General features: G+C 28.5%; 10 protein-coding genes across 14 annotated transcripts; 5 read left to right on the plus strand and 5 right to left on the minus strand.

Moving 5' to 3' along the window:
- Positions 1-12,740: 12,740 nt before the first annotated feature.
- Positions 12,741-17,757, minus strand: LOC113548259 (alpha-soluble NSF attachment protein-like). Its single transcript, XM_026949051.1, has 5 exons — positions 17,369-17,757; positions 15,319-15,515; positions 14,561-14,826; positions 14,295-14,468; positions 12,741-13,731 (listed from the first exon to the last, which is right to left on the minus strand). Exons 1-5 carry the CDS (start codon positions 17,458-17,460, stop codon positions 13,582-13,584), a joined length of 879 nt encoding a protein of 292 aa, XP_026804852.1. The 5' UTR covers positions 17,461-17,757; the 3' UTR covers positions 12,741-13,581.
- Positions 17,758-17,922: 165 nt separating this feature from the next.
- LOC113548258 (translation initiation factor eIF-2B subunit epsilon-like) lies at positions 17,923-20,166 on the plus strand. The gene has a single exon (XM_026949050.1). It carries the CDS (start codon positions 18,179-18,181, stop codon positions 20,108-20,110), a length of 1,932 nt encoding a protein of 643 aa, XP_026804851.1. The 5' UTR covers positions 17,923-18,178; the 3' UTR covers positions 20,111-20,166.
- A 150-nt stretch (positions 20,167-20,316) lies between these two features.
- LOC113548098 (zinc transporter ZIP13 homolog) lies at positions 20,317-34,440 on the minus strand. 2 transcript variants are annotated; one of them, XM_026948773.2, is made up of 8 exons: positions 34,397-34,440; positions 28,003-28,053; positions 24,818-25,248; positions 21,954-22,055; positions 21,668-21,885; positions 21,477-21,597; positions 21,256-21,411; positions 20,317-20,873 (listed from the first exon to the last, which is right to left on the minus strand). In XM_026948773.2, exons 3-8 carry the CDS (start codon positions 25,059-25,061, stop codon positions 20,698-20,700), a joined length of 1,017 nt encoding a protein of 338 aa, XP_026804574.1. In that variant the 5' UTR covers positions 25,062-25,248; positions 28,003-28,053; positions 34,397-34,440; the 3' UTR covers positions 20,317-20,697. The 2 variants fall into 2 exon arrangements, with proteins under 2 accessions (XP_026804574.1, XP_026804573.1); XM_026948772.2 differs by lacking the exons at positions 28,003-28,053; positions 34,397-34,440 and adding an exon at positions 25,624-26,017.
- Positions 34,441-38,328: 3,888 nt separating this feature from the next.
- LOC113549798 (F-box/LRR-repeat protein 2) lies at positions 38,329-44,785 on the plus strand. 3 transcript variants are annotated; one of them, XM_026951262.1, is made up of 8 exons: positions 38,904-39,122; positions 39,218-39,304; positions 42,392-42,591; positions 42,941-43,215; positions 43,291-43,557; positions 43,628-43,997; positions 44,309-44,512; positions 44,610-44,785. In XM_026951262.1, the coding sequence occupies exons 1-8, from the start codon at positions 39,105-39,107 to the stop codon at positions 44,743-44,745; spliced, it is 1,557 nt and encodes a 518-aa protein (XP_026807063.1). In that variant the 5' UTR covers positions 38,904-39,104; the 3' UTR covers positions 44,746-44,785. The 3 variants fall into 3 exon arrangements, with proteins under 3 accessions (XP_026807064.1, XP_026807063.1, XP_026807065.1); XM_026951263.1 differs by lacking the exons at positions 38,904-39,122; positions 39,218-39,304 and adding an exon at positions 38,329-38,594; XM_026951264.1 differs by lacking the exons at positions 38,904-39,122; positions 39,218-39,304 and adding an exon at positions 42,093-42,242.
- A 216-nt stretch (positions 44,786-45,001) lies between these two features.
- On the plus strand, positions 45,002-47,991 carry LOC113549801 (sulfotransferase family cytosolic 1B member 1). The gene is given in 5 exon segments (XM_026951266.1): positions 45,002-45,346; positions 45,492-45,591; positions 46,170-46,539; positions 47,100-47,348; positions 47,350-47,991. Coding segments are annotated over 5 exon segments (975 nt in total). The 5' UTR covers positions 45,002-45,150; the 3' UTR covers positions 47,410-47,991.
- A 612-nt stretch (positions 47,992-48,603) lies between these two features.
- Positions 48,604-54,890, minus strand: LOC113549800 (amine sulfotransferase-like). The gene is made up of 7 exons (XM_026951265.1): positions 54,814-54,890; positions 54,221-54,480; positions 52,537-52,633; positions 52,277-52,457; positions 50,192-50,312; positions 50,020-50,114; positions 48,604-49,839 (listed from the first exon to the last, which is right to left on the minus strand). Exons 1-7 carry the CDS (start codon positions 54,873-54,875, stop codon positions 49,546-49,548), a joined length of 1,110 nt encoding a protein of 369 aa, XP_026807066.1. The 5' UTR covers positions 54,876-54,890; the 3' UTR covers positions 48,604-49,545.
- Positions 54,891-64,465: 9,575 nt separating this feature from the next.
- On the plus strand, positions 64,466-75,223 carry LOC113547925. Its single transcript, XM_026948516.1, has 6 exons — positions 64,466-65,151; positions 69,570-69,996; positions 73,098-73,287; positions 73,378-73,625; positions 74,320-74,407; positions 74,500-75,223. The coding sequence occupies exons 1-6, from the start codon at positions 64,752-64,754 to the stop codon at positions 74,578-74,580; spliced, it is 1,434 nt and encodes a 477-aa protein (XP_026804317.1). The 5' UTR covers positions 64,466-64,751; the 3' UTR covers positions 74,581-75,223.
- Positions 75,224-75,862: 639 nt separating this feature from the next.
- On the minus strand, positions 75,863-80,065 carry LOC113547927 (ADP-ribosylation factor-like protein 3). Of its 2 annotated transcripts, XM_026948519.1 has the most exons (4): positions 79,390-80,065; positions 78,391-78,651; positions 77,145-77,381; positions 75,863-75,984 (listed from the first exon to the last, which is right to left on the minus strand). In XM_026948519.1, exons 1-4 carry the CDS (start codon positions 79,390-79,392, stop codon positions 75,943-75,945), a joined length of 543 nt encoding a protein of 180 aa, XP_026804320.1. In that variant the 5' UTR covers positions 79,393-80,065; the 3' UTR covers positions 75,863-75,942. The 2 variants fall into 2 exon arrangements, with proteins under 2 accessions (XP_026804320.1, XP_026804319.1); XM_026948518.1 differs by lacking the exon at positions 79,390-80,065 and having other exon boundaries at positions 78,391-78,660.
- On the plus strand, positions 79,601-84,293 carry LOC113547929. Its single transcript, XM_026948520.1, has 10 exons — positions 79,601-79,811; positions 81,146-81,317; positions 81,384-81,572; positions 82,084-82,242; positions 82,875-83,115; positions 83,174-83,291; positions 83,428-83,535; positions 83,594-83,749; positions 83,807-83,955; positions 84,185-84,293. Exons 1-10 carry the CDS (start codon positions 79,722-79,724, stop codon positions 84,291-84,293), a joined length of 1,491 nt encoding a protein of 496 aa, XP_026804321.1. The 5' UTR covers positions 79,601-79,721.
- Positions 84,294-84,987: 694 nt separating this feature from the next.
- Positions 84,988-87,646, minus strand: LOC113547926 (nucleolin-like). Its single transcript, XM_026948517.1, is given in 7 exon segments — positions 84,988-85,350; positions 85,415-85,555; positions 85,625-85,780; positions 85,854-85,912; positions 85,915-86,081; positions 86,142-86,232; positions 87,342-87,646. Coding segments are annotated over 7 exon segments (774 nt in total). The 5' UTR covers positions 87,385-87,646; the 3' UTR covers positions 84,988-85,233.
- Positions 87,647-144,179: the final 56,533 nt, after the last annotated feature.

A 144,179-nucleotide genomic window follows, 5' to 3' on the forward strand; every position in this document is an offset into this window, starting at 1 on the left:
CCACTCGGCGGGTCGGCCGTTGCTTCTGCAAGCCAAGATTTGGTAAACGCCACAGGGATCCCAGTTACTTTTCAATCTATTTTCAGAACAGAGTCGGGATAGGTGGAGCTTTGGACGTCGTTTGCCAGTTTATTTATTTATTTATTTATTTTTTTTTTTTGAATGATCGAAAATCGCAATTCGGAAAAATCGATTGGACCCGATCGATGTTCGGGAAAAGAGACGAACACTTGTCGCTAACCTCACCTAAATTATATTCTATATAATATACAAGCTGAGGTACCACCGTGTTAATTTAGTATTTACATTGCATTACGAATTAAGTATTCTCCGAAAATCTAAAGCGTGCATGCGTCTTTAAACTGCTTATACGTGATTATATAATTCGGCGTAAGTATAAACAGCGTAACAATTAGATATTTTTTTCTAAAGTAAAGGAATCAAACGGTTTCAGTGGTTGTATTTTGAAAAAAATTCAACCATTTGTACGTTTTTGCTTTAGTGCATTTTTAGTATTTTGCTCAATTAATTACATCACTGATTTATATTTCATTTCCAAATCGCAATAATTTTTCTGAAAACATTTATACACAAATTTCGAACGTCAAATCCTCGGTAATGCCTTATTATTTATAAGCATTTAAAGTTCACAGATAAGATGAGTGGAATGGCTACAACAGCTGATACCTTAAACTTTAAATGCATATAAATATTAAACTATCGGATCGGTGTAATATATAACTGCGTGTATCAAACTTTTCATGGCTATCCTTTTCCTGAAATATAAAATTAAAAACTAGCAGCAACGGCGGTGGGCTTTAAAGAAAGTATAATAGAAATCCGAAGAATAAAATCACCGTCATAAAATACAGCAGGACTAAAACAAATTCAATTTATTCTATATATATTTTTTATAGAAATTATACTTTATACTGTATTGCATGATAACAGCTAGTTTTCTAATATGCCGTATGGCGTGCACATAACTGTCCTAATTATTATAGTCCAATCCTTCAATGACGAGTAATACTATATCCCTGCTTATAGTGGTATAGATAGAAAATAAAAAATACCCATTAAAAGGATAGTGGGGCACGCCGATAAAACACAAAATCTCTTCGTAACACTACGTGCAAACCGTAGGTACAACTAAATTAACTTAAATGTTAAATATATTGAATAGTTGAAACATAATAAATTAGACGTTGAAACCTATTATTATTTTTTCGCAAAATATCAAATGACTCGTAATTATTAAACTGTTTTGTTAAAAACGTAGTTTTAATTTTTAAAAGAAATATAATTAATATCACTATACGAGTTTAAATTATTCAAGTGTATTAGACAATATCGGACATATGAACTCCATATAGACACGAACTTTTCGATTTTCGGGAAATAATATCTTTCAAATGGTATAATATATTTTTGCGACGTTTGTCCGATCAGTTTTCGGGAGATGAAGGTTAGGTTATAAATTATAATATACTAAAACGGATAAAGGGTTAGCGGAACTTGGATCACTCTGTATACAGGTGGTTAGTACCGACGTCTGCAGCTGTATAGATAATTACTGCGTTTACACGGTGCAGGCGTTAAAAGGATTTGCACAGATACCGGCTTTCTTCCGGATAGATTGAGTTATTTTATTAACCAGTAAAAATACAATTTTGCGTGGATTTAGAACCGTTTTAACGTCATCGTGTAAACGCAGTAATTATTATTTATTACACATTTACATCGTCGGGGGCGACGATATGTCTTGCATTAATAAGTGGTTCGTTATGAGTGTCGTAAAACCACGAGAGAAAAAAAAATAAAAGAAAATATAACTATATACACACGTTTACTGTTACTGCGATACCTACACAATATACATAAACATGTTGCGCTGCCTAAGTGCACACAGTATTGTCGTCGTAATACAACGATATAATATTGATAATCTCGCCATTGATGTAAGCAAATAATTATAATATACGATATGACCGCTTACAATTTAAATAACAGTTGGAGATACTCGGATTTTGTGGAGGTGATGGAGATAAAACACGCGTTTTCGTTGTATTGCAATATAATGTGGGTAGTACAAACGGGCGCAGTCACAGCGCCTATATAATGTACAGTAAGTCACACTGTATTAGGTATTAATTATTGGTAATATTACAAAACATTATAAATACCAATGCCTAATTGACGAATTTCTGCATTTTCTGCAACGATAAAATGTTGATCTTTCGGCGTCTTGTATAGGCAATTTAGCTACGTAAATGTCGAGCGTTCGTTTTACGGTGTCCCATCTTGTACGGGTTTTTAACAATAATTTATAAGACGTAATAAATGTTATATAAATTTATAACACGAATGAATTTATTTACCTGCTCTTTGACGGACACGATTTCAGTTTTCGATAACTCATAAAGTCATAATACTTAGGACTCTTAAGTAATGAGTCGTACTCGTGAATATGTTATTCTACATTTTGGGTGAAACACGATGGATGTACTGGACTTACAGTTATTATATTAAATATATTTGTTTATAAAAATCATTGTTTCACAACACTATTACTCATCAAAATAAAATATCAAATATCAATATAATACTATTAATTCGTGTACTTATTATAAAATCATTGAATCGTGTTCTATTACAGTGTAATATTGTCTATTATAATATCTCATTCCTAAACAGCTGAACCTTATTCTGACTTCGACTCTCAAAGCGGTAGTGTTGTAGTGATGGCCAACACATATCATTTCAAGACGTATACAGATGTGACATTAAAAAAAAAATTGTCAAACAAAATCTTTCATATTTCCTATATACATAATAAAAACTGAATCTATTTTCGATTTGATTTATTTTATCTCTATCGGTATCATCATTGTTGGTCCCCTCAGGGTTCTCTGGATTTATTTCGACGATAGTTCGAATTCAATTTATACACAAATCAAAATTGTGCGTTCGTCGGATAAAAATGTCAACCCACGAAGCCTATAACAGGATCTAACGCCTACGACAAAACCGTGTTCTGTGTATCAATACGATGATAATTACATTTTAAGTGATATTGGTATGGAATTTTGGCAAATGTAAAAAATCGATATATGCTAATGACTATTTTTTTTTTTTACTTATAGTAACTGTCAATCAGTAAAAATAATTTAGAATTTAGTATCATGTCTCAAGGACTATTTTTTTTTTTAATTATTCTTTACGATATATATGATCGTACAGAATGTTTTTTTTAACCCGTAAAAAGCTTTATTTAAATTTTTAATATTTAAATATGATCACACGTCGTACATATATATTTGTTTTAAACTATGCGATATCGTAGTCTTAATCATAAGACTAAATTACCACTGACTCGTAGCCATCAAAGTTTATCAAATTTCATTAATATTGTCAGATTAAAAAAAAAAAATTCACATTGTAATTTGTCTTTGATTAAGATACTGTAAATACTGTTACAAATAAGTCGTAACACACTATTTACGATTTCGTACTGCTCATAACGAATTTTAAACTACACTCAGTGTGTAATGCACACACAAAATTAGACACTCGAATCGTGTTTTATGGTTAGTTTTTGTCTTCTTTCGATCTCCTGCTGGTTTATTTTGTACAGCATCTTTGAGATTATAGCGTATAAATCTTAAGACCGTCGACGATGAAAACAATATTGTTAACAAATAACAGATATATGTGAACGGTGACTGCCGTTATGGATCTTAAACTACTATAATAATAATAAAATTCGTCAATATTCGTCAACCAAAACTAAGTTTTGGAGAGATCGGTGATATTACAAAAAAAAAAACCCGAATCTTTTTAAAATCCAACATCCGCTTTTTTATAGAGTGTTTTTATTATTTATTTTATCTCATTACGCAGTAGTCATCTTCGTCATCTTCGTTGTCGTCGTCGACGGCGGAGCTTACCAGCCAACAAATATAATTATTGAGTTGCGCACACTAGTTTTGACGTTCTAATTGCGTTTTAATTGGATTTTGACCTTTGGACGAGGTGAGCCCGCGGACAGAAACGCAGCGAGATAGATAATATTATAGTGCGTTCTCACGAGAGTGATGATGCAGTAAGTCTCGACTGGATGTCTGGCTGGCAGACAACGCGATAATTATTTATTTTATGACCGTCACGGTCGTGATAGTATGCGCACACAAATCCGACGGACATTACGTTATAATAATAATAATATGCACACATCACAATATGATAATAATACACAATATATACTGGGTGGCCCTTAATAGGTGATTTTAGTAAGAGCTTTAATTTATCTTGAAAATTATTATATATGTTATGAACATTTGATTTCTACATAATTTGCAATAATTACAAAACAATATATTATTATAATATACCTAATATTATTTAATCGTTTTTATTTTATTAAGTTTTTGCTTTTCTGGATGACAACGTCCCAAGCGGAGCAATATGTATTTGAGTATTTTTATACATTAAAATTTATTTTTTTTACTTGTAGTTATTAAGTTATCTTTTTTTACAAAACAAAATTTTTTAACATTTAAAAACTTCTTTAAAACCACCATACTTTTAACCGAATAAGCATTTACCAAAATATATTATTTTAACTTAAGATAAATACCTATTGTGTTAAAAGTATTTTTAATAAAAAAAAATTGACTTTAATTATGACTTTTAGAAATATTTAATTATTTTTACAATTTAGTTTTTATTAAAATATTAAACATTTTGAAAATCTCATTCCATTTGATTTTAAAATAACTGTTAAGTCTTACCTATGATTTTTAAAGTTCACGTGTAGTTTCTGTAATAAAAATAAAAACGAATAAGTAGGTACAAACCACAATGCCAAAAATGTTTTGATTTTTCTTTCAATTAATTAGTTAATAGGTATTTAAAATAAAATAACTTTCAGTAATTATATTGTAATTTGTGGTCTCATCGTTACAGAATTTATATTTAATGATTACAAATTTACTTTGAACCTACATAATATAATATATTTAATACATACCGCAATCGCGTGTCTCATCTTACATTTATTCTGTGTAATATTATCACGAAGTTGTATAACCATTTTTGATTACTTTACAAAATTTGTGATAACAATCCTTCGGCACTTAACATATTATGTAAAGTACGACGGAAAAACCTCGTTTTATCGTATTCTACCAAGTTATAATTATAAATTAAGTAAAATATATTAACAATTTATTTCATTATACTTACACCTAATTGTACTAGATATATGTACTAGTTATATGTAGTATCTTGTCTAATTTAACATAAAAATATTTCTGTGTTGTTTTGTTTGTTATTAAGCTGTTAGTGGCACACCATATTATAGATAGACAACGTTTAATAGTTATATTATATCTGAAAAAAATTTATAATGTATTTATATTTCAAAAATGATCATTTTTGTCATAAAAAATTCTAAACATCAAATCTCAAAACGTTATACTTAGTTAGAATGTGCTAAAAAATTGTCTGTAGATTTTAATAATAAATCAGTAAATAAAAAAAAAAAAATCTAGAACATCCGTAAAATTAAAATGTACACTATTGAATTCCGGAAATTACGCTCCTCATAATATGTTACAACATAAGTATAAATTATAAAACGCAGTGAGTGCTTATTTTGACGCATAAGCCGTTAAAAATATTACAAAAAATGTAAACTGTAATGGTTTATGTTTATGCCGTTTACGTCACAGTCGGTGAATTTACTTAGGTTTACAGGAATACCGAGTACGAGCGTAGGCTTATATTATTCAGTAGTCGGATTTGGTTCGTGAAGTGTTCTTCGGGTTCAATAGCCTATAAATTATTGAGAAATCGTACTATTGTCGCCGTAATTTATTATATAAATAATTTTAATGAAATTGCTCAACTCGTATACCTATCCCGCTACTCATATGACATTCGCAATGCCACCCCGGATAAAAAGGTTACTCGGTTGACAGTGTGTACCGTTATTACCAATTCATCAGACAATAAATAAATTTACGTACGCGTTGCCATGTATCGTGCTGGATTGGTTAGTTCGAACGCGGGCCATAAGTTTCCGCTATGCGACGTATAAAAAATATAACCGTGAAAATTGTATTTTTATCAGTCCGACGACCCGAGTTCGAATGGTGTAAAATGGCCTGCATCAACCACCTGTATAGGGTATGCCGACTCCGTCGAAAGAACGAGGAAGTGTGTCGTGAATTCTTGCAATACATTTTACAAATAATTCTTAAATTTTCACTCGGATAACATATATGCGGTAACGCGATTTGCTGAGTACGGTTACTATGTACATTTTTAAGACGATAAAATATTATTAATATCACTGTAATTACGTAATAGCACATTCTATACATTATTATTCAAATGAAATGTTTACTTTATTTTATAACGTCGATTTTGAAAGTTACTTTTGTCCTTACTTTCTTCGTGAATTATATTTTTACTTTTTAGCCGCTAACCGCATGATATTCTGAGGCAAAATAGAACCTATATATTATAAGTATAATTTTCAATAGTTAATAACACATCGAATATTGAACAGATATGGGTATTTAATTTATTATTTATACGCCTTTAGGGTGCCAGCTGTTGCCACTCGACTAGTCTCGACTCCGTAAACTTCAAAGTTTGTGTGCTTATAAATAATAAATAATAACACGCCATGAGAAAAAAATATAAATACATAAATGCGAGTCGTCGATATTGGCCCAAGTCCATCGAGGACACGTCTCGTTAGTCGTTAGCTGTTCGCGCAGAGACATTAAAATATAATATAGACATTATACACATATAACAGCGTCTCGACGTCGACGTAAAAATACAAACCGACAACAACAAAATAAATGCATTTTGTTATTTTCAAGAATACATGTATACACATACACGACGATTGTAACCGAAGCCGAATACGTGAATTGAAGTATATATCGTGCCAAAGCTCTAGACAAAATATGATGGCCAACTGCCGTTTTTTTTGTAACGTCTAGTCGAAATACGCGAAGTCACCTTGCGCAAAATAACGTGTTTGTACTGTTACGATTTTCGACTACTCGCGCGGTATACCGCTCGTATACCGTACGCGCAATTATGCATATCGTTATTGTTGTGTCGTACCCGATCTCGCCCAAGACTCGTCGAATAGTAATCGCTTTGGAAAAAATGTGTTTATTCGCGCCTACCTCCGTGCCAATAACGGGTGTACACACACGATATATCGCTGCAAAAGAGAAATCCGTCTTACACTACGACGGTTAATCATTTAACTTGAAAAATAAACAACACGTTTTTTCGCATCGTTTTCTTTTTCTGCTGTTGTTATCAGAAACCGTGTGTTTGAAATTTTAATAAATAAACGCATGTTTAGGACCGCGTTGACGGTGTTCGAGGTTCGCGACTCGAGCGCAACCGTTGCAGGGCCGAACGATTCGGTGTCCGCAGCGAAAGCGCGGAACGCTCACGCACAATTATTACGTTCGCTACGGCCGAGAATCGACATTGCGTGTATTATTATGTTGATATTATGTGATTAGATGACGAGCGCGAGACAAGTTTGGAGAACATAATGTATAACGGTAACAGTATTATTTGTATGGGCGTTGTTGCGCGCGACTTTATAGCATAACGATGTAATACCGTGCCTGTATACAATACCATAACGACGGGCTTTTACGCGGGCAACTTTACTCGGTTTATCTAAAGAGTTTAGGCGCATATACCTACGCTATTATGGTATAATAATTAATAATATATTCAAAGTATAATTTTGCCTCGGAGACGTTATTTTATTCAACGCAAAGCCCGCGCACATATACACGGAGACGTACACATTACAGGCAAAGTACCTGTGCCTATACAACATAATGTGGGGCTATCCAGCCGGTTTTTAATAATCCATTAAACTCGGCCGATTACGCCGCGACGTGGGCACATAAGTAGCCCGGCTGCGCGCACAAATAACTTGGTCGACAATATTGCCGAGCGTGCGAAAACACGAAATGCGTTTTTAACGCGTCATATAATATCCGTGCGAATTGAATCGGCTATGAAATGCGCATGCCTATTGGGTTTCGCTCTTCTGAGATTTTCGAGTGGGGCCACTCGTCGGCAAAGGCGGAATAACGGCGGACCCGACTGATAGCGGCGTGTACGGGTAGGTATACCTAGCTTTTCCCGTCAACATTTTGTTCTGTGCCATTTCCAAACGTTTGCCACACACCGTTTACGCCCATTTTGTATCTATTATATATCTCATATTATACGTATCGATTGATAACGTAATTATTGGTGCAGGCCATTTTGCAGATTCCTTTGGCTCTGTACAACAATGTTCTTTCGGTAAACTATACATTATCCTTTATGTCCATTGGCGTAACTTCTTAAATAAAAAACTATAAAATCTATCAATAAATGAGAGCACTCGACGTGCATAGTGTACCCCTGTGCACATACGCATACCTAATGACCGCTTAGACCAATCATTATTAAACAACAACAACAAAAAAACATGATTTAGTTGGGTAAAATTGTTATAATTCTTTAAACCGCTAAACCCCTTATAATACACCTATACTATATTTATGTATATAAAATAATTTACAATAACTCACTGGGTATGCACAGTGTATAATTTATAATATATGACATATGTATAAAAACGAAAATGTGATTAACCGTAATATAGGCAAAGCAATTAATATAAATATCATAATTTGCAGTGTATTGTAAAAATGTTAAATTACAGTTGTACCTGCTAATCACCTTGCACCATAGCATTGGGTAGGTACTCAATTAATTTAACTAACGAGTACTCTACTCCTAAAATGGAAACAATATTATTGTTTTCTATTTCCCGCTGTAGGTACCTACTTCAAGCCTACCACTATATTCATAAGACTTCTATAACTTACGTCTGCAATTAAACTGCAAAATGATTTAAGCTTAATAACTGTCTCTTAATTGACAGTTAGTTTGTTCCCCGTGCTTACAAAACATGAACGCGCGATCTTCCAAAAGCAACAGCCGATCGTCACGCAAATATTTGACTAAAAACTGATCTATGATCAAATACATTTGAGATATCGTGTGGTTATACTTTAATTTGTGTATTATATTCATGGGTGAGCCAAATCCGGTGATGGCTGCTTGAGTCTTTAAAATTCTAGGAGCAAGCTTCATAAGCTACCCATCCACCCACCAAATAAATTTACTAGGACCAACACGATATTTTTAACTCTTCTTAAATCGTACGTATACTTTTATGACTAATTAATAATTATAGATGGGTTCTTTAAAAGTAAAGAGAATTCAAGAAAAGTGCTAAGTAGGTGAATAAAGTATTGTGGACCACCTCTTCGGTAGTTCGGTACTGTACAATTGCTAAGATTGTGATAAAAATCTCAAAAAAACGGACTGAAACAAACATTATTAACTATTGTACAAGATCCAGGAGCGTATCCAGAAATTTTTCAAGGGGGGAGAGGGGTCCAAATTTTTGTAAATGTAAAAAGTAATATACAATCAGTGATTTGCACTTTAAGAATTTTAAGTTCTGACAAGATCTTAGCATAATATGTTTATTTTTTAGAAATTATTCTTAAAGTATTGTTTATCACTATGTTCTCCGGGTAATCGTAAGTAGACAATTCACAAAAATCTCTATAAACGGACGGTACCTACATCTCTCTAGAAAGAAGTGATATACTTATTGTATTTTTATATTTGGGAATGAAGGCTGGACTACTTTTTGCATAGACCTAATCCTAATGGATAATATTTATCATGGATATTGACTATTGAGTATCATGCAATGTGCTACTAATTCCATTAAATTAATTCAATACGGACACTGGAACACTGGACAGACCATAGAATAGAGAACCTACATGTATTTGTGAGGTATAAAAATAAATATTTATTATAACTTGAATATTTTTGAAAACTGTATCTTGACTAGAAAATGTTAATATGAAAATGAAAAATTCATAAGGTACCTGTATATTAATAAATAGAGGCATATCCTTTATGGTTATGAAGAAAGATGTCAAAGATATATTATTAACATTGTAAAAACAAACGTGATTTATTAAATTTAAAGAAAACTTTTTACATTTTGTTTTCTTTTTTTAATTAACGTTATATTCCGTTTTAATTAAGTGTAAGATATAAGTTACTGTCTTGTATAATTATATTAATTTGAAGGCAAAATAATATGTTCTATAAGACTTCAAAATAATCACAAATTTATAGCTTAAAAAATCACTAAATACAGGTAACCGTGACAAAACAAATTTGAGATCCAGTAAAATAGTTTAACAAAATTGCTTATTGTACTCTATGTCTTTATGTGTATAGATTGTAATTATTTTATTAAAATACAATTTTAAAAAATGTTTTGATGGAAAATATCGAGAAAAACGGGAAAAAATAAGTACCTACAATTGACATTTTAAGTTAATAGGCGACATTATACATTTATTTCATATAGATATACATTATATTATAAATTATAATAGGTACTACTTATCGTGTTATTTGTAGAAAATAAATTACTAATAGTAGATACCAAAATCTATAAGGAATAAATAGTATTTTTCGAAATACGAATAAAATAATAATCTAACGCCATGACACACAGTTTCCTCTCTAAATCGTTTATTATTATATTTTTACTACCTATACAGCAGAGAGAATTCCCGGTTTCTTTATATTGTACATATACCAACGTCCAACAACCACGCCGAAGTGCCTTCATTGGTAGGTCTCTTCGTTCAAGTATAAAGTATACACCAAAGCCACTATAAATACCTACAACACTTATTATAAAATATATTTTTCATAGATTGTCTAATAAAAAATATTAAAAACATTATAATATACCGTACCAAAAATTATTAACCAACAGGCGAGTTCGAGTGATACAAATCTTTTTAAAACACAAAAATTATACATATATTAATACATTAATACAATATAAATATATATTGATATAAATTATCAAATAAAGTTATAATCAGAGAAGTGGAAAGTTAATGATTTTGGATTAACTGCGTACCAATTAATTTATTTCCTTCCGAATTCAAAATAAGCGATATACTAATTTGATTCAAGACATTAAAATTATGAGTATCAAAAATTTATTTCACATATTTTAGACTCTACTGTATTCATGTAAATCATAAATGCATAGACTATAGTTTTTATTTTTTTAATTTTCTTGTTTAATATACATATTAAATAACAATTCATTTGTGAAAAATTATGCATTTTGTCAAATTTGTTATATCATCAATAACACAATATTTAACGAGCAATAACTATCACTTATTAAATTAATGTGATAGGTCACAGGTACAGGGTACATGATTTTTTGGTATAAAATATTAAAACGTTTATTTTGCATTAATTACTACAATACCTAATAGATAAATTTACTCTTACTATATAGTTACAGAATATAGTGCGATTGTGTTTTAAATTCTATTTAATAACACAGCAGTTTAGAGTCGAAGTCTGCATTAGGTTGTGATAAACTTTGATTTCTATGACTAAATCATTTATTATATTTTATAATAAACTATTACTAAACCAAATGTCAACGATAATAATTGTTTCCCTTCAGCACATGTAATTCATTCTAAGCAAGTTGTGTATTTTATCATAAAAATTGTGCTGAACAAATAATAAACAGATAAACAGTAAGAATTCCATTCCAATGACATAATTTATAAATCTAAAATCTAATTAAAAACATCTCTCAGGTCTATGTGTAAATGTTATCTACATAAATCCTCATAGTTCAATACATTTATATGGTCTAATGCAATTTATTTTGATTTACATACATAAGATTAACGAGCTAAAATGTTGATTTGTTTTAGTGGTGCATTTAATGTTTTACATAAGCAGTAAATATGTAACTCACTATTATATTTTATTTTACCATAGTTATTATACTGTTAAGAATAACAAATAATTTATAAAATAATCATAAAACATCAAATATTTTGTTTCTTTAATAAGTAACTTTATTTTTGCTGACTAAAGCAAATGCTCCATTTGTACATAAGTTAATGTGGCCTGTCAGCTGGATTGAACAAATTTATTTTAAACAAAGCCACCTGTCCTAATTGTCTGTGCCTGCAAATATGTTGTTAGTCTGTTTAACTTCTACAATATTATCGAACTCATATCTTTGATCAGTCTATACATTTTATAATTTCTATAAAACTTATTAAAATATCAGATAGACAGAACACATGCAATATAACATACAGGCACCCAACAAAATCACTATTGAGTGTATACATAATGTATTATGTAATATATAATTAATTTTGATTTTTACAGTATTTTTATAATTTAGCTAATACCTAAACCTAAGACAACACATGTACTACCTTCTACCTCCTGTACAATTTAATCATACAAACTTATAAATGCATAATAAATAGGAAATAATGAAAACAATATGTGCATTATTATAATAACTTTTAAAATATCTATTTTCGGTTCCAAATTCTATGATGCTAAACTTAAAAAACATATATGTACACAATTCAATAATAATATTTTTATAAATTTAAACAACATAATTAACACCATTGATAGATAACTAATAAAATTGAAACAGTCATACAATAATATTGAAACAAATTTTAAGGTAAATTTTAGATTAAAAAAAAAATCTGTAACAATATTCTATTTACAATAAAAAAAAATTAATAATAATAAACATTAACAATATTGATTAGTAATATGAATATAATATAATATACGATGATATTAGTCATGTAAAAGTATCATACTTGTCTACAGCAACACATAATAAGCCTACGATTTTTTTTCTATACAACGTAGCTCATCTAGACATTCTATAATACAATAATTATATTATTAATATATATTTTTGCTGTTCAATTTTAGTACATGTATATTTTATCCATACGCAATGTAAATACGATATGATTGATAAAAAAAAAATAATAATAATTAGGATAATTGATTACATTAAATTAAATTTTCTTTTTAAAAACATTTTTCATTTTTTAGTGCAAAACGATTCAGCAAACAAACACAAAGTGCTTTTAATCAAACATGATAGATAGCTGCACCAAATAGAATAGCAAGCGACATTGCAGATCAACATTTAACATACAGAAGGGAATGTAAGCTAATTTTTTAAATATTATAAAATACTAGGTTAGGATATTTTATAAAAAATCTGAAATCTGTAATCACCAAAAAAAAAGTCAACTGTCAAATCTATTTCCCTTTTTATATGATTTCAATACTTGAATACCATTTAAATAAAACCACAAGGTTTTAAACATGCTGTGCAAAAAAAAAAATGTCACATTATATTATATAGAAGATCTCATTTTTTGACATTTTTAATTGTGCAAGGAATGAAAATATACACAAATAATATTTCAAATATATACAGTATACATTTTCTTTTCTTTTTTTTGTTGTTGTTGTTGTTGATGTTATCTATGAGAGTTGTTTTATAAATTAAGGAATTTAAAAATATGTACTTATTCATAAACAAAATTAGCGCAAATCAGGAGTGTCATTCACCAGTTTCTTAATACGCAGTAATATTGTTGTGTACCATTGGTCCAACCGCGATATGGAATCGTAATCTTTAACAGCTTCAGTGAAACCATCAGCATTTTGCTCTTGAATGTGGTTTAACAACACCTTAAAGAAAAATAATTCAATTTAGACAACTCAAAGATTTTCTTTAACTTAAACTAAGTTTTAATTTTTTTTGTAATTTTATCATATTTTACCTAATTAACACAGTATTTTTAGTATATGATATGTGTATTAGAAATGGAATAGACTAAAATAATTTATAATGTTCTTTATAACTTTATAATAATGACAATAGAGTTAATTAGATTATTATTACAATTACTTTATGCATTTTCATTGTTTAAAATAATATAAAAATAAATAGAATAAGTTTCTTAACTTTTGATAGACTTTTGACTATTTACTTTTGTAAATAATACAAAAAAAATCCAATAAAAATGTAGGTACTTAAGATAATTTAATTTTATGAACTCAATAAGTGATAACGTAATAGTTAAGTTATAAAATATTAAATACATTTAAAATAATAAGACATTTTATAATAAAATTAATATTTAATATGTATTGAATACAATATGTAGTACTTGGCTTAAACCAGTCATAACATCAGTTAATTAAATTAAAATAATCATTAACAAAACATAATTAAAACTGTTATTATTTACCTGTAATAATTTGTATTCTCTACTATCTTGGAATGCCGGGTATCGTTCAGTGTATTGATTCATGGCCAGTTGAGCATTAAGTACGTCAACACACAAATGACATAAAGCTGCTCGGAAGTAATATTCTTTTGCACTATACTTCAACAAAGAACTGTCCAATGATGTTCCAGCAACCTATAAAACACAATGATATAGAATAATATAATAATATACAATATACATTTACCGATTGAAACCAAATTTTATATAAGCTATAATAATTATACCTCTTCGTATATCTGAATGGCTCGGTCATAGTCTTCCAGTTGAGCAGCATACTGTGCCACCTTAAGTTTGCATTTGTTAGCTGAACTCTTACTTTCTTCAGCCATAAAATAATCTGAGGCCTTTTCATAATTGGTTATAGCACGTTCTAGATCAACAGCTTCAGTCTCATACATTTCAGCTATATTTTGATGTTGTTTCGCAGCCATTGTAAAACGACCCATATCTGTATAGATATCAATTGCTTTTTCCAAACATACTGCAGCTTCTATAGAAAAAAAAAAAAAACTAAAAATTTAGTATTGTATGATTATAGCGGTTGGATGCAAAATAAAGACATAAAAGAGAGTAACAACTAGAGTATTACTAGTAATAACTATATAAAAACAATAAATTAAGATTTTAGTGCTCACATAAAAAAAAACTAATAATATATATATATAATATATCATTTCATAAGGAGATCCAATTCTGAATGTGATTGCGTACTTAAATACAATTTTTTTTTTTTAAATTTTATTGATGATAAAACATCTTTGGGATAAGTATAAGGGAAACAATTCATTTCCGTGAGCTGATACTATAGAAAGAAAACCTTAATAATTTTGTAAAATATTTTAATAATTTAGAATATTTAGTTAATACTCAACATAAGCAAATAAATAAAAATACATAGTTACAACATTTTACTTTTTGTTTTTGAATCACGCAAATAAATTTAAAGTATTTGAAGTACTAGAGATTAAATATATAACCGTACCATTTGGATCAGTTTTTTTAAAGCAGTTTGCAGAGTCCACATAATTTGTAGCAGCATCATGTTTACGGCCTGATTTAGCGTTGAGATCAGCAGCCAAAATAAATGCTCGACCAGCTTGCGACCACTTTTTTGCCATCTTAAATAAATTTGCAGCACGTTGGTAACAATCAATTGCATCTTCTACCTTAGAAACATTCCTAAAAAATAATTTTAAAAACAAGTCAGATTTATGATTAATATATTAATTCATGATAAATATTAATAATACATATTTATATATGAAACTAATTTAAACATTAATTATCAATAGTTAGTTAGGTATTAAAATTATTGTTAGGTACATACTGTCCAAAATATGTTTTCATTTTTCTACAGATCATTAAAAAAATTATGTAAATAAAATGATTAAATTTATGTTGTAGGTAGATAAAGTTTTAAATTTTTCTGAATTTTGAAAGACTAATTAAGTTTATACATTTTTGTTTTTGTTAACAATTATGAAAACCAATTTTTATATTATTTGAATTACTTTATTTTAATAGTATGATAATTATTAATTTTTATTGCCTAATTTCTATTATATAATTCACTATCCTAATAACTTTAAGCAAAGTTAAAATCTCGGTTAAAATCTATGTAGGAAGTAGAAATGCATTAAGTTTAGGTTATCAATATTATTGCTGCTATTGCTACAAAGGAAAATACATTTTTTAAACAATTGACACTTTTAATTGAATTGACCTATGGTATTTAAGCTATTTATTTTATAGAACTACTAGCAAAATTACTCAACTTCACTTGTGTACAGTTTTGTAAGAAATTATACCACCTATTTAATTACCATATTAACTATTGTAACATAATTTGTTGTACAATATTTTTCATTTTTATATGCCATATTTCTGAAATAACTATATTATTATTTACTATTTGATTTTGGTGAGTCAAAAAAAAAGCATGTGTAAGGCACCCTAAACTGATTCATTTAGGTTAAAAAATGAAGCTTTAAACTCTCCCAGTCTCAAAGAATCTATTGATATAACTTTTATCGAAAATGGTCAAATAGTTTTCTAGTCTATAGAAAAAACAAAGAAAGATTAATTTATTTATATTTTAACACTCCTCGACTTGCTTAAAGAGTTTACCCAAATGTATTTTAATAGGTATGTTTAAAATAACAAAATCCAACTAAAAACTATTTTTCAAATGAAAACTAACAATTTTAACAGAAAACAAATTAATATATAAGAAAGTTTGAAATTCAAAATCATTAATACATTAATACACAACATACACACATCATTTTCAGTATTCCACATTAATAAATCAAAGGTCTGTTTAATGTGAATTTAAGCATGCAGAAATGGGGGATGAAATTCATTAATATTTAATTACTATAAATAATTCAATTTTCCAAAATCAACGTCCATACTATAAATAAATAAAAAGGAAATCATTACAATGGCATTCAGTATTCAAATGCAACACATAATTAAAACAAGTACTCATATGATTATATTGGATATATATTCTTCATCCTCAAGGCAAACCATTATTTACATAGTGAATTAAGTGAGTGAAGCATATCTGTTGTCTGTATACCAGTCATGAAAACTTTTTAATAATAAATTATCGTTAGCCTAAAGTCTACAACGTCAAAATAAGTAATTAGCGCAACATGTGATTTTTCCACTATATAACCAGAATCATTAAGACATGGTCTTTATAAAAGTCATGATAACAACTACCTAACAATCAAAGAAACTATATACCTAATAACAGCTCGAAAATGTTAAATCGTCTAGAATTAAGAAATGTGTTCAAAAAGTCATAATTTTGATTGCTCCGAGACTCCCTTCCACCACACACACAAAAAAACCAACAAAACACCTTTCCGTCGACATTTCAACAACTTTCCAAAACAGTTACGACAAAAACTCATAACTCCGCCACCTAAAACCCCCACTCCACTGCCAACTATCTAACTCCAAAATCATGTTATGCAATTTACGACCACACTCAACAATTTACACGAATATCCAACACTCACCCAAATAACGAAGAAAACAATCCTTTCGACGAGTTGAGTTTCTTATCCGCTTCGGTTAACAGGGCCATGGCTTTTTCCTCGTTGCTTGACATGTCGACTATCGGACGGTCAGACAAAATTGAAAAAAACTTAAAAAGCACAGTCGTCCAACGACTTTTTTGTTATATTAATTATGTTTTGCACAAAGGCAATCAGCAGTTGATATTTCTTTTTAATCGCACGTTTTTTCACCACAGCGCAGTTCACGTAACGTACAATTCTGAAAAACAAATCGATCGCTTTGTGGCTATTAGTTGTTACGAAACGTCGAAACGACGACAAAATAAAGCGGACCACAATTCACCGAGCAGACACTGACTCACTTCAGCTGACTGTCTTGGACTAATATTGATAAAATGATTGTGTTGCAACGTCACAAGAGAGCGCTACTACTGATACGGGCTATGGCCGTGTAGAGCAGCAGGCTTATGTGGAGTAATAAAACAACTATATAGAGTAATAATAATAATATTACTGTATGTGATAATATGGCCGTCGGTAGGTCGGCCGCAACGTTGCCGGGCCGACGACGCGCAACGCGGCAACGTCGAACGGACCGTGTTTACGTCCCGCTCGTGTTATCACTGGTAAATCGCGCCACAGTATCAGGTTGTTATTCTGGCGCGCGTTATCAGTGAATCGAGTAGTCGAGTGTAAAAAAGTACGCAGCCACCAGCGAGTCTGAAGTCGAAGCTCTTGGACACGTCTCGACTTTGTCGTCCTTTTTACCCAAAGTCTTCACCCGGAGCGTCGTAAAGCACTCGGTTCGCCATGAGCACCAACAAGGTGCAGAAGCAGGACGTGCTGCAGGCCGTGGTGGTGGCCAACTTCTTCCACAAGAACTTCTGGCCGGCGGCCGACGGGGACAGCGCGTGCCTGTTACCTCTCGTCAACCGGCCTCTGATACACTACACGCTCGACATGCTCGAGTCTTCGGGCATCGTGGACGTCATCGTGTTCTGCTCCAGCGGGAGCGCAGACCGGATCAAGGCGTCCGTGCAGCGCGCGTCCTGTGCCCGACGGCTGAACATCGTCTACACTACTTCGGACACCTGCCGATCGTTCGGCGACGTGCTCCGGCACTTGGACGCGTGTGCGCTCATCCGAAACGACTTCGTGTTGCTGTGGGGCAACGTCGTGGGCCGGCTGCCGCTGTTGCCGCTCGTCAAGCGTTTCAAGACGCTGCGACAGACCGGCGACAGGGGAGCCGTCATGACGATCGTCTACCAGCGGTCCGGTGACCCGAACACCACCTCGGCGGCGGACCAGACCATCGTGTTGGCCGCCGACACTAGCAGGGTGCTGTTCCACAACAGGGCCCGAGGCAAGATCAACCTGCCGCTGGAACTGGTGCTCGACAAGACGGTGGACATTAGGCGCGACCTAGTCGACACGAACGTAGTCGTCTGTTCGACGGCCGTCCCGCCGCTGTTCGCAGACAACTTCGACTTCCAGACCAAGGACGACTTCGTCAAGGGGCTGCTCATCAACGAGGAGATATTGAACAGCACGCTCTACGCCCATGTGGTGGACGACGACGGATACGCCGGTGAAGTGTTCGACTGGCCGTCGTACGAGCGGGTCACCCGAGACGTATTGCACCGATGGTCTTATCCCCAGGTCCCAGAAGTGGTGGACAAATACAGTATCAGGTACGGCAACGTCTACTTCGGCGAGAACTTAAAGCTGGCCCTGACCTGTGACGTGGGCAACGATACGGTCGTGGGATCGGACTCGAAATTCGGTAGCGACACGAGGATATCCAACACGGTCGTCGGCAAAAACTGTACGATCGGTAATAACGTCGTGATAGAAAACTCTTACCTTTTCAACGGTGTCAATGTCAAAGACAGATCCGTTATACGGTTTTCAGTCATTGGAGAGAACTGTACGATCAAAGAGAACAGTAACATCTCAGATAGTTGTATTCTAGGGAGTGGAGTCGTGATCGAACCGAACACTGAGTTAAAGCAGAAACGCCTACTCAGTTCTGACTCAAATAAAAAATCGAAAAAGTTGAGTGCCAAAGCGTACATTTACGACGCAGAAAACAATTCAGATTCAGACGATGATGAAGATGTGAGAGGCTTGACGTTTCGCAAAAGGACTTGGTCCATCAACAGTTGCTCTTCATCGGACGACGACACTGCATCAGTGGCTGCGTCCATTCCCGATGACATATGCATGTTCTACTCTGAGGTTGTGGACTCGTTGATCAGAGGTTTTGAAGACCATGTGCATTGCGACAACCTAATATTAGAAATTAATTCTTCGCGGTATGCGTACAATATCAATTATAGAGAAGCTAACTTTCAAGTGATTCGAGCAATGTTGACGCTGAACAGCAAAGCTGAGCTTGAGGCTCTGAACCAAGTACGGTATTACACACAGCTGCAGTCTAAATTAGACTACTTTATGCCAGTACTAAGGAACTACATCAAAACTACAGATTCCTGTGAAGACTGTCTGTCTGCGATCGAAGACATTGCCAAAGGTGAGGAACTGCTCAACACAGTTATAGTCAAAGTAATACATCATTTATATAACATGAACATACTGAGTGAAGAATCAATTCTAAAGTGGCATGAAAAAGAAGAGAACACTCAATTTGCAAAAAATATAAGAGAAAAAGCAAACAAATTAATCGAATGGTTAAAGGACGCTGAAGAAGAAACAGATTCTGATGAAGATGACAGTTCGTAATATTTTATATAAAACTTGTTTAATGCATATTATAAATATATATATATTTATTTACAAAAAAATAAATACAAATCTTAGTTGTTTTTTAAACAAAAAATCAATAGAATACATTTTTTAAGTAGTAAAATAAAATAATTAAGGTTAGTTGAACATTATATTTAATAACATAATATATTACATAAATAACTTAAATATAATATGGCTTGGTAATGAAAATAAATTGTGTTAAACTTAAAAAAATATATTAAAATAATGCAATATTGATAACAAAAAAAAAATCAACAATGCACAGCCATAAATAAAGTAATCTCTGAAAATGTGATTTTTTTAATATAAGTAGTAATGTGTGGATCTGTGTCTTGTGGTAACATAAGAAAGAAATTGGATCAAAAAACAAGAGATTTTTATGAATAATACAAATACAATACATAATTAACATAAAATTGTTTAAACAAGTAGTAATAGGTGGTACTTAATAATGTGATTTATACAGTAAAAATGTCAAATAATAATAATAATATTAAATTATAGTCTTTTTAATGGGATACATGGTAGGAGAGTGGGACAAGGAAAAAATGTATGTTTTATTATTCAAACAGATTTGACATGACAAACATAACTATTATTCCAGCTATTATCAACATAAACTGCTTGATTGATTCTCTTGGGTTCTCTTCGAGTAGAAGTTCAGGTAATACAGTAACCAAAGAAATGTGAAGAAAACCCCCAGCTGTAAATGGCATAATCCAAGATGTCTTTGCCTCTAGAAAATAAAATACAATATTTGTCATTTCTACGTTTTAATTGTGAAATACAATGTAAGAATCCAAGTATAGGCTAACGAACTAAAGAAATTATTTAGAATAGGCAAAAAGAAGGATAAGAATAAGAAAAGTTATTTACTGCAATATTACCTATCAGGCTTGTAAGTTATATCAATTTTGAAACATTTTATTAGTAATGCTGTATGCATAAATATTTTAATTTATTTATTGTAAAATTTTTCTTAATCCACAAAATAATAATCTAAAAAAAAATCATTGTTTCTAAGGATAACAAAATAAACCAGTTTACTTTTCACAAATTGAATTTGTAACCTTTTGGTTTAAAAAAATATCTAATGAAACAAAAAAAAATTTGCTTACCAACATCACCAGAAACTCCACTACAGTAGATGGCCGTAAGAGCTCCAAATATGCCAGCAGAAGCTGTATATACTTGAGCACATGCAGCTTCCCAACGACTGAACCCAGACTTCAAAAGAATAGCGAAATCACCAACTTCATGCGGAATTTCGTGAACTTTAAAGAAAATAATCATCTTTATATCAATAATAACTGATAAATGTATGTATTTATGGCATTACCTAATATTGCCAATGTGGTGAACAAACCAACTCTTGGGGATATGAGAAAACTTCCTCCTACCGCCAAACCATGAGTGAAATTGTCAATGCAATTGGCCAATAAGTTTAAATAGCCACTTATCTAAAAAAAAAAAAAAACAGTTATATTTCTGTCTTAATTAATTCATTAAACATTAATAAATAAAACTTGCTTGAATATGATTTTTTGCTTTGGCCGTTGCACCATTACCACATTTAGTTTTTCCTAATTCCTTATGGTTGTTATTGACTGAGTTTATGTCAGTAGACATTTTGCTAGGAATAGTTTCATTGTCATCATCTGATAATGAAAACAATTTCTCAACTATGATGAATACTAATAAACCTGCCAGAACCCACCAGCCATCCCGTATCCAGTCACCATGCCTATCTTTAAAACATAAACAAATAAACTGTGATTATCAAATAATAATATCAGACATATATTTTAAAACATACCTTTAGAAGAGATCCATACTTCAGGTAAAACGTGTAAAAATACATCACCCAACATACCACCAACGGAAAAACTCAACAATAATCGTAAATGTTTACTGCCAGCTAAAAAAAAAGTTATTATTGAAGTATATTTTAATTCATATTTATTATATTTATTTTTAAATTAATTTCAAAAAAAAATTTAAATTTTAACTAAAACCATAATGTAACTTTTTTTGCTCTATTTGTATAAACTGTTAAATAAAAACAGGTATATCTACTTAATTATCTTATTTCTATAACAACTACCTATGCATTATTGATAGTTATATGACCCTCGGTAGTAAATATTTGATTATGCAAATTTATGAAACCAAAACATATTATTTAAAGAATCAAAAACTAATTGGCAATCACAGTCAATACATTGAAAAATCTTGTTTTTCCTTTATTTGTTCACTACTACATTTTAAACAATAATAGCAAATAGCAATAATATTTTTATAAATAAATGAGTCATTCAAAACTATTACTAAAGCCCCATGTTAAGACTTTCGACATAAAAACTAATATGCCAATAATTATGGTTCAAATAAACAAACTGTTTAAAACAAAATACATGATATTTGATTAACAAATGTTTTTTGATCATGTATACATGAAATGAAACTCTGAAAGAGTGAAATAATATCAGTATTATAAGTAATTTCATAACATGTTTAATGATATTTTACAATTATAATTGAATAAGCACATATTGTGACACATGTTTAACAACAGTTGTAATTAATTTAATTTACTAATTAGTATTTGCATCAATATAAAGGCAATATTTTATGTGGAAATTATAATAGTTTGAATAGTAACAAATTCATTATGAATCCAAAAATTAATTTTAATAATTATAACATTTGTTATAAACAGACGAAAAATTACCCAGGCAATTTGATAATACAAATGTATTGCAGATAAATAAGTTATAAAATGTTCCTATAACATAACTAAAATAATATTAAAACAAAATTACAAATCAAAAAAAAAATTGTATGGGCACCTTAAAAATAATGATTATAATATTGAAAATCAAAGTAAATAATTAATATTTTCTCTTACAATTTCCAAATATTCCAAGATATTTATACTAAATAAACTAAATATTCCTTTATTCATTAAACATTTTTAAAAACACAAAAATAAATTTTATATGAATAAAGTATTTAATAAATTTAAATAATTGTTTACTCCCAACAAACTGTATATAATCAATGAATACATGAAAATGCACTCTACTTATAAGTTATAATAATTATTTTCTTGATTGATAAAATGACAAATCAAAAAATTTAAGAGAAAAATATTGTTAATATACTATAAACCAGCGGTCGGCGGCCTGCGTCGCTATTGTATACGGGCTGCTTTAAATTTTAGAACATTTTTTTTTATACATTTCATTATTTAATTTAAAGTTTTAGACAGTATTTTTTTCATAGTTAATAATTTTAGAGTAAATTTTTTTTTTTTGAACAGCCCACAAATTTTTTTAATTAGTGAATGTGACCCGAGTCCAAAAAAGTCGCCGACTACTGCTGTAAACTATTGTGTATTTTCTAGACTAAGAGTTGGTTGTATAATTTTTTCTAACCTAACTTAAATTCAAAAATATCTTTTGCAAGTCTATTTGGACAACATTTTAAACAGATATCAAAGCAATTAATATACACATTGAAAAATTGCTTATTTTCTTCAAGCTAGTTTGATGATTACTACTGACATCAAGTAATTTGTAGTACAATGTACTACAAAATAGATTACAACATAGTTACTCACATGTGACAATTTATTGCACACTTTCTTAAAACCACTGTTTTAATTGTATGACTGAATGCACACATTATTGACTAATATTATTCAGCTAATCAATGTCAAAATTATTGTTCATTTGTGTTATTAGGTACCACTTAGAGTTTTACTGAATTTGTAGGTACACAATATATATTTATTTTGTAATATAATCAACGTGAAAGTGTCTGTAGAATATACTGTTTATTAATAATAATGAATAACTATTTTGTTTAAAAGTCTTTACTTCAAACAGGATGTATTTAATCGAAAGTGTATCCAATTTATAGACATGCACAACTGTCAATCATGTTCAAGGCCATCTAGAGAATCTTGGACATTTATGCTAAATTTATTTGTAAGATTGTGAGGCCATTATAGATTTCTTTGTTAAGTCAAAATATTTGTATTCCGATTTGTAATTACACCTTAAAAATATAACTTAATTTATAAAAAATGTATTATTAGCTATAGTACTTTATGTGAAATAAATTAAATTTATATAAATGCCTTAACAAAATCATGGTTATAAGTTAATAAAATACAATACATTACTTCTTTAACTTATGTTACTAATAATACATTTATAACATTTATTTTTTACCAAATATATAAATTACTATAAAATAGCAAGTTATACAAATGTATTTGAAATTTAATGTATTATTTTAAGTAAACATAATTATTCCCACCCTCTTTTGTTTTGCAACCAAGTTATTTTATTGAGTGCATAATCACAACACCAATAGAGTAGAGTATATTCATGTAAATTATATTCAGACATTTATTATAAAATTATATTGGTAAACTAAAAACACCTTTATCTTATTATTACTTTTGAGATAACAATTAATATATTACGTCAATGTTAGAACAACTAAACAATCACTATCTAGTTAAGAATGAAAACATTGATTAAAATCAAAGTTATTAAGTTTGATTAGAAATCTAGTAAATTATGACTTCCTAACAGTAACCACCTCATATTTCATTATGAAATAATAGAAAGTAAGTTTGTATCATAGATTAAGTATATGAATACTTACGTCCAGTCTTTAGAGAAATTGAGTCATTAACTGGCAATATGAGTAAAGGGAAAAGTCCGCTGAGGCCCACGACGATGGACCCAATCACAGACATGAGGACCGGTTGATATTGAGTGGACAGGAACATTGTTGCGGCCGTGCCCAGGATATTTGAGTAACAATCGCTGAATAATCCGTGACCAAACAGCGTAGAGTTCTGAGCGTCGTATACAATAGGAGCAGTATTCATGTGATATGCACTCATAGTGTGAGATATAAAAAAAGATACGTGCAATTTTCAATTAAAAGAAAATCCACGTTTAAGTGTGTGTTGGACGGGGTGGTGGACGTCCAAGACTGCTATGAATGCTTCTGACACCGCACAGCAATCTTAACGACAGAGAATAGGTTGTTGAGTTGTTTTTTTTTTTTTTTTTATCAGCTCACTTCACCTGAAAAAAAAAGTTCCCAATAATAATAACACGAGAAGAGCAGCAGCATTAATCTAAAACGCAAATAAATGATTTATAATCGTCTCTAATAGACTCACACACGCCACTCTCTTCTCTCACTCTATCTCTCTTTGTCAGCAGTTCTGTATCTTTCCTAGCCACCATGTTTACTACTCAATACGACAATACGCAATATTTACACAAAAGAGCATAATATTAAGTAGGTAGTTATTAATATTGTTAATTGTCAGTTTTTGTTTAGCACCTACGACCTACCTCCTATTCGCACTTCGCGTTCGGCCGATAGTGATTAAACCGGCAAATTATAATACTTATTATTATGTGTATATACTTAGTATTTATTATTATTATTACCAATGACCGGGTTATCTCGCCGACCGGCACTCGTCTGCCGAAGTGCCGACTAGGCGAGCGATTCGTCGTCGCTGCCGGCACGTCCGCCACAGCCGATTCCCATAATTGTATTACTAATATTATTATTGTTTTCGCAGTTTTCTGTTCTTCTGGCGTGCGCGCTTTTGCCGGTCGGGCACAGGTTATTTCGAGTAGTCCGGTCGATATGATTTTACGACAACCGCTTTTGAAACATTACCGTTTCGTTGAAAGTTAAAACAACAATGATGTTGTCAAAAAGACGGAAAATACTTAATACGCGAACGTAACGACGGCAATAGACAACGGCGATGGATCGGTGTTGAAACTCGATTTGGTACGCGCGGTGCGGCTGCTGCAGACTGCGGTGCACTTATTGTTGTTGTTGTCGTATCGTTGGCGGGGACGGCGGGGTGGTGATAGGAGCCAAGGTCGCGACGACGATCGACCAACCACGACGCGTGACGAGCGGAGCTCGCGACAGGAAATGAACGGACAAAAGAGCGACGGCCCTTCCTCTTTCGTTCAGACCATAAATTATATAATTATTATTATTATTGTGCGCATAATATTCTAATATTATTGTAAATTTTATGTATTATTTCGAAAATTATCTAAAGTTCGGACTGTCGTCGCGATCGCTCTATCTAGCGGTCGTCAATCTGATCTTGTGCACACTCCCCGCAGCTGACACACGCGAAACACCAACTACCTATTTATAATATTAATCAGGAATTCAGGACGATTACATAATCCAGCCAATAGTCTTGAAAAATAGTTGTGACTATGAGAGATATACATTGTTTTTACTCAACAGGTTGAGTGGTGTGCAAATTGTATGAATATGGGTAATAGTTTAATATTATGATGGCAACGAAAATTCTATGTGTTTTTTAAGTAGGTAATTAATAAAAAAGAAACATCATTTACATTATTTATATTATCTCTATACTACACTTTATGATTCATATGAAAATCATTAATAGGTACCTACTTACTCGTAAGTACCCAATGCAACTGCTCAAAATCATAGAACCACAAAAAAAATAAAATAAATCATACGATTTTAAAAACTCATTTGAAAATTATTAGCCATTTATGCTCTTATTAATAAATCGAATAAATAATAATAATAAAAACTGTAACTAATATGTAGGTTCGTTATAATATAGCTAATAACTATTGTCGTTGAAGCGTATTTAATCAATATAAAAAAAAAAAAAGAAGAATGCAGATATAAGTAATGTAATTAGGTACCCATCCACAACGAGATAATGCGTGAAATGACACTTATTACCTGACAACTGATGATATAATGTTGCACACTACTATCAATATAATAATGTTATATAAATACCGATAGGCAATGCTACACTACTTAGGTCATAGCCCATAGGTAATATAGTATTATGTTGTATTAAATATATTATATCTATTATAATTTATTATATGCCTAAATGCGTATTATATGATCTCGAAAGTCATTTTTTTTATCGATTGACTATAGGTATATAATACTAATATACTATAGTAGGTATATTTAATGGAAATAATAATACTATATTGTTCGACGGTAAAAAAATCAGGTACCATTAATATAATATATGTACACGTACGACGCACGTAAGCTATTTACTATTATACCAATGTGACAAAGTGTTATATTGATAAACCCATATTTGAACGCTCGCCGTTTATAGTCATTGAGTTTATAGAGTTTATCACTTTATTCACTATGCATTGCAGTCTGTTGTAAATTTAACGTATCACTGTATAGCAGTAGGTATATATTATAATTCTTAGGCATTTAAATAAAATATGTTTAGTTTCAAGATCAAGAAATAGAAACCGGTGTCCGGTGGTTTCAAACCCGGTTTTGTAATCCAAAATATTTCGTAACTGCACGTGTACAATATATATGTATAGTTATTATACATACAAGTATATGAGCCATAAGGAGACGAATACCTAATACTACGAACCCGATTCCTAAAAGAAGTGAATCCGTTTGAGTCACCGAAAACAGGATAGAATGTATAAGCATTCCTATGCAATATATGCATCTATACAGAACTTAACAACACTGCACTATGCTTCAATTCGACAACCTGGCACTCATCTATGAATATTAAAAAAGGATTTGAATATAGTTTTTTTTTTTTAGTTTTTACAGAGACGATAACGAATGAGAAATTGTGTGTTCTGTATGTATATCATGTCCTATTAAACCTATATATGTATATACATACATAAATAGATAATATATAGATATGTGCGTAGTACTTTAAAGTTTAAATTAACTATATCTTCATTAGGTATGCTTATGTTAGGTATACTTACTGTAAGTAATATAAAACTTACCATTTTCGAAATTGAAATCTCCTTTTTTTTTCATACATGGTCCTATTTATCCTTAATAAAACAAAAAAAAAACACGAATTAAAATTAATACTTGGTAGATTACAATATTTAAAACTGTGTATATTATACTTAATTGTTTCTTAAACTAACGAGTAACGAGTATGTCCCTAAATAGCTAACAATAGAGAGGCATATAATAGCATAATATTATATGTGACAATGTACTATGTAGTGAGCTCGGGTACTCCTCACTACGCTTATTATACAATATTTCTAAGAACGCTGATCGGTATCACGTTTGGATAATTGGATATGAGGATATCGGTTAAGGTGAAAGAGGTGAACAGTTGATTGTAGATGACAGATGAGTATCATACATATGGTTATTTATTAATTCAAAGTAATACTTATAAAACGAATGGACAACGTGTCAGATAACTCTTCCTGAGAAATTAGTTTAACAAAGGCTGGTGATCTGGACTTTATAATACAAGTATAGCAATATGTTATTTTGGCACAGCCCAACTACTCAATTAAGTCCAATAAGATGGAACTACGGAAGTACGTATAGACTAATTCTAATCGTATAGCGTATCGGGACATATAGTTATACTATTGGACTATATATTTATATAAATACCAAGTCTCGGCTGTAATGATACACGGTAGAGACTTAAGAGGTGGATATCTAAGAAGCCGAAAATATACAATATTCTTCGGTTTCTATAATATTATATTACAAAAAATAATAATAAGAATCGATGTAAATGCTTTTACTCGCGGTTTTCGGTTTCGGGTAACGCCTATGTTTTCCAATATTATTTAGGAAACAAACAATATAATAATATTATAATGATAGTAGAGTGGCGTTTAAGTTCAGCAATAATACAGCATAAGTGATAAATAATAGCATAATATTTTGTTTATATATTAAACAGCAACGTTCTATAATAATATATCCAATAACCGCTAAAATAGGGGACTACTAATCAATTTAAAAGTATTGAGTTCTTCGCATAATATATCTATATTGTGTATATTATGTGTCTATAAGATACCAATTGAATAAATAATATACGCCATGCAAAGTATAGTCTACTTAAATTGTAATATCGTCGTCATTAAATATTGACGCACAAAATGTCATGACCAAAACCAATTACTTCTTTAGGAATTATTTGTATTTATTTTACTCGTGTATATCATTATAATATAGTACCCACTGTGTTTATATTTTAAAATATACAATGTATAAAAATATCAGATAAAGGTATTAAAAATTGTTGTTAATTCATGCAAAGTTTAATATTTACGATCGTCATAATATGTAATATAGAGTGAAGACTGAGCTGTAACTTACAATAATATTAACAATATTAAGTATAATTCTGTATGTTATAAGCAAGAATAATCAATAATAGTGGTATAAATATATAGTGTAAAATCACCAATGTGTGTTTAGGTATTCATGACAAATTGAGCGTCCAATGACTATTATAGGTATGTATATATTATAGATAAATCTATAATTGTTGATCAGTGGTTGACGGCTTGACGCCAATCAAAGTAACTGCAGTATGTTTAAAATTCTAAATACATTACATTTTTAATAACCAACACGCTTTGGATTAGAAAATAATTATATTTAATTTATCTGATTCAAAACTAATTTTTGTTCAAATATATTCAAATTGAAATAGATTTTTAATATAAAATTAATTTTTTTTTATTAAATAAGTGGATGCGTAGTAAAGTATACATTTATACGTTTTGCAGCCTACAGGTACATACACTTATAAATTAGTATGGGCACATTACTGTATAAATCATTTAGTACTTGAACATACGCTTACAAAGTGTGTAACAGTGAAACGAATAATTTAACAAACGAAATCAAATTACTTCCGTAGAACGACGCTCATTATATTTGTATTAGTATGTAAATATATGTATTCTACCAATTCTCTTTTTCTATGTGTTGATAAATTCATATCTTAAATAGTGTTATTTGTCAAATAATTAGAATTAATAATAATTTAATAGGTATTAGATATATTTGCTATTTATTATTTATAATAGGTAGGTACATACAATAATTAATATAATGTATACAGAGGCGCCGGAACAATGGGGGCAACGGGGGAAATTGCCCCCACAAAATAAATACTGTAGGGGAAGAGCCCCCACGACTTCATGGCTTATTTATATTTACATTTAGCCCACAATACCTAAACAGTATTCTATAATTTTGTTCAGCAAATAACGTATTATATCTGTCAGTAATTTAAAATACCAAATATCACATTAATTGGCAGAAAAATACATAATATGAACTTTAATAATTATTTATTATTTCTCATTCCAGAAAAATAAATTTTGTTTTGCCTACAATTTTTATACCTACATGATTTGAATTGTTTGATAAATATTTGTAAAAAAAAAATGTAATTATACCTATGTACACATTTCCTCGGCATAGGTGCTGTAAACATTGGGGAGGGTTGGAAATAAAGTACCAAAAAAATAAACACCCTTATTTTTGTTCCTATGCCCTCTAGAAAAAAGCTTGAAATATTTTGCCCTCACAGCAAAAAAACCGTTCCGGCGCCCATGAATATATAATAAATTCATACAAATTATGTAGGTATTTATTATGTTTTTTTTTTTAATTAAAATTTGCAAAATAGTAAATAAATAAATAGTTACAATAAATTTAAAAAGAGATAGTTTAAAATATATACCTATATATTATTATATACACTGTAGCAGAATGAATTGCTAGATGTAATTAACTATAAATACCTATATACACCTCTATCAAAATTTATTAAATGAATATTGTTAATTATACGTATTTTAATATTTATTAGGTATAAAATTGTTACTATAAGGTAAAAACACAATTTATTGTATGCTTACTTAATTACATTTGTCATATAGTTCAGTATATACTGTATAGGTATCTACTTTTACCTTTTTAGCACAAAATTATATATGACGAATACAATATGAAATAGCTATGTCCTATATATAGGTCATGTATCTATATAGATACATATATCAATATTATATACTTAATATATGTACTATGTAGGTATATATTTGTATTTTATTGTATACTTGTGTTTAAAAAAAATTGTTAATATAAATCTATTTTCTATAGTATCTAATAATGATTTTAAATTTTTAATCATCTACTATAACGAAACGTTAAGATTAATTAATTAGTACGTAAACCCATTTTAATCAATGGTATATGATGTACCTAATCTGTAAATACATTAAAGTAAATTTGTTTGTTTGATAGTTGGTATTTTTATTCATTGTCTTAAAACAATAACGACAATAAAAGTATAATATACAAAACACATACCTGCAATTTTATTGTAAATTATAATTTATAATTTGTTAAGTATTCAATTCATTATCAAAAAACCTTAAACAAATGACAAACCATTAATAGCAATAATAAATTATACATATATTTACACTATAATACTATATTATATGCTAAATTTGTATTTTAAATAGATAAATTAATTTTTATGAATTCATGCAGGACCGCACTCATTTACATAAATATCAACTTACAACTTATCAATTTTAAAATTGTATAGAACAATTCACCAAACATGGTGACCCCCATTTTTTTCATTTAATAATGAAGCATCATTACTGTTGAGAGTTTTAAATGGTAGTTAAAAACTTTATTTTAATATTTTTGAGATTTTTTTGTACAGAAACAGAAGTTTGTATGTCTACAGGACTTTTCTTAAGTAATAAAATGTTTTTGTCAATTTTAAAATATAGTTTCGTATTACATAAAAATTCAAAAAAATCAGATTTTAAATAGCTGTATTATTGAATAAAAAAGGGGATGAGCAATGAGCACGCTTAGTAAATCATTTTGTGTATATTTGTTCTTCCCAATTTACATATTTGTAGATTGTAAGTAATTTAAAGTCTAACAATTACCCACATGCACCTACATAATTTATTAAATAATGGTATTTTGTATTAACAATCATATTATTATTATTATTATTTATTTAAGATTTTACGTATTAAATAAAATACATGTATTATAATTATAATAATAATTTAAGTTATAATTTTTAACAATAATATTAAATTAACATAATAATAATTATAATATTATACATAAGAAAAATATATTTATATATATAATGGTATATTTAATAAATAAAATAAAAACGAAGAGATAAAAAAAAAATATATATATATATATATATATATGTATATATAAATACACAGTTAATAAATAGGTATATGTAGATAATAGTTTAAGTATCTAATAAGTTTAGACAATTTTAGTTTTTAAAATTATTTCCATATTTGTATACAGTCAATTATTTGCAATTGATTTTGCATGTCAATGTCCAAAATTATTACAACGCATATGATTAAAATAAATACTGTTATGATAAAAATTAACTATTCATAAAAGTAGTAGTAGATAAAAATATATTTATTATTTATAATATAATTAAAAGTAATAATAATATTACATTAAAACTCACCATACATTTTTATTAAATTTTTTTTTAAATAATTTTTTACGTGATGTTTGGTACACAATATATTATTATAATCTTTAGCAGCCAAACGCATTACTACATAAATATATTTTAATGTAGGTACATCGTAGAAGTAAACTATTTAATACGCATGAAAAAGTGCTGCGGCTGAAGTTTTTGTGTTTGAAAATGGCTTAGTTCCAAAGAATCTGACAAAACATTTTAAGAACTTGATAATTTGATATATTGTATAAGTATAGATGTATAGTATTCTGACATGCTGTAGACATAGTATAATTAAAAATAAAAAACTATTAGGTATACTCTATATTGGAATATAACATAACAAGGTAAAACAAATAAAACAATAAGATAATCAATATAACTAATCGCATTCTACCTATATTGTTAACAAAAACGAATAAATTATATATTGTTATTGTGACCAACTGTTTAGAACTTTTATACGTACTATGTAGGTACAATTTAAAGTTTAAACATTAAACGTACAAACAAGACACAATTAAAACGTTTTCACATAATATATTTCCTTCTTACTCGTCGGCGGCTTATTTATTTTTATATTCTTTTAATAGATAAGAATGTGAATACACGCGGAATATACACATCAATACTATTGATGATACAAAGAGTGAAGGTAACGTGAGAATTATAATTTTTTTTTTTAAATTTAATTACTTATAGTAAATAGGTACTATCGCAAGTAGATATTGATTATTTTGATTATTTCAATATCGATACGTTCTACAACATAGTTTGTTATGTTATGTTCTTACAAGCGAATGAAGAATATAATCACTATCTGCTGTATGCACAATTAGTACTAAAAGAATATTTAATAAAAAATTTACCTAAACACGCTAAATAATAACAAAAGTTAGACGTTGCCACTATTCTGCAACACATTTATTGATAATTATACAATACCCATAAGTCATACATACATAACTATTGATCACAATAGTTAATTACAGTGGTGAAATATTTATATAGTAATAAATATGTAACAGTTTCATTCGTCCTCTAAACAGATTGTAAATAGACCATACACATTCATTTAAAACGAATATAATTTCTCGATTATTTTTATTAATTTTTGGAGAAAATAACGGAAACAACAATGTAATTTAAACACTTTATATTATTGTATCTACAGTGTGCACAGTGCAGATGCGAGTATATTATTATTTATTACACTAGTTTTTAACAAAATATTTACATTTATTATTTATCCTTAGATATCTTATAAATAAGAACTGAGATATTATTTATAAATTATAATACTTTTAAATATATCATTTATTTTAAACCACAGCTGAAATTATTGAATAAAATAACATTACTTATACATAAAAATTATAAATTCGTACTTTCATAAAGTTCTACATTGAATATTTTCAAAAAATTATATTATACTTTTATAATTTTACTATTTCTGTGCATCTTAAATTTCTTTTTTCAATTTTATAATATATAATATAAGCCACAATTACGACTCAACTTTTCAAACACAGACACAATAATCTTTTTTTAGTTTAATTGCTTATAATTTTCTTTTAATTTTCCATCTAACTCACTACCTTATAATTGACTGCAGAAGACGTTTAAAACGAAAATGGCGTCGTTTATTCCAACCGAACCTTTTAGATTTTAATTGAATGAAACGTAAGTGATTACTATTCTGTTTACGTAAAACTTACCCATTAGGCATCACATATACAGTAGTTGAAAAAATAAATATTCACAGATTAAATGCATTTACTATATTTAAGATTTAATTCGAGTAAATATTTTTATCGTTAAATAAAATAAGAGTATATTGTAATAATACTTACTATGTGTCAAAGGCACGAGGAGAGAGGTTTATTGAACACAGTTTGAACGAGTGTACGCTACTGCAGATTATTATATAGAATTGATATTATATCAATATTTTTACTGTACGAGTTAATGACCGATTAATTCTGTGATGATTAATATTATGATGAATGATTAATTATTGAACATTTACTGTTTACAGTTTAGATGCATAATAATAATTTAAGTATAACAATCAATATAATATCGTCTATGTAAGCATCGTGTTGTCATTTGAAACGAACGACAGGACATTTATACTTATTTAATATATATATATATATGTGTATATCGTGGATTTTTTTTTTATTATTATGCGATTCAATACATTTATTATAGTAGGTATTATAATATTAATAATATTATACGATGATACGTCATGCTGTAGTGCTCCACACATAATATTTACATTTTTGTATGTGTAGTTGCCATTTTGTGACCCGAGTCAGGCGCATAGTTGTTCATAAGCGACAGCTTTCGTTATAATTAAAAAAAAATTATTATTATTTATATTCATTTACCGATTGAGTTATTCAATTTAAGTTGGCCAATATCTCTCCTTCAACCGTCTATGTGTGTACATAAATAATATTATATACTTATAGTTAAAATAAAAATTTATATTTTAAAAGTAAAATTGAATAGGTACTTTTATATTTTGTTCGGAAGCCCGTTGGGTTACTAATGACTTGCAATAAATTTATATGCGGAAAAGGAGTGGGGGAATGATATGATTGAGTAAATATTATTTGAATCTATTTTTCAATAATTAAAGGTGAATTTCCCTTAACAACCTCAAAAGTAGTCGTGCACATATACCTAAATACAGCTAATAAAGCTTTTTCGTGGAAGTTGGATGTGTTTATTTGGATTATTTTAATTGCGTTATGATGTGTACATTATATTTTTGACGATTTTAATGCTAAAAGTGCTTTATTTCTTTTGTCACTTAGCCAAAGAAAAAAAAATGTTGGCTTCTTAAAAGATTGGTGTTGGGTGTCTGTATTCAATTTTTAATTTTTGCAACATAGCATGAAATACAACTTGGCGCCATTGTTGTTATTATCAATGTGTCATGTATACTATGTTATGTAATACTTTAATTTTTGAATTACCTAAATTATAACCGAATGATTTTTCAATAGAAATTAATAAAAATAATTTCACTGTACTGTTCCATTACATACTAATTGATAATAAAATAATATAACATACTGATGTATCCATGACGTGCGCTTGAAGCTACACATACATTTAGAATGACTAATTTGTTTTATACGAACAGTCCTAGCTGAACTACGAACAATAACAATTAAATATGTATAAGTTAATGTTATACCACACATTGCCATATTATAAAGGTGTCGAGATCATATTATATATTTACTTTTCACCTAGTACGTTCGCGTAACAGTAATCTCGCGAATACTAATTCCAATAATAAAAAATATACATCCATTATCCATATTATGTCGATGCATAAATTGTTTATTATTTTCGTTATTAATGATTATATCATATCATATTATTTTACTAGGCGGTACCTCTTTAAGGAAAATAGTTGATAATATTTTATTATTACTATTGCATATTATACGTATACAGCCGTATACGATAAATGAATAAACAACAATAATTGTTCAACAACTTTCCATTGTTTATAAATTTATAATTGCACGTTTAACATCGTTTAATCGAGGTACGGGTTTGTATAATTAATTTTAAGTACATAATAGTTAGAAATCAAGTGTTTGTATTAATGCACCTATAATATGAATTTATTTTTTTTCCTTAGCTCACAAAGACATACTGGACCTTACTGAAAAGAACTGTTGTGTAAGTCCAAGGACTATTATGATGTTTATAGTCAGTGTATGTTATCCAAACTATGTTATTGCTATATTTTATTGCTATATTCAATATCATCCAATTATAATTGAAAAATGATAAGCGTGCAATTGTAGTATAATTTTTTATAAGAAATTTTAATATTTTTTTTTTTATTTCAACGTTATTTTATGATATGTACAATGTACCTAAGTACCTATGTACTATGTAATTATGGACTACGGTAGTTGTATCATTTGTTTATAGTAATTATTAATAAGTAATTCATCAACACGAATTTCAATGCGTAATAATTAATAAATAAATTGTCAAAAAATGAGACGAATTTTTTATTATTCCATCGTTTCACTGCGGTGATCTTTTTATAATTAATACGATATTAAACACTGAATACTCGGAATATTTTATTTTTTATTCAATGATTTATATCCATTGAGGTTAAATATCAATGTAGATATTTATCGATGTAGTTTAACCCTTTGTGTAATTTCACACTCACAAACAGCTTATCAAATGATATTTTGTATTCTTGGTACTTATTGTTTAAATTACTGAATTGTGTAAAATGTCACCTATCTATCGTATTGGGAAAGTAATGCAGACGCTGTCCCCCCACCCTATATCAGTGGTTCTAAACAGAAAAAAACATATCGTATGGACGTGTTACGCGCATAGTTATGCTATTGTATATCGTTTACAGTATATTAAACTTATTTAATTATTTTATTTTTCACAGACACTACTTAAAAAATACTGTTTTTATTTTATACGGTATATACCAAAGATTTAAACAGAATATAGTGTTTATTAAAAAACGTTTGTTACTGTTTAAAACTATTCAATACACTCATACTATACATTTGATTTTACCACGGATTTAACCGTGTTTCCCAGTCCTATTACATATATAGTATCCAATCCGCTGCGGTAAATTCGCGATTCATACTATACCAGATATGGTCATATGGATAAACGGTATATTATCTTTACCAGATATACCTTCCTTATTTTATTTGAATTTATACCTCTAAAATAAGCTTAAATTACGAAGCAGCGTTTGTTTATCTCCATATACATTTTATACAGGTATAAACATTTTTTGAAAATTGTAGACTCATTATATATATTGTAGTCTACACTTGGTACATGTATTATACATAATATTCAGAATGCGCGCGTGCAAATCAACTTATTAGTAACAAGTGATGAAGTGGTAATTTTGTGTTTACAATTTTAAAATAACTATCTCAAAAGTTTGAACTACAAATAAAATGTTTAAAAGATTATTGAACCTAACAAAGAAGAATATGTATGTGGATTTTTAGTTTTTTTCCATCATAAAAGTTTAAACTTTAATACAATATCTAATTATTGTCTAACAGTTGGTTATGATTTCGTTAGTTGTCATTATCAGGTACGTATCCAGGGGAGGTTCACGGGGTCTGGACCATCTTCCCCGAAATTGTTAAAAATTAAAAATAAAAAGTTTTCTACACCAATCATGTAAAAAAAAATCCTGGCTACGTGCCCGGTCATTATTGTCGTGCAGGTTATTGTCCTGTATCTCGAGGCACCCTGTATAGTCATATAATATTAAAAATACCTAATAGCGAATGCAAATTTGCACTCGACAGTGATAACTGACGAGTAATGCGCTGATAAATTAATCAATCGCGGCGTAATTGCATTTGGCGCTGTTGTCCAGAATCGATACAATCTAGTACTTACGCGTACACATTAATTGTAGGTTTAACCTACTGTATTACTGTCAATATGTTTATAATGTCTAATGTCTGTGTATATGCAACTATTCTCCAATGTGTCCTGTACTTATAATAATCGGCACGAGGTGCCATGATTTATCGTACAATTACACGTCGTCGTATTTATAGTATTCTACCGGTGCTCGCACGTTCATCTGTTAATCTATTTTCAGACGTCCCCGCGATGGTCACATTCGATGGGATTCGATTGTTCGATTTCGTTCGGTTTCCGCGGGCCCATTCACGGCACCCGAAAATCGGCGATCAGTGTTTCCGGCACAGGCACATTGATCGGACCAATTCGGATTTATCGAATCGGACATGACCAATGCGACAAAACAATAATGACTGTATAATAATTTTACGTTATGCAACACTGCTGCAGTCATTAATTATATATACAGCTATAAAAGGACAAATCGTGTACATCCTTTAGCCGTGTCAAGTGTCAGTTGCGTAATAGTCTGCATATAAAAGTGTAATGGATTCGTGGCTGTCGGTGGACGTGACAACGGCCAATGTCCTGTCCAGAGACAATCGAGGATCCGTCCGCGGAGTCAAGACGGTAAAATTATAAATAATTTAATATACCTATATGCGTATTACAGGCTAGTTGGCGGTGTGTTCTTTCCGTTTTCCTGCGGTTTTACGTGAAAAAAAACTATCCCGCGTATGCAGCGTTTAACGAGTCCCCCGAACATTGGCGTGGGCACCCGGCTTTGCGAGTATTTATAGTGTGTAGCACGAATAAAATGAAATATTTTTCCTCTCAGAAATCGGCGGTGGCTGCGTTGGCGACTGCGGTTTGGATAATTTTTTAAAAATAACTTAGCCCGCGTTCACCGCGCCATTACGTATAGGTACGACCGTATAATACTACGCGACTGGCATTCGGCTGTTCGTCTATCCGATCCGTTTGCCACATATTTCATGTTTTTCGTAAAAGTGCGCTGTATTTCATATTATTAGATAATCATTAATACATATATATATAATATTATTATAATCCGTCGTCTGAATATTTTTTGTTTCGAATTCGTGAACGTATATATTTTCTCCGACTCGACTGCGGACAATGGATATATCGTCAGACGTCAGTATTAAATATTTTAACAACAATAATAATAATAATAATAATAATCAAATCAATGATATAATCGAGTCGTATCGTATATACATATTATATAGGTTTGGGGGCAGTTAGCATTAGAGGCTTCTCAGGTGTATATCGATGACGGTACAGGAGGACCCGCCAAGAGCCCGTATGCCGGAACGGTAAGACGACGATGAGATGGTTGCATTGCGCGAATTATAATATTATAATAAATCGTTATACGTGTTTACTGCAATGTGTCGTTGTGTCCTGCAAATTTTTAACGTTTTAAAAAAGATAGAGCGTATTAAAATTTAAAAAAAAAACCTTGTATAGTCGTATACCTACGGTTTACTTACATGTTGAAATTATATTTTACTTTATCATTTAGTCAACAATTATAAATATTTAGAAGACTGTTATTATTATAGATACTTATGGTATCAGAAAAATATTAAATGGATTAGTCTTAGCAACAACATAATATAGGCTAGACTTATTTCAGACAGATTTGAATAAACGTAATAAAAGCTTTTCAATTTATCGAGAATCTTTTTAAAAATTTGGACATTACTAGCTAATTATATTTATAATATTATGTTGACCATTTGATATCATAAACCTATATGTTATAAACCTATAATAATACTTAATAGTAATTCAATATTCACGGGAGGGATACCTTATGCTTAAATTTTTCATAATTGGGGTTTTGATTACCTTTGCAAGAGGTTTTCATCATTTAACAGAAATATTTGGTTTAAAATGTATTTTATCTATATATTTTAATTAGTGCTTTACTGTATGATCTGAAAATAAAATCTGAAGTAAAATATGTTCCTTTGAGTTCGCTTGTTTTGATGGTGAATGTCGAACTAATTGTAATGTATCTTTTGATAATATAATATACTAATTTAGAAACTCGCCGAGTATTGTCTAGTGTGTATAATAATTGATTCAATTTTGATCAATTTTATACTGTTTATTTAGTGTTTAATTTATGTAATTTAGAATGTATACCTATTGAATATTATATGCTTTACACCTGTACCTACTATATTAGTATAATATTACTATTATATATATATATATATACCCCGCAGCTTCTAATGAGGTCTTTGGTCTACGCGTTGTTTTCATGTTTTTACGATTATGATTTTAACTTAATGAACATTAATAGTGTAACGTTATTATTAATGTACATACATAATCAGATGTTGCCCAGCAAGTACCATAATATAATAAAATTGAATTTTTAATTGATCTATAAATTTGAAAAAATTCAACAAAAAAATACATATCGTATTGGTATTAAATAATTTCTCAACGATAACTTAATGATTCGGTTTATGAATGGTAAACCCAAGATAATAATAATATATCAGAGAAAATTTTTATGATTTCTCATTAATATAATAATTAAAACAAAAAAATTAAATAAAAACTTGCTCTGCCATAATAATAATATAATAGGTGTCGAGAGAACATCGCCAATATTGAATAGATTAATGTAATAAATGTGTAAACATTCAATTCAATGATAAGCTATTAAATATGAAAAACGATTCTGGACGGAGATGGCTGTCTGTCAGTCTATATTACGAGTACATTTTGTTATATAAATATATATGATGTATAAATATTATAGAATAATTTATTTTACATTAAGTAACACTGCACGTCGAAATTGTCGAATTAATAATTGCCGGAAACATCACATTTATTCAATTATTAATTATTACTATGCATTATGATATTTATAACATTTAATATTGTCATTAATTTTTAAGTCAATACTGATTTACCATAAAACGTGTAAATAAGTTTATCGTATAAATAGGGAATATCTTAAAATTGATCTAAATATTTTTAAAGCGTCATTGTATACTAAAATATTTATAATTTACGTATTCGTTTCAAATTCCCTCAGATAATATTTTTTTTTGAAATTTGAACAAAAAAATAAAGTTAATATCAAATTTAGTAAAAGTTTTATGTCTCCAAAAAAATTGAATCTATACATTCTTAATTAAAATTTGCAAATTATATTGATTTTGACGAGTTTTATCGACATTTTAAATTAAAACGTTTGTCTAAATAAAATTTGTAAATTTATTTTTATTGCTTATAAATACAAGTAAAACGTATGTAGTAATTTTTATTAAGCTCCCAAAATATTTTACTGAGCCTGATATTTTTATTAAGAACTTAATAAACAAAAAAAATAATTGCATCACATTATGTATTAAATGCTTATACGAATATTTGGAATAAATTTATTGTCTGTATACATTTGAACTACAATATAACAACAACAACAACAACAACAACAAAATTGATTTTGCCAAATACTGATTTTCCATAAAAATTCATAATTTTCTCTAATTTTTTTTTGGATTATTAACCCTTAAAATACTTATTAGATCCAATTTCAATCAAAAATATTACTGAAAAACTAATAGGTAACGACGGTAATGATAGTGTAAAAAAAAAAATCATTGCCATCAAAACCAATATAATATTCAACGCTTCGCTTAGTCAACAATTATTATTGAATAAATAATAAAACTCTAAGAAAGTTTTTATTTGTTTAAAACGATGTTTTTCATTATTAAATATATTTTAAAGTAAGATAAATTAAAATTATTTAAATTCACAGTGTGTAAAAAATAATATAAAGTTGCATTTATGAATAACAAATTAATAAACACATAATTAACGATTAAACTGAAGAGAAAACATAAATAAAGTCGTAATATTTAATATTCAGTTAATTCTATTATATTTATATAAGGAGGTACTTATTATTTTTAAATTTGAATTTCTGAAGGTGAACAAGCTATTATTATAAGATATAAATGGACGAGTAATACAAAATATTTGTTGTGTATACACGTAGTTTTTCTCTCATTTCTAAAATTGTAAAACTCGTAATTATACGTAATTATCGTAGTAATTATATTATACAATCCATAATATAATAAATTTGTTTATAATAATATTTAAACATTATAACCATGTAAAAAGTAATAAATATCCAAATAAAATTTGGACCATGTTATGACCATGATGTCCTGTCAAAAATACATTGGCCATTAGGTACTTAAAATTCTGTAAATCGTAAGTTTAACAATAGTATTGTAGCTAGTCGTGCTTACGTATATGTTTGTGAGAATAATAAATAATAATAATAATAATAATATAATGTGTCAATTGGTGTTTCCAAATGCTTAAAAAAAAATACTTACGTTATTTATTTTTTTCTATAGACGATCGAAAAACTGCCGGATAAAGTTTTGTTGAACATATTTTCGTACCTGAACCACAAAGAGATATGTAGTATGTCTAGAGTGTGTAGAAAGTGGCGCACAATTGCGTACAACACGTCCCTGTGGTATAGCGTATCCCTAAGACCGGAAATATCGGGACTCCACGTCACGTCGCTGGACTTCCTGCTATCTCTTATCAGGTGACTATGGTGATTCGATCGTCAAAATATATATAATATATTATAATATGTATTATACTATTCATCTATTATATATATTCAAGATGTAATGGAAATAATTGTCAAAATATGTGTTTAACTTACTACACCTATTATAGTAATACCTGCAGTGTATGTAATGAGTAATAACATTTGTTATTATAACCATTAACCAACATTTAATTAGAATAAAAGGTAGGTATTACATATAATAAATATTAGAGATATTGGTCTGCAATTATTTCTGTTTCAACTTGTATACGCGTATAATATTGTGCCTGCGTTTTCCGCCTAACTGTGTCAACGTGTGTACAATAAAAATATTATGTAGTGTGAGATTCGGCTCTTCGCTGCGTTATATCGAGCTGCCCATCGAGCTCATAACGCACACAGTCTTACATGAACTGGCCAATAGATGTCCAAATCTCACTCATATGTTACTCGACTTCTCGACCGCCATGCAACTACACGATTTCAGCGAGCTCCAAGCATTCCCCACCAAGTTGAAATACCTCTGCGTGTGCTTATCGGAAGTTATCTTCATGGAAGGGTTCATGAGAAAGATCTACAACTTCATAAACGGACTGGAAATACTGCATTTGATAGGTAAATCGGTTGCCATCGGATCGTGCTAAAATGATATGTGTAAATAAATAATATTAAGTATGAGTTCATGTCCAGGTACTTATGAAAAAGTTGAAGAGGAAGAGGAAGAGATTTATGAGGTTATAAACGTTCACAAACTTAAATCGGCGACGCCGAACTTAAGAGTCATAAACTTGTACGGGATAAACTTCATCGACGACAGTCACATTGACGCGTTCAGCTCCAATTGTATACAACTCGAGTGTCTAGCCGTGAACTATTGCTCCAAGGTCACGGGGTCCACTATGAAAACGTTATTTCAGAGAAGTAAAAGGCTCAGGTGTCTTTTAATGAATCAAACGAGTAATTACGATATTATAGTTGTACGACAACGAAAAATTATAAATCGCGTGACGCATGAAATTTATTTTAGATCTCATTAGTGAGTATGTTATGCAAGTAGAATGGGAAAAATCTTCGATCCAAGAATTAGATATATCCGGGACCGATCTCTCTACCGAATGCCTAATCGACATGTTAGTTAGGATACCGAATTTGAAGTTTCTGAGCGCAGGCCAGTTAAACGGATTCAACGACACTGTGTTGAGTACGTTTATGGAACAGGGCAACGTCAGGAACCTGATTGCGCTCAACTTGGACTATTCGGACAATTTGTCGGACGAAGGACTTTATAAATTTTTGTCCCGATATGGACATCAGCTACAGGGGCTTTCGTTGGCTGGCATGCCACATATTACCGATCAACTGTGGAACACGGTCCTGCCGGTACTCAATAATATCATGTAAATACAAGTATAAATAATTATTTATAATCATTACCGTAAAGTATATATTATATTTTATAAATTCTTATGGTTGATTTAAATATCAAAATAAAATAATATATAATAAGTTTGAATAAAATATATTATTACGCGAATGTCTTATAAATAGTCGTAATAATATAATTTATTTAATATGGAGCTAATGACGAATAACTGTGGCAAAATTGTTAAAAAAAAAAAAAATAGAAAGTTGCAAAAAATATACACTTAATGTGAAAGACGAAAATTAATATACGTACATAATATTGGTATATATATATATATTTCAGAATTATGGTTATGGGCACTCAAGAGAGACTATCTGGTAACGTACTAGTAGATCAACTTATGGATGGTATAGCTACAAACTGTCCGAGACTAGAAAGGCTCGAATTAAAATGGGATCCGGATAATTTAAGGTTTTCGGATAAAAGCCAAAAAGCCATTGATATTTTTCGAGTGAAATGTTTGAAACTCAAATGTTTGGTTTTAAGGTAACACACAATAATTAAGTATTACAATAACAAAATGTTTTTTGTTTTTCAACAGATTATACATTCTTTGCACTCATGTTTATGTTTTCTTTTTCAGCGATGGAAGATATTACGAAATAGTGAAAGCAAACTTTGAAAGAGCAGATAGACTAACAGTGGTTAGGACCACTACATGTTGTAGTGTTTCAAATTATTACCTACTACAGAATTACAAAGATTTAATATTTAATTAATTCCAGATCATTTATAATTTATAAAATCAACTAAATAATTAAAATGTAAATATTTTTATTTCCGATGGTATATAATACTATTATAGTGTCAACCCTATATACACACACACATATATATATATAGTTTAAGCACCTAAAATAACAATAAAATATAAATATTTCATAACGAATCAACCTTCGTAATTACGCAAGAGAAAGTAAACACGCATTGCTTTCACTTCCCCCGAGAACAAGTTTAAGAGAAAGTATAGTTTAAAAGAAGAAAACGCGAAATTAGGTGCATCGGTACTGATCATATTGAATTGTGACGAGTCGCACAACACATCTGGTTCGCAACGTCGCTTAATAGCTTATAAAAAATAAAAAAATTAACGTTTATTTCATAAAATATACAAATTTTCAAAAATGTACATAAAGTACGAAAATCTCGAGGATAAATTCGCTAAGAGACTGGACGATTTGTTCGGCGTTAAAGACTGTCTGATCGAAGTCAATCCGGGCAAATGTATACTTCCGCCCAAGTACAAGGATTTGGGGCAGAGAATCAAAAATATGGAGGTCAGATCTGATGATGTATGGCTTGTGTCGTATCCAAGAACAGGTAATATTTTCAGTAATTTACTTCCGGATTTTTAATGAGGCGTGAACAACGACATTGCATTTTCAAATAGTAGTGGTGTTGTTTTTGGCATCAATTATACTTATACGATGACTAATACCATTTTTTACTGATAAATTTATTACAGGAAGTACTTGGGCTCAAGAAATGGTTTGGTGTATTTGCAATGACTTGGATTTTGTAAAAGCAAAAAGCATGATTGGACAACTAAGGACACCGTTATTAGAGTGAGATGCACCTTAATATATACATACTTATTTCTAACAACCATTAAAATATATATTTTATTATAAAAAATAATGAAATAATATCAATAATAGTATTGTATAAATATGTTAACGTACTATTACCATACGCAGTACACGATTTATTTGACAAAGATTAAAAACTGTTGTTGATTTATTATTATGAAATTTAATGTCGATGAAAATGTCCAATACATAAGATATTAAGATTAAATTGACTTCAAAATAAATAACAAGTATTTTTATCAATTTAAATGAACTATTCGTTCTAAAAATCAAAATTGTCTTATATTTAAAATACAGTTATATACTTCATAATTTATTTAAAGCATAAAAATAATAAACAAATTCAAATTGTGGGGAGCAATAAAATACGCCTTCCTTTTTTAACAAGATAAATTGTGTTACATTAAGATAAATTACATGAAATCGAATAGAGTTGCGGTCAGAGCTTGTTCAATCCTACAATACGATCGCATAATGACTGTATTTCCGAAATATATGCGTTTGTCGTATTATACACTATACATTAATTCGGCGTATATTATAACGTTGTATAGGTTAACAGCACTTATGGGTAACGACACGAGCAAATTGAAAGACGAACTGGGCAACTCTGTGGAACAAGTGGAGAATATGCCGTCGCCCAGGTTCATAAAAACACACTTGCCGGTGCCGTTGTTGCCCGAACAGTTGGCGAACGTCAAACCGAAAATCGTCTACGTGACACGCAACCCAAAGGACATGTGCGTGTCTTATTATCACTATTGCAAGCTAATACACGGCTTACACGGGTCGTTCGACGAGTTTTGCGATCTGTTCATACAGGGCAAGACGCCGATCGGTCCGATTTGGGATCACATACTGGGATTCTGGGAACAAAAGGACGAACCGAACGTGCTGTTCATCAAGTACGAGGACATGAAAAAGGTGAGCTAGTGATCGCAGTTGTCTACAGTAGATAACCGTTGTCGTGGTAAAATCTTAAGACTAAATAAAAGAGGAGTACACCGAATGTATTATAATATTACGTTAAATGTGCAAACTTTATATGTATCTCGAAACATCTGGATTTGAAAGTTCGAAATTTTTAATACATTTTGGAGGGAGAGTCCTGTTTGATGAATCGTGTAATTTAACGAAAATATAAATTTTTGACAAAATGAACCAAATTTTATTTGTTTTCATTGTTTAGATATAAAGATAATTACCATATTAAATGTGTGTATGAATATGTAATTAGACTTAATAAAATAATATTAAATTCTTTGCGTTTTTAACAAAAAGTATTTTTACTAATTTCTTTACAATAATCAATTTAAAAAAATTGTATATTTCAATATACAGTCTGCTAGTATTATTAATGATGCATATTTAATTACATACTATTACCACTTTCTAAGTATATATTGTATCTCTAAGTTATATTACCTGGTTAGAGTGTTAAAAATATTTAATAGTAACTACATGTTGGGTTTGAAATATTTTAGGATCTGAAAGGAGCCATCAGACAAGTATCAGATTTTCTCAACAAACCCTTAACCGATGAACAAGTTTCCGCTTTAGAAGACCATTTGAGCTTCAACAGCATGAAGAAGAACCCGGCTCTGAATTTAGAACCAATCCTTGCCATGATGGAGAAACAACCATCAAACGGAACAAATCCCGACGAAACATTTATTAGGAAGGGAAAAGTTGGGGACTGGAAAAACTACATGTCAAAAGAATTATCAGGACAAATTCGACAAATTTACAGAAGAAAATTTAAAAGGGACTGATCTCGCTTTTGAGACAAATTGATATCATTGATACTATATATTATAAAAAAAATTGTTGTATCACTCTTAGTTTATAAGTATTCAGATAATAAGAAGTATACGTATATAAATGTAAGCAACGTTGTGCGTACACATTACATTATTAAACATCCTTTTAAATCTCCAATGAAAATTTAAAGTTCTTCTTAGCAATTTTTTAAAGATTTTATTTCCAAAGAAATTATCATCTCTATGTTTAGAATCCAAACTTCATTCTTCATAGAACAGTTATCTGAAATTGACATCAATCCACTTCTTAAAAATGAACTAAATGAAAACGAAAATATAAGTTTTAGTTTTACCAACGTACCAATTCTTTTTAGATTGGGACCCACTTTAATTAACAAAAACTTTTTTACTATACTATTTGAACTATATTAAAAATCAAAATCGAAAATCCTAAAACATGTTTTGTCGACTTTACAACACAATTCATACAATTCTATATAAGAACTTATTATAAAAGAAACGTCAAAATGCTTAACTAAAAATAATTTGACATTATTTTAATAATTTCCAAAAATTTTTTAAATTTGTAGTATAATCTATTATTATTTATTGTATATTAATTAAATTGTTATTTTACCAGAGAGTGTCTTATATATTATGACTGTTCTCTTCAAACTTTGATAAGCATAATTTGTATTTTATAATTATTTTAGTTGTATTTAATTAGAATAATATTAATATGTCAATTGTATTACGATCTTAGTTTTATGGATTTTATATTTCAAATATAATTTTTAATAAATAAATTCATACGAGTAATTAATTGAAAATTATAAAAATTGTAATTATTTAATAAATAGCTACACATTATCATATTCATATTTTTATTCTAACATCGGGTTACTAAAATGTTTAAATATTAACTAAATTTACTTAATAATATTTTAGGAAACATTTTTTATTTATTTTTTTACTTAATATAATGAACTATGATAAATGATAATGAATATTGGTTGGACATTAATATTACAGAAAGTTTCGTACAAAACGATATCCGATGAGTGAAGACATGATGTAGATAATTTCGTGTTATTTACTGGTTGCTGGGGTGCTCGGTTAGGGAGGGGCTTTGTTTAATTGTTTTTATTATTTTTGTTATTTTCGTAATTCACAAAGAAAATGTATGTTACGCGATTAATCTTTTAGACATAGTAAAATAATATCATGGTATATTTTATAATAATTTATTACTATAGGTTCTTCATAATATACATAATATAGATATTGGATACATACCGCCATACCTCTATCTACATACTCGTGCGTGTCTATGATAGTCGATAGTATAATATGTTTTTTTTTGTTTATAATTTTTCTTTTAGCAATATTATACAATTTCAAAGGGACAGATTTTGCTTTTGAGACAAATTGATAACTTTGACACTAAATATTAAAAAAAAATTGTTGTATCCCTCTTAGTTTACAAATATTCAAATAATAAGAACTACGTATAAACAATGTTTTTTAATCATGCACACAACGTTGTACGTAAATATTATATTATTAAATTCAACATTATATATGATTGTGAATTATGATAATAAATTTAGGTATGGATATTAAAAAAAGTTAAACACAAAACGATAACTGGGTAATGAATGAGATTAGTGATGACATTGGTGTAGATAATTTTGTGTTATTGACTGGTCGTTTCCATTAAACATATTTTTTAAAAATTAATCTTTATTATTATGCTTACAAATTAAATAAAAATTAAAACGCATTATTCATATAATTGAAAAATGTTACTAAAAATAAACTTTCTATAGTTGATTGCATTTGAGTGTCGTATTATTATTATTTTTTTTTTTTATATCAGACTAAAATTGTATAAATACTATATATGTTATTAAATAAATGGTTAAAATGAATACGAATTAACGATTTAATGAGCTTTGAAAAGTGAATCAACTATTCAGCAATTAATCTTATAAAATAAACGTTTACAAAGTTGAGTAAATTAGCCATGATGGGTGCAATCAAATAGCATAAAATAAATCATTAGTTTTATATTTACGTTCACATTAAATTCCTAACACCACAATAATTTTTTTTTTATAAACACAACCGATAAAAGTAGTATCATAAGTACTATACTTAACTAATTTCATTAAAACTTTAATTCACTGTTGCCTAAACACTTCTCCTCCCATTCGTCAAAAATTTTTACAAACTCTGGTGACATTTTTTGTTTTCCTCCTCCCACTGTACCACTTCTCATAAAACTTCCATTAGCGTCAATTAAATTGTGGGTTTTATTAATCTCAATAACAGGCTCATAATTGACTGCTCTATTGTTTTTCATGCTTTCGAAACTTAGATGATCTTCTAAAACCAACACCTGGTCGTCAATCAAATCTTTGCCCAAAAATTTAGCTGTTCGACGAATTACTGAACGTAGGTCCTATTCAAACAAATTAAAAAAGCTGTTAAAAATCATACATATAAGTACAAATTGATTGTATAAGTTTTTAAGTTTATGGATATTGTTATTTCGGTCATCAACAAAATACGTGGTTTAATTTATTGTCAGTCTACTATATAATATATGAACAAATCAAAATAACACGTATTGATTGATTACCTGTTTCATGTCTTCGTACTTCAAAAAAAGTACTTGCGAATCATCTTTTCGGTCCCAGTAGCCAAGAATGTGGTCGAAAAATGGACTGAAGCAGACTTAATTATACATAAGTTGTTAATGCACGTGATTTTTAACTTTATCTTATATTTTTTTTTACTAAGAATTTACTTACTGGAATCTGAGGTAAACAATTTACAAAAATCATCAAAATTGCCAGTATATCCTTCTAACAAACAACAATGGTGAAAATATGAAAGGCAAGTGTCTTTTGGGTTTCTAGCCACGTAAACAATCTGAAAGTTCATTTATAATATTTGTAAATATTATTTGATTATTATTCAGAATAATGAAACGACTTAGATTTGTATAAAGTGTTTCGTTTAAGTTCTATTAGAGTATTATAATTTTTAAACTTTATATAAAAAAAAAAAAGTTAATTATAATTGCCAAAATATTAAATAGTGATTACACTTGTATGCAAAATGCTCGTCCAAAAGGCAAGCACGTGATTTCTCACCAGCTAAATTGACTTTTACAAAACTAAGATTCGAATAAAGTACTCATAATATATTATGGTGGTCCTTGAGAGCGTACTAAATAAAAATCTAAAATGTGACTGGGCGACGAATTTAAAGCGATATGAACACATTGTAATATTATTATCATAATTCATTTTACTCAAGACAATAAAAGTAATCGAATGCAATTCAAATAATAAATCATTTTTTACTACGCGAATCTACAGGACATATGTCATAATCAATGTGGGTTTACCAATAGCCTAACCTAATTTCCTCTGAAAACCATTAACATTGAAACCTCTAAATACAGGACACTTTCTGACGCCGAAATTTTGTCTGCTATTTATAGTAAGGGAGGATGAAAAATGAATAATATCATAAAATAATGCACATATATATGTATATATTTATATTATTTTTATGAATGAATATACTTAAATGTATTATTAATTATTATTTTTTAAAAAAAAAATCAGTTACTGAAGGAGACGTTTATTTCCTATGGTGGATAAAATAAACTATAACAATATACAGTAATGTGTAAAATGTACATTGTAACAAAATATTATATTTAGATAATAATTACAATAAAAAAATATCAAAATTTAGCTATAATAGTGTCCATTATTTAGAAAGTCCCATATTTAGAGGTTTTCCTATAGATAACTAGTGAAATGTTCTCGTTCCTGAAAAGATGTCCGCTATTTGGAGGTGTTCTCTGACGGAGGCCTTACTATAATAAATACTTATAAACAAGGCTGTGAATTAATGCACTTAAAAACTATTAAATATGCAAGCATATATAGGTATGTAATAAAAACTAACAAAATATGCTCTCATTTTTCAAAAATATACAAAAAAAATATTAAAATTACATGAAATTATTATACAGTGTAGCAAAAAAACATGCAAATCCATTAAATTCACAACTTTGCTTTTAAATTATAATCATAATTATTATTAAACTGCACCAAATTTTTATATAGATTTTTTGTATTACAATTTTAATAATAAGACTCTATGCTTGTAAAATGAAATAATTGTAAAGTCCTTAGCATATGAATCAAGTATAATAATTTTTTTATATTTAGATATCATATCTAAATAGGCGGGGTACCTTCTACAGAAAAAAAATGCATATAGAATATTGAATTACAATCATCATTCACATCGAAAAAAATCCTTGGATTTTAATATTAACTAAAAGATATTATTTTATGTATTAATAGATATTCCTTGATAAAATATACATAAAAACAAATTATGAAACTGAACATTCAAAATGAATAAACCTATTATAAATAAAAACATCGTTGATGACATCATTTCGTACCTAGTATTATTTAGTTTATTTAACTAGTATTTATAAATAATAAATATTTTCACATATCGTTTTCACCTCTAAAATCTATATTATATATTTTTATCAATAATAGGTCGTGCCTTACATTACCTATCATTTTTGTTACTAATCTAATATTTAATAATTTTAATCAACTGACAACTGGCGAATATATTATTATTTATTATATTGCATACCTTACATACCAAAATCTACACATAAGCTAGTTAAATTGTTTGAGTTAATTTGAATTTAAAAAAAAAAAAATTGTAGAAAAACATGTTTACGTACGTTATGTAAATATCCAATGTAGGCAGTATTATTAATGTTACAGATGTCAAACAAAAAACTATCCCTACAATATGTACGTAATTACTCGAAAGATGGGTCTTACTTTTGCTTTGGTACTTTGATCTCTAAGTTTTTTTGGTAGGAGCTTGTAAGGCAAATGAGTCTTGATAAATCTCGGAGATTTTAATTCATTTATGTACGTGATTGAATCGGACACATACAACGGCAGTTTGAGGTCTGGTTTTTCCGGCAACACTTTTTCATAGTCAAATAGTGGTGTATGACTAAAATTGAATCAATAATGTCAATCGTTAATTACAAATGTACCTTCTATAAGGTGACAGGTGTGTCATAAATAGTTACTCTAAAAATGGAAATCTTTCGGGTAAAAATTGTTTGGCACCTTCAAAGTCCAAATCGTTTGCAATACACCAAGTCATCTCCTGACACCACGTGGTTCCTAGAACACAATAGGTTTTTTTTACGTTCGGTTAGTCTCTAAAAACAAACGCCTCCAAGTGATGTGACAACAATAGAAGAATACCTATACCACTTTCTTTTTTACCATTATTATTATTATTGATTAACGGTATGACAAGATATTCACTTGTCAATCACTACCTCGCTATATTTATGACCTCCTATTCAACAATTTTATAATTATATATATATATGTATAAATGTATATAAAGTAATAATACTACATAATATAATGGCGTAGGTATAATATTGTTATTTATTATTACCTTTCCTAATTATTTTAAATTACATACCTAATAACAACGTTTTTTCAAACCAACAACATTTTATCATGACGATTAACGTGTACATGCATTATTATTTTAATTTTTTTCCGGAAAACGTACTTAATGCTATGATAAATAGGTTATTTATATGTAAATTTAATTTCTGTATTTTAAATACTTGTTGGAAACTTGGTATTTTGTTGTTTTTACCTATTATTGAAATTTAGAACTATAATGCAAGTGCAAAACGTATTTATCTTGCTTTGCCCATCTCAAACGTAATTTCAAAAACAACTACTTTTTGTACAAGTCGAATATTACGTACGTATAGTGTATACATGTGTGTTAATATAAAAGATTAATATTTTTTATTTGTTAAAAAAAATTGAAAAATATTATGCATCACATGTTTGCATTCCAAATTTCCAAACAATCCAAACACAATGCATTTTATAGATTTTACTGATTTTAGGCATATTAAATGTAGGCGAATAATATTATTATATTATAAATGTTTTTATTATTATTATAATTTATTTTTAAATATAATCTCTAACCGATATAACTTATTGGTACTATAGGTACTATAGTACTATTGGTACTATACTACTTTATTACTTTTTTAACATTCGTTATAATTTTTGCGTTGTACTTACTTACTATATCATTTAAAGTATCTCTTTAGATATTTCAATCTATTCACCTTATTTCATGTCCTAGAAATGTAACGAGAATAACTATGATGACTTTTTTTAATAAAGACTTAAGGCCCAAAGGGCTTTCTTTTTGTTTGATAGAAAGAGAAAAACAAATTATCAAAATGTACAATAGATTAAATATTTTTGACTGTATAACATATCCGCTGTTATAACCTGAATCACACACATGCTTAAAATAGTTGTAAACAATAGAAAATAGAAATCATTATTAAGTTGCATTTTCGAACCGTGCTCAAATATTATAATTAGCTAATCAAAATCAAGTTCAATTATTTAGTTTTAAATTTGTTTTCATTGTCTATTCTGCAAAATAGTACAGTGAAAAGAATTTGCAGTAGACGGACAACAGTATTTATACTATTATCAACTTATAAACAATTGTAAACAATACGAAAATAACAACTTGCATTTAAAATCGTTATATAATGCTACGTGTTTTTATTTCGATACACATTTTGATAATTTTAAAACTGTGCACGGAATGTGATATCAATTAAATCGCGTGTTCAGAAAAGGTTTGTTCGACTATACACTATATTATGTTGTGATACATTGTTTTAATAAACTAAATTACTTAATAACCTGTTTTCGGATAACTGCAGACCCAAATGTCATCGTCTCTGATTTCCATGTCCTGTATACGCTGTCCGAACTTCTTGAAGTACACGGGCAACACGACATCGTTAGCTTTAATGTATCCATTCCGAAAGCTGGTAACGAAACGCTTATTCAGAATGTCGGCTACATCGTTGTCCACACTGGAATACGTAATATCAGCCATGACCAGGTGCTTACGCGTAAAGTCAGGACGATTATGCTCGGAGACTAGTTCAATAGAAACTCTAAAACATACGATGATAGTTGTTTATATACATCTCTATAGAGGCGTGCTGTGTTCTGGAGAGGGTATTCCTTTTATATTATTATTATTATTTACGTTTACAAATATTTCTACTTTGTCATTGAGTGCGTTTTATAAATATTATATGTATATATATATATAAATATATATATATAGCTTGGTGCGGTGTTCATGTCATATTAAATGCTTATGATTACTATAGAAAATAGGTAGGTAATAATCCATTTAAATTTGTTAATAGTCATCGTTATCAATAATTACAAACAAATAAAAATTTAAATGTACAGTGAATATAGGAGGTATCTATATATACCTACTGGGAAAACAAAACTTCGCTAGCTGTTGTAGAATGTTCATAATACGAAAGTCAACCATCTCTGCAGGTGACGATTGGGCGAACAGATCGACATGGTTTTGAGCTAGATAAAAAAAAATACACAAAAATGAAACCGCATTGGTGGTATTGAATATAATATATAAGGTTCTCTTGTGGTGATTCATGGTCACCTCTTAAAAAATGAATAACGATTACTGATCATTAACAGCAAGAATATCTTGAAAATACAAATAGAATACAATCGTTTTTCACACATATCCAATATATATATTTATATGTATTATAAATATATTTATTATGTTATATTATATTTCATATGAAGAACCAGCTGTAAATTCACAATTCATTGTGTTTGTGGGTCAACAATCAAGGCCGATATATTATAATATTGTAGTATTGACTCTATTATTTTTTTAAGTTTTAAAGCCTTCAAAGTTTATACAAAACGAGGTTAAAAATGTTTTGATGCCTAGTTTAATTTTATACTAGTTTATACCAGTCTCCACCATTACAGTCGCTGCTCACGGATGGACCAAAACAAGGCCTATAATCTTACCTTGAACTCTCAGAAAAAAATTTATTTGCATAACGTCATACATACAAATAAAAATAACGATGATATGCATATCATTAAGATATAGACGAGCAAACTAAATATTTTTGATTTAATATTATCATACAGTAATAGATATTCGTGTGAATTAGGTATTTTACAACTTTATACTATATGTATATGATAATACTACTATACAGATATAAACACGAATACCAATTCATTATACAACAATTTAGAACTTACGCATTTTTCAAAAAAAAAATAAAATATATTTAAAACCCATAATTTGATTTCAGTAAAGTTGAACGATTATTGACGTGCCCAAGTATAGAATTATATTGGTATGTTTAAGACTAAAATCGTCACTCGTCAGACTCTGTGGAATAAAAAAATTCGTGATTAAAAATCTCTTGATTAAAGACTGCAAAATTGCATTTTTCCATCCGTATATACTGTATACATATATAATACCTACTTACATCATATTATAATCAACTTTAAACACACTTTAACTGCGCATTACAACTTGTATAGTTTAAGTACAGTCTGTATAACTATAGGTATATTATCAAGGTTATTGATTGATTTAATTAATTTACATGGTTATCAATCAGAATTCCTTACTGTTGTCTATTTCAATAAATTGTTTAGTTTACCAATAAAATATGATTTAAAAATAATAATATATGATCGAAATAAATAGGACATAGGTATACCTCATAAATGAAACGAATTGCCGATGCACAAACTGTATCCTGCTAGTTGTTTCTTTCTAAATACCTATTGGCTTTAAATTGATTGCTGATCACAAATTTCACATACGACCAACTAAACCTACAGCTGCTGTTGGATTCGAAAAGTCAGTGCATATTATATATATGATGTTTGTGCGTGTAAATATTTAAAAAAATACCTATATTCTTCGATGCAGTTCGAAAAACACATTCTATAAGAAAAACCGGTTTTGTTATTGTTTTAAAGTAAATCGTGTTATTATTTATATTAAAAAAGAAATATTATATAATTTATGATTTATGTATTTATTTGAGCATTTCTGTCTGCCCAGAAAATACGATGTATAACTGTATGTAAAAATGTGGTTTTCAAAATGATTTTGATGTATTTGACTAAAAAAAATACTATTCTAAGCGCAAATACTTTACTGTTGTTTCGATTTACATTTATATAAGTTAATATAATCAAAAAACAAATACCTATCTACCTATATTTATCCATGATAAAGGTAAGTTTAAAAATACTTGTACCGATATCATCGCGACGATATACAATTACCACAAGCTTGGAATATATAATAATATTAATTGATCTACTTCTAGTACAATTAGTATATACCTAAATATCTCACTTTCAGTCCTTATATACATTTTATAAACAATTTTCAGAAATAATATTATAAGAGGTAACCTATACCTACTAACATTACTAACAAAAGTTAGTTATAACTTATAACTATTACTGCTGTAAAAATCGTGTAAGCATCTTCACTGAAATTATAATGTCAATAATAATTTAACTATTACGCAATAAAATGTAACAGATCATGTCGTAAAAACGTAATATTTTTACATTTGTTAGTACATTAATAATAATTCGCCGGTCTAGTGCCCTCCGAGTGCACTTCAACTCTAAAACCGTATAATAATCAACATAATACCCATGAAGTTATAACGGTATTTTTTTAGTTAAAACATAACAGCAAACGGCACCAATGTCCGACGAGATGGTTAAAAAAATAAAAATTAATCTGTTACGTTTTTAAAAGTATTCACGGCAGTGTACTCAATAAATCGCGTATTATAACGTGATCACCTGTATGTTGTGTTGCCTATATCGTACGTTTTTAGTATTTTTAAATAAATTACAATGTTATGGTGCCATAAAAATATGTATTGTCAAAACCCTAAGGATATTTTAATGTTATTACATTAATTACGTTTCCTGTGAATCCTGTGTAACTACCTTTAAATTTCCTGAAATATGCAAACGTTTATAATAAATTTGACTGTATCATATTATATGCAAGCATTTATTACAATGTTAGGTGTAATAATTCATCCAAATGTCTATTATAAGTTGAAACGTTGCAGTTTGGTTTTAAGTGTTTTAATTTTTAATAATATATAAGTAGAGTATACTCTAAACTCGCGCGTACACATAAAATGGATTGTGTTAATAAGTACTAAGTAGATTAAAGTAATAATAATTATACTGTTAACGATAACAAACGTCATCATGAGTATAAAATATATAATATTTTACAGTGCAGTCTTAATATTCGTCAGAAAATATTGCACGTGAATATAATAGCGGTCGTGTTGTTCCTCGTTAGTAATAATACTATATAATAAGTTATAACTCTGTATACGGTACATAAACGGACATGTAGGTTGAATAATAATATTATTATACATTTTATGACTGTTGTCGTATGTTTGGTTATTACTATACGTTAAACTGTTAAAGTGTTAGACATATTAGTGCGCGTAGTGTATGACGCGTGTGACTATCAGAGTGTAATGTAAAAAAAACTATTGTATGTATAGTACTATTATAGTTGTAGATAGTTGGTCAAAAAAATAAACAGTTAAATAAAATTAATGTGTGTCAATGTAGGAGTATTCATATTGAGACAGATATCAGATAATTTTAAACTAAAATATGCACGAAGTCTGCAGGTAAGGATTTAGTATTTTGTATTTACTAAAATTATTGTAACCACAATAGATTTAATATTGATGGATTGAAATATTATACTGAACAATAAAATAAATAATAAATAATGAAATAGATTAAAAATCACGTACAACAGTTTAAAAGTAAAAGAGTTCTTATTCAGCTTTTCTTTTATCACTTTTAGGATTTCAATTTTTTTTCCGCTCAAAAACTATGGACAAATAATATGTAATACTGTTGTTCTGATAGCAATTTAAAAATATCAAAAATAGGGATAATTTTCAAATATTTTAGAAGAATAACACTATCGGTATTTTTATTCAGAAAAATAAAACGTAGGTACCTATAATATTTATATCACCGTCAAAGGCAAATAATTACACTCTTGTACAGTATACAAAAGAACCGCTACTATATATAGTTAAACGATAATCGATCTCGAGACTGATTTAAATTTTTTGAAACAGTCATGGTTCATCATAGTAAACGCTTAACAATTTTCCACACAATTACATGAGCACCGTGTTTCATCGATGTTTCCATTAATTTGTCAACTGAAATGAGGTCGATGTCAAAATAAATAACACGACCAAGTTTTCCGTAAAAAAAAAATACTGAAAAAATAATGGAACATAATAAATAGTAAAAAACATGTCTATATATAGGTTTTATCTGTATAAATATAACCTAACCAGTTAGGAGGTATACAGAGTAATTCACTAAAAATGCTCATTCCCATTTGGCCTGTGATAATGATTTTATTTAAATTCTTAAAATTTACGTTTTATAAAATTACTTATAAGAATCAAATTTTCAAATATTTAGATTTTTAAACCACCTATAAAAAGTGTTTTGTGGTGATATAAATTATTTTGTCCAAATAAAAATCAACCTTTTTTTAAAAATAAATTATTAGGCAAACGAATTTTTTGAAAATCTTTATATTGTATCTAAATCAAAATTTGAACGAGTAATTTCTGAATTATCATATTGTAATATGAATAAAATAATTGTCTTTAAAATGGTTTAAAATAAGTATAAAAAATATGTTATAAAAAATCTATTAATACTTATAAATTAGACAAAGTTCACAAATTATAAAAAAAATAATAGATAATTATTAATTACTATAATTATCAAATACTTAATCACAGGCTCTTCATATATTCCAACAATATTATTAGTATCATAGACTTATACCTCAAAAACAACTCGTTCAAATATTTCGATTTCGAAACATTAACATTTAAATAAAAAATTATTAGCTTAACAATATTTACAGAAAAAAGTTATAATTCTCACTTGAAAAAAAGGTCACATTACCATAGAACATTTCTCAAATGATATACAACATCGAAGTACCTACTTACTTATTTGAAAATAATATGATCGTTATGTAAGTATACTTAAAAAATATTAATGGAAAAAATAAAGTGAGCATGCGTGGAAAGATGACATGTCCTGTATATAATTACTTCTATGAAAATAAAAGATTTCCAAACTTCAGATTTCTTATTTAAGAAGGTATTATATGATTACCTGACCGGTTTTTCAAATTATTCATTATTACAATTCTCTGTTTGGTATTTTAATCGTTCATTGACCTGGAAGTATGGTGACGTAAATAATATAACTTTTTAGTAAGTTGAAGGTTATTATTTTTATAGTTAAATTTTTTTTATAGTACTCATGCATATTATTTTTTATTTATAATATTAATTATCAAAAAGTCTTGAATATGTGTTTATAGCTATATTGGTGTTGGTATTAATATATGAGAACCTCATATGAAAATTAAAATATATATAATACAAATTATTTAAATTATATTTTTAATTCTGAGCCAAGTAATTTATTAGTATATTTTTTTAATTTATTCATTATAATACTCAAAATAAGTTTTACCTAAAATTTCCATTGATTTAATCAAAAGCGCATTTGAAGAGATTGTAATGGAATCTCATCTAGGCTAAAATGTCAAGAAAATAAAAATTATTTATTAATACAATATTATATTATATTGGTTATAAAAAAAACTAACAATAAAATATTTATTAATAATTACGAAAGAATTATTCAAGTCTATAAAAATTTGGGACATTAGCATTCTTCGTGTATGGTAAAATAATCTGATTTTTGTATAGACTGTAACGGCTGATTGTTTCAAAAAGGACCCGGTTAAAGTCGTGAAACTATTACTGTGATGATCATTATAGCGAAACCAAAATCAGATATTATAATTAATAGCGATTATATATTTTTTAAAAGGTTTAAAGTGTATAATATAACAATAAATATAAATAATTAGTATATAAATCAAAAATAATAGTACAATATTTACACTTGCAAATTAAAATCATATGCGATACCTTATAAAAAGCTCACTGTGTTAATGTGTTATTTTATATTTATGTTAAATAAATTAACAATATCATCTATTTTTTACTATGTCTTTATACATTTGTTTCTTATTATTAGAATAATAATTGTTCAAAAAGTACACTTTTGAAATTCAAGTTACTTGTTCAAACAAATAATTGTTCGTATATCTTAGCTCTTGAATGTTTTGTTTATTCTTTAAGCTGTTTACAAATTTCCAGAACGTTGAAGTGAACCTACAATATAAAAAAAATAATTATTAATTAATTATTGTTCATACATAATAATGTAATGAACCTTATATAGCATCTTTCAATGTTGTTATTTGTTCTTGGTAATCCTTTTTTGCCAAATCTTAACACAATTTTAAAGTTTAAAGGTAAATGTTGACTCCTGCGGGTTATTTGTCTACGACCAACAAGTCACCCAATCCAATTATCTTCGAAGTAGAGATACCATTGATACCAATTGATTGTTTTAATAGCTCATCAATATCAATTTAAAATTGTTAATTCAATAATTCTACACATGCTATTATTACATACGATTTTGGAACATAACTGCATAACCTAAAGCTGGTAACATTCTAAGATGTAAAGAAAAATTTGGATCTGTTAAAATATTTTTCAACTAGGCCAGAATCGGAATTTTTTGAATTTTTCTCCTATTATTAAGCAAAATGAAAAAACATCCACATTATTGTTTGATATTTGGAGATATATGTTTTTAAAGGCTTAACTGCTATGCTTGAAATCTGTTATACTATTGTCTCTGGATTCAGATCTGCATTTTATATTAATATGGTTTTCACGCGGAATATACACTAATTCAATATTACGTAAAATAGGTTATACGTGTTGAAACATAACGTTCATCATATCATCACTAACTAAACAAATATATCTACTTATCGTGAAAACTGTAATCGCCGTATTACCTACATAGTTTGACAGTTTGTTATTACGCGCGGTTCTATCGTAGCTTTAATGGTTTTACATTTTTTACCCTAATTCAAGCAATAAAAACTTATTAATTTTCACATTTACAAAATGTTGTGGTATTTCTCCTAAATAATCCAAAATGAACAGATCTAATGATAAATTCTCGGACATATAAGCTCGTAAGTCGTAGGTGTACAAACGGGGGAGCCGGGTGTGCATAGAAATTCGTTTATTTTTTATTATTGATATTTTTAATTGCATTCTGTTTTTTACTTATTGATGAATATGGCAATATTCCATTGTTGCCATTTTCAATCAGTACCTATATTTTGTATAATAAGAAATAGCACCGAACGCTACTTACGAATAGAAGTAATTTCAATGTTTTTATAATAATATAATGCTCTGCCGATACCTAATTTCAATAAAAGAAACTGGAAGAACTGTAGTCCTAAATATTTGCAGTTAGTCTAATGATCATTGATTGTTGATTACGCAATGAGAAATGTGACTACTCCTTCTCGACACTATTCAATAATCACATATTAAATAACAATTTTGTACTCTTCATACTATTATTAATTTATCAATATAAAATAATAACAACATTTAACTATATATACTTGGAAAATAGTAATATTCGAGAATCTACCCCAACTCAAATTACATACACAATAATGATCAACGATTTGTAATACATTTGATTGTAAAATCATAGTTATTTTATAAATATTTATTTTCTATTTAGCTATATTATAAAAAATTAAAAATACATTTTTTCGCTGTAGAGGAGAGGGGGCTTATAATTCTTAGAGCATTAGTAAATCATTATTCATTAGGATAATTCTTTTATACACACTCTCAGCATCATGTCCCTAGATTTGATATTTTTCATAAAATATATTCATCAACCTAAAAGGTAGTTAACAAATCTATTTTGAAATTATAATCTAAATAATATAAACCTATAAGACTAAAATAATTTTAACAATAATCAAAGCAATATTTTTGTACTATCATTATAATATATAGTTATAACTTATAATTATATATTTAATAATATTGCCCCAGTTATAAGGTACCTTTTAGTATAATATCATTGATTATGTAATAAACATTATGTATCATATAAATATATAATCAATGATAATATTTTGATTCTGAATATCCTGATCTATAGGCTATAGAGCGCAATTAATTATCTCGTCTTGTCTCATATGTTTAAACTAATCAATATGATGATATGAATTTTTTATTATTATAATGATTTATAATACCTATATTGTTAATAATGTGTATTGTAAAAAAAATTTAAAAAATTACGTGTTATGAAATATACCATTAATAGTTATTAATTTATTACACATATTACATATCATTTTATAATAAATTAATTTTCTAGGTTTTAGCCGAGAAACGTAGTTTTATATTAAAATATAGTTCGACTATACAATGACTTAAATACCTATAAGTGCGATTAAGCTAATTGATTTAATAATGAGAAGATATCACTTGTGCTGCAAATAATATTAACTAACGATACTCACACCTATGAAAATCTAATGAATAAAACAATCGAAAATGCGGAAAGATTTTCTACATAAATGTTACTAAAAAATAATGTAAAAAATAAAGTATAATTTAGGTAATTATTATGTATAAATTATAATACATTTCTTCTCGTCGATCTAGTTACACAAGTTATACAATTTTCCCGGTCAAAAGTTGTTCAAAGTATCATAATAATTATCAATTAATAATATATACAGTTTAATAGTTTCCCATTACGATGTCGTTCTTGCAGGGTATTTTTCAGCTGACAGAGGTGCATGTCCTGCGTATATGCTACGCGTGACGGCAATGTGGAATTATAAGTATACGAATGAGAAGGTCACTCAGAGACGGCAACGAACGACCTTGACATCATCCATACATGCGTAGTCATCACATATCGTCCGATCCAAACGCAATCACAGTCCACAGACGCGATTTATGAACAATATTTTCGGGTTTGAAGATTTATTTTGATAAATTTTTTTTTTTAGTATACAAAATGTATTTACCATACAATCTAACAATTTAAATACCATATGGAACATACGAATGCGCAAGTTAATTGTAAAATTTTAAGATAAACTTTTAGTAGTTTTACCATCAGAAATTTCATGAGTCATGACTATTGTGTATTTCTGATGGTACGATTTAATGTCATGTTGTATACATCAACATTTTCAAAAAATATTCGGCTTCAAACAAAAATTGAAAATATTTATGTATAGACAAATTCAACATGATAATATAAGGGTAACAGATCAGGACTTCAATTTTTATAAATAGTTAGCGTTCGTCCTGCGCTTATCCTGCGGCGTATATTATATTATATAATATAACGATTATTATTATTATTATTATGATATATTATAAATATTTGCGAACGAGAAGAATACGCGAAAATGAATTATTCGAGACAATAATATTGCGGTCTATATAGAGTACTAGTTTTATAAAAATAATACGCATACTATTAAAGGATTTCTGGAATCCCTGAGGACCCTTGTCACTTGCATTCATCGTATTGTTATTATTATGTACTCGGTGCTTGTATTATAATGATGATGTAATGTATATTCGAATAATGTATTGTGCGAATAATTATTATTACACCTATTAGGACGTAATAAATCGATCGTAACAATATGACAGTAATAATTGACCGAATTCCGACGAAAAGGTATTTCGGACGAAATATATAATAATAATTTCTATCTACATGATCGTCACCGCATTACTACGAAGACAGAGACGACGACGACGACGAGCCAAACATAATAATATAATAATAATAACTAACCTGGCCCGCCGCGCGCCGTTGTAGTCGGCGGACGGTATATAATAATAATACCTATGTCAATGGCCCTACCATAACAGGTTTGTACGCGTTCCGCCGCCGTAACCGCGCGTGGTCTGGTTTACCGCTACGTCCGCGACCGTCCCCTCTCTTTTTTTCGCAGCCCGGTCACCATTACCGCGGTAACCGGGGGGGGAGGGGGGGCAGCTGAATATTTGGTTCCGGCAACGATGGACTCGTCCCATCCGCCATTGGGTCACATCGAGATCGTCACAGTTCTTCGATCGACGTCCACTCCGCCACATCGCGTAGCTCGCCATAGACGTTTGCCGTGCCGGTCATGTGAAAACGGTTCGATATAATAATATAATATTATCACCACCGGTTCATACACCAAATTCTTCCGTCACGTCTACTGCCACCGAGCAGTGTATTGCATACAATTTTTAAAACCACAATCGCGTCCGATTTCCAACCACCGTCGGTCACCATCACCATGATCCGGTTACCGTTCAACGCCGCGCTGTTGTTGGCCCTGCTCCTGGTCGGGCCCGCGATCACGTCCTCGGTGGACAGCAACGGCGTGGACGACGGCGAGGAGAACCCGTTCCTGGAAGCGGCCAAGTCGCTGCTGCAAGACTCGCTGGCCAGCGGACAAGGCGGCGGCGCCGGCGGCTTGGGCTCCGTGCTCCAGTCGTTCATGCAGACGGAGGGCGCCAAGTCCGGACTAGGATCGATCGTTTCCGGTCTGGCGGCCGCCAAGGGTTCCGTCGACCCGCAGATGATCGGCCAGCTCGTCGGCATGTTCGCCGGCGGTGCGGCTGCGGACAAATCTTCGTCCGGCAACGACGACGGGCCCGGCGTGGACTGGAGCTCTATGATTGACTTGGCTTCCGGTAAGTCCATCTCCGTGGTTTAGGTATTTTGTAGGTAGTATATATATATATAAATAAATAATAAATAGATCATATGATCTAAGGTCTACGCTTTTCAGTAATCTATTTAAAGCTTGATTGACTCGGGACAATTTTTTCGACTTTTATTTATTGCCGTTATATAATTATTTTTTACGTAGAGACTATCATAAATAAAATACTCAATGAAAAATCCAAGAATCGACTTTTCCTAATAAGAGATTTGACCCTCCTAAAATACGTATTAATGATACGCTCACTAATGTATGTCATCTGAAATAGCATATAATATATATATTATCTTTTACTTATTCGAATCATGTGAACTTTGGGACAAAAGATATATACGAATATTTATTACAAAATATTTTAAATTAATTAAACTAAACGTTCACAATACTACGACGTCATTTTACCAGTGTTGTCGTGTGAGTAGGGCAGACGTGTGACCCACCTTAACTTGTAAAATAGTACTTATCAAAATCAACATGACGCTGCTTTTTATGTTAAATGCTAATTGCAATTAAAGAGCTTTAAAAATGTTTTTGTTAAAACATTTTTCTTGTTAAAATATATAATAATAGAGATATACGTATAGTATACGAAAATACACCAACCGTTTGCCAAAATAAATTCTAAATTGTACGTATAAATATTAAAATACTGAAATGACGTCACTGCAGTATTGTACAATAACAACAAGCCTGCAACATATGAACTAGAACAAATATGACGCTCCTGGAATTCTTGATCACCCAGCGCGTACATTTATTAGCAGGTACCTACCTACATATTTATTGAAACTGGTGACCTCATAGTTATAAATTTATAGTACAGTGAAAATAACAATTATGATGTAAATGAGTTATCAAATAGATCGCTTATGATGAGGTATAATCACTGTGGCGACTGATGTGTGTGAGTCACTAAATCGATTAATTTAATCTGTTGAACTGAAACGCATCGTAAAAGTCGATGTATGATTTATACGTGGAATATTAGAAATAATATCATAGAGTGTAGGCAAACATTTATCATGTATTTACATAGTTACATATCATTATTCATTAGTGTTACTAATGGGTGAGTGGGTCATTAAAGCTTCTTGAATTTATTGTAATAACTACGAGTAATTGTATACTTTTAGTAGCACATTTTAAATGTGTGTTTCATTTTGATTTAGATTTGTTTTTGAGTTGAGTACAACATTTTTCTGATCAATTTCGTGTTACAATATACCTAGGTCGCCTCTTGCAACCGAATACCGATGCAAAATATAATCACAATTTCGTAGCAACTTTATTGCTAATTTTTTTTTATCTGAAATATGTTTTTATTTGATCTATTAAATTTTACTTAATGTGCCATTAGAAATCATCTTTATAAATAAAATCATAAAACATATGTATGACTACTATGACTCATTGCTTTTCCGCATAAAAAGTGTACAATTTTTTTAAAATAAAATCTTGAAATTGTGTTATTCTGTTTACTTGGAAGGACTGTGTAAACGTATATACCAATGAAACAATAATAATACGCTCTGTCTGCTCTTGGGCAATCGGGCATTATGAATTATAACAGTAAATACAATATTGTATTTAGTACACCTAAAAGTATCTATTTCAAAGTTAATCGTCTAGTCTTCCGTGTATTTTTTGGTCTGACTGCAGCAGATGTCAATGAACCGTGGAACTGTGGTTTACGATATTATTTTAACACCGAATTTAGATTTTTTCAACTAGGTTATTCGGCTATATTTTGAACAATAATTATCAACACTTGGCATACATTTTATAACGGTGTTAACCAATCGTTTAAAGAAATGGATGTAGTGGTATATTGACATATTGTAAATTTTCGTCCATATACATAATATTATGTATATGTAATTGATTGGCGTGTGAACCAACATTTTTAAATCACCTATCCAAAAAACTAAAAAACTAGTATTAAATGTACACTTGCGTCTCTTAAGCCACTATACTTTTGAAAACTTCAAAACGTACAAAATTAGTACATATCATTGAGACTTTATTTTATGGTACGTTTTTGGAATATAATATTATATTGTTAGTATATTATTATAGTTATAAGTCCAGTGGCGTATCCAGGGGGCACAGGGGCCATGCCCTCCCTCATTGGCCGTATTTACTATTTTTTGTTTTAAAGATTTATATTTATTTGTATACATGAACGCATATACTATAATATGTCTTATAAAATTGTAGACAGTGTGTGCCCCCCCCCCCTAAAAATTCTGAATACGCCACTGGTTATAACTTATAACTCAATGATTATAACAATTATTATTATTGCATTTGATCTTATGTATAATATAATGATGTTTGATTTATGAATAAAATATATGTATAGTTGCTTATTTTAATTATTATTCAATATAACTGACTGCTGTTCTGCATTTTTTTTTACAGACGTTGGTATAATTATAGTAGTATTATATAATATTACATACGTAAACATCGAACACCAACATTGGTTCTAAATTAATCCAAACTCGTATACTTATATTTTTAAATCAAATAATTTGTGTTAATATTATTTTATTACAAAAATAAAGAGGTTGAAGGGATTCATTTGTTTCGTACAACTCTTGATACGGAGGGCTCCTCTTCCACTGTACCTACATATTGTGTAACTACATACATATTATTTTCAGTAATATTAATTTTTATACAATATTCGCATTATTCTGTAAATATACTTATCTACTTGAGAAATTTAAAATTCAGCCAACTGCAGTGTTCGCTTATCCTTTTTTCGAATATATTGTAATCAATACTCATCAATTTGAATAATTTTTCAATTTCTCCAAATGTTTTTTCATTTTTTAATATACTTAATAATTTTTTCTAGTAAATTTCATAATTTGACTGAGGTTTAATCCGCCGCATTATTTCTGCCGTTAATAACTTATAACTACAGATATTAACAAATTAGCTATATTTTGTTATCGACGTATTAGTTAATTATACTTTTTGGTATACAAAAATCTTTACTTCTTTATTTTCTCAACTAATTTTTTACATCTCTGCCTCGCGTATATAATATGGTAACTAATAGAATATAGTAACATACTATTGTTTTTTTAAATAGTTTGTTGATTGTTCATTTAAAAAAAATTGAGTACAATTCTCTAACAAAAATTTTCAATAAATGAAAATAAATTCACTACTGGGCTTACTTTATAAACTCTATTCAAGTTAACCATGAAGTTAAACGGTGGTCGGAAATGCGTACTAATATTATATTTAGGTGATTTTATAAAATTACGATCATACATAAATACGATTTATAGTAAATATGGCTGTGACAACCGTAGTAATCGTAGGTAGGTAGGTAGGTAGAGTTAATCAATTTTATTATACGCAATAAAATATTTTTATTCACCCATACGGTAGGTATTTTATTATTTATGACTATAATGTGCCCAGTCGATATTGTTCACCAAATCACAATGATGTTATAGTTTCGCTGATAATTTTTTTTTGCGTTTCTAAAAAAATCACGATCGGCTCAATAATATAGCCAATATTATTCTGTATTATAATATTTGATGTGTTTAGGTGTACGAATAATGTCGTTATTTATGTTTTACGAATGTGGTTTGTATCGTTTAGTCGACGATTGTTGAGGCCAGGCCATGCATTTATATTCCGCCGTAGTAGGCAAGCAGTGCAACTATACACGACCCATAGTTTACGTGCAAAAAATTCCGCATTAGTAGAACGGTTCAACGGTAAATTAACCGTATCGATACAATATAATATAACCTGTTTGGAATTATACACAGCCGTTTCATCTTGTTTGCTCATCTTGTTTTTATGAACTTCATCGATCATTGTCTTATTACACAATAAAACAAAAATTCGTTTTCAATCCAATTACATACTCAAAATATTATAAATATAATATCAGATCAGATTCTATACGATAATCCCAGACTTGTCATTATAATACTCATATTATTATGATGGAAAAAAGTGTTTAAATTTTTTTAAATAATATAGTTTTGCGGATTTACCTCATCTCTGTTGGTTGCATACAATGATAAATTATTATGAACTCCAGCCAATGATCCGAATAATTCAAATCATATCATTACTGTTTTACTAAATCAAACCAAATCATGAATACTATAGATGTATAATCGTTATATAGGAATTAAAATCTTTTAGCTTTTATCAAACTATGTTATATTGTAGCTGCGTAACACAGGATAAACGAAATTTAAATCCAATAACTTTTACTCAAGCAGACTTTTGTAACGCATGCATCCGCTTTTAAATTGAGCATTGTCGTATAATTATATTATTTCATAATGTATATATACGCGTTTGGAACGAAATAAAAAACGTTATTGACTGGTCGTTTTATAGGATTTATGTCGTCGACGGCGGGCGCAGGCGGTCTCCAGGGTTCGTCGATCGAGGGTTTCATGAACGTACTTCCGGTGCTGGTGAACGCGTTCAGTGGCGGTCACAAGCATTCCGACGACCCAGAAGTGGAGGATTTCGAAGAACACGAGCGACACGCCAGGGCCTCGACCTTCCTGCCGCCGTTCCTGAGCAGCGCGTACGTGTACTGGGAACATTTCAAAAACAGCGAGCTGGGCACGACCTTGTGGAAGAACAGCGGTCTGGGCAGCATCTTGAAGCTGTTCATCGACAGGGACGGTCACTTCCAGGTGGACAAGATATTTGAGTCCATGGAAAACGCCACGTTTAGAAGGCGGTGGGTCAGGAGTCTGACCAGTTTCGTCGCCGAATGGATCAAACACGTCTCCGACCCGAATACACAGGCCAGGTAATTACCGTATACCCGGTACACGCATCTATAGCCTCATATACATTGTGCACAAGCGTTTAAATGTAGGTATAATATGTAATATAAATCGTAGCGTGGGTATATAACAATATCATAGTAACTCGTCGAGCACGCCTTGTTTCAAACGAACGGAACTGGTTTTACTCGTAGAGTTCGTTGGCCACTGCTACCTCTATAATAATAAACGAATACGACTACAGCGGTACATATTCCTAATACAAAAAAAAATCTTTTTACGCCACTATACATATGTATAAATATAATAAATGTATATATTAGTATAGCGTAAAATTCGTTTATGAGAGCGGAATATACATAGTATTCACAATTTGTGTTATACGTTATATTATTATTTATTTTAACTTCTAAGAAATTATATAATAGCGTAATCAGACCTGACGGTCCTGATGATGTACCTGATATCCTCATAAATTATACACTTTGACGTTATTCTTTCTGTTTTATACTCGTACACGTACAAGTGTACGTACATCATTTTATATTTCGTCAGTTGTTACTCATCTTTACTATATTTAAAATTTAAATGCACAAACCACATCATCGAATATTAATATAAAATATGCATAAACATTTTTAAATATCGATTTTACAGAAAAATCAACTACAAAATAATTTACTTACCTCGTGTTGAAGCTATTTGTTTTTCCTAGAATAAATTATATAACATTAAAAATTAAAATTTAATGATTTGTGGTAAATGGTAATTATTAAGTAAACGACCGTAACATACCTAAATAATATTTTGTATTAGGTGTGTTTTACTCACTAATACATTATTTCAAATACGTGATATAAGTACGTGTGCTGACCGCGCGAATGGTAGGTATAGAAAGTTTACAGTTATCCGTAAAAAATAAACAGTTGTAAACCAATGCAAAAAACTTAGTATTCTTGGGTCAAGGTCAAACGGGAAATGCTTTTAAAATAATATATACATAGTACAATAATATATCTTCATCCTTTAATAGTTTAGTCATAGGTATAAAATACAAAATAGTAAAACGATATATCTAAAACATTAAAAATTGTAGTTATGCTTTTACGAGTATAGGTATTGTACAATTATACACTTAGGTATTTTCGCAAGTAAGTAGTTGACCATTTTAGTTTTTTTTACTTATTACTTGTCGATCTAATAAACCGTGTCATTTTTAAATTTAATCGCGATCATAAAAAAAAAAAACTGTAATATTAGAAATACCGGAATACTGACCGTTTTATTCATGTGAATAAATAATAATTATTATTAACATCTTCACCTGCAGGTCGCAGACATCCGCCCACTCAACAATACATATTTTACCGTAACATTGTAATACTATGATGTCACGGTACAAAATATTTAAGTGCTGTGACATTCTTTGATTCAATCTTTGTACGATTTTGAATTTTCGAACGTTTTAGTCAAACACTTAAGTTATACTCTATTTATTACAAACCGTTTTAATTATGAATAGGTGCGAGTCATGACTGCAGTGTTTACGTGCGTGAATTTTAAATATTATAATATACACTCCGATTATAGTTCATTGAACACTTATGGCGATCAAAAATAATGTAATGTTCACGTCGTGCCCAAAGAATTTAATAACATCAATTATCTCATACCTATATATAGAAGATATATATATACCTATTAATAACACGTCCACTGCTCCGGTATAAGATACCTACCATCCGGACATGCCTCTTATGTATCTCGTTTTTATATGTATATATATACACACACAACCATAAAAACTAACTGGTTATTTATTTATTTATATTATATATTTTTTATAAACATATACCAACTGCACCTCCTCGTCTCATTGAATTTATATATTATCGTATCGGGTTATAATATATAGTTTTAAAATAATAATATTATAATGCTAAAGAATTTATTGTAAAATACGCCCATGCATTACACACTATGTTATGTCAATGTCCCTACGTATGATTTTTTTTTTCAAGGTTTATTATACGCGATATACCTATTATTAGTATAGTTTCGAAGTAATTACTTTTGCTGCTAACATATATTAACAGTTAACTGAGATTGCAGACAAGTGCAACGACTCTTAAGGTAAAAAAGTTATCGTCACCTTTTGTAGAACAGCTTTTTTCTGCAGGGTCAATTTATTTTTTTCGGTGTCATATACAACACTTGACGAAAGCATATTATACGTTACACATAATTAGAGTACGGATTTTAAAGCAATAAAAAACTAAAAAAAGCAATAAAGCTTTCTAAATCTTCCAAAAAATCTTTTAAAAAAGCATTAAAAATATGTTTTAAAAAAAAATTTATCATAAAAAAAGTATAAAAATTATTTAAAAAAAAAGATATTATAATAAACTTATTTACAAGCCTGCTTCTCCGAGTTTAATAATAAAAAATTATAAAAATTAACATTTTAAATACGTTTATTTAGAACATTTTTTGAAAAATGCCCATAAAAGCCCAAAAAAAGCAAAATAAAATGTCGTGTATAGTAGTATAAATCGAATTTGTAGCTGAAATAGCTTCGTTTTAGAGCAATAGAAAAAAGGCAAATGCCTTCAAAATCTGTACTCTACACATAATTATTGGTTTGTGAAATTGAAATTAAGGAAATCATATATTTTTAGGTGACTGACTATATTTATACACAGTTTACCGGCCATGCAGTACACCTATATTTGTCTCGCTTTTATTTTTTGTTGGACAATGAGCGTGCATGGTACCCTAATGTAAATAAAATAAGATTAATATCTTTGAATCACTCCAAACACCAATATTTTTATGTGTATCGGTAATAATGTCTCTCCAGACATAGGTAACATACACATTACTGGCGTCAGTCCAGATTCATACGATGATATTATTTTATAATTCCTACCTACCTACATACCTACCTACCTACTTACATGTAATATATTATATACGAGGTAAAATCAGATAAAAGATTAAATGTATATATATGAACAAAACACGGATTTATTTCAAAATTGCATTATGTACTTCCTTATAATAACTCGTAAAAGTACCTACGTCTAATGTATATACCTATAATATCTATCGTCGTGTTCTACAGATATTTGTCGACGACACAATTTATCATGAATGGGTTCTTAAAGTCTCAAGGTTATTCTAAAGCAGCTCAATTCGATCCAGCTAGACCAGCAGAATCGCTGAGTTTCCTGGCCGACGCGGTGTTTAAACGACAGTTTGGACTCAAAGTAAATTCGGCCACGTACATCAAACCTGCGATAGCATACTTACAAGTACGTATAACACGTTATAGGCGTATTAATTTAGACACATATATATATAATACATACTTATGTGTGAATGATTGTTGTTTGTTCGTATAGGAAGTGTTTAGGTTGGGCCAAAGCAAAGGATTGAGCTTGCAACATTTAACTTCCAAGGAAATCGAAGAAAAACTATCGGAATTGTTGAATCACGAAATAATTGACCCGGTACTCAGAGTGTGGAGGGTGTACAGGTTCGTGGGCAAGAAACCAGAATGCGATCGTTACTTGGTGTGCAGCATTAATCGTAAAGGACAATATCCAGACAGCAAAACAGGACTCAAACCTGGTGTCACTAAACTGTCCAGGTACGTTAATTAATATAATATATAATATATATTATATATTTATATATTTTAAATATAATTAACGTATACAACAACAATACATAAGTATATTATAATCAAACTATTAAAATATTTAGATATAATATTTGTATTTAAAATTAAAATAATGTTAAAAGTTCTTTTTATGTCCGTATTAGTTAATAGTTTAAAAATATGCAAGGATTATAATCAATAAATTACGTATATTATCTATACGGATTTAATATTAAAATATTATATTATAATATACGTATTATCAGTGATTATAAAAATATAGTGTTTATAATCGATGGTCAATGGTAGGTATTATTTATTATTTAATAACCATTTGGCTTATAGAGCAAATATAATATATACGTAGGTAATAAATAATTAATGTGTATTTCGATGTATGTGTATTCACGTCAAATATGACAGAATAACAACTTTTAATTAAATTGTAAAATGAACTATAGATGTTGTTGAATTAAAGATAATAATTTTATTTACTACTCATTTTTAGGTTGTATGAATATACAACCTCAGACATTTGAAATAAATGATAATATGATATTTTTAAAACGTTTTTTTTAAATATTATAATTTTCTATACGATGTCTGAGATAGTTTATAATTAATATATTGATTAATTTATAACTTCGAAATTTCTCATTATGACTTTTATTCTGTTTAACAGTTTAATCGCTTCTTGGTTCTTGTCTGGCCAAACGGGAACGCCGTTCTGGAAACTTTACAACGCTGCAACCGAAGACCACAACTGTGCGGTAAGTTGAATTTTTCCTAATAAAATCACGATTTTCGTTTGACTCAGTTTTCATTATCACGATTATTGTTCATGTGTTGTTGTGTTGTTTAGACTAAATACTCGGCCAATTGTCAAGAATTTCACGAAGAAGATTTGAAAGCTACGACTGAATATTTCCACAACGAACTCTAAGTGTAAAAAAAAAAATTAGAAAAAAATATCGATAATTGCGGATATACATTATGGATAGTTTCAAAGGCTGTTTCATCAATTTCGGTTTTTGAACATTTTATATATAATATGTATTTTAACTCTAAACGGGGTGTACACTAGGTACTCGGGTACTTAAACCTAGTTTAAGCCACCATTGATATACTACCTTAATTTTGTTTTATAAATTTTTTTTATATATATAATATTATGTATACAATAACTAAATTATTTTTAGCATACGATTTATTGTTAGGTATTTTTTTTTTTTTTTTTGCAGAACGAAATATAACTGCAATCCACTTTGTATAGGTATTTTACCAACCCAAAAAATATTTTAATAGGGGACATTTTAATAATACCTTTTATGGAAGTGTAGATGGAACTCTAATGATATATTTTGTAATAATATAAATATAAAGAGTTCCAAACAAACAATTATGTCTTTCGTACTAGATCCAAGTACCGTTAGTTGATAATACACCGTCCTAACTGCAAAAAAAGCTAACTCAATATTATATTATCGATAAAGTGTATTGGTACATTAATATTATGAATAGCTTCATAAAATATTTAATTGATATTGTAATTCGTTTTCTACAATATACGCGTCAATTTATTTGTGCACTGTTGTTTTTAATGATTTTATACAACATACCGAGATCAATGTAATATTTTATTGCCGTTATTGGTATTGGGTACCTACCAAAACAAAATTTTTTCTGAGCCTAACGGTTTTATTACGGCCTATAAAATGATTGTTGATATAAGCAATTCACAAATTAATCTAAAATTGCGGTCAACTATTTTGTTATAATTTGTAAAACATTATTGTAAAAATGAACACGCTGACATTATAAAACGCATTACTTATAAAGTATATAGGAAACGCAAATACGACGAACTCTATGTGAACATTTTCCGATAATAAGTAGGTACCCATACGAACATATTTGTAAAACGTTAAAATAAATCAAATTCTAGTATTTAATATTGTTTTGATGTTTTACAAGACTTATTGACTTCAGAGAAGTTCAAAATTATTTAATCTTAATCGTAAGACATTCGTTTTTCATTAGTAACATATTCAGTTATACGAGTAACCTATAGACACACGTAATAATAGATTATTATATTATTTAATTAACATATAGTTAATAACAGGAATAGATATAAGTAAAAACGTTTATTTTAAATACATAATATATAATTTATATATATATATATATTTTACATGTTTAAAAAAATATAATAAAATATTACACTAATTAGTAATTCTTACATAAACCTATGAAACAAACTATAAAGTAATTAGAGTGAAAAATATTCAATAAATTAACATTATTACTTCTTTTTTACATTTTGACTGATCCATTCCAATCCTTCCTAGAAAAAATATTAAAGCAAAATAATCACATCATTGTAATAGTTAATAGTAAAACGATTAAAAACAATTTTTGTTATAAAAATAATTTTTTTTTATTACATAATATTTTATCATAGACGTAAATCGGTGGGGTATTACGGAGACTTATCTCCCCAGAACCTTAAATTAGCTCCACCCCTTTGTTAAAAATCTTTATAAACAATAAACTAAAATATTTTTAATTAAGTAATGATAATAGAAAATAATATTGGTAATATAATAGAATATTTCACTCGCCGTTATAAAATAATAAACGAAACTACATTTTTATATATGATGGTCATATTTAAGAAATGAAAATGTATTGCGCTCTGAATGTTGGTACCTAATAGGTAATAGAGTTACAAATTATTTTCGAAGATGTATATATCATTCAAATGTTTATATTTTGCCTAATATCATCATGATCCATGAACTTCCCGCAAAGGTAGTTTTTCGCCATGCACTGCAGAATAAAAAAGGTTGACGAAGTATTTCCAACGAAAATTAATTAATTTTTAAATAAATATACAAAATAAAACATAACTTTGTTGAACACATACTAACAAAGTTATTAATGTATTATAATACGTATAAAAATTATATACATAGTAAATAGTTAGAATCTATCTGTTAAAAATTCACAAATAACATCCTAAGTATTATTATTACGGTTTATTATCATAATAATAAATAACCATTGGTTTTGTTCTATTTTAGGCTATCTTTAGGTGAGAGCCGAGAGGTTATAAAAATAAATAATTTGGGTGTGTGTATAATATATTTTATACAAAGAGTTTTTAGCCCCCCCCCCCCAATATAAATCTGCGCTTTTGATTATGTAATATGTATAATTTATCATCATTAATCATCTTGATGTTAACACTTGTTAATACTAAAATATCGCAATAGCTACGCTGTTATATATAATCAAAATATGTATGACAAATTCAAACATTTTTTTTGTTTAGGATATAGAATATTAATTGTTTTGTTTTAATAGTATAGGTGTAAATGCGCGTGGAAATAGAAAATAAAATTTTTGATGTTTTTTCGGCTAAGGAATTTGTTTACTTTTTATCGTTTTTTTCTAACCGAAATAAAATCATAAAATATACATTGCGATTCGCGATTAACTTACTTTGATGCCTTCCCCGCGTATACCCGAACAAGCCTGTATTTGCCACGGCCGATCGCGAATTAGATGCAAATTCAGTTCTTGCGCTATTTCCGAAGCTTTTGCCGCCAGCGCCAAATCTTGTTTGTTGGCGTATACCAACACTGGTACACCAACCAATTTATCGTCGTTGAGCAGTTCGTTCAATTCGAATCCTGTTTCATCCACGCGTTTTCTGTCTGCGCTGTCTACTACGTAAATCTACAACACGAATTCAAATAAATATTTATTGAAGTATAAAATAATATATCAAATTATTAATTTAAAACACTTTAAAATTTAAATTAATAAACTCGACAATAAATGCGGTATAGTCCCATTTTCATATAATAAACGGTGCTGCAGATGGTCATTTCATATGCGCAATTTGGGTTAAATGTATGTCGTATGTGGATTATGAATGCTATATTTATATTAAAGTGACTCGTGGGATGTTTCGTTCCTTCCCCTCCCATCCCATAGATAAAATATTATAATTATCTATAGTAAAATAATTGTTATCAGCTGATCGCAATAAAAAATGACTGATAACATTTAACATTTTCAAATGTTAATATGAAATTTGGGAATGCTAAATACTCTCAAGCGTCTCCTAAATTAGTCATGATCATCTCCGTTTTATTAAATAACTTATTATAATAAAGGTATTTATTCAAATAAATTATGTTTCGGTATTTAATTTTAACATTTTAAAATCAATACATTATGTTTATAAAATAAATGATTTTGAGCAATAATTTGATACCTACTTAGATATAATCAATAACTTGCCTATAGTTATTAGCCCCACATAATATAATGTAATCAATAAAAATCAATAATCGTAAATGAAAAATAATGATTTTTATTATTAAAAAAAAAAAGAAGTTTGTATTATCATTTATTGCGTGATCTCCTTTAAGTGTGGTATAAAAATCCCAGGTGCTTAAAATGTATAGTCTTTAAATATACTTAAAATTTAAAAAATCGGAAATTAAATAATTTCATATTATTATTGGAAAAATAATGGTGAACATGACTCGCGAATCATAGTATATAATAGTTAGGTGTACGTAAATCATGAATCTACAGCTCTATAAAGTAATAAGAATTGTTGATAAGAGCTTTAGAATTAAAGGGAGAGGGCAATTATTAATAACTCCAAAGCCAAAGCCACATTCACCGGCCTTCTATTCGCAGTAATGCAAAATATTATATTATTGGCACTTACTAGTATGTCGGTGAATTCGAAATAATTGCGCCAATACGGTCTTATCTTACGTTGTCCTCCTATATCCCATACGTTCAGTTTCATGCCATCCGCCTGAACGGATTTAATATTAAAACCCTGCGTGGGCGTTATATGCGAAACGTCTTCGGACGCGAGTTTCTTCATTAACGTCGTCTTTCCCGCGTTGTCCAGACCCAGCAACAGGATGCGAAGCTCCTTGTCCGGCGATGATCGTAACCGCTTCAGCATCGACAACAACCCCTGCAGCATTTTGTCGTTCGATAATATATTTATGTACGAGTATATTATACGTGTAATGCGTAGGTGCTATAATATAAACTAATAAATAATAGCGTGATATAATAATTAATAGGTAATATATTGACAAAAACCACCCAAATTCCAATAATTATGCGATTAATGTCATTCATGTAGGTACCTGTACAGTGTACTTACATAAACTCTGTTATAGATGTATTAATATATTATAATCTATATTATGTTCTCGTCAAACAGAAAACTATATGCACGATAAATTTGAATATTAAAAATATAACATATTATATATAATCGCATAAGATATTCTGTTATACACTGCTGTTTATCTTACAAACAGGTTAAAATTTGATAATTTATATATTATCTAGGTGCGCAATATTGTATCTAAACATGCAAGTGTATAATTATATTGTTCAACACTAAATTTAGATCAAATTAAATACGCAAATTACAAAACGTCAATGTATTTATATATTATGTATTTTACTTATTAAACAATATAATGTAGGTGCCTGAGTATAATGTAAAATTTAAAACTACGATGTATTATTATTTTAAATAAATATGTTCAAGATACAATAATATAAAAAATTTAGTATTAGTACTGTTTAAATAAACTCGGTGGTACCTAGGTATATAACCTATATAATATAGGCTATACAGTTAAGTATTTATAAATATTTTACGACACCAAAAAACTGATTACAAATTTTAACTCACCATTTTTCGATAGGTAAGTACTGCAGGTCCAATCACCACACTTAGTCTACTGCAGTTTCCGTCATATTATTTTTTATTTTATAAAAAAAAAAAAATGAATATAAAGTAGGTACTTTATACTTTCTGAACAATAACGAAAGAGAACTATGTCATTTTCTATTGATTTTTGTTGTATATCGGATATGTTTTTTTTTTTGTTTATGTTCTTTGAGGCAATCGTGTTGCTATGGAAATAACAATATAATATTTGAAATTCTAATTACCTGTGTTGTATTGCATTGTGTGCAACTCATGTTTGGTAACGCAATCATCTCAATAACTTAGCGTACATTATGTTGCTCGAAGAAAAACATATTAGGAAAGTGATCAAAGGATGTTTCGAACTGGGAGTGCAAGTCTCCGAAGAACTAGCTTATGTATTTGTAAGTGCTCCTTGTAGGCTGTAATCAGCTATTAGGTATATTATATTGTACATACATCAACTAATATACAATTTAAAATTCGTAAAATGTATTTTATTTTATAACCGGTATATAGTGTGCGATTAAAAAAACGTTTAGAGTAGCAATGATAACATGATAAATATTATGTATATAAAGTACTTACCTATATACTTAAACGGTTAAACGAGAGATACACAGTCGTTTTTCTTTAGCGTTGTACTAAATATTTTTGTTTAAAAATGTTTAAGAAGGTTTTTAATAATTTTAAAATAGGTAACAAATATTTATTTTTACAACCAAATGCTTATAAATACTAAATAATTAGTGATAGAACAATTTATTTTATATAATATCTAATTATAAGTACTTAATAAATTAAACGCGTTCAAATCAATTTAAATTTTGAACAAATGCGTATTATTATTATTATTATTATTATTAGACATTTGTAGGTAAATGTTGTACCTGTACGGCTGTACCTTAACAGTATATACACTTATTATTAAAAATGTCTTTTATTATAGCATTTAATGTCTTCTTTTTAGCTATATAAATTACATAATTTTATAAGTACTTAAATTTATACTTAAGTTTTGGTCCACTATTCATTTTAACTATCAAGAAGATTCGAAGCGACGATTTTCTGATTTCGTCTAACACACACGTAACATAGGATTATAAACGTGTTCTATTTCTAACGTGCCGATTGATGTAATGGCTGTAATTCTTAAAATAACTAGAAATAATAATTAAGATGTCTTATCATAGTCCATAATATTTAGTATCAAAGTTATCTAATTACATACCCGCCAACCCACCCATATACCCCCCTCGCAAGAGCACATGCAGTTAAATCCCTTGCTAATACCTATCTGGGCACCACTTAAGTCTTCTTCAGATTGATTATGCCATATTTTTGATTTTAAATTCAGCAAAAATTAAAATAATAATAAGATTAATAAGACAATAAGATTTTTCAATCATTATTTTTTTTCATTATTTTAGGATTTTGGGGAATATCAAGAATCCAGGAAAGATGGTCCCAAGTAGACTTTTAAAATCTGTTTTCAGAATTCTTATTATCTTATCTCTTCATTATATCAATCGGTACATTGTACATGATACATTGAAAATATAACTTGTCTATATAATACATAATATGTTGGCCCAACATTGTTGGGCGTGTGTTAGATAAAAACAAAATTACTGCTTCCAATACATGTAGGTACCTATTTCAATTTATACGTTACAAAATATAGAGAAATCAAATATTATATATTTTTATATTGTTTATATTTATAATTATATTATAGTTTAAATGCTGGTTATTAAATCCCTATGTGAAGAATTTACAAAAACAGCCGTTTAAAAATGTAACGAATAAAATTATAGACCAATGTATTCAGCGTTTATCTATTCACAAGGACCCAGCTATATTATGCATTAAAATGCAATTACTCATAGAAAACGATTATAAATGTAGAGGTATAATATTAAACAATAAATTGATTAACTCCATAACATTATTATTTATTTACATTTCATTCACAGGATTTATTATAAATAAAGTTAATGAAGAAAATGATCAAAAAATTAGACCATTATTGAATGACATTCTAGATGATGTAGAATACACGGGAAACAAAATGAGTGCATACAATCAAAAAATAATACAGTACATAATTTTATCCAACTATATGGGAGATCCTACTTCACCAATACGTGTTCAGGAAATTTCTGGTTAGTAAATAGTAAATTTATCATCTAATAGCCATTATGCCGAGAGGGTAGGTACCTGAATTTTTTTAAATTTATCGGTGGAAAAAATATAGATTGATAGTGCTTTTCAACATACTTAGAAAAAACTAGTAAGATTCCAAAACAGCAAGTTTTGTACTCATTTAAACTTCTAGTCTATAGACTAGAATAATACTCATAATTTGATATTCTGATCATATGACCTACTGGCTATTGATCTATTGTTATGATTTATTAACACATCATCTCGTCGATTATACATTTCCTTGTTCAATAGCTACCCATTATATTGAATCGACTTCAATGTTTTTACAAAATATATTTATTTTGATATATTATATTTTTTAAACATTTTTTTGTAATGATTTTGGCGTCCGAGTAGTTCTATTACTTATTAGTTTATAATGGCACTGTCACTATGCGACATAAAAATAATCACTGCATTTAGGTAGATACATATCTAACATTATATGAATATCTTTTAATCTTTTAGATGCATTAAATAACGTATTAAATCAAACAAAATCATCAGCATTTGAAAACCAATTATCATCTTTAAAAATAAATCGATTGAAAGAAATATCAAACTTGGTATGTGGCATTTGGCTTCACAACATGGTCCGTAAAGATATTAAAGAAGAAACATTGGATAGTACGTAAATTAATTGTGTAAGACGTAAGTCACCAATCATAAAGAAAATAAACTTCAATTTCTAAGAATTTATGATATATTGATTAATTATAACAAATATTTACTAACTTATGTTATCATATATATATCGTCTAAGCATCTACCTAAGTTTTAAATTAATTTCGAATTTGTAGCGAATCCGATGCAAATAATATTTAATTATTGTTAATAATTTATAAGCCACAGAATAGCGTGTAAAAATAGGTTCGTTTCAACTGTTAACTGATACCCAACTATAGTAATAGGACGGGTATAAATAAATGAATTAGCTTAAAAAATAAAATAAAAAAAATATTTTAAAAATGCCATTGCATACCTATAGAAAGTACGTATAAATTTACGAAGTTCTCATGATTAACATTACTATTTAAAATTACAGCGAAATTGATTTATAATTTTCCCTAAATATCAAGTATTCAAAGAACGTATTACAAACCAAATAAATTTTAGTATCAGAAACTTCGCTAAAAATTGAATCACACGATGACATAAGAAAAATAATTGTTATAACAATATGTTCTTCATTCCTTTCTTAATCTAATGGACACCATTATAGGTTTTATATCTAATAATACTTACCTTAGATTTTTTAGTGATAGATACACTTCCTAATGCCGTTGATTTGCTTCTACAAAATATTAATCAAGAATTAAGAGAAAGTTCTAAGAAAGTAATAATGTTAACTTCATGGATATTTCAATACTATAAAGTATACAATGAAATATTAGCTCCAATATTTGTTATAAGGATAAATTTAGCAACTGTTACATTAAAAAAACTGAATGATTATAAAACTATATTGGTATTTTATCTACAGTATCAAAAAAATTTAGAGTATGTCATCATTTATGTCCACATTAAATATTTAATATTAATATAATTACATTTTTAGAACTATCAACAACGATTTAAATAAATTAAAAATTGAATTGCCTGCATTATTGAATAAGTTTAACTTCACATTGAAAGAAATAAAAAATACAAATAACTGTGATGGTGAAACAATTTTTGTAAGTACTACATTCTGTATATTATACATATTATTACATTTTTATAACTAATGTGAAATTGTAATAAAATTAAAATATCTTTTCATATAAATAGATACAATTAAAATTAAGTTTAAATTAAATATGAAACTTTTAGCCAGAACTCAACAATATATCAATAATTTGGAATGATATTAAAGGGATTATGAATTATTTGAGCATTACATGTAGTTTAATATTCACCATGAAGCAAATGACAAATGAAGTAATTTATATTATAGTAGAGTAAAAAAAAAAATATTGCTTTAAAATGTTATTTTTAGCTTATTAACTTTAATGAAGATTTTGATAGTATGTCAATCGTGAATACAATATCAACCAATAATGAAGAACTGTATACAATTTTTGAGACAAATCCATTACACCCCATGTGTGAATGGCATCCACCAACCAGTGCAAATATTGGAAGGAACTTTTTTGTATATGTTTAAAGTAGTCTTCTTTAAATTATAGAATAACCAAAGTTATGTATTTAGGCAGACGGATATTGTGTAGTGATGATAGTTGAAACCGAAGGAACATTAATAAAACATGACAAAACCTTTGGTGTAATACAATATTCTGATGAATGGTTTGGTTTTTCAAGTATTCAAGCAGCATTACATTTTGGTACAAAACCAACATAGTAAGTAATAATGCAATAATTTTTACAAAATAAAATTTTTTTTTTAAATTTATTTTATTGATACCTACAAGGTATGAAAAATAATTTGTTCTAAAATATCTTCATAGCCACTATAACTAAATTAACTAGAAGTACTTAAGTACTTAACACCACATGGTATAGTTGTACATAATCTTATCAATATTTATTATATTATAGATTACATATTTAGTAGACATAATATTTTCAGCTATTTGAACCACTTTTTAAACTTATTGAGGTCCAAAACACATTTATTATCATTTTTCCAATTATATGAACAAGTGGCAGGAATGCAAAAAAATTTCAATGAAATGTAAGTAGCAAATTGTATAATCTTTATATAACTGTATAATGTATATTTATAATTTATACATACATAGAATGAGTGAAAAAAACAAGTACAAGGATGCACAAGTGCAAACAGTACTTTATCTACATGACACAACTCCAATTAACAACATCATCCATAATTCAAAGGAAATAAAACAATGTATGAAAAAGAATAAGAAAGTAATTAACACTGCCAATAAAACATTAAAAGTAGCAACTCAAAGTGCACAAACTGTAGATGTCTATAAATCAGTACAAGTGCAAACCAAATTGTGTGATGTTGGCTCTAACACCATGAGTGAAAAAGCCACAAACACAAATCAGTCAGTTCCTCAATCATCCATAAGGTTTAAAAACAAGTCTTATGCAAGTGCCGAGTATGATGATATATACAGTTTAGCATGTTCAACTAAAACAATAAGGTCTACTAACAAGTGTCAAACAAAATTCAAAGACTAAAAACATCATAGGCATTAAATTATTATTATTCAATTATAAATTAATTATAATAAAATTATGATGTAGATTAATGTCTTAAAATTATTGTAAAAGTATTCTAAAAACACAAAAATGCTTGTTATAATTGTTTACAAATACGTTTATACATTCAAACATTTATAGCTAGATATTTATACCTAGCAAGTGTGCAAAGTATGAAAAAAAAGTTAAAAAAAATAATAATAAATTTCACTCAAAATTGACATCAACTTAAATCGCATGTCAAGACCATTTAATTCAAAATTTTTTTAGGAATGAAAAATTATAATACTTGAGAAACAGTTTCTCATCGATAAAAAAATTACCATGAATTTCCACAAATTGAAGAAACACAAAAGGAAAACATAATTTTAAGATAAATGAAAATTTTAGGGGGAGGGGAGGGAGTAGGATATTTCAGTAAACATTTTTTTCTAGTTCTTAAAACAGTTATGATATAAAATGATTTTTTAAGAACTTCATCATACCAAAAGTTCTGAAACGTTTTACTCCAATAACTTTCATCAAATCGTCATCGCAAATAGCATATTGTTTGTTAGATGGATCCTATAAACACAAAAATATATTAAAAATTTAATTTAATTTATAATCTTAAGATTATACAACTTACATAAAGATTTCTCTCTTTGATAATTGCCCACATTTTTTTAACAACTTCATGACGGGGTAAAGCTTCAGATCCCATGAGAGAAGCAAGTTCAGGACTAAGTGTTACTGATTTTGTATATCCACTATTACCTCCTCGTTTGGCCTGCAAATAAATTATTATTTAATACAAATGAAACATTTATGATTTATCAATTAATGTATTAAAATATACCCCAGCTTTCTTTGCTCCCTTCTTGGCTCCTTTCCAATCCTCATCACTATCACTGTCATCCTTCTTCTTACGTCCCCGTTTGGCAACAGGGGCCTTCTTTTTTGAGGGGGTACCTTTCTTAGGACTATAGTCACCGTCATTTTTGTCACCATCATCCTATATGAAATTAAATGTTGTTTATTTTTACTTATTATTAACAATTATTTAAAATAATTTAAATACTACTTACATCGTCAGAACCAGCACTTTCATCACTGCTATCTGCCTTCTTACGCTTAGGAGCAGCTGCTTTTTGGCTGGTTTCACTTCTTCTTCTTCTTCGTCGTCATCCTCATCGTCATTTTCTGCATCATCATCATCATCATCATTTTCATCATCACTATCACCTTTACCATTCTTTTTGGTCGCTTTAGCTTTTTTAATTGCTTCCATTACTAATGAGTCAATTTCTTTTTTCCTATATAATAACAATTATAGGTAATAATCTTTATTAATAATCAAAAGTTAAATATATTACCGATCATCAAGATCTGTGTCTAATTTTTTTTCAAGTTCCTGTCTTATTTTTTTCGCAGAGGTTTTTGTCAAATCTGCTGATTTTAGGAGAGCTAAAAACAAAAATAATTTGTTAGTTAAAATATAAGCACCAGAATTAATAATAATCCCAACAACCATACTTGGTCATCAAATTAATAATAACAATATGTATATTAAGATATTATTTATTTCTTATTAAATAGAATTTGATACTATTTAATGAACCCACGTCTTAAATAATATATATTATTGTATAACTTATCTATCTAAAAACATAAAAATCTACACAGATTATACAAAATATTTCTTAATATTGAAATAAATAAAAATCATCATGTTCATCATATTGACATATTTTACATGTTTCATTGAAAAAAACCCAACTCTATGGGCCTACATATTAATCTGTTTTTTAAGGGAAACATCTCATTGGAAAATTATATTTATATGAATAAATCATAAATAATGGTCAATAATATAGCATTGGCAATATTTTTTTGTGCACGATATTTAGTGAAAAAAAATTGTATCGACAAGTATAATCGAAAATCATAATCAGCGGCGGTGTAGTCGTGGAAGCGAATATTATTACGATATTCGGCCGTGGAATAGGAACGGTAGCGTCGCTGCCGACGGTTTAATTTATAGGACGCCGCTTTTGTTTACACCTAAGCCCGACGGGGCGCCATCTAGCAATCATTGACGGCGCGATTTGACGGCGGACGACTTTTATAACAAAAATTTATTCCCCGCGCCGAAATTTGCAGACGGAAAATTGACCGAAAAAAATGGATATGCACGAAACAACCGTTTAAACGGTCTAACCAACGGCCGGGAAAGCTTAAAAATTAAAACACCGGCGACGCCATTAGCACGCCGACCGGACGCGGGCCGGCTGCGCGCAGCGTCCGGGATTTGCGATAAAATAGTCAAGAACGAAAAAAGAATGTGATAGACGGCCGGTAAAAAGCAACTAAAAAGAAACGCGCGGAAACGGCGCCGAAATTGACGATTTGAACGAGCCGAGCCGCCGCCGACTACGACGAGCATCTTCACGCGATCGCAGTCTTAAACGGAAACCTACACGAATAGCGTTTACGGAAAATCTAAACGACAAATAATCGTAAAAAATATAAGCCGAACTTGATGCTGTTAGACAGTAGTGGTATACAATAATTACCGGCGATCTCTTTCTTCAGAGTTTCTTTGGACACGTCGGACATGATTGTATCGGCTTCGTCGTCAATTGGTTTTCTGTTGCCTCTCGGGAAACTGTGTGGAAAATGTTATAAGATTTTTCAAAAACGATTGCGTCGAACGTTTGGCTGACAGTTGTTCGACGGTTACTTCACTAGTGGCGAACTGGCGAATCACGAAAATTTCGGCGTACGAAAACCAACGAGCGTATATATGAAATGATCAAATGAACGACGGCAGTGTCGGTGTGTTGTGCTGGTCTGTGTGTGTGTGCGAGTGATGAGTTTGCGGGGGGGGTGAGGCAGTGGCGGGCGAACGCCGAACGATAGCGTATAGACGACGACGACGCCGCCGCCGTGCGCGCGCTCACTCAATGGCTGTCGGGGTGCGAGGCGGCAAAACGGTAATCGCGACGTTGCCATGTGCTGCCGGTCGTCGGGAAGCAGCGTTCCACAGACGCCGGCAGTACGACAACGTGGCGGCCGTTTCGTTTCGCGTTCTTAGTTCTTATAATATTTCTTTCTCACGGCCGATCGTTGGGGACTAAACGTAACGTAATACACAAATACCTATAAGGCCTTTGTCCTTTATTATTTTTCATCACTATAGGCTTAACGCGTCTGTTTTTGTAGGACAATGATTGCAGATGCGTTTGTTTTTATTAAGAATCCCATCAATTTATTAGAAATACAATCGTATTAACTATACACCTTTTATTATAGGAAGTAAAATAATTGTATGACTTAGAATAAATATGAAAAATAAGAAAACAATTTTACTACAACTCTCGAGTTAGTTACTATTGACGTGTTAAATATGTGAACTTCAATCACAATACTACTGCCCTATGTCTTTTGGTCAGGTTATTGAATTTGTATAATAATCCCTTGTTTTAAAAATTTTTCGTTTCATTCCTTTTCGATTCATCTTTCTTTTATTTTTGACAAACCATGTAACTAAATTGTTTACAGGCCAATTTAACATCTACTAATTCTACCATATTAAAATAAATATATTTACACAAGTTTTCTGCTCCTATAAACAACATTGTTGCTCTGTCAAAAATAAAAAAACATATTATCTTGATACAAAACCTAATTATTTGCGTGATTGAAATGTGTATTACTTTACATTAAAAAACCTAAGTCTATGGTTTACGATGTGACTTTGTATATTATTTGAAAATGGCGGGAACTTTGTTAATGTTTCTTATCAGTCGAGTATTGAAAACAGAATTATGACTAAAAGCTGTATTCATGATGATGTATCTAGTATTGATAGACATTATCGAACACGACATTTGTAAATCGTAGTCGGCACTCGTACAGGCTCCAGCTTTCGGCTAGTCCGTGATTTTGAATTTTGGTCGTTTCGGCGGCGATCGTTTGCCGGTTAACCGCAGTAAACTACCAGTGCAACATCACCCTGATGTACAACTGCCGAATTGGTCACACTGTGATATCGCATTTGTCGCCACACGTCCGGCGTAAGCGCGTAACGACTAACGGTCGTTTTGATAAATCGTCATCGTCGTATTGTCGTACAGCTCGTACTTACTACTATAGGAAAAAAAAATAGTTCCCTACACGAATGTTCGAAAAAAAAATCCAACCGTCGAGGCGTTGTTCGCTCCCTTTCCCTCCATCAGTCACCGTACCCGGCGCAACGGTTGTTCGTTATATTTTTTCGGTTAACAATTTTGCACTTTTACGTAATACATATAGGTAACCTACGCTGGTACGCACAGTTTGCCCGCCACTCGCCAGGACCACTATAAAAGTCTTAACACCGAACAACCGATTATGGAACGCGTAGAGCGATCTCGCGATCCGGGCTTTATGCATTTGAAAATAAAAAACAGCGGTCTGTTATTATAATTATTATATGTGGAAAAATTAGGAATCGATCAATTTGAAAAAAACGAGCACCTCCGATCTACCTACATCACTTTACGGTTAGGTTTCTGCCGCTGAACACATTAGAACTTTAGAAGTTTTGATGAAAATTAACAATCACAATTATTAGTAGACATCGACATACTACGACGCCCGACAATTTTTTAATTGTACTATAGTATAATATCGATAAAATTATGGGGGGGATTAAGAAATGTAACTTTCAAGTATGTACATTTAAATAAGAAATAATTAAATAACTAAATTTAAGTACAAAACACGTTTTCTGTTATCTTTTAAAAATCTTTCGGTACAACTGTTCTGATGGAAAACTTGACATGTTAGCAATCACTATTTCCATTAGGTTAGGTTAAAATATATTGCACGTTTGTTCTAATATAATTTCGAATAAAAACTTAATTGGTACATATACTAGAAATATAATTGTACTATGACTACTATATGATATAAATTTCTATACTTTCCAGTTAGTTTTCGTTATACGTTTTAATTATTTTGTATTTTTGTTTGTTCGTTACCCACTCATATTATTTAATCATTCGTCCGCAAATATTAGAGTATTTCTGTTTGAATAACGCGCGCCTCGGTCCTCAGAATCGCACTAAACAAAAAGTTTTGTTGATAAAAACAAATAAAGACATTTAAATACCTATTGGTTACCTAACTAGTAACTACCGATTACTGTTGGTAATAAGTGGTATACAAGTGTAGGTAGTTAATGTATAGCTATAGCAATAGACGAGGACGATTATTTCTCGTATTCGAGTACATTTGATAGAAACTTTTCGTCCCCTCACAACTATATAATATAACATAATATAATATAATATACAAATAACTTCATTATAAATTCATTTTGAACGATATATATGTCGCATAAAATATATCGTATTTAATTAATTATTAAAGTCTGTCTAATTTACTTATACGTGTATTATAGTATACCTATTTATATCATGTTTATTGATATATCAGTTGATATAATATATTAGATTGGTATATTATACCTAATACCTATACACAGAAGACGGAACAAACTTATTCTGAAATAATTTCGCATATGATATGATTATCAAAACGAATACGAGTAAATAAGTCAACAAATAGCATTAATAAGCATTAATAATATTCCGTATATTATATTATATCAAGTGCTCATCACGAATTTGAAGGTAGTAAATTATTATATAATAAGTGCACCACCCGCGTATACATTATATTATATTATTATAAAAAAATAAATAAATAACGAATTGAAATCACTATATACAGTACGCATGTATATTTACATTTACAGGAAACGATAAATATTGAGCATACATCTACTTTCGAATTTTCAAAATAAGTAATTTTATCTAAAGTAAAACGTAGTGTCTCTCGATTTTTATTGAAATTTTAGAGAGACGACGTCCCCAGTAGTCTCCTCTCCCCATTGACGATTACCTATTTATGTATATTTATAGATCTATATAAATAATTGAGTAATCTTAATTAATTCATCAAAATTAAGAAATTATTTTAGTGAAAATAATATACGATATTCGAATATGCGATAATCTCATTTTCTTATATTGCGTTCGATATTTTCACAATTTGTAATAGCACACTAAGTCACTGACTCACAGCTGTCGCGATAAGATAGATAAATTTCTTAACGAAAACTTATATAAGCAGCATACAACGGCTGCAACTTGTTTGCACACAATCTAAAATTTTTACCTGAAAAATCGGAACTCGTTTGCGCACACGGTTACGGTTATATTATGGTTTGCGCACACGAAAATAATTATATTTTATCTCGGTGACAGATGGGCACTGATAAGCATCGACAAAGAGTTCGGAAATGTTAATAAATTTCTTACAAACAGTAGGTACGTCTCGAGAACTTATAGTGTGCGTACATATAATTTGTGACTTTAATCTATATTTACTGAATATGGATCAAGAAATCAGTGAAGTTTTTGAATCACGACGTGAAAATATTTGTATTAGTATAAATAATTTTAAATTCACCAAATATCGTGTTTTAAAAAGTGGTGATGCATTTTTAACCACACCTATGAATACATTCATAGACAGTCCTAAGTCTGTTAAGGGGGGAGAAAAATGAATGTAATAATTTATTTGTTAATAAACAAACTATTAAAGTCTGAAATGTAACTGTGCACAAACCAAGTGTATGGTTACGGCTCAACTGTTCCCAAACGAGTGGTAGTTTTGTGCCCAAACAAATTGTCGTTTTGAGATTTGTGCGCAAACCAGTACCACCCGGTACAACCATACCGAATGTATACATATGTTATAATTATACTGGTGTCTTATATATATTACGGGAAAACTCAATCGACGCGACTATAAATTTACTAAACCTATTTTTTTTTTTTTTTTATTTCATTTCTGTAGCTCTGAAATAAAACATATGCACAATACATGCGTAGTGTGATTGATTTTGTGTATTTTATATTTTGTCAAACAAGATACACAATAAAAATGAAAATTAATATGATTATATATGAGTATGCCTAAATAGTAAATATTAATAACAATACTGTATAGGTACACATTTATGTATATAGTGCATTGGTAACCGATTAGTGATTAAATACCTGAAAAATAAAAACAGCTGCCAGCCTGTTGATATCATGAAACACTTTATTAACAATGGTTCAGAAAATGGTAATACATCGCCCGCAGAATCTATAATTGGGTGGGATGTACTTGACCACAGCGTGGAAATCGGGATAATAAGCAATTCCATTGTACGATAATCGGATGTTACATCGATATATTATGTTATCCAATATACATATTCTGGGTGATATAATATATCGAATTCGTTACGTGTACCCCCAGTGTCTAACCCCCTTGTTACCTAACTTAACCTTGGAAATATATTTATTACATAGGTGCGGGAAAATCGTAAATAGATCAGTGCACGGTCATTGCACCTAACCAAAAGGTTAATAACGTATTGAAAATGTAAAATAACATATTTTTATTATTCGATTCGTCAATGAAAATCTTCAATTTAATTTTTGCTCATAAATTATTACAATTGTTAGTTGTCAGATGGTAAACTTCGATATTACTATATTAGTATAAACTATTTAGTGGCCACTGTACTATTATATTATGCATATTATAAAATACAAAAAAAAACATTTTAATAGTACTCAGGGGCGGACTGGCCCAGTGGTCTACTGTCCTAGAGGACAGTGGGCCGCTGTTTTTAGATGGGTTTTGGGCCGTTGCCTTGTAAGTACAATTATATCGGTAGATAAGTAACTACCAAAATATAGTAATGCGACATAATAGAATTATATGAGACATAGCTACATAGGTGTATTTGGCATAGTGTAATAATTGTAATAGCAGTCTAGCAGTGTATAGAATATTATATTAGTATTATGTATAATCATGAGTTTTAGACGTTTTAGACTTTATTTATAATAATTCGATATCGTCTCGATTCTCGATTCTCGTTTGTCTTTATTGTTTAATCATAAACCATTTCCTAGTAAATATGAACATTTAGTTTTGCTAAAAATAGATTAACGTTGTCAAATTTATATGCTATTTATGAATTTGTTTTAAGTTTATCAGTTAGTCAAGTTCACTGTGAACGTGCATTTAGCATTCTGAAAATTATAAAAATAGATTACGTTCCTCATTGAACCAAGAACGATTAGATGATGATGTCAGTAGAAAAACTAGTTTTGGAGGAGGTTGAATTCCAAGATGTCTTGGAAATTATAAAACATTCTTCATCGCTTTTATTAAAACTTTTATCATGAAATTTTATACTTATTGGGTTTAATTAATTATTTATATACTATTTATGAATTTAATTGAGTTATATATTAATTATGTTATATTTAACTAAATACGCCTATGGTCAGAGAGAGTAGGGCTGCTATTATATTTGAGACAATGGGCCGCACCCTACCCAGTCCGGCCCTGATAGTACTCAATAATTAATTACAAGTCTACAAGAATAACAATGTCTAATACGTAATTACTGTAATTAAAATACTGTAATTTATTAATGCGTTGTTTATTGCAATTGGTTTTTGAGTGAATAGAATAATTGTTATTATTGTCATCAAAATTTTTACATTTTTAGAAATGGCCTAAAATAAATAATAGCTTCGATATACTTAATTGCATTTAGTTTTACTTTTTACTTAAAAAATAATAAATTGGTTCATGTGCAGCATTCATAAGTCGTGTGCGTAGAAATTACCAGTAGGGAGAGTCATGTATAAAATAAGTTTTTAACTGAAGTTTTGTTAACAACTATTTGGGGATGGTTTATTGCGCTTGTTTACATTTTTTATAATAATTATAATATTATAATATTAAAAGACCTAGACATAAATTGAATATAAAGCAATCACAATATTATTTATAATTAGGACACATAAAATACATAGGTACTAATATAACATACATACATAGGTACAATAGCTAGGTACATACATTGATATTTTTTTATACTTGTGGTGTATATGTGAGTATTGACGATATACCTCGGCCTCGATCGTGTCGAATGCATTTTATTACCTATCTAATCTGTCTAGGTATATTATATAGCATATATACCTATCATTTAATGATATTAATATGGTATTATTGCAGTGCTTATATACAAGTTGTTACAACATATATATTATTACCGTGTGGTAAATTATGAAATTATGTACGTGTAGACTGTAGAGATATAACACATTTTACACGTCGTCCCATCTTCTACACTCATCACCGTCTTGTCTGATAATATTAGTCATAAATAATAGTTCCCATTAAACACATATATATATAGTACACACACACACACACACACACACACACACACACACACACACACACACACACACACACACACACACACACACACACACACACACACACACACACACACACACACACACACACACACACACACACTCACACTCACACACAATTAATTTTAAAAAGCTTTCTGGAGAATCGTTGATCACAATATACCTAAACGTGTAAATATTGATAGTTACCAACAAGTATTCTGTTTAAATTATTACTAGTTTTATATAGTAGCATAGCATCATACTTCAACTTTATTTAAACAGGCAAAGTAAAAAATAAAAATAAATAATTACATATTTGTTAAATAGTTATGTGATTAAATATTGTTTTGTATTTTATATTTAGGTAAAAGTAATTAAAACATAATATATGAAATGCGCTGTAGGTACTTGAAAACGCTGAAAAAATCCAAAATAAACTTTATGTGGAATTAGTTTGTTCAGTTTGTTGAATTTGTTTCCATTCGATACATTTCATAATAAATAATATAAAAATATATTTAAATTACAAATTTAATTTTGTAGACAAACATATTATTCTGGCCTTGGACAAAAAAGTATTTTAAATGCTACTACTAATTGAATGTATTTATATACTTGTATTTAAAAATGGTCATTCGAAAATACAATAGAACTTTTATTAATATTTGTTCATTTATTACTTTGAGTACTATAATATTAAACAGTAACTACTGCAGTATATAGCTTCACGGATTTGGAATATTTTCGTGTAAATCAACCATTTTTTTCCCTTCAAATAATTGCAAAATTATGATTTTCAAAGAGCCACTTAACTAGTCAAGATAAAAACCATAGGATAAAAAATAACATATATTTCACTAAATAATTTCATCATGAATTGGTAGGCATTAATAACAGAATAATAAGCCTTAAATTTAGAAAAAACACTTTATTTCATTAAAATATTACCGATATTGATGTAAATAGCGTATAACTAAGTACTCTAAAAAGCCGCAGATTGCATGTTAAGGAGCCGCAGGTTAGGTAACTTATCCTATAGACTCTAAAGGATGGCCCAAAATTCTCATTTAACATTAACACAGAAAGACGAGAAACACAGTGGGCCATTTTGTATTAATGGTTTTATGGTATATATTTTTTTGTAATTCTGATTTTTTATTTTTTAAATATAATTAAAGACCAAATTTTAAAATTCTTGAGATTTTTTTACTTTTTAAGAAGTGCCCCATAGTGATAAAAATTTCCTTTTTTTACTGTAAATTATAAAGTGAATTATATTTTTGAAAATGTTGGTCAATCTTATTAAACATTTGAACGAATGATTTCTCAGTCATTGGAATACTAAGGATAACATTTTTTAAAAATATCTTTAATCAATAAAAAATAGATGTAGTATTGTACTTAGTATTTATTATACTTTGGTCATTTTAATAAACTCAAAATGCTGATTGATTTATATTAATTGCCAAAGTTTTAAATTCATCAGAGCCCTATATCTCCTCATTATCGTGGACCTATTATCTTTAGCATATAAGGTGATTTAACTAAAAAAATACTTGTTCAAATTTAAATTTGATACGTCAATATGTTTACATAAAAATATCTGAAAAATTAGTTCAATTTACCTTGATATTCAATGTATATTTAAAAATATATTAAGTACCTAATCTAATATGTGTGTTGTAATTAACTTAGAAAATTGTACGCTACATTGACCTTTATATTCACTTTTTATCTTGCCCGTCCAAATAAATAAATAAATAAATAATTTACAGTAGAAAAGGGTGGTTCTTATTTGAAAAACAGAAGTTTGTATCTATATAAAACATTTCTTAAGTAGTACTAAATATCTCAAGAATCTGAAAATAAGTCTAAGTATATTTAAAAATTCTAAATATCAGTTTATTTCCAATAGCTGTAATATTGAAAAAAAAAAAGAAAGTGAGCATGCTTGGTCAGTATCACCATGTTTACCATTGATAACACCGCTGTTACGAAAAACGGATATACACGGACATCATATTATTATTACACGCTAGCAATAATTAATTAAAATAACCTAAAAAAAAGTTAATACCTATACAAACTGCTAAGAACATTTACCGATAGCTATTACTAATTGTACAAATAGCATTATTGTGTGATACTGCAGGATTAACTAACAGGTGTTGTCGGTGTTGGCATTATAGCACATAATGAAAATATTGTTAGTCGATATCATATATAGCGGACTCATTAACTACTATTTAATAGGTCGATGGTCGATATTATCAAAATTATGAAGTACATAAAATATACGTATAATTACATTTAAATCAATCTTGTGTTAAACGTACCGCATATAAATACCCAAAGCCTTGTAATTAATTAATTAATTAAAATTGAAATAAACAGTTTAATATGTCGGTATCAGCTACTTTCTGTACCTATCTAATAATCAACGCAATGTAATATCTATCAGAATTTATTAAATTTAAATATATCAAGAAAATAAATAAATAAGTTATAATATGGTAATAGTTAGTAGTTGCGATAAAAACTATGATTTATTAAATAAGTCCTATTATAGGAATATATATTTCAATATAATAGATTAGTCGATGAATATGCGTGATCATGTGGTTCGATGAAAAATTAACTTAAGGCTTTAGCTATAGTTTATTTCATAGGTATAATAATTGTAAATTGTAATAATTTTATTAGTCCATGATCATTGATTAGGTGTACATATTTAATATAAATTGTAAGCTATATTTTGGATCATGTAATATGTTATAAATTATTAATATTATTATGCGTTCATCACTCTACAGAGTGAATAACTAAGCATGCTCATATCTATTTTTCTTATAATACCTAATGAATTATTCAAACTCTGATTTTTGGGACTTTCTAAAATACTTAAGCATCATATTATTTTCAAATATTTCGATTTTGATATCATTTAAGGAGTGTTCTAAGACATTAATAACTTCTTTTTTTTTTTAATTATAATATCACCTTCTTTTCTTATAAATTGTTTATTGTATGATCTTTTTGAAAATATTGATGTGTTTAAATCGGAATTTAAACGCGCGAGTAGTTTTTAAGTTATAATAAATTTGTGTTACGGATAATTAATTATAAAGATATGGGATCTATGATGAAAATTTAAGTAACTACCTATTTAATATTAATCTATCATTAATCATAATTTGTAACGACTGTCTTATAATAATTAATACCAAATTTAATATTATTGATATTTTATATTTTTGGAAAACTATTTTTTAAGGATTAAACTTTTATAGTATTTGATACATTATAAATTTAAATAACTCTCGTTTAAGTTTTGATTTAGGCGCATTAAATTTTTCAAAAAAATTATTTAATTACAATTCATGGTAAAAATGTTGGTTCTCGATTGAGTCATATGAAAAAAAGAAGTTTATATTGACATAAGATAGTTTGTAGCTTAGTGAATCACTCTGTAGTATTAGTATTATAGGTTGATTTTTGTATTTTGTTATATGATGTGCTTAGTATGTATTGGCTATGAGCCAATAACCAACGTAACAAATTGTCATGTAATCTAAGTATTGAGAATGAAAAAAATAGAACATTTTTCGAAACATAATATTATTTAAATATAAGATATACTATACTATATCACAGTAGGCAAGTAAGTAATTTTGTTTTTTTTTTCACATTTAGACTATTGAGTCTACCATTTTATTTAGGCTAGCTAATTAAGATTATTTTATTATTTATTAAGGGGTAAAAATGGAGATAATCTATAATTATTAGGCATGACAGCCATACGATTGTAATTTGAAAGGAAAAATAAAATCAAACAATTTCAACGATCAAAAATTACTGTATAGAAATTATTACGCTCACGTCTCATAGAATTATCAGCATTTAATTGATTATTATTTTTTTTAATTTGAAAGAGGACAACTTTATTCAAATGGCATTTAATTGTGATTCTTTAATAAGTTTTAAATAGTAATACACTGATTTTTATTACAGTTAATGAAAATAGAGTTTTTAAAGTAAGAGTGCAATCCGACTAGCATAAAGTTGTTATATTTCAAGTGAAAAAAATGGTCGTAATCTGATTATTTTACGAGGTTTAGGAGATTTGTGTGAAGCAATTTTTTCAACTAAAAACGCAATGGTTTAAAAACTTCTAATTCGTACCCGGCTGTATGCTGTATTTTATTCTATTATATACCTATCTCTTGTACAGAATTTAGTTCATACTGACTATTATTCTAGTAATCAGATACAATTTCTGAAAAGATATTTGAATTTGTCATTAAATTTACATTTTTATCACACAGACAAACGAACTCTAAAGATTACAAATTGCCTATCATAACGCCTTATAACTGGCTGGTATCCAATCCCCTTAAAATGGCGTTGGTATACGATTTTTGTGTACTTATTACGAGTAACAAAAAAAGTTGTATTCTATTACATCGAGTTAGAGTACTTTGCTGCGAATTCGAGACCAAATTCATTGGCAATATAACACATATTTGACTATCATGATGTCACGATGTCACGAATGACACGAACTACATCGGTTTCCCGATATGTATATATATATATATACGTTTAATTAAACTGTATTATACTATTTAAATGGTGATACACTATCGATTAGAGATTATTATGCTGATGTAATATCAAAACTTGATAGAATTATGTTAGAAATTATAATGAATAATGTTAATTCTGTTGCATACTTTCAAGTCTAAACATCAAAGTAAAACATAAAATGATGTGAATAATTTTTTTCAAATGATAAACAGGATTCAACAAGCAACATTTAAAATAGTATTATAGTTAAAGGTACCTAATGAACACTGTGCAGCATATTTTTTTATATTATAATAATTAATTTTGATGTTTTGCATATACCACCTAACCGGAATACTCGAATACGGCGCCGTGTACATATAGTATATACGTAATTGAACATAAATTTAGTTAGGTATACTCATTAATTTTAAACGATCTACATAATATACAGAGTGGTTTACCACGATTTCTCCGTTTTCGCAGTGTTACGGTTAAACGAGAAAACGGAAAAAATAACAAACCACTATACCATCTGTGTATGTACCTAATACAAATTTTATGATATTATATAATGGTCATCCGGTCGCGGTGTGGAATTGTTTTTATCATAATATACATAATTATCATATATATTGTTTTTAAATTTAAACGTTATAATACATTACACCGGTCCTGCGAAGGCACACGCCCTGCTGCGATTATACAACTACAGTATTTAAATTTTTTTCGACATCGGCCAACCTATCGTATTAATTTTAACGGTTACGGTTATTATATTTTTATATAATTTTTACGAAATACGCTCCTGTTATTTTTCATTTATATATATATACCTGACAAATAAATATAAATAATACAATTATACGTTTTCGCGTCGCACGCCGTTACGTTATACACTCAGGACTGGATTTAGCGGCTGGTATAGAACAAGCAGTTCTACCCGGAGCATTATATTTTTGGGAACGACGATAATGAGTTTTTTTAGATTAATTTTATTTTTTATTACTCAAAACAAGCGTTTACCGGCTATGTATTCGAATGGTTTTTTTGTTGACACCGTCGTTGACGATCAATATAAATACATCATCGCATTCGTCACTATTGGATCGTATATTACTGGAACCCATAATAATAACCGTCGTGGTCACACGGAAAACGATTTATGAGCTACGAATTGCGTAAAACTATAAATAATTTTTGGTCAGATCATTTTTATAAATAAGTATGCGGTACTTAAACAAATAACGTCGTAAAAAAAATTACTCACGGATAGGAGAAAAAGATTACCGCAGGCGGCTGTGGGCAATGGCGCGAATCCGTCTCCGAGTTCGCCATACGGCGTACGCGCATTATTATCATCGTCTTCGACGAGGGGCCGGTACAAATTAGCGCGAACGTCGTCACCTCGTCGTACACGGGCGTGCACACGCCATAATAATAATAATAATTATACAATAGACGTGCGCATTTCCGTTTGGTTTTCACCCGATTTCGACTCGCCAAGACGTACGGCGCGTTGTTCTGTTTAGGCAAGGTGGTGCGGTGTTTGTAAAATTCCCGCGGTTTGTAGTGTAAGGCGTGTCCGGAGGATTCGACGTCATATTGAAACAGGCGACTAATCGCCGAGTCCCCCAGAGACGCCGCGCACAACACACGATATGTTATTGTATGTAACGGGTGCGCTGAAAAACTTTTGAAAACGATTGAAATTGATTGCATTTTATTTCATCGACGCTATCGCGGATTGTACACGCTGTTCAGACTGTACTGTAATCCGTTTACGCATCAATTTTTTTTTTTTTTTTTTGTATTCTTCTAATACATCATGCGAATGCTTAGGTCGTACGCTATTATACGATCTAAGCGTGAGTGCGTTAATTCAGATTGTCAGTAGGTGAGCGCGCCGCTGTGCGTAGGACTCGACGATATTTACAGTTTACGACTGTAAAACGGTATTCCTGTCCATACGAAATTATGAATACAAATCGGATGAGATTATGTTTTATTGTATTATAGTCGACTACTTGTACAGGACCGCGTGTGGCTGCGGTTCGAGTAATAGATTTTCCGAAAACTCTCGATGCACAACCAGGCGTCTAGATGTCGCTGACGGTACCCCATTGTGAAATAACTAATTTCCTAAAGCGAATGATTTATGCTTTATGGTATAGTTAAGAGATTAGTATTATTTGAACTAATAAGTAATATAATATTATTGAATAGCTGCTTTTTGACACATTGGCGCAAACAGTGGACAAAAATAACGGGGGGGGGGGAGGGGCTAGACCACTAAAAGCAACTCAGTAGAGATACCCAACTCGAGCTTTCGTTAAGTAAATATTAAATAAATATAGGAACACGGGGTAAAACCGACAAGGCTCATCACGCATTGTTCTATAGAGTGTGGATGAAAATGTTCAGCTTTAGATTTATTTCATTTCTTATCATGAAACATGTTGTTAACACTGTTAACATCAACAGCAACCTTTTTATTTGAATTATTATTTAATAACGAACATTTGGAAGGTAGGTAATTATTATTATGTTTCTATATTTTTAATTTACTATTTAACCATGATAGAACTATACTACAAGTATTATACACGTATAGTATGTGTCTACAACTTCTAAAGATTGTTCTGCACTCACTAAACTAAATTTATCTACAATGTTGTGTCAGTAATCAATAATTTCGCAAATAATATGCTTTGGAGAAAAATCAATTGTTTATTAAGTTAATAATGGCTTAAAATATATAGGCAATTTATAAAACCTTTTATATACTATAATAACAACGCAATAGTTATTTGTAAGTACTTGGTTTAGTTAGTTCCTTTAAAAAAAGCTTGATATTTAACCTAATCTGTTATACCTTATGGTTTATTCCACGCATCCGGTTTGCTTCATTACTAATCGATATTGCTTCGGTCTCGGGACAAAACCGATGAAATGCTAAAAAAAGTTAATGGCTTGTTAAAAAACAAATATGATCGATATTTAATGTATTATAACTAAATATTGTAAACAAGAAGTTATTTGACACAAATGTCAAGCAATTAGATTAAGTACCTGTATCTTAAAATTTATTTTGATTATTTGTGAAGGTATTCATTTTTTTAGTCGGTTTTGGCTCATGTTCCCTCAATAGTTTTCTATAATTAATAGCTTAATAAATGCATGTAAAACTCTAACAAATACTTCATAAGTGACACTTTTATTTTATAATTTTTAGCCTTTTTAGGTAGGTAATATTATACATTTTTACCAAATGTGCACCTGGATGGAATTAGGTATAACACTGCTGATATTAAGGCATAGTCTCAGTTTTAAAATTAAGGCAATCACATTTTTAGGTGAACTCTTTTATCTTTACTAAACGTGTTGACTAAAAATTAGTTTTTAAAATTACCATAAATAATAAACATAAACATTCTCTTTTCAATATTGTGATTACAGTTATTGTGACGTTACCTTTGTATTTGTTTAAAATAACTTACCCACAAATCACAATGAAATATGTAATATTAAAATTATCAACCTAACAAATACTTAACGCTTTATAAAATGTTTACAATTTATTTCGTTATAATATTAATTACTCTCATTTTGGATGTAACGGCACTTGCATAAAATTAACTATTAAGGCAGGCTATAATATAAAACAGAGTCACCAATGTATAAACTGTGATTCCCAAAATGACGCCCCTGACTGCAATTGTATTTATGTTATAGTCTTACAGTCTATATTATACCTCTTCTGGGAATACCACTTGCCCACAAAAATTGCGACGGGAGCATGGGACCCAATGAGCATGCTTATATAAATATACAATGAGCCCACTAACCATTATTATCGTTAACTGCAGGTTACAGTTACTGTATTCTTGAGAGTTTAGAACAATATTAGTTAAGAAAACTAATACGTTATATCGTTATACGTAATATTATTACAATACTGTGTATATTATTTTGCGCGTAAGTAAAGGATATTATATAGGACATAAGTTGTTAGAATACAAGACCCACCGATAATAGATAGGTATTAATGATGTATTACGTCCACTGCAATAATATTCACAGCAATACAACGAATAAAAGTCAAATTTACACGTGACACGATTTTTAAGTAATAGGTGTAATCTATATATATATAATGGCTTATATTAACTGCAGTGTATTTTGTAGCAAATGCGTTTGAATGCATCATTGTTTCGAATCTTTAGAAAATATAAATTGCCAATTGGTCGTTAAAGCGGTTTCCAACCTTTTTGTTTTATAAAAAAAAAAAAAATCTATAAAATGTGTCTATATACACGGACATAAACGTTACGTTATGTTAACTTTTATTGCTTATCGTCTGTGGAATTTGGATCTGTGTATAGGCGGTACACCGGATTAACTTGTTAATCTGTAAAACCTATATGTTTTATATGTGCATGAATGTGAAGTGTTTTCGGTACAAACTATCGCAGTAATAACTAATATTTTTTTTATAAAATTATATTTCTTTAGAATATTTTGAATATATTTTTTAAAGCTCTCTCTAAATTAAACGACCTCTTCAAATTATTACAATATGTATTTTTAGTTAACGATCCATTTCCATGCACGACAGTGCCACAGTGGATTTATAGCTTTATATGTATATACACGATAGGCCTCATGTACGGTTTAGTTTTTGAAATGTTAATAATAAAAAGTAGTCACAGCGCAGTGCGTTAGCATACTATAGGATATACTCGTGTAAAGAAATATGTATAAAAAAAAAATTGCGTGCCTGTTATTATTGTATAGTACTATATTATAGAGAATAAAGTATATACTTTTTACATATTTCGTAAAAACATTTTTATATTGGGAAAAAACTTATCACGAATCATAATACTTAACATTTCAATTACAAGTATATACAAGAAAAAAAAAAGTATAATTTTGAAAAGAAAATATTTCAATATTGCTGACTGCTCAGCCCTCTTTAGATAGTTGTATATATACTTGTCCCCAATTGTGACTGGTAATTTCGTCCAGCCACTGAACAACAATATATCATTAAAGTAGCTGGTAGGAATATTTTTTCAAATTTTTTCTGTATAATAATGGTCAAATTATTTGATATTGAATATATGTATTTTACTTGATATACTTGATCTACTTGTTATAATGCGTTTGTTAATCATACACATTAGACATGACAATAATTTGTATGAATAAAATAAAATAATAATAATAATAATAATAATAAAAGAAAAATATATAATAATTGCACTATAATATATAATTTATATATTCCGTACACGATTTAAGTGGTTATTAAAGAATATTTTAAACTTTTTAAATAATTTTAAGAAAATACATTTTCTGTCGAATGAAATATTATTATTTTTGAAAAGATTTTATATTATATTTTACGATAAAGCAACATTGACTAGAACTCGACATATTTCTTTTGAAAATGAATACCTACACATTGAGTAGTAACATGAGAATATATACATTAAAATAAATTATGCTATACAATTTAAAGAGGCAATTTTTTATGGTAAGTCTTTTGTATATTCATTTTTTATTTCATTTATTATTCCTATATTTTCTTGGCGAAAGATTTTAGGGATCAAAATATAATATTGTGAATTAAATCGTACTTATTTGTGTTTCCTTTTAAATATAAACACGCATTGAAAAATATACTATACGAATATGAATAATAATATATTTATATGCACCTAATACCTATTATTTATTAATGCAATGATAAGTTGTATAAGTTATCGAAATATGAATAAAATGGTAACAACGCTACGCTGCAACTAGCAGAGTATAAGCACATACCTATTATTATAGAATTACATTGATTTTAAATTAAATAAACGTATATTTTAACTGCAGCTTTATACATATACGTATATAAACACAATTAGCATGTATACAAATTCAAGTTATTTATTTATAATTAAAATAATCACTTTTATATTTTTACCTGTCATAGTTCCGTGCCCACGTCTTTGTGGATTATAATAGCCAAAGGAATTTTCTGTCCAATAATAAACAAAAAATATATACATATTTAGATATTATGATATCCTATACTGTCTACTGTCCCCGTACAACTTATATGTGGTCAGTGCGGTTACTAGTGCTAATTACTTATATAATTATATTATATATTATTATAATGTATTTTAAATCCAGATTACTCTAGCTCATTGCATCCAATGATGACATATTATATTATTATTATGTTATCTTTCGTTCGTGTGTCTGGTGTATAATTTTTTTTCGCGTCCGTGAATAATATTCTTGTATTGCTGTTGTATATAATTAGTGCATTAAGGGCTAAGGCATTAATATTGCAAGGAATGAGTGTGTTACATCACATAAATATTTATTTAAAACTAGGTTAAGAAAAGTGACCTGTTAATCTGTTAGGTAATTTATTATTATTTAAGTCCTTAGTCGGTGTTGGAATTAGATAAGTATTTTTTTTTTTATCTAGATTAAATAGATAGAATAACACAAATACAATATATCTATATGGGCGAAGATAAAAAATAAATTAGTATATACTATATATAGGTAATAATATGATATACCACGATACTCAGCGATATAGGTAAACGTTGAAAATATTTTGTATCCTCAATAAACACATAAATCATAATGTATAATAGTAAGTGCTAAGTACGTTGCTGGTATATGATATATTACGCGTATCTAGCAGATGATTGATACAATTGTAATGACGTATAATACGTATCTACCTATACAATATAGGTGTAGTACCTATGCGAACAATAATCGTTGCACGATCGGGCATTCTAATAACTAGTTAAGCATACTTGCTATAATCTGAACATAAGATTAGTAATGACTAACGAGGAATAATACAATTTTGCGTTCTGATTTGTATTCACGCGTAGGTATCTGAAAAATTGACTGCCGAGGTTAATTAATAATTGGAAATTAGAAATATTTACAATTATATACGATAAACGCTGCAAATGGGTTACCACCATCGAATAATGGGAAAAATTTTGAATTGTGTACCGAATTTTCAGTAAGTGTATGGTATAAGGTATTATTAGGTACACGATAAAGGTATTACGTATATTAATTGTTTGGTATGTGACGAATGCAAGTGTGTTATTGTATGTATAAAACAGTATCTATGTATTTATGTATATATTTAAGTTTTGAATAAACAGAAAATGAACGTAATTGAAAGCGATCAAAAAGTCGTTAGTACAATAATCTTCGATCTATAATAAAATTAAGTGGTAAGGTATATCTGATCGTTTCAAAAAAACGTACTCATGTCCGGTATGGTGGTTGTTGGGTTGTTGCTCATTTTAGTATAACTAGAGGTAGGGGGAGGCGGGTTGTCACCTTAATAATCTTTTTAATTAAACCAATTTATAATTATTCTATATTATTAATTTTCCATTCAAGATTATATTCTCACTCTAAAAATATACAGTATTTTTTTTTATAAGGAATTTCGCCAAAAATAAAAATATAAAATAAAATAACAATTTTTGGTTATTTTAGATTTTAAATAAATATGAAGGTCATCATACTTGTTATTCGAAATCAAGTTATTCCAGAATGTTCTTAAAATTTTTTTTTTTTATTAATAATCTACTTAAGACATTAATAATATATATATATAAATATCAAATTTTCACGTGAAAATTGTGTTTTGTATAGTTTAAATATAAATATGAAAATAAATAATAATTATTTAAACAAATTAATAATGAAGCTGTGATTGTACTTAGCCCGGGTTAAATGACATATTCCCCGGAGGTCGCGGTCATTTTAGCGTTTCCTGGTAGTGTATTATAAGTTATAACAGTAGAGTATAAAATATATATAGTTCGTTCGAACTTCGAATACGCCCATCAGCAGCAGCTGTCACATTGTTAAACCGCCCTGTGCAGTACAAGTCAAAGACTGAATATTACGCCAAAGTCAAATCTAACTTGGATGAACTTCAGAAATATAAAATAAAAATGATATCCAGATTTGATGTAATATATATTAAAGTATTTTGATACGAACCACCTTGAAAATCCTATGTTACACAATATTATATTAGTATTAACGAAATTAAATAATAATATGCATTATATAACTATAATGATATATCTACAAATTACAATATACTTACCAATTTTATAGGGTTTCTGATCGTAAAATTATATTTTGAATAATTTACTGATCGTGCGTTTCATAGAACACAAGAACACGTTATTATTAATATTATGTATTGAGTTTTCAAATGGAAAAATTTTTTTTATAAAAAATATAATTTAAAATTTATATTTGCCATTTATTTAAACTGAAATGTAATGATCATGACGACTTGACTTGTATCCTAAATATAATATTATAATTTATGACGCGTAATGTGCATAATAATTATTCAATTGATATAACGCCATATATTATGAAAAGTACTTATACATCATAAATTTAAATTGGTATACTAAATATATATATATATAATATTTATTGTTCTTGTTGGGATACCGAGAAATTCGAAAAATTCAGCACAAAGGATATTATTATTATTTTAATATTATTATCTTGGTATTTCGTTAAATTATGATAAAAAATACACATTTTTAAATTTAATTAACGTTTTAATCTTAAGATGAAACTATAACGTATATTATATAAATTGTTAAGCAAAAACAAGTAAAATAAAATAAATTATATAATATTGATCATGGGCAGTGTTACACATATTAACCTTTAAAAACACCTAAATCACTCTTCCCCTATTAAAAAGCGGAAATAAAGGCAAAGGGGAAAGGCTTCGGGGGATTATACCTTTAAAAAGTACAAATATGTAAGCCTCGCCTCGCCTAAAATATGCGACGATTATACATACTAGATAGCAGTTATATCGCATAAATAATAAACATACTGTTGCTTGTGGTTATATATTATAATAATTGAATTTAGTTTAAACAATTAGGTATTTTAAAAAGTCCTAATACTATGTAAAACTCTTTAGAGAATGTGAAAACACGATAAATGCAATTACACGTTTGACTTTAGAACATACTTTATTTTTGTAAGTATACTTTTCTGGAATGATTTGCTTTAAAGGCAGATACGTTCAATACACGGCTCTGCAATTTATTTAAATTTTGATTGATCCAAACCATGTTTAATAAAATATGACATGTATATCATGTATGGGTGGTTGTGTACGATACGTTCAGACACTATTAATAATAATTATTTATTACTGTATAGGTTGTAAGTGTTTAAAATGTGTAGGTATATAAAATATGACATAATTATAATAGTAATAAGCTATGCTGTAATGTCAACAATGAAATCAATGACAAATGTTGCGATCAGTTTGGGAATATGTACAGGTGCAATTATTATTTTATACGAAAAAATGTCTAAAAATTTGCGAATTTCAAGATTTCAACCTACATCTTTATTACGCGTACTCACACTACTGAGGGGCTGAGCTCGAAGAATTTATATTTTTTAATACCAAAACGAGCTTATAGACTATGACCGTCGATCATCACTATTATTTTTAATTGCAGCAAATACGTGTTTGATATCTACTCATCGAAAAATAATGTGGTTATATAAAAATTTGTTATTAAGATAATGTTTTAATATTATTTTTTATAGATGCACTTTGAAAATTCCTTGCGTTTGGTTGTGCAATGTGCCGCTTGCAATATTATAACATGTACCTATAATACCCCTATATACCTACTTAAAATATAATGTGCATATCGGCCGTGCGTTTTTTTATGGATCCAATATGAGTAATTAACATCTCCGCGTTTCCTGCGGCCAATAGCCATAATATGATTATGATAGAGGTGTACGATTATATTTGTCGACAAAACAATAATAGTTATTATCAGCGTCTAATTATTATAAGCGTAGAATTCGAACGAAAAAACGGGTTTTTGTGTCGACGTGTAAAAAGTACATAAAAAACGATTTCCGATAATATATATAACTATAAACTTACAACTATGGTCTTGAAGTTCGTGATGAGCGGGTGTAGAGAGGTGCCGGAAGACATATATATACACATATACATTATACATACACACGTGCGCGCGTATATATACGTATATATAATATTAAAGAAAAATAAATGGACTTACTTGCTTCAAATTATGTCGTCGGGCTCGTCGATGCAATATCTAATATTATTATATTTTAATTTATATTGCATTGATCGGCGCGCAGCATCAATCGATATTTCTCTTTCTATCTCTGTAGTGTACGTGTATGGTGCGTATGCATTAATATAAACTGCAACAGAGTATGCATGCATTAGAGACAAATGTAAGTATTTTCAAACGAGACATTAGTTGAGAAAAATCACTAACGTAGTGTAACAATATACTATTATTTAGATACCAATAGGACGTAAAAATAAATGTTATCAATCTTAATTTAGTATTATCGTATATAATTAATTAATTATAAGCCTCCTATAAATATAAGCTAATAATCGGTTTCTTATAAGATTGCTCTTATTTGAGACAGTGTACGTAAATAAAACAATAAACCATAACACATGATATAATATATAGGTACCTATTACCTACTTATATGTTATGCTTATGCTTTTAGTAAAAATTATTTAACCTAAAGTAATACTAATCGAGAAATAAACGATTCATATTTCTATAAGTTAGTTAGGTATAACATTTCTTTAGAAATAAAGGCCTGTAAGCACACAAGTGCACATGCCAATATATATCACAGCTTAACTTTCAATTTAATATGAGGCAATTTACTTATTAATGTAATACACACACTTAGATATGACTAAATGACGTCAATGATACATATAATATAGGACTTTTGGTTTGTACAAGAGCTACTCGGATACGGTACGTCGTACGATGTGTGTCTAGTTCAGTTGTATGTTACATTTATATCATACTGTCATTATAATCATAAAGTCATGTTGCGATCTATGTTAAATACCTAAATCCCAAATTACACTCAAGCTTCAATTTCAACAGACTCACTAATTGTTTTTGTTCAGAATCATTTTTCGTATGCAATAGCCAATAATTTATCATTAGATTTAAATTTAACACACGAATTACTCTAGTGACCTATTTACTTAATGACGAATTACATTAGAAACTTGCACGCATAAATCTATTTTTCATACATGTACGCGTATACGGTCAATTTTATGGGATAGTATTTATGCATTTTAAAATATTTATTTTGTAATTTATTTTTTAACTTTAAATAAATAATAATTTTAATTCCTACATGAAAAAATAACAATATTGTGCTATACACATAAAAAAAATATACTGATCGTTTCTCTCATAGACTTAAATTAATTTTATAGGTAGGAACTTTGTAAAAATTTAAATCATCTTGTAGTATTAAATTATAGGTCATACTTTATATTAAAATTATTATTAATTTAATTTAAATTTTTTATTTACTGCAAATCCATTTGAAATGATGATCTAAAAATATATTAGCTTAAACAATCTGCTTATTTCCACGATTATTGTACCCGCGCGAATGAAAATTATCTACGTTATATTTTTTAGTGCTACAAGTACCGAACTCTGAATTATTATATTATACGTATTATATAATCAAGATTTTACGTCACATTGAAAATGCTCAAGTTGGCGTTAAATCCGTAGTAGCTGGCATAAATACGTGGTTATAAATAAATATAATTAAAATAATAATTATTAATTATATCACACGATTATTATTAAACAGTGGCGAGTGATGTTGAGTGCGTTTTTAAAAGGGTGATGTACGTAACTACCTACCAATAATTGACGCCTCCACTGTGGGAATATGAAATCACGTCGTTCGGTTAAAAACATATAAAAAAAACTTAAGAGAACCATCCCCACACACATGTGCGTATAAATATAAGCAAGTATGATATTGATATTATGATGTACATATATATTATATACCTATATCGTCATCGTACTTGTGATTTTTTTTAAGTCTTGTCTAGACACTCCGGCGCGTGTATTTAGAGCGGGCACGGGCCACTCGTATAATAATGATATATACATATATATACGCAGACATATACAGGGTGGTTTGACAAGCATACTCACCGTCATTTTTCTTTTAATAAAGAATTTATTCAAATTTTAAATTTTCGGATTTTTGAAGGATTCATAAAGACTTTCTTGAAGGACTATATTTTCAAAAAGGTACTTAAAACTTTAAAACTTTTCGTCACCAGGCAATACAAACTTATTTTTTTTTATCGAGAACTCTTTTTTACTAAAAATGTATACAAGATTTGAATTTTTTTATGCATCTAAATCGAAATTTAAACTAACACTTTTTAAATTGTTCTAGATTGTTTTTTAAATCATTATAAATCAGAAACTACTCGTTTTAATTCAGATAATATGTCAAAATTAACAATATATTATTCGCTTAATAATTTACAATAAAAAATTTGGTTTTCATTTTAAAACAAAGTAGTTTGTACCACCACAGGCCATTACTTAAATGGTAAAAATCTAAGTATCTAAAAATATAGTGTACATACATTTAACAGAAATCAGAATTTTAATAAATGTATTATTATTTATTTGGAAATAGGATAAGAGAGGCTTAGTGTGACTGGTGAATCATTCTGTATGCACATAACGCATACTATTATATACGACAACAACCCCTTTCCCCCGTCGGTTATGTATAGTAACATGAAATAATAATATTATTATTCCACGGGGTGGGCCGCGACATTTTATTTTATTTTATTTTAATGAGTGCGTCACCGATTGAAATAATAATAGACAGATGATCGAAATATCCTTGGATGACACTATTCGGTTATATTTCACTGGTGTTGATGATTTTTTAATAATCCCGCCCATGTACATATTATAATAACAAATCATCGTCACGATGCCGCAACATCGTTTGTTTATGTGTGACACACACACACACATCGGCTGGCAGTGTAAATAAGCAATAATAATTTTGTACAATGGCCAAAGTCATTCGCTGCAGCCGTTCACCTTTGATGAGGTCTTGTAAAAATTGTCGAAGAAAGTTGTTACGTTATACTTATTTGTGTGTTATCTATCAATCAATCACGATGTACATCACATCATGTATTATTCTTATTTATACATAGGATTCTTAATGTATCGATAAAGTTAACAACTTTGTATATTATTCTGTACCATATTTAGCATACTTTCTTGTGGGCGGATGACAAAAGGTTTTATTCACTGCTTCGTATGAGGCTACCCATGTACGCATGTCTATACGCCTCCAGCATGGTATGTATTACAAATAATAAAATATACACCGATCATCTCACTTCTGTTGAATTATGATTTTTCACTTTAAATAAACAAAATTAGTAGGTAATCATTTAAACATTATAATTGTATTATTATTCTATATTTATTTCTACAGTGTATAATTACGATTTTCTTGAACACGGAGCCCCTTTGGTCCCCTCCAAAACACCTGAAACGGAATTTAAATTTCCTTCGCACACTTATATTGAATGAATATACATATGTATGTTTATATTTGTGTAAAATTATGTAGGTATATTTGTAATTTTGAACTTATTTTCGGACTGATGTCTTTTTATAACCTTGAGAAGTAGTTTAAATTCAGAACATTTTGTACTATTACGAAACGAATGTTGTTTATTTAGTATTAGCAGTGGTTTAATATCATAGAAGTTAGGTGTGGTTGATGAATATGAATTAGCTGAGTATAATTTATGGTTTATTTTATAATTAGGTAGTTACTATCAGCAAGACCATATATAATGATATAGTAACGATTTAGTATAATCTAGTATATTAGTATGTATTCGTACATTGATAGTATGTCTACTTGACAATAGAAAATAATACAGATAAGACTATACAAATAGTTAAAAGCTATTGATTTTATAAGATTTTTATATTAAAATTTAAGATTCAAAAAAATAATTACCACAAAATCTAGGGATGCAAAGGAAAAGAGAATAACTAGCTCTTGTGTGTGTGGATGGAGAACACTACTTCAATGCTAACCATAGTACCGTCCCTGATTTTCGCTGAACAGTTTTTGTATTACCCAATCCAGTAACACGAACTTACATACAGAGACAAATGTTCATAAACTCACCATGAGCCAAGATATCTTTTAATATTGAAAAGCGTCACGGTATTTTGAGTTAGTAGTAAATAATAATAAGATTATATGGAAATTATGAGTGATTAAGTGTATTAAATTATGTTTTATTGTGAGCGAAATAGGTACACAAGATCTAGGGGCGTAATTAAGGGGCGGTGAGCAGGATAGACCTCCCCCCTCAGAACCTTATTTGTTTAATTATAATATAAATAATTGTGGAAATAAATTTTTTTTTCTTTTTGATATAAAATGTATAGTTTTCTATTAAAAAATGTTAATCCTCCTCCGAGGAAAATTTCTAATTACGCTACTGATGAGTGAAGAGACATGATATAATATAAATAAAATAATAATCAATATCTTAATTCTACTACTATCCGGTACGTGCCAGCAGTAAAATGTGATATAATAGTGATCTGATATTGTGACAGATATTAATACTGAGTGGCGTGGTATATACATTTTTTAATTTTATTATTTTATTATAATTACGTGGTCTTTAATTAATATTGAATATTCGATTAAAGATTGGAAAAAGCTATTGCAAATGAGAAAAGAATGAAAAAATTATCATTACATGTATAGTGAAAGGTCTTGTTCTATATGATATGATTTCAATATTGGATATCGTTTTGTGAAAACATCCTTTGCTTTTTAATTAAAACATTGATTATAATATTATTTTTTTTTACGATTATTCTTTGATACACGAATAAATTATTGTATATGTTGCGTAATTGTTTCTTTCGATTTAACGCGACGGCTCATATAAATTGCCATGCATAAGTCGTAGAATTTCATGTATTGTAAGGTTTTGGATTTGTTTATAGGTAAAATAATGAGCATTACGTGTTAACCGTTGTGCTGGTAGACGCGAAAAAAAAATATTGAATTGTAATTATTATTATTGTTGTTGAAGAGTTATTACAACGAAAGAAAACTCAACAGAATTCTTTAACCAACTGGTTGGTGTCTAAACTCATCACAGTAATTTTAAACTGGATTTGCACATCTGACTTGGACACAGATTCTGTATTACTCGAGTTTGGGGCATTGCTGCAATTGCAGATTTTCACCTTGCACTCTATCTGTCGTTTTGTCGTAGTTTATTTTTTTTTTTTTGTGCGACATCCATGTATTATAATTTTTCTGGTAAATCCTACTCGAATATTAATATCCATAAAATGTCACTTGTGAATACTTTTCGAGAACATTTTGAACAATTCTATATATGCGCATACGTTTTCAAAATTGTAACACATATGTATACAGATTACAGATTGATATTCAGTACACACGGAAAGTTAATTAGTGTTAAATATCTGTGTCAATAGTATTGTTAAAACAAACATTTTTCTTTGCCTTCGTAAGGCTATATGAAAAACTATTATTTCGAATATTATAATTTATTACGGAATGAATATTATATTAACATAAAATGTGGTACTTTAAAATTCTTTACAAAATATCCATTAATGACCTTAAGTTGAAAAATACCGATGTTAAAAAATGTGTCCTATAACGTCAACAAATGAACTTAAATTACAAGATAATAAATGCGAGAAAAAAACTATAAAATTAATTTAAAAATTTAAAAATATTAAAAATATGAACGGAATCAATTCACAAGCCACACAACTAGTAATAATATTAAAAATATAATACCATAAAAATAACAAACAAGTTAATATATAGATGTCGTTATTGTCGTATTTATTTTTAACACGTGATGGACACATTTACCCATTATCGGCCGGTTATCGGAATTTATTAAACTTTTGAAATTCCATTACGATCCAAAATTAATGCAGAAAAAATAATAAAATGCCAATTTAAATGTATTTAAAATCGTTAAAGAAGTTAATTGAACGAATCTACGCACGTCCTGAAATAAATACTTGACAAATGACGTGCAGGCATTTAGGAAATAGAAAATATTAATTTTGCATTGAAAACCGTGCGACCCTGGAACATAATACGATGTCCATAGTGCATAATAGTATTTTATTTGCATAATCACACGCAGTACAATAAATAAGTTCGATTTAGGTATACCGTTCGTTACTGGGTGTGATTTAAATTTCGGAAGGCTTGTGATATTATGTATTATTGATTGATGAACGCATGAAAGTTTACATATCGTTTTATAATTTTGCCACCGGCATGGGGCTGAGTGGTTACTGGTTAGATATGCTGGCATACTGCTGCAGCTGTTTGGTTACGGATGAAAACCGGGATTTCGTATAATGATAACAATATATATTATAATATTTATGGTGTGATATTATTGTAATCTGATTTCTATGAATTTCGTCTGGACCGTTTTTCGCTTCCGAATTATAAAACGACGAAAAACTGCAGTTCCTGTTATCGCGTATTACAAAATATACAATATATAATCAGGGAATTAATATTTGTATACGTAAATTTCTCATGAACAACACTGACACGAGAAGGAAAACTGTTAAAAAAATATAATGTGTATTATATATTTATATATCATACAAGGGGACTCTGTTAAAGGTCATTACACTCATTTTCACGGAAAGTACCAATTAACAATGTTGGGATTTTTATGTAAATTGTTATCATAAAACATTATTTTTGAAAAATATAAATGTTTTTTATTTTATAAGTTTTTAGTTTCTTTTTAGTTTTTTAACGACTATAGGTTTACTTGAATATTTTAAAGATTTTCTGATAATTTCATTACAAAAAAATGATTCGTTATTTAGTTATCAGTACTTACTAAAAATTTAAATTTTATTGACATGGGGTGGAGCACAGAAACCAGTGTAGATAATTATCCTGAAACATGTTGGTCCGTTACTATACCATTATATAATAGCATACCCCCATATGATGCGTTAAATATATTGTTTACGCGTATTATTATAATGTACTTGTTAGTCGTTATAGTTTTTTTTAACATTTTACCAATTATTTAGAAACTACTTATATAGTTAGATGTATGAAGCTTATTATGGCTTATAGTTTGGCGGTATTACAATTGATAAGATGTTTCGTATGATAATCCTTTATAATAATGGATGCAAATATTCTGAAGTGGGACTTAAGCACCGCATATTATAATATCGACAATCTATAAGATTAAAAAAAAATATTAAAATACAATATATTTTTAATGCATTTTTAAGGGATTTAACAGTTTATTAAATAATTATATGCAATGTATATGGTCGTGATGTGCAAAGAGCTCTAAATGTTTGTTTACATAAATATTTCATTCCCCTGTATAAAAAATGAAAAAATAGAGTAGACTCGAGTTTGAGTATTCCTTAGAAATAGCATTATTAATAAGTTCCAAAATATCAGTTTAAATAAATGCATAAGATACGATAAAATTTACTATGATGAACATGCTTGGTAAATGATACTGTAATACCGTATAACAATGCGTCATCTGCTTTTCATATTTCTTCCCATCATACACGTATAATATATATATATATATATAACTAGAAAAACCATTTTTTTTTAATTATCAAAAAAGAAAAGTTGCAAAAAATTTAAATTTGAAAAGTTTGTCTCCTGATTTAATGTGAGGATCATGAATTTAAAGTGTATTACTATAGTAATGTAGTATATATACATTTGTTATGCTATGTACGACAAGTCCCTTAAAACATTTACAAAAACGCAATTGAATATTCGAAAAGCTTAATAATATGGAAAACGAGTTTTGTCAGAATATCATTATTATAATTTATTTTTTTTAATTGATTTTTTTTTTTTTTTGCTTCTTTCAACTGCTGTTAGCATTACAAACATTTTATTATTTTATTATTATTAAACACGATTTCTTGCGGCCGTTTGAAATGCTATTCTATACTTTAGCATAGGTACTGTTGGTATATTATAATAATAATTCAAAAAGTACCGCTGCAAGGGAAAACTACATTCGATGGTATCAAAGTGCAATGTTAAATATTCTATATTGAATTCAAAGAATGTTAGAAAAAGGTCTGCCAGTAAATTCAATCAAAACACGTATTTTATTATAAGAAATACTACCTTGTACAGGATACCGGGAAATTTGTTTACGAGTTATAAGACACGAAGGGGGCTGTATTTATAATTCTAAGAAATTTTGTTAGTGTTATTTTTAATTATTCATATTTTGTGACTGCATTCGTGAGTAATAATAAGCGTTCATTATACATGAATTATACTTAATATTTAATTTTTTTACTAGCCCACTGTAATATATTATAATTCTTTTATGGTGAGTATTTATATATAACACACTACAGATGTTCTGATTTCGGATTTGCTACGTAGGTTTATTTTATGGGTGAAATATGTCGGTTTATAGATATACGCAAATTTGCCGACTGATACTGTTGATACTATTTGAATTGAGAAGGCAGTTGCTGAATATCTTGTTCTTACTACTTGTAAGTACACATTTTTCCAAATGACATTATTGATTCCCCAGAATTACTTTCAATGGTTGTTTTAATATAACTATAATCACGATGTACACAATTCACAAATCTATTCACGTTATATTTTATAATAATATAACTATAGTTCCGCATCTTTTTCCCCGGAGCTCTCTCATTAGCGAACAGAATTGCTCACTATATTGATTTTTTTATGTCAAGAAACGTTTTCAAGCTTAATGTTTGTTTAGCTTAAGGTTTTGTCGTAAATTGATTACTATTATTATTATTATGAAATATTTTTTCAATATTTATATTTCCATATTTTTGTTACAATTTTCATCAGGTTAGTCCTAATTTAACGCAATATTTTTCTGTGTACCAAAGTCACTTTACTCAATAAAATATTATACGATAAATCAATATATATTTATTTGTAGTAAATTCATGGAATTCACTTTATTTATTGAATAAACAATTTTAATTTAAGTTTTCCATCAGTTGGGCCGTCTTTGGTATTAATAGCGAAGAGGAGTGGGTATATGATGTATTCATTTAAACAACATGTTCACTAAACAAACAGAATTTAATTTTTAATACCCAATAAAAGATTGAAATGATATATATATATATTATTACGATTCAATGCTGATCAGTAGCTTTTCAAAGATAATATATTCGCTTAGTTCCACTTAGTTTGTTGTTCTGTTCATTCATATCAGTTCGTACACATATAGTTAAGTATGAAAACTACCTTGTTAGATAAATCCATGCCACTTATACTGTTCCTTATCTTGTATACTATTTTGTCAATTTATTAATGATCTTCCATAAGTAATTTCATACTTGAATATTTAATTATTATCCAATGTCCAATGATACTAAAATTCATAAAAAATTCAGATGTTAACCCTAAAGATTAATTTAAATAATACTTATAAACGGTGTCAAGAGAAAGATTTATATTCAAATTTAAAAAAATGCCCTACAATTACTTTTTTAAATTTGTGAGGGAGGGGGGAGTCATTCAATTTAATTATTCTCTAGAAAATAATAATTTGTTAAAACTTAAAAGTAACAACAGTACATGATCTCGAGGTAAAATATTATTCAAAACTTTATTTCAATGATCATTTAAATTTTATTAGAAATAAAGCAAACTCTAAGCAGCATTTTATGTGTCTAAAATTAATACATCTGTATATAATATTTAATAACTTTATAATAATTAATTGACAGGGTAAATTTAGAAAAATATATACTTTTTTAAATTGTCACAATAAAAATCAATTTTATATATGTATATATATATAAAAGTGTTACCACAAATGTTGAATTCACCGATTAATATAATAACGTCTACGGCTAACACTATACAAAATATTGATTTTTTTTAATAACTCCTTAAGCGTTTTAGAGTATTAAAACATGTATTTAAATTAATATAATTTTCATTCAATTGTACTCATCTATATTCTATCTTTTCATCACCTATATTATATACTGTTGTTGCGTTGTACTATATTATGCTTATTAAAAAAAAAAAAAAAACACATAATATATTATAGTTGAATGTTTTTTTTTTTTTTTGTAATAAAGAATTATTATATTAATAAAATGTCCAATAATGACGTGCAGAGTATCGTATTTATTATACATGATATATCGGTATGTGTTCACGACAGTGAAAGAATGAAATAAAGTTTAGACATATTTTTACGGTCCCGAAGGGTGGAATTTTCTATACATAACTGACGCTAACCTGACTGCCCGGCCGGTTTGAATGATGATATTAAATTTTTACTCATAAAAACACATTTGGCGTTTTTTTCGTCGCTTTTACACTTTAAATGTTATAAATTCAAACAAAATGTAAACGAATAAAGTCTACTGCAACGGCGAACTTGTATAATATAATAAATTATAAAAAAAATTGTCATGTTTTTCTATTTGCCTTTTTCATTTTTAAAATGGAATCAAAGTTAAAAATTCGACCAATATTTACTCACTCTTAAAGTCCTAATATAAAAACTCTTTTATTAACTACCTCCTTAAACGATACATTCTATATGTTTAGATGCAACACATGATCAGTAGAATCAGCTACTGTTCAGCTTAAGTGTCATTCAAGTATACCACAACGGGGGAGGTGGCAGGCGCCTCTAATATAGACAATTGGCAATTATATTGGCTATATTTTATATGTGTTGTATTCAATGTATATCTACTGATCATAGTTTAATTTATTATACTATATTTTTTATCAATTTTTGTGTAGGATGTGTAATTGTTTTTTTTACTGAATATTACATGAATGGTTAGGAGTAATCCTGGATCTACTGAACCGATTTTTTAAATTATTTTACCAATAGAAAGCTACATTCTTTGTGAGTGTCGTAGGCATAAATTTAGTCCGATTAAGTTAATTATTAATTACAAAATTAGTCCAACAAAATAAATAAATAAAAAAAAAACATATCTAACGTAATTAGACATATTTTTAGTATCCTAGCAACCGCTTAGAAGAAATAACAAACAATTATTAAACGATTAAAAAATACATATATCTATAGCTATATAAAAAAACCTTTACCCTCTTAGAGGTCGAATTTTAAAAAATCCTTTCATAGTGCGCCCTTGCATTGCTTAAGAAACCTCTGTACAAGTCTCTAGACCCTGCAGCGGTTTGGTCCGGGCGTTGACGAGTGAAAAAACAAAGTAAAAAGATTACTTCAGAGTCCAGGGATGGCCAAATTTTTCGATAAAATTATACTGAAAAATGAGAATATGTTTTTTCTTTATGGAGTCATAAAAATACACGCAACTATTGGATAGGGTCGACTGTAATTTTTTATTAAACTAATAAATATATAATAGTACATTCTAAATAATAACGCCGCTGCCGTCTGACGTGTTTTTCATTTCCATTGCATCTCGTGACTGTTAAACACGTATTTATTCGAATACACTTTGAAAACCGTTCGATCCACGTGAGCCTCACACATTATTAACGCATCTAATGCACGGGCAGCGCCGTGACGGAACGGCTAGTACACACACATATATATATATATATATATAAATGACAACCTTTTATTAAAAAAAAAAATATAAAAATATTTTCCCTCCCAACTTCGCAGTTATGTCAATCCAAAGTCTTATAAACATTAAACAGTAAACACCCGAAAAAATTAACACATCTATAGTATTATATACTATATAATATAGATATAGCTACTTTTCAAGTTGATGTCATGCGATAATCGCAACATGTATGTTTTTCTTCGTAAACGTACAATTATTTGTCTCTTCCCGTCGCCGTTACGTCGGTATCATTATTATATAATAGAAACAATACAGTCAACACTAGGTCGACCGGTATAATGTTATTGTTAATTTTCTATAATATATACGCGCTCGGTCGTTTCGGTTCACGCGGTTTTTCTTCCTCCTGATACCGTAAAACACGCGCGCGCCGCCGTCGGACCGTGCACGGCCATCGTCGGGTGTTTTATAATGCACACGTGTACGTTGTATATACGAGCGCCCGAGTTTTACGGCTGACCCGATAAAAACACTATATGGACAGACATACGTAAATGCGTTTATATATTCGCGTGTGCGCCACGTTATATTTCGCTTTTAGATCGAACCGGGTTTGTATTATACCGAGAAAAACCCAATTTTTCGTCGTAAAACTCGAAATCGAAATCGGTTTTATTTACTTTCGGGTCTGCCGTATTCGCCAACGCCGCCACTGCCGCTGTCGAAGAGGTGGTCTCTCGCAAAGTTTTATTACTCCGAGCACGGCAAGCGGCAGCCGTTTATGTGTTCATCGTCATAGTAATATAATATATTATTATTATACAGTCTATACGGTATAATATAATATATTATTACTGTACAAAATCGCCCGGCGGCCGCCAAATCGTCACTGTTTGTTTTCGCCGTTTCGAAAACGCTTAAATCATCATATTATACAATATATAATATAATTATACGATAATTATTACGATTGTCGTTATATTTCGTAATCACCAGTCATTAATAGAGCATTGGATTAAAAACTTTTAACGAATGTACCATGAATATACTAAATAATCATTATTCAAAATGTTTTAAATTTAAGTTATTCTTAATAAAGGGCGATGTGAGTGAATAATATGTAAAATATTTGTTAAACGAAAATTAAACAATAATTCATGAAATGTGTGTGAACAGTTTTAAGTGACGCAAATTATTAATTAAAAATATAGAAAAAACTTCAAAAATCAAAAATTTAAAAAAATTCAAAATTTAGTTTATTCAATTCTAATTTATAGGTATTTAATTCAAATTCTGTGTTAAGGAAGCTATGTTTTATACTTTTATATTAATCTAAAAATATTTTATAAAACAGAGTTGAAAGGTTTTGCATAACATCAAAGAAATTTACAATACAAAAAGTATTTAAAATCTATTTTAAGAATTTTTAATTTTATTTTTGTATAATATATAGTTGGTGTACTAACATAAAAATTATCGGCAAACCTAAATAAATTCGATTGATGAATCGGTATGGATAAAATATGGTTCTACTAAATTGAATTTTGAAAGTTTAAAATAATCTAAATATTAAATCCGATATAATAAATTATTTTAATTCTATTAGGTATATTATTTATTATATATTACATTATATAATATGATTTAATTTTTACTTTTGAATAAGATTGTATTTTGTAGTAAATTATAATTTATTATTAAATTATTCCAATATTTCATATATTATACTTATATGATTAAAAAATAATGGCCTCCACTAGGATGGGCCTAGAACTTCCGCATTTAGAAATCTAGCACCAATATATTATACTATATATACCAGATACCTATAAAGTATACATATATACTTACAAGAACGTAATCGTTGTGAGTGTGTATACATCAAAATAAACAAATTTTGATGTATACGCTACTCTAATAACATTGGTAATAGTACCGCAACTAACGCTGAAGCCAATAAATCTTAGTTATAACTATATTATTTAGTCGTACCGGACTGATCAATTTTATTATTCTTTATTAGTTGTTTTAGCATTCTCGCTGACACATGCCTGGTTGTAACACTGGATGAAATAGGTGCGAATCATTGATAAATCTTGCAGTAGATCAGAAATCTACGCGAACGCGAAAATCGCGGGGTCAGACAAGAACGTGTAAATGCCTTATCCGCTGCAACATCGATGCAGTGACGTGTGCACCATACAGAGTGTAGTGTGTGTAGATTGCGGTAAAGGCATAGACGTCATGCAGGCCTTTAACTCTTTTAAGAATTGAAACAAATCTGTACGCTTAATGTGAAAAAAATACCAAAATATATAGCCATTAACCGGCAGCACTCTATTTAATGTGTGATTAAAAACAGTTTGCCTTACAGTACTTATATATATATATATATATAAACATAAGTATATAATATAAATCTGTTACTCGAATAACACGATTTAAACGTAGTATTATATTATAATATTGTGTAAACATAATGTGTACAGCAGACTGCAGTACAGTCGGAATAGAATATCTACAGACGAATACTTTATTAAAATGAGTTCGACGCGATTCAAGCAGTGATTTTCGTATTGATATCGATGAATACAATTTTAAAACATAATTGGACTTTCTTTATTTGCTTGTAGTAGACGCTCAGCTATTATATTATTATTTCAATTATTTCATATTCGATTTATCGGAATGGTATAAGTGTATTATACATAAGCACAGTATAAGTAAAATATATTGCGACCGCAGACCACTATACAAGTTTTTATCACCACTGATCATTGTTTAACACAATGAGGAAGACACTCCAGCTAAACAGTCTTAGAATAATGAGAATAATGTATGTATAATATTTGTAATAGATTTGACAAATAAATTCAACAAAAGTCATAATAAACATTACATTAATGCGTTTTATAATATATATTACTAGCACTTGTATATTGTCCACATTAAATACTATACAGATTATATCAAACGTTTAGCTTTTCATTGCACAATTTATAGGTACATATGATGCAGGCCTCAACCAGTTTATATTGTCTTTGTTCAGACGATATAGGTAGGTACGTCATGGACCGCTCAAAGAACGCCGCATATTTTAAGACTATGAACTTTTAATTCTTTGAATAAAAAACATTTTGGCCTACCACTCCTCATTACGTTTAGTCTCAAAAAATGTATAATATTTTAAATCCACAATTTTTCTCGTCAGTTAAGTATGCAATTGTGTTATATGTTTGTCTATAATACTTATGTCGGAAACTTGATAGATCCTATGTTATGAGACTTGGCTAAACAAAACTCTCCAGCAAAATACAACGTTGTATTATACGTTCCGTATCATCTCCATTCTCCAAGGTTCCGTGATTTGTTCCATATGTATTTCTTCACCCAAACCTAAATGTAAAACCATAAGAAAAACTGCCAAAAATTACTGATATATCTATCCAAGATTCCACTCAAATCTCAATTCTCACTCAAATTGACTTATCAGGGAAATTCAAACACTAAGGCGAGAATTCATTCACAAGTTATTTTTTAGCATCACTATAATGCCGCTGTATTATTTTAGTGAATTAATGTATTGTAAATATTTAAATAAAGCGATACATTTGTTATTTTATAAAATTATATGTAAAATAAACATACAGGTGCTATAGTTAATAAAATAATGTAGTGCAGTATTTATGGTAGTTTAGTGGTGCCGGTAATCTTCACAGGAATTTATGATATTTCCTTTAATATTATATTTTTCTTAAGCCATAAAAATATGTTCTTCATATTATTTTGTTGTTAACTACATACCACATAAAGGTGATTTTATTTGGATTGTTTATTTATATTTATTTTTTAATATTTAATATTTTCTAGGGGCTTATGCAATTATTCTTTACAATTAAACCACAAAAAAAAAATTCGTAAGTACTGCTTCCATTGATAACAGTGATAACACGCGTTTTGAACATTCTATATAATCTGATATGTATTTACGTGTTTATTTTTTATTTTAGCGACTTTTGTGAGACTTGTCGAAAAACACCATTCTTCGACGTAAGATATCATAACCAATTTTACTTGACCTCGCTCCAATATATTTTATATTAAATCGTAAAACGTCCGATAGTTTTTCTTATTGCTCATTCGCTGTGCATTGTAAAAATCAAAGTTTTTAGTTTGATACGCTTTCTGGTATATAATGTACATGACGTGTATGTATGCATAAACATAATATGTAATACTTCCCTCTCCGTTGTCGGTGGTAGCTATGGGTTTATGGCTGTAAAAATACGATTTTAAGCGAACAACGTTTACATCATAAACAATTTTGATCTGTAAGACAAAATGCGATTTGCAGCGCAAGTATTCCAAAACAACTCCAAAAATACAAAAATAAAATCATTGCGTTTAATCGTTTTACGAATCCATGTTATAATGTAAAATGTCTATAGGCACAAACGCGTTGCGAACATAGTACACAGTGTCATAGTGTGCATAGCGGACAATAGTTATTTATTTACTTTTTGAATTGTCATATATAGGTTATCTTTTTATAGGTACACGGTGTTTTGTTTTGTTAGTTTGTATATTTTTATAATGTTTGTATATGATTGTAAAAAAAGAGTCACTCATTAGTGAAACATTTATCTATACAATTTGACAGATATGCCTAGTTAATTACAATTAGGTTGGTAAACAAAATTATCAATTAGGATGAGATCATTTCGAATTCAAATTTGAATACGTATAGTTAATATAGTAAAAATAATTTCTTTGTTTTTGTGAAACGTTTATAATAATTGTGTACTTCTCCGAAGCTCACCACCACAGAACACTATTCTGCCTCGAATAAAAATAGGTAGTAAAACTACTAGTCAAGTAGGCAAGAGTGTAATACGTTTGTTTTTTACGTAAGAAAATGTTAAACACCACAGATCAAACGTCTGAACGCAAATAACGGGCAAAGAAAATTACGTAAACATTTTTTTTTTTTTTTACGGTGTAATCCGCCGTTAGTTGATTGGCGTGAGTTAGAGGGGAAAAATAGACGGCAAATCGACCGTTTGAGTCGTTCACGGAAAACGATCCGAACTCGTTTCCGTTAAGTATATAATATAAACGCGCGGCGTCGGTCTATATATATATATATATATACTCGTATTGTATTGTCTGTAATTTGTATGAATAAAAAAATCACACATAGATTACAATAATAAACGTCTGTGTAACTATGTACACTATGAGTATGTAATAATAATGTTTAATCTATAATATTATTCGTTAAAAAATACATATAAATTCAGCCGATCTCGTTTTAATCGGGACCCGCCCCGACAATAAACATATTATTATATAATATATTATAATGCAAACATATTATATATCGGCGGGTGTTCTAGGACTCCATAGGTACGCGAGTGTATCGAGTATTCACGCGTACATAACATAATATCGTGATATTGCGCGCGTTCGTGGTTTTTTTAGTGCGATTTTCGTAATGTATTTTAAAAACAATGATTTACCGCATTCGACGTTTCTATACTTTGTTCTATGTCCCACATATTAAATATATATATACCTACAGGCTATAATAAATTCATCAGCTAATGTTACGTTTTATCGTTCTTAATGTATTCTTATATGTATATATTATATACATATTATACTATGTGAGTGTGCATGCGCATGCAATAAACTATTTTTATGACGTTAAATACATTACACCTTTATGAATTTCGTTACAGAACATTTTGTGGTAGTTTCGTTTTTTCGATTTACTTGAAAAAAAAAATTGTTTAAGTTGCACGACTGACTAACGAAATCGTTTCCATACATTTTTGTCGTAAACGTCCGACAAATAAACTGGGAACCACTTAAATTGTGGTTTTCTGATTAAATTCGATACAATCAAACGGATATAACAATATAACATGTATAGCTGGGAAAATAAAATCCGGCATTCAATGGCAAAATAGTGCAGTTTTTATTTTATTAAAGGCAATAATACTTTTCATTTGATGTACTCAGTTCGATTTAGAATCGCAAAAAACCGCATTCTTATATTCACGATGAAAAATTGTCTGTGCCTATTACTGGTTAATTGCGTTGCTGCATTTCGTTTAAGATTCTATAGGTACAGATCGTATGTGTACGGTAGAAAACATACGATGGAAATAATTAGGAACGTCTATTAACTATTGTAAAATACGTTTGGTGTGCGTCACGCGTATTAGTTTTGATTTCAAAAAGAAATAAAAATCGTAATAATGTATGGTATTGCACTTAATGTGATACTTACAATGATTGCAGATAATAATAGTATAATATAGCTTATTACAATAAATACTATGAGACATTCACCGTGTAGGTATACATATTTTACCACTAATGTTTATATGACTTCTATTTACTTGTAGATACGTTATTAGTATTGTTAACGTAGTATAGTCCTAATTTTTTTTTAAATGCTAATGCAACTTTTTTAATTATTTTATAATATTGTGTAAAAATGTAAAATACTTCATGATAATATATTATAGTATCAGTTTATGTATGTTAAATGTAAAGAATACTAACCATGTCCCCCTCAGCTGCAATACCACCGGAAAATAAGGTATAGTACCATTAGTACTACTAGTATCAGTCTGTAAAAAAAAAAAATACTTTTTATAAATATGCATGCATACATTTTTACTTTGAAAATTATACCTGGTATTCAATAAAATAATACGTCATTATTGGTAATTTTATAAAAATGTATTACGAGTTTTACATTTTGGCATTTCTAAATATATATTATTAAATTTATTTCTGTTAGTAGATGCACTTTTATGAAACCTTAGGATTTTTTGGTTGCAGAAAATAATAATATTATTTTTTGTGTATCTACCTATGCGTACGTATCACGATTGAATCGCAAATTCATAACAATAGTTAATACAAGCGCAGATGGTTATAGTAAAATTTTCTTTTTTTTCTTTTAAACATTAAAATATATGAGATCGCGTATACCATATTAGATTGTTTTCTTCTGGTCTTTTTTAAAGAAAAAAAATAGTTTCTTTAATTAACGTTTCCATCGCATTTTGTCGTTTTTAATTAATAAGTTAAAGTGGATAATCTGATGTGACGTGTGAAAAATATATGAAAAAAAATTCGTTCCACTGTGCCGGTGTGCGTGCGGACAGTGCAATGCGGCGGAGTATTCAATTACCACGTAATCGCTTTGGGAAGTCTATATCGGATGAAGCGAGGGGTCAGGGAAAATTATGAACGGTTAGTGTAGGGTTACACGGAGTACAGCGAAAAATGCAAGAAAAAAATTTATCGCGGGACCTATGTATATAATAATACACCTCCTCTGCGCATTGTAATAATATACAATATATTGTAAGTACGAGCTATTATTATACGTAGATAACGAGCGATTTAAGGTGCCGTCACAGCTGCGTGTACATAGTCGTATTAAGCATACGAAACTGCAGGCGAAGAATTTAAAGATATTTGTTTTTACTTCAGTGCGCCGACAAAATAGATGTTATAAACTGTACGTTATTAAAAACTAGAAAACTCACTCTAATTTCCTCGGCAAATTAAGTATAAATAAGTATTATATATGTATATACGTAGCAGGCAGAATTCTGCTCGAGTAGGTAATAACATATGAACAGTCCCAAGTTCTTTAGCTAAATACTGATTCGATTAAAAGGCGAGTACGACGACTCAGAGAACAGTAAACGTGGCGGTGTTTTTTTTTTAAAAACATTTTTAGAATTTTAGAATTCGAATGGATATTTTAGCTTATATACTTTTATAGTGCGCCCTGGTTTCTATACGATTGCGAGTTGGGCATGTTTTGCAATCACATTTTTATTTTATCGTTGAAAGAGTGCTACAGATGATCCCATTATAGGCGGCGCTTTCATTTCTTTTTAAAACACTCGCATTGTTTTTCCTGAAAATTGCGAAAAAATAAACATAACACATATGATTTACAGCAAACTTGTCTTATACTGTATTTATTACCAACATTGATTTCAATTGCTCTACAGTTGTGATTGAATTCAGAAAATAATAAACAATGATTACATACACTAGAAATAACTCGACATTTTCACCGATTATTATAGAAGCCAATGAAGCGATAGTTCAAAAAAGAAACTCTAGAATCTCGACCATTTTAAAGGCAATCATTCGATTAACATTAAAACTAAAAATCATACTACGATTATAATTATTATACACTTCGCTCCGGGCTGGTGAATACGAAATAAAATACGAACGTTCATCAACTATAGTCTGTGTAAGTCCTGTCAGTACTGATGGAACTTTTTTTTTTTTTTTACTATAACGCTATTTTAAAAGTTCATCAGACCCTGTATCAAATGTGACCTATTTTAATGTATTGATCCAGTATTATATATAATTTTATATGCTTGTAAATTATATGTAAACAGTGCTTTAAATTTTGTGTAATTAAACAAATTCCTGTAATTATAGCGTCGTGGTAGAAGTGAAGCAATTGATAATGTAATTCGTTTGTATCGAACAGATTATAAAATGTTTTTCAAACGATGGTTCTTTCTAAAATGTTTTAGTTGATTTTTAATAGGAACTATGGTATTGTAAAACCTTTATTCAAAATATAGTTATATTTCTATATATTGTATTGTTATAATATATTATTATGTTGTAAACAGATATTTTTCTAAAGCATTGTTAATATTTGTTGTAAACTTGTGATAACTGATACATTTTCAAAAATAAGTATGCCTGTAAGCTTAAAAAAAAACAAAAGATTATGATTTATAATTTAACCATTTATAATCATCAGGAATTTACGTTCAAGTTATGACCCTTGAGGAATCCTGAAAAATGGTGCAACTCACGTGAGTATTATTATAAATTTTTAAAATATTTTACCAAAAAGAAATTGTATGCGAACTATTTTTCATAAAACGTGTTAAAACCAAACCAGGTCAATAAATATCGATTTATGTGAATTTCCAACATAAGTTATATCCGTGTACTATATATATATTATAAGTTCTTTAATAGCATTGATTTTAAAAATTAATATTAAAAATATTCAATTAAAAAGTTTTAAAAATAATTCCGACATATTCGTCCGTATTTAAAATAGGTAGACAAATTATAAAGTTTCATCATAACTAATTTTATGGTTTACGATAAAATTATTATTAATTTAGTAGGAAGTTTACGATTACCTCGGTACATGGGGCTGTGGAGGTTATGTTGTTAATTATTTTTAAACTTCAAATTCAAAAAAAAAAAGAGTAAAACAATGTTTTTCCTTAATACATTTTATAAAAATAAAAACATATGAATACCTGTATACACGTACATATATTTGTATGTGTGTGTGTGTGTATGTGTATGCAAGTAAGCTTTGTAAGTACAATTAGAACAGAGGTCGTCGAACCCGAGGGGGATGAATAACAATTTTATTCCCGCTTCCTTTTTAATGTTTCCTTCCTAGCTGTGGAATTGTGAATACTGAAAATTGAAGGGACTATTGCGTGTCCCCCGGCACAAATTGTGGATATTGTGCAAACAATCTTCTTTCTACAGCAGCACACACAAACACACATTCACTGCCGAACACCATAGAGGAACTGAATGTCACATCCTCGTGGGGGTTCGTCCGGTGTAAAGGGGGATCGGATTCGAGTAGGCTTTACCCACGGTTTTTTATGAATATTTCAGTCGATTCGCGCTCGCCGACACTTTTCACGAGTCAGCCGAGTCAGGTGAGGTGTTCAAAGAAACGCTAAAGAGTGAGGTTAAACCATATATCGTACACACTACACATTCGAATGTCGATTGTATATTAGCATAAACATGTAGGTATAATATATGTTATAGCTAATGGAAAATGATGTATAAAGTAAACGCACTGTGATTGCGAAACGAACTGCACGAATTTGCATACATGTTGAATACATGCTTTATAGTACATATCAATTATAATAAAATAGTCATTATAAAAATAGGGTTTTAAATCGAATATAGTCTTAAAATCTGCATAGAGTTTTTGTTCCATTTCATAGGTACCTATAAATATTTATTCTATATACGGGTTAACACTTTTTGCGTTAGAAATCGTATTTTAATTAATATCACCATATTTGCTATAAGAAAATTGTTGAGAATTAATGTAGGTATTACTATATTACTATTTAGCACTAGACATTTAATTAGCTTATGCTATTATGTTTTAATTTATTATCTTATATTTGCTAACTAAAGAATAACTTAACCTAGTTGTAAGTAGAAAATAATACACAAATTAATTTTTATGATGTAAAATTTAAATAAAAATTGGCTATCATCAACGATGTACTATATATTAAATACAAAATGTACAACAACTCTTTTCTTTACCGTTTATTTATTATCAATAAACAAAACGATATATTATATTATAATCTAAAAAAAAAATTGTTATAATATGATGCGTTATTAATATTGAAAAACATAGATAAGACGTGTAATCAATAATATAATATAAATATAACATCGTGTTCTTCATAAAAAATTAGTTTAAAAAAAATATTCAAACCTATTAAGTAAAAACAAAATATCGATAAACTTTCAAATCAACATTAAAGGAACAAACATAAAATACCATAAAACTATGATCTTTGGTTAAAAACACAGTGCATAAATATTTAATATGTTATAATTTATGTGAGGCAAATAAAGTAAATATTAAGAGGGTAGACCTATTTCATACGTGATACGTAGAGGGTTCTTTATCCGTTTGGTAGGCTACTTGTAAGGGTGTGTTAAAGTTGAGTGGGCTTTCATATTAAATTTCCAAGGAGTCGCCTTCGCATTGAAAACCTTTAAACCGTTTCTTAGTGTAACTAATTATCTTTACAGTTTTTAGCTTTATTATTTAGAAAATTATGAATATTTTATCAAATTGATAATAAAAACCTTAGTTAAAAACTACTAAAAATATTAATGTATAATAATACATATTGAACTAAGTTTGTATTTTTAAGTAACTTTATAGGCATATGTGCAAACTTTTATTTAAATAACGATTTGATGAACTTGTAACTTGTAAGTATATTATACGCATAATATACCTACGTTATTATTATAATTATTTAAAATACATTTACTTAAATATTAAAATTGTTAATACCGTTAATATTTTTAACTTATCTTTTAAAATACTTTAGTAATAATGATAATTTTGTTAATTAATAAATTGATTATATTATCAGCTATATTATTTTTATTAAAAATAAACTAATTTATATTTACTTATTATCTAAGTTATTTAATTTTTTGGATTTTTTTTATTAACATAGGTAATCATAGGTTAACAAAGGTTTTGTGGCTAAATAATTAAGTATAAATATCTTATCAGTAAAAATATAGGTATTAAGCTTGTAGTTAAATGTTAAAAATAATCAATATGATGTGATTCAATTTAATTAATAATTATTCAAGTATAAATTATAATATTGTAGCATTGTAATTGTAAATTGTTGACGTTACAATTCAATTTATATTTAAACACATCACAATAACACTAGGTTTTAATTATACATTGGAAAATTACTGACTATATAACCGAATACAATACGGATAATAATTATTATTAATACTTAGGTAGGTCCCCATATTGTATGCATTTGTAAATACATATTATAGTACTTTTTATTTGGTAATTTGGTAAACCGTGTCTGATCGAACACGAAATATGAAATGGTTTCGTCAAACTAAAATAATAGGTAATATTACATATTATTATCTACGAGTGTTAGAAAATATAGCGAAACAAATCGAACAAATTAAAACCTAAAAATGTTCAATTATAAACACATAGGTTTTTTAATGTATGCATAACATTATTGTGTATGTGAGTAATTTAATGACGCGTCGTGTAAGGTCGTTCCAAGTCGTCATTGTGCGGTGCGTGGAGTAGCTGTGGGTACCTCCTACACAACGTATACACATCGATAATACCCCTTTGGGTTTTGGGTAATAATAATAATAATCGCATCATGAGAGGGGACAATGACACTTAAAGCTGCTTATATATAAAAAAAAAAAAAAAAAAACTAAAAAAAAAAACGTTTGTCCGTATCAACGAGCACACAAACACGCATTCGAATCCGGTTTCTCGAAAAACTGGACAAATACCACCGGCGGCCGTTGGAGGGTTTGACACACGGGAAGAAAAAGAGAACGACAGTCGGTCGGGTTTATGCCCTCTCGTACAATGGGACTGGTTTTTTTATACGGTTTTTTTTCGCCGACGACAACGACGACGGTGACGTATATATATATATACACACATATATACATAGTTTTGTTTTAGAGCAAAGAATGAAATAATAATGAGAGTGGGAGAGGGTGAGAAAGAGAGGTGAGGAGAGTGATGGAGAGTGCATCGGCTCATGCAAGAGGGGACGAGAAGCTGCGGGAAAAAGAAAAAGAAGAAGAAGAAGAAAAAGAAGAAGAAGAAAAAAATTAACGGCAGCGTGTGCGTGTGCGCGCGGCGTTGGCCTGGCTAGGGGGATTGCTCAAACGACGAAAACAACTTTTGTGGACCGGTTGTTGTTTCCACGTCGGACCAATAATAAAAATAATAATAATAATAATAATAAAAAATGAGAAAAAAACAGCGGGTTAACATGCGCTCGGCTGCCCTAGGTCATGAGTCTGCCGCCGCCGATAACCAGCGTATCTCAAAACGATTCGCTTGTGCGTGTCAATGCCCACTGGACGGCGGCGATGCCGACGACGACGATACGTTTCGACTAATATATATATATATATGTAACAATCGCTTATTCTACACGAACGTATTCTTAACGTAACGTCGTTGGACGAATTATATTATTATATCTATAAATATCTATAATCTAGATCTAGATCTATCTCTACCCCACAATGCACTAATCTATATTATGTATACAACAAATATGTATAATATGTGAATAATATAAGAAATAGTAATACATATTACATGCGTAAAATGATTAATGGTTGACTATAGTCTTATAAAATTGCATTCCCAAATAAGTCTCATTGTATGTATATAATAATATGAATAGATGAGAGAAAAATTTAATAAATTATAACATTAATTATAACATATGAATATAATATAATACATTTTTGATTTTAAACAGTTAGACTTTAACGGATAATTGAAAATAATAATAATAATAATAATGGCTTTCAGTGATAAATAACAATGAATACGCAATTAATAACAACTTATAGTTAATATTGTAATGTAATCTCTATTTTTATTTTAATATAAACTTAACGTGTTTATACTTTCAGTTATAATAATATTATGAATACGATAAAATATTATTTAAATGCTGTTTTATACATTTATAAAGAGAATAATATGTTTTTATATTTACATAATAAATTATTATTACATTCATACTTGGTTAATAAAAATTACTCGATGAAATAATGAGATATAACACCTTAAGTAGGTATATAAAAGATTCGTAAAATTGTATTTAATTATTTATTAATTATTAGTCTGCCGTCTGCATTTCTAAAGTGTATTTGAACATACAATATAGTTATAAAAACATTTTAATTAAATTACTACGCAAGAAGGATTAAAGAATTAAGTCTTATGTAATATAAAATTATTTGCAATAATTTGAATATATCAATTATTGATAATTATTTATTAAATTAAAGCATTTTAGTATTTTTTACTTTTTTATTGAATGCAATTAAAATGGCGAATATTGACAGCAAATTAAGGGGTTTTAAAAGAATAATAATTATCATAAAAAAAATTATCTTCATCGTTAAATTTATACGCTCAAGAGTTAAACCTTCTTGAAGTGGATGCTTGTAAATGCCTACACACAGTTGGTATGTGAGATATTATATTAAAATAATAAAATAAAACATAATTATTATAAATTACCTATGTTTTATACTTTATATTAACCTAACCTAAATGCTAAATTATATATTAACAAAGTATGAAACAACATATGCTGGAAAATATGATAAATTTTCTTCTTTTATTCAACGAAACTATCTTATAAAAAATGGTTAAGAATGTTTTTCATTAAGCTTTGATGAAAAATAAAAATATTTAGCTTGTAGTTTTTATACTTAAAAGGAAAACTTAATATTTTTCATTTTTTTGCAAATATTTAATATACTGATATTAATATTTATTACTTACCTACGTTATATTATGTTATTAAAATAATATACTTCACAGAAATATTTAAAAATAAAAAATATAAGGTATATAAATTAATTTCTATATTAGTATAAATTTATTCCGTATAATGTAAAAACATGAGATATGTATAAAACTTATACTTACTTTTATTTTAAAAATGTCTTAAATTATTAAAATGACAAAATAATTATTTTGTTTCCCCCTGTGAGTTGGGTAAATTCAAATACAGACTACAGGCACTGTATAGTGTATATTATGTTAGATATGTAATATTTAGGTTACAGCAAAAGGTGAACTACATATTATGTATATATTTATTTTTTTATTTTTTCCGATTGGTGTAACTTCAAGCGTTATAATTTAAATAAGGCCATCATTAATATGCCTAAAAGAGTGAGGTGTATTCAGTGTAGGTAACTTAAAATAAGCTTCCGGCGAAATGTGAAAGTTGTGGTTAAATTTTTAATAGTAACTTATTTAATGAAACTATTATTTCGTTAAAACCTAATGTCATTTTACTATTACGAATAAACTATTATGAATAAACTATTTATTCAAAATCACTTGTTATCTACATATAAAAAATAATTCTAACAATTTTACTTAAATGTCCATTTATTAAGTATAGGTAGTGTATACGCATTCTAATTTGTAGATGCGAAATTGTATAATAAAATCATAACTATTGGTGAAATATAAAAAAATTTAATTGCACGATGTTACATTAACATTGGCGGTGCATCCAGCGAAAATCGAACAATTAGTTAATTTCTTAATTACATGTAAACTAATTAAGACTTGAAATTATCTACATTAGATAACAAAAAATTAGACTTAAATATTATACATATAACAGCAAACTTTAATAATTTAATTTAACTGTGTACTTTAGACATAACTTTTTAAATATAATTGTTATTTTTTTAAGATTTTGAATTTAAAAACCTTAACAATAAACAATTTATTGTGGCTAATAAAATTCAATATAGAATCATATATAACAATCCTGAATTCATTGCATTATTTTTAATTTGTTTATAATTACCAATATTCACTGGTAATTTAATGTTTTATAGTTAATCGTTTTATAAACAATATTATACAGAAATGTAAATATGGTATTTTAGTGAGACCTTAGTGTATAATGAAAAGTGTTTACAAAGTTTAAAAATATATCTACAGACTGTTTTAAAATTTTAAATAAAAGCTGATTATCGGTAAATCAGATTATGAGAAAATGTTTTGGTTCTTTTTGTTGTTAAGTTATTCAAATGAAAATTACAATATTATTTATGAGATACAATTGTTAACAATTATTCATTTTATTTTAACCATATTCCAAACAACTGCAGTTTTATTTAAACATACCAATATGGTGATACCCTATGTCTATATAGCGTCTAAATTTGACTTTCTGATCGTATCTTATATTATTATAGCCATGGTTCATACCGTTCATGGGCTATACTATTGGTTTTGTTTGTTATTATCTTACTATCGATTTAGAAATCAAGTGAATTTAATTATAATTCATTAAGCCAGTATTTAGTATACTAAAGTCTCTACACATATTTTTCAAGGTGATACATTTAACTACACTGGTTATTCAAAAAATTATTTGTTTAAAGTAATTGTAAGTCATTAAAAAAATAACATTAGGTAACATTAACAACCTAAGAAAAAATTATATTTTTACTATTTTTGTCGTCCTGCTTTTTTCAATTTTTACTCTTTTGAAGGACTTAAGTAAAATATTATTTTCGGTCTATAAAAATCAAATTTAGGACAAGTAGTTTAAATATTAAAAGTTAAGATAAGTTGAATATTGGACCAACATTTTGCTCATCTAAACTTTAAATACTTATATTTATATAAGTTTATAACTTAATTATATTTGCTGAAATTTGATTTTTAAACATCGAAATAATCTAGAATTTATTCTGATTTAGAATAAGGGACTAATAAAGCATTCATTATTAATATTATTATGTATATTTTTCAAAAGATTTTTGTTTTTATGGACTTGAAATAACGAAAAAATAAATAAACATTAATAGTTTTTGAATATTTTTTCATGGGTGTTACATTAAATGGATCATCTTGTATATGGGTAAATCAACCTGAATTTAAATATAAAAATTTGTTTATGAGCCACATTTATGTGTACTAATTATCTTATTATAATTTTTATACTTAATAGTATACATAATACTGACTTATTCAACAACATATACATCATAAAATATTATTTATAATAACATCTTTGATATTTATTTTGTACATATAATTAATCATATTCATTTATTATCGACATGAATTGCAGAGTACTGATATTGCATGCTATGTTTATAGCACCTATACTAGGTACGACAACCAGCGTCTGGCTTGTATATAGTGACGATAAAAAACGTGTTTTATTCTTTACCAAAAACTATTGATATCAGCATGGTGGAATTCTATTAACGTATTTGACACATTTAAATACTGCGAGCAAAATTACATTTTGCTTTTTATCATAAATCGTCATAACACTAAAAACCAAGACTCAACAATATAAGTGACAACGATAAAGAGTTAACTTTCAGACGGCCTTCAAAATCAATTTATGTGTTCAGTCGTAAAGACTAAATATTATTATATTATATATTGCTGAACAATTCATAAATCGCTAAATTTAAAGATATTGTTGTACTATGTACATTTCATAATCATTTTATTTTAATACCGTAAAATATTTCAGCTATAAATAATAAGAGTTAATAATTTAAATTATATATAATTGTAAATAAAACACTTTATCTGCAATACTTTATATAGCTATTAATTATATATAAGATACAGACGCTTAAATATTATGTTATAATTAAACCAAAATATGTGCAAAAATAAATTAAATTTTCATTTAATCTATAAGTAAGTATTCCATTTTTTCGAGCTAGGAATGTAATTATATTGTTCAGTTATACGACAGAATAGTGATATCGATTTTTTTGATTAGTTTGACTGTATTATTATTTTTCTAATATAATGTCTATGATAAATGTTCTACGTAACATTGTCACATTGTATTTTGATAATATTTTAAATATGTTTTTATAATATAATATGCAACATGGTATTAGTTTTAAATACCCCAAATTCCCAATAATTGTTTAAAAGTATAAACATGGATTATTATTATAATAATATGAGATAGGAAATAATAAAATGACCAACAAAAATTATATAGCGTAGGTTAGGAATGGTCAGCAGTTGAAGTATGTGATCGTCGGTTTGGCAGATATCCAATGAATTAAAAAGTAGAACGTATGGTTTGTGTTAAGGGGTCTAAAATGACCGAATTGGAAATTGTCTGTAAATCGAAAAAATAAATAATTTATATTATGGTTATGTTTAAATTTAAATTTAATAAACATTTATAAATTTAGTGTGATGAATTTATTCTAATAATGTTCATAAAAATGTTTGCATTTCATAAATACTAATACAATTTGTAAACAAACACACACACACACATATTTATATATATATATATATACTTAATAAATTATAGCAATTATATATTAAGAATACATTTTATATTTATAGAAAAGATTCATGGTTTGTATATTTAGTTTATATATAACTAAAATAATTACAAACCTATTGGCTATTTAGTATTTTTATTAGGTTCTAATATATTTTATTATTCACAGATTTTCGAAGTTAATGTGAATCATAAAATTTCCAACAATCAGAAATTGCTGATTAATTATTAATATTTGTTACATACTAACATTCCACTTGAAAATTGTCATTTTTATTTAAAAAAGTCAAAAGATTGATGTTTGCATGTACTATGAGTATAAAAATCTTAAGTATTCAATATTTAGTGTGTGTGTTGTAATCTAAACGTATTTAAAAACCAGTCGCAATAAATGCATTCCTGGAACACAGGAACCCATTGTATGCACTTTAGTGAACAGATGTCTGAGGTAAATTAAATTTCACCACTGAATCTACAACGAATATGACGTAAATAACAATAGCTTAAAACTATAAGTCATTCTAACCTAGGTTTAAATTTGATGGTTGTTTTCTTGTACATATAGTTTATACTATTTTGCACAAAATCTAAATTTAATATTGAAATAAATTAATGCACTTTTTATAATAAATATTTACTTCAGAATAATTGCATGTTTTGATATAGAACAATTGTTTAATGTTACTACATTTAAAACATTTAGCAACTTACTATAGCATAATATAATTTAATAATAATTATATAGTTATAATATTTAATACAAATACATTTTTTTTTATAGTTATGAAAATCGCCAGTAATTAAGTTCTAATTTTATTTCGTAAAATAAATTGTAATTAAAAATTTTATAAAATAAAACTGTTACAATTATTCGTATAAACTAAAAATGGTAAAGATGGATTAATTTGTTTTCAAGGAATTGAAAACCGTGCAATAATTTTAGGAACCACTTTTAGTACCGAAACATGCGAGCAACTATTTTTGTACGACTGGTCCAATTAAAATTCATCAGTTTAATATAGCATAATAAAATACGCTATATTATTTCAGCACAATATGTGCTTTATAGACTACGGCGTACACAATACCAAATTCAGTTAAGAAAATTATAGATTTTTTTTTAATATAGACCAGTTTTAGTACTCATATTTTAAAATGAAATAAAAGAAAAAATGTACTTATTGAATAATTACAATATTTACAACACATTCATTTATGCATTACATTGTTTTGTTTTTTTTTTTTTTTTATAATAATAATATAATATTTTCCGATATATCTTATTATGTTGTTTTATTGTCTGACAACTTGATAAACATTTATATATATATATAAGTAATTGTGTTATAAAAATATAATAAAATATTCAGTATTATACGTGTCTTCGATGTTAAAATAAATATTGTTAAATAGATAAACAATGTGGGTAGGTACGGGTACAGTGGTATACATAGATATTTTCAATTAAGAATGAGATTATATTAAAAAAATATATACCTTATCATGGGTATACCTTATTAATATCAATTGTTTTAAAAACTATTTTCATAAGTCTATACATATATTTTTTTTAAAAAGTGAAGGAGGGGTTGAACGCCCAAAACCCCTTGTGACACGCCACTGTTAAGGTGACTACGTGTTCTGTTTAAAACAAGTTTATCACTTTTTGAGCATCAAAATGTCACATAATTGTTCCAACAAACTTCTAATGAGAAAATTTTTTTTCTATTTTAAGAAGATGGTTCTTACTGTTTTAATTCCATTATATGTATGACAATTTTGTACACAAAACAAATAAAAAAACAATAAGACATTTAAAATTTTTTTCTACAATGTTATATTATATTGAAACAAAAATTAATAGTTATAATAAACAGTTTTTATGGAACGACCGTCGAATACCGAAGAATAATGTTGTTAGTGATAAATATGAGACATATCGTATTGCATAGACGCTCGGTGTAGTATAATGAACCGTATATTCAAAATATCTTTATAATATAAAAATTATTTGAGCCAAAATTGTTTATCTTGTTTTTTTCCTGATAATTTTATGATTATAATTACTACTTTATACATTATAAATAAAATACACTCGGTATTGTTATTGATAAAATATACCTAGTCAATTTAAGAATTTGACAATTTCTAGCAACTCAAAGTTTATAAAATGAAATGTATTACATTATTTGGCAAGACATTTTTTGAATTTAGATTTAATAATAATAATATGTTATTAGAAATAATATAATTAATATATTATTAATATTATATTTAACTTCATTTAAAAATAAATAATAATGACATTATATAATATATGATCATAAAATGTTAAATTAAATTTATTTTCAATAGTTAAATTGCAATTGATTTCTGTAGATACATACATATTATCTTATAATAATTAGTGAAATAGAAGCGCAATTCGGATAGCGTATAGGTGCAAATGTCAGATTTATCCAATTGTACTTACTGATGCAAGATCTGTTTGTTTCTCGTCTTCTGGTGAGTCTGTTTATTAGCAAATAGCAATTTATATTTCAAATAACTATTCAGTTACAGTATACGATATACCGTACACACGATACACTACATAGCATTTATAATATTTATACTGTGTATATATGCGGGCGATGTATCGATTTAATTAACATGTTGGTTTTTTGAGATAACACTACCATCAATATATTATTATAATGTCTATTTTTCTGTTATTTGTATGTTCGATTGAACCTCTATTCAAACATTAAAATTACTATTAAACTTTATTTAATATTACATTTAATTACTTCAATTGCTGTTATAAGATTGTTTGTACCGAGCATAGCTTTCACGGCGTCTATAAAAACTACAAAGACGAGTACCTTACGTTTGTACGTTTTTTAAGTTTTGAAAGCATAATTAATACCACATATTTATCATGATTTTTCTTCACATACCTATCGTTGGTAATTTCCGCTTACTTGATAACTTCACATATTATTATAATTATTATCATTAATATTAATATTATAATCCTTAAGTCTGTAATTCTTATTATACGGGTACCTCAAGCGAATTAAAATATGAAAAGTATTTATAATTGTATGCCAATAATGTCATAGTAGATAGTAAACAACGTAAAAATATTGAACCGATTTAATTATGTTGTACTCAAGAATAACAAGATTAAATCTTTTGAAAATATAACATAGGTACCTAATATTAAATTCATATACGTATACAAGAAAAATATAATTTTCGATTAAATAGTCAATAAATATTTGATGTTATTTATTGATTCTTAAATGTTAACGATATTTATGATTGGGTATTGTTTTATTTAGCATGTCCTTTTTTGTATCACTAATGCAAGTAATAAAAAATAACTAATTGTAAAAGTTCAAAGTATAACGAAGAGATCAGACGAAAAAACCAAATGATCAAAAATGTTATAAATTAAAGCCATTTTAATATGAGAACATAATGAATAAGTTACAAAAAATTGTTAGAGAACAAATGAAAACTAAATATAAACATAAATTAATGATAGCCATAGGTCAAAACTCACAATAAATATATTATGGTTATAATTTACAATGTATTTTATTTAGATATTTTTGTTACACGCGTGAATCGCAGCGCTATTAAATATAATATCAATGAATATATGTACTATGTACCTATTATTATTCCTTTTATATATTTTTATTTATGACTTACATTTCTAAATTTAAACTAATCAGATTACTTACTATGGGACAAATTAATAAAAAAAACTGTTAATGCATCAGGTAATATATATGTTCAAATGTGTTCAGAATATTATATATAAGTATATTAATATAAATAACTATTATCGTAGTGCATCCGGTAGTTTTTTTTTATTTAAATGCTTGGCACGAAAATTTCAATCCTGAGCAATAATGTAATAATTATAATAATATTATAATTATTATTATTATTATTTTTATTGTCATAAGCATAATACCCGTGTGTGAGTTATGCCAATTTATAAATTATACAGAGAAGACAATTTTTTATAAAATCCGATCCAAGTTGAGGTCTCATTCGACAAAAAAAAAAAAAATTATATTTTACCAAAAAAAAATTGCTTGCATTTATAAATAATTCTTTATTTATCGGCACTTCAGTTTTTATTTTTTTGTATAATATAATCTGTAAGACGTGTTGGTCCATTCAATCATAATATGTAGTATTCAAGAATTATTAGTTATTACCTTGTCTTCTACTGAACTGTAACAATATGTCGTTATGCAAATGAATACAATATATTATTATATACAAGTAAACTATTAGATATAATAAAATATCATATTTTATTAATGAATCAAGTACTATTGATGTTAAAGAAATCATTTTTAAAATGAATTCTGAATTTGAATGTATAATAATATAATATAAGTAATAAGTATACAATCTATATTGATACATTACTAGTTAATAATGTATAATAAAAAAGGTATTATTATTTATTGTATAATATCATTTTGCAAAAAATGCTATGAATATACTTTGAAATGCTTAATTTCAAGTATAAATATTATAAAAATCGTTTGTAACTTATAAAAATTGCCTTCATATATTATAGTGCTGAGCATCGACAGCGAAAATCGGTTTAATAATAGCATTAATACTTTCGTACTTATTTCTTAGTCTTATCATATTCTTCTTTTTATAATACTTTCATAATATGTTGACAATAGTACATACATTTATTGGTTATTTAAGTTTAAACAATATTGTCAAATCGCCAATTGGTGAAGAAATTCAAATTTTTAAATCTGCATTTTGCACACTCAATTAACAAAGTGTAACATTATTTACGGTGTAAGTGTATACACTAATAAATGTAGTTATTAAATTACAAATAATGATTCAAACGATATAGAACTGTATTCTGTATTCATAATATAAGTACCAATCTTTTGAATACATATCTATTACTAATATTATTATTTTTTAAATACAAAAATATCTATACGCGAATAAAGTAAAATATTAGTTATTTTATGCAATAATTTATTTGTACTTTGCGATTAACGGTTCGAGGTATTAAACGGTCAATCTAAAAACACTTTATATATATATGAATATAATAATACTGTAACCTATATAATATTTTCATGTCCCTATAGACAGTATCTAAGTGTTAAATCGCAGTTATCAATGTATAAACTATGATATTATAGACTATTACTTTCTTTGAATGCTTAAATTGAAACAAATTGCTGATTTATTTAACTTATTAACAAAACATAATTAAATTACTTTAATCATAAATTGTTTGTTTTAAATTATAAGCAATAATCAGAAAAGAACCTTTGGCACAAAGGTTATACACCTAAAGAAGTTTATTCGTATGTTATAATAATTAATAATATGTTTAATATAGATGTATTTTGACGATTGAATCATACATTTTAAAATCTGTATAGGTTAGGTAAGATATTATGCAATATGCGTATATTTTGTTTATATTATGTACATAGATAATAAAATGTACTTTGTCTTTGATCAACAATATCGATTATTCTAAGGACTGAATATTTATTTTTAAAACGTATTTTAACGGGTACCTAACTTAAATTTATTAAATTAATACATTGTAAATTGTAATATGCAATTCATACACAATAATCTTATTTAATGTGGTAAATGTATTTTCGTTGTACAGAATTTGTTGAATGATAATGAGAATAATAGTGTGACATACACATTACTATCTATATCATTTAATAATAAAATATTAGAAAAAATATTGATTAAATCAAACTGTAATTATTTAAAAAATATATTGAAAGAGGTCGATAACAAAATAATGGTTAGTTTATTATAGGAATATCATCAACAGCTTTCATTTAAAGTAAACAAAAAATCATAAAATTAGTAAGAATTAAAAATCTTAAGTATTAACAATTATATATTATATAAATATAACCAAAAACTGCGTAAGTGTGTTTAGACAAAAAAAATCCAAATAGTTAATGCATTTTTCTACCTTTGATACTAATTAATCAGGCCTCTAAAATCGGTTCTCTATATCTATTTACTAAACATTCAAAGTTCAAACCATATAAGTTATACGAATTATTATGATTATTAAAAATTTTATTTAAAAATAACGGTAAGTAAGTACGCAAATTAAT

Source organism: Rhopalosiphum maidis, chromosome 4, assembly GCF_003676215.2.
Source record: "Rhopalosiphum maidis isolate BTI-1 chromosome 4, ASM367621v3, whole genome shotgun sequence".
Classification (NCBI taxonomy): Eukaryota; Metazoa; Arthropoda; class Insecta; order Hemiptera; family Aphididae; genus Rhopalosiphum; species Rhopalosiphum maidis.

What these genes read in the sequence shown, in the direction of transcription:
- LOC113548259 (XM_026949051.1), bottom strand. Translation starts at nt 17,460, where the DNA reads ATGTCAAGCAACGAGGAAAAAGCCATGGCCCTGTTAACCGAAGCGGAT. An exon ending in TTGTTTTCTTCGTTATTTGG is followed by an intron (nt 15,516 to 17,368) that starts GTGAGTGTTGGA and finishes ATTATTTTTTAG; the next exon opens with GAATGTTTCTAAGGTAGAAG. An exon ending in GAGAATACAAATTATTACAG is followed by an intron (nt 13,732 to 14,294) that starts GTAAATAATAAC and finishes TTTTTCTTTAAG; the next exon opens with GTGTTGTTAAACCACATTCA.
- LOC113548258 (XM_026949050.1), top strand. Translation starts at nt 18,179, where the DNA reads ATGAGCACCAACAAGGTGCAGAAGCAGGACGTGCTGCAGGCCGTGGTG.
- LOC113548098 (XM_026948773.2), bottom strand. Translation starts at nt 25,061, where the DNA reads ATGAGTGCATATCACATGAATACTGCTCCTATTGTATACGACGCTCAG. An exon ending in AGTATGGATCTCTTCTAAAG is followed by an intron (nt 21,886 to 21,953) that starts GTATGTTTTAAA and finishes TATGTTTTAAAG; the next exon opens with ATAGGCATGGTGACTGGATA. An exon ending in TGGAGTTTCTGGTGATGTTG is followed by an intron (nt 20,874 to 21,255) that starts GTAAGCAAATTT and finishes TTTATTTTCTAG; the next exon opens with AGGCAAAGACATCTTGGATT.
- LOC113549798 (XM_026951262.1), top strand. An exon ending in GGAAATACTGCATTTGATAG is followed by an intron (nt 43,216 to 43,290) that starts GTAAATCGGTTG and finishes GTTCATGTCCAG; the next exon opens with GTACTTATGAAAAAGTTGAA. An exon ending in CCGGTACTCAATAATATCAT is followed by an intron (nt 43,998 to 44,308) that starts GTAAATACAAGT and finishes TATATATTTCAG; the next exon opens with AATTATGGTTATGGGCACTC.
- LOC113549800 (XM_026951265.1), bottom strand. Translation starts at nt 54,875, where the DNA reads ATGGTTGACTTTCGTATTATGAACATTCTACAACAGCTAGCGAAGTTT. An exon ending in AAGTTTTGTTTTCCCAGTAG is followed by an intron (nt 54,481 to 54,813) that starts GTATATATAGAT and finishes CGTATGTTTTAG; the next exon opens with AGTTTCTATTGAACTAGTCT. An exon ending in ATCAAAGTACCAAAGCAAAA is followed by an intron (nt 50,313 to 52,276) that starts GTAAGACCCATC and finishes ATGAACTTTCAG; the next exon opens with ATTGTTTACGTGGCTAGAAA.
- LOC113547925 (XM_026948516.1), top strand. Translation starts at nt 64,752, where the DNA reads ATGATCCGGTTACCGTTCAACGCCGCGCTGTTGTTGGCCCTGCTCCTG. An exon ending in GACCCGAATACACAGGCCAG is followed by an intron (nt 69,997 to 73,097) that starts GTAATTACCGTA and finishes CGTGTTCTACAG; the next exon opens with ATATTTGTCGACGACACAAT. An exon ending in CCGAAGACCACAACTGTGCG is followed by an intron (nt 74,408 to 74,499) that starts GTAAGTTGAATT and finishes TGTGTTGTTTAG; the next exon opens with ACTAAATACTCGGCCAATTG.
- LOC113547927 (XM_026948518.1), bottom strand. Translation starts at nt 78,660, where the DNA reads ATGCTGCAGGGGTTGTTGTCGATGCTGAAGCGGTTACGATCATCGCCG. An exon ending in TCGAATTCACCGACATACTA is followed by an intron (nt 77,382 to 78,390) that starts GTAAGTGCCAAT and finishes TTCGTGTTGTAG; the next exon opens with ATTTACGTAGTAGACAGCGC. An exon ending in TACGCGGGGAAGGCATCAAA is followed by an intron (nt 75,985 to 77,144) that starts GTAAGTTAATCG and finishes TATTTTTTCTAG; the next exon opens with GAAGGATTGGAATGGATCAG.
- LOC113547929 (XM_026948520.1), top strand. Translation starts at nt 79,722, where the DNA reads ATGTTGCTCGAAGAAAAACATATTAGGAAAGTGATCAAAGGATGTTTC. An exon ending in AAACGATTATAAATGTAGAG is followed by an intron (nt 81,318 to 81,383) that starts GTATAATATTAA and finishes TTTCATTCACAG; the next exon opens with GATTTATTATAAATAAAGTT. An exon ending in CAGTATCAAAAAAATTTAGA is followed by an intron (nt 83,116 to 83,173) that starts GTATGTCATCAT and finishes TTACATTTTTAG; the next exon opens with AACTATCAACAACGATTTAA.